Source organism: Hylobates moloch, unplaced genomic scaffold, assembly GCF_009828535.3.
Source record: "Hylobates moloch isolate HMO894 unplaced genomic scaffold, HMol_V3 SCAFFOLD_5, whole genome shotgun sequence".
Lineage (NCBI taxonomy): Eukaryota > Metazoa > Chordata > Mammalia > Primates > Hylobatidae > Hylobates > Hylobates moloch.
The window spans coordinates 61,590,642-61,703,081 of record NW_026652280.1 but is presented as its reverse complement, the minus strand read 5'-3'; the positions used below and the strand labels follow the sequence as shown (position 1 = coordinate 61,703,081).

At 42.5% G+C, this 112,440-nt stretch overlaps 2 protein-coding genes across 2 annotated transcripts; both read left to right on the top strand.

The window, feature by feature from the left end:
* Window positions 1–4,285: 4,285 nt before the first annotated feature.
* Window positions 4,286–109,971, top strand: LPIN2 (lipin 2). The gene is made up of 20 exons (XM_032152704.2): window positions 4,286–4,502; window positions 65,378–65,578; window positions 71,895–71,990; window positions 75,139–75,440; window positions 86,310–86,417; window positions 87,415–87,538; window positions 88,965–89,310; window positions 92,522–92,621; window positions 95,495–95,682; window positions 97,768–97,861; window positions 98,262–98,331; window positions 99,118–99,207; window positions 100,124–100,206; window positions 101,565–101,709; window positions 102,397–102,545; window positions 103,083–103,169; window positions 104,766–104,918; window positions 105,314–105,428; window positions 106,079–106,182; window positions 106,522–109,971. Exons 2-20 carry the CDS (start codon window positions 65,387–65,389, stop codon window positions 106,664–106,666), a joined length of 2,691 nt encoding a protein of 896 aa, XP_032008595.1. The 5' UTR covers window positions 4,286–4,502; window positions 65,378–65,386; the 3' UTR covers window positions 106,667–109,971.
* LOC116468707 (cysteine and histidine-rich domain-containing protein 1-like) lies at window positions 80,230–81,271 on the top strand. Its single transcript, XM_032755365.2, has one exon. The coding sequence runs from the start codon at window positions 80,817–80,819 to the stop codon at window positions 81,249–81,251; it is 435 nt and encodes a 144-aa protein (XP_032611256.1). The 5' UTR covers window positions 80,230–80,816; the 3' UTR covers window positions 81,252–81,271.
* Window positions 109,972–112,440: the final 2,469 nt, after the last annotated feature.

Here is a 112,440-nt window from a genome sequence, read left to right as displayed (position 1 = left end):
ACATCGACTGGGGTAGGGCAGTAGGGCAATTGAGGGAAGGTGGTGGGAGGTAGTTAAAAATACAGGTTTGTGCCAGGCCTGGTGGCTCATGCCTGTAATCCCAGCACTTTGGGGGGCCGAGGTGGGCGGATCACTTGAGGCCAGGATTTCGAGACCAGCCTGGGCAACATGGCAAAACCCCATCTCTACTAAAAATAAATTTAAAAAAATAGTTTTGGTTCATTCATTTGATGGCTAAATAATAACTATTTTAGAAAGAGAAGAAAAAAATACAGGTTTAGGAGTCAAGGAGGGCTGGAGGCAAATTCTAGCAACACTGCTGACGAGTTATGAGATCTGAGGCAAGACACTCAACATCTCTGTGCCGTAGTTCCTTCATCTGTAAACTGGTGTTAATTATAGAAGTTGAATTACTAGAAGAGCGGGGCACACACAGTGATGGTACAGAAAATGCTGGCTATTCTCTGTCCTCACAGAGAAAGAGATGCGGAAGCTGGGAATAACAAAGCTATTTTTCTAAGGTTGAATCACCTCCCCTGGGAGCTGCCAGACAGGAGGGCGTAGGACCACCTCCTTCCAACTCCAGGTTGGAGATACTTGATTCTTATTCTAGAGAAAATCCTTCTCTGCTTTCCAGATTCTCTCAAAGATATGTCTTCTCCCTGGCCCTCTCCCCCTTGACTGAGATAGGTTCCTCACTGAGCATAGAGTTTTGGAAATAAAAGACAGGAAGGAAATGTCTTGCAGACAACTTCTGCTTTCCACTCTGCCAACAACCTCCTGAGACAAGCAGAATGCCTGGGTGCATTCTTATAAATAGAAGAAGAAAGAGAGAACTCTAAGGAAAAACACAGAAGTTAATATATGAAAAATTATTCTTGCCAGCTACCGTGGCTCAAGCCTGTAATTCCAGTACTTCGGGTGGCTAAGGTAGGAGGCTCGATTGAGCCCAGGAGTTTGAGGTTGCAGTGAACCGTGATCACACGACTTCACTCTGGCCTGAACAACAGAGTGAGACCCTGTCTCCAAAAAAAAAAAAAAAAAAAATCCTGTTGCAAAAGGGATGATGGAATGGCTGAAGCATACAGACTAGAAGGAGCAGGAGAGAAAATTAGAGAGAAAAGGAGCACACTGGATGCCACGCTAGGGAACTTGACTTGCTTCCTCAAGACGATGGGTTGCCAACCACCTGTGCCATGGCCAGGTCTGCAATTCAGAGTAGAGGATGCTTAGAATTGGGCAGGACTAGAGGGTAGGGAGACCAGCTGGCATATTCCTACAATGGACCACAAAAGAAATGGCGAGGGCCTAATCACAAGCAGGGGTGAGTGGTGCAGCAGAGGAGAGCCCTCAAAGTGGCCAATAGAGTAGCTCTGCAGAGAGCTAGAGCAGGAGTGGTAAGACTTCCCTTAGCAAGAGTAGGAATGATGAGGAGGAATAATGAGGAGGAATGATGGAGGCAGCATGGGAGTAGAGGGAAATGAGACTCCCTCCTAGGTTTCTGGCAAGTATGTCTAAACAGATGACAGTGCCATCAGCCAGGATAGGAGATTCAGGAGGGGCAGGTTTGAAAAAGCACAAATAATGGGTTTGAATCTGACATCAGTGTGGACCTTGCTGGTTGAGACATTGAAAGCCACTGAGCACAGGCATGTAGAATTCAGAGGAGTTCCCACTAATGAGGGGAGGAGAGAGTTTCAAGAAGGAAATAATGATCAACAGCATCTTGCCCTGCAGAGATCATGAGGCATGGGACATGAAAGGGGTCTGTTTTATTCGGCAACCAGAAGGTCATCAGTGACTTTAGCCTGAGCAGTTTCAGGGTTAGAGGAGGAGCAACCCTGTGAAGATGGGAGAAAACCTGAAACGCTTTCAGGTAGCTTGGGTGGGAAGAGAAGCTGTGTGATAAGTCAACAGCCTGAGGGGGAACCGAGGGGCCACAAAAGCTTCTTTTTCAAGCGCAGGAATGAAGCCAGAATTGAGGAAGAGGGGACAATTAGTGGAGTGAGGTTCCTCACTTTGGAGCTGGAAGATGGTGGGTCAGAGGCCAGTCGAAGGAAGCGCTTTCTTCCTCTGACACTCCAGTGGAGTAGGTGGACCTGGGGTGGCCCCTCCACACTTCCTAGGGCAGGAGGTGAAGGGATTTATCATGCAACAAACATTCAGTGAGTCACCACTTTGCTTAAGTGGTGGTGTAAGCTGGTGGACACGAGAAAATGAGGAACATATTAGCAATATGAACCAATCGTTCTGAGTGAGGTCTCGAACACGAGGTTGTTTGGAGGAAGGGAGGGGAGCTCTAGGGCTTCCTGAATGATGAAAGGAAGGGAGCTCGGCAGAATATTTCCCTCCCAAGGCAGAGATAGAGAAAATAGCCTGAGAGAAACAGGAAAAGTCTAAGTGGGAAAAATGGAAGAAAGGAAAGAAAACAAACTCTTAACAGCCTGTTCCAGGTCGCAGACACTAAAGTAGGCACTTTATAGGTTATCACAGGGAATCCACAAAACAATTCTGTAAGAAAGACACTATCTTTTATTGACGTAGAAACTGAGGATTAAATTCTTTCTCTAGCTTTAATTTTTCTTCTCCATATTTATAAAATCCATTGAATATGGAGGGGGATATTTGAGTCCTCTGAAATTTTTATTTTACTTGTGAAGCCAAGTGAGAAGCAGTGAAATGAGGAAAATTCCTAGTGGGCTTGTGCCAGTGAAACTACCTATGTTTCTGTAGGGCCTTGATTACAGATGGGGCAAAACTTTATCGAGTTTCAGAGAAAAGCAGAAGGAACTTAAGTGAGGAAGTGGTCGCCTGCTCCCTGGATCCAAGCACTGCCCAGCTACACCAGGCACTGGTGGGAAGAAACTGGGTTGCAGCTGGATCCTTCACGAAACAGCTTTGTGTATGCAAATGCCTATTTCAGTACCCTCAGAACTGTATAAATGATCACACACAAGATGCACCTCATAAATTACCTGGCATTTATATAGAAGTAACATAGGCTTCTGTTCATTACTTTCGATCATAGAATAGTAATAGAATAGGCTGCAAATTAAAAACCAGTGTGCACCAATAGTATATAGCACCAGGAATCCAGCTTTTTTTTTTTTTTTTTTTTTTGAGACAGAGTTTCGCTCCCAGGCTGGAGTGAAGTGGCGCGATCTCGGCTCACTGCAACCTCCTACCCCCGGATTCAAGTGATTCTACAGCCTCTGCCTCCCAAGTAGCTGGGATTACAGGCGCGCCAACACGCCCGGCTAATTTTTGTATTTTTAGTAGAGGCAGGGTTTTGCCATGTTGGCCAGGCTGGTCTCCAACTCCTGACCTCAGGCCATCGACCCGCCTTGGCCTCCCAAAGTGCTGGGATTACTGGCGTGAGCCACCGCGCCCGGCCCCATTTCTTTTCTTTTTGAGACGGAGTCTCTCTGTCGCCAGGCTGGAGTGCAATGGCGCGATCTCGGCTCACTGCAATCTCGGCCTCCCGGGTTCAACTGATTCTCCTGCCTCAGCCTCCTGAGAAGCTGGGATTACAGGCACTCGCCACCACGCCCGGCTGGTTTTTTGTATTTTTAGTTTAGACGGGGGTTTCTCCATGTTGGCCAGGCTGGTCTCGAACTCCTGACCTCAAGTGATCCGCCCGCCTCGGCCTTCCAAAGTGCTAGGATTACAGGCCACCCATTTCTTAAAAAGTATATTTTAATGCTGGGGACGGTGGCTCATGCCTGTAATTCCAGTACTTCGGGAGGCCGAGGTGGCAGGATGCTTGAGCCCAGGAGTTGGAGACCAGCCCGGGTAACACAGCGAGACCCTGCCTCGATAAAAAGAATAAACAAAAAACAACAAAAGAACCCCGGCATATTTTTAAAAATGAGTTGTGTAATAGGATTTTATTTTTTTTTTTGGTGGAGATGTAAGCAAGCAAAGGAGATGTGCTACTAGTGATCAAAAGGGGATTATAAAACATTCATTCCCTAGACTTTCTTTGCGCTTTAATATTCCTTTTTGGCAATTGGGCTCTCAGTCCCACGTGACCCGCCGCAGGGTTGCCATGGGGACCGGAAGAAACTTTTTTTAAAAAAAAGTAAGTCTCCTGTCGCCCGAGGCAGTAGAAAATCGAGGCCCCGCCCTCACTCGGCCAGGGGCCCAGGCCCGCAGTCCAGGGACTGCGAGCGGTGAGAAGCCGCACGCCTGCAGCTCGGCGGCGGGGGTGCGGCGCGCGGCCGGGAGCGCGCGTCACGTGGCTGGGGCGGGGCCTGCGCGCTGCCCGCCCGCTCGCTGCCGGCTCTGCCGCCGCAGCCGCCGCGTCCCATTCATGAGGGCCGCCCGACTCAGCTGCGGCCCAGGCGGCTTCCGAGGCAGCGGCGGCTGCTGGCGCTCCGACCCCGTGCGCGCCCCCGACCGACCCCGCCCCCTCGGCTTCCCTCCCCAGCGGGTCCTAGCCATCGCAGTCCAGCCGCCGCCTGCCCTCAGCCGCCCGCTGGCAGGGAGCGGAGCCGCCGTAGGTAAGTGGGCGCGGGCCGGGCTCCTCGCAGGCGTCCGTCCGGGGCTGGCGGCGAGTGTCTGCGCCTGGGGGCTTCCCTCGGCGCGGGCCCGGGGCTGTCCTGCCGGAGGTCCGGACCCTCCGGGTCGGCGCGGGCCCGGGGCTGTCCTGCTGGAGGCCGGGACCCTCCGGGGCGGCGCGGGCTGAGCCGTCCTCTCCTCGCGCCCCGGTCCCCGCTTCCCGGTCCCCGCGTCCCAGTCCCCGACTCGCCGCGACCGCGCCACGTAGACGCGGCCCCTACCGCCGCCGCCGCAGACGGACCGGCGGGGTGCGCGGGGAGCCGGGGGCGGTGGGGCGTCAGTGGTGGCTGCTGAGGACTCTAAACCCGCGCAGTTCCCCCGCCGCCGCCCTGGGGATGGTTACCCGAGACCACCCCGACCCCTGGGTTTGGGGCGCGGAGGGGAGTGCGGAAGGCGCGCGGGAGGCCGCCTCTCCATCCCGCCCGCGGCCCTGCGGGAGGGGGCGCCGGGCACGTGATCCGCGGCGAGGCGGGGGCCGCCGAGTTGCTGGTGTTTCTTACCCGCTGCGCTTTGCCCAGCACCTTCGCCTTCAAGCTGTGTGGACCGGGTTCAAATGTGGTTAGTTTTCTCAAAGCCCCCAGCCCCCGGTGCAGATCTTAATTTGTAAGGAACATGTTCAGATACAGTTTGTACTGAGAGCCTCTCTGTCAACTTCTAACGCCAGCGGATCACCATTTTCTCCACTCGCCTGAACATTTTAAGACTCTTTTCATTGAAAATTCAAGGTGACATTTTTTAGGCATAATTATGCAAACCAGTACCAGAAAGATCACCCTTCCTTTCAGAAAAGTACTGGAACTCTGAATACTTGGAAATGCCTTGAAGGACTACTTAGCAAATGGCCAAACTAATTTTTAATGCGCATTCGGGGCTTACCCATTTTTTTTTTTAATTGAAAACGAGGCTCTAGACTTAGTGTCAAGGTAGGCCTTGTTGAAGTTCTTTGCCCAGTAGTGATGCTGGGTGTTACTGTTTATTAAAACTTGGCCTGGCTAGATTATAGTGTTTTGACAATACAAAGTCGGTTTTGAAATACATTTTGAAATATTTACGAATTATTTAGTGGTCCATACTGGTTTATGTTTTAACGGTCTGGTGTTGATCGTTGTTAGTGGCTTAAGATTGAGAAGACGTGTAGCAGGTGATGCTGAAGCAGGGGAGAAGCGGCAGAGCTGGCCACACAGTGCAGGGGACGGAGACAGGTGCTGGGGCTGGTCCTCCTGCAGCATCCTCAGTTGTTGGAGGACAGTCATCCTCAGGCCGTGCCCAGCCAGAGAAGAAAAAGAATAGTATGAAGCCACGTGTGATAGCCGTCCAACATCGGCTCTTCCCTCCAATTAAATTGTAGTTGATTGTGGTATGTCAGACTGAAGTATCTCTTTCATTTCGAGACAGAGTCTCGCTCTGTCGCTCAGGCTGGAGTGTAGTTGGCGCGATCTCCTATCACTGCAATCTCCGCCTCCTCTGTTAAAGCGATTCTTGTGCCTCAGCCTCCCGAGTAGCTGGGTTTACAGGCATGAGCCACCACACCCAGCTAATTTTTGTATTTTTATTAGAGACCGGGGGTTTCACCATGTTGGCCAGGCTGGTCTCGAACTGCCGACCTCAGGTGATCTGCCCCCCCTCGGCCTCCCAAAGTGTTGGGATTACAGGCGTGTGAGCAACCGCCCCGGCCAGACTGAAGTATCTCCATGCCCAACTTTTGATAGAGGTGGCCATAGAAAGCTAGAAATGAAACGACAGGTTCTGTTTTAACGTTTGATGGCACAGTTGAGAGTCAATAGGGACGCATTATGCTTAAGAGAAGCTGGAAATGAAGTGTTTGAAAACCCTTGAACACTATAGTAAAGCACTGTTAAGCCAATAATAGAGTCAGCTGGGGCTTTGTCTCCTTTATTGCTAGGATAACGTAGCAATAGAGGTTCCCATCGCCCTGTATTGCACTTTTGGTTTTAAGGACTGGACCCAGAGTTCCTGAAAGCCAAATTCCATAGCTGCTCAGTAAGTTCCAAGCACATAGCCGGCTTTGGGATGCGATTCGGTCGAGGTCTGTTGAATGAAGGTAGACGCAGCCGGCAGTTTGTCCTTACCAGTGACCTGGAAGCCGGTGGCACTTCCTGAGTGAGCTCACTTACCTTCCCTGAATGGTGAGGCATGGATGAATATTCCTGGTGGTGCCACGTGTTAGAGGTGGTAAAGAGTCAGATGTTTACTTTATTAATATTACATTATGGCTTGGTTCTTTGTGTCAGCTATTTTTCTGTGCCTTGGGTACATATTTCCTAATAGATATCGGCACAGGAACGCTTAGCTGGAGGCTTTGTCTTGTTAGTTGATAGATTAGTAGTAAGAGGTAGAGTTGGTTATCTCCCACAGGTGCTTAGCAATTTAAATCAAGAGGTTTTTCTTTAAGCCTGATTTAAGTCTTTCCATCTTTAATTTAAATCCATTTCTTGTTACTGTGACCCCAGTGACTGTCATTGAGTGTGTATTTGCCCGACTTGCCGTGCCAGATTGGTAAGCAGTGGTCTGGAATCTTCATTTTAAAATCCTGTTTTTCTCTCTCCAATACCCTTCACCGCCTAGTAAGTTTTTATACTTCTCAATGAGACCCAGAGTCTTGTGACCTACCATTTGCCTCCTTCATGATGAAACAACCCACAAGTTGGTAGACAGAGCCTCTAGTTGGCAGAATCCTATATATAATGTATCTTTAAAACTTGAAGAGTTTGAAGGTATTATAGCCTGGAGCAGTAAGTTTTATGGCTAAATCTTGGTAGTAAGACATTTGAATAACTTGGCTTAGCGGCTTTGGTAATTAACTGTGATTTTTGGAATCCACCTCACCTGCTGTCAGCTTGAGTCTTCATTTTAGTAACACACTATTACTAACACTAAATGCTTATTACATGTGTGTTTCAAGACAAGTGTGAGGGAGTTGCTCATCCTGAGGTCCAAATGAAGCAGAGTCAGTGGCAACTCGTGTAGTGGGGAAATGGCCAGAATCCTGCCGGGGCCACTTGGTGGGCTGCCTTGCTCTTGATTTTCAGCAGGAAGCTGGTGGAAGCTGGGGTTGGGCATCTGTCTCTGCTCAACTTCTCAGTCAGAAAGGAAGGAGAAGAAAAAAAAATCTGTTAGGAGGTAAACTGTGTTTTAGTACAAGATAAAACTCAATGTCACTTTCAGGATTAAAATGATGATAAAGTAAACATTTTTGCTAATTTGATTCGCTGACTGCAATTCAGTCTTTTTCTGCTAAAGCCTTTGAATGTTGTATTTCAGTGATCAGGTTTGTCAGTTTATGTTAAAATTGTTAACAAGAAATGAGGAAGAAGGCTGGGCGCGTTGGTTCACGCCTGTAATCCCAGCACTTTGGGAGGCCGAGGCGGGCGGATCACCTGAGGTCAGGAATTCAAGACCAGCCTGGCCAACGTGCTGAAACCCGGTCTCTACTAAAAATACAAAAGAATTAGCCAGGTGTCGTTATGTGTGCCTGTAGACCCAGCTATTCTAGAGGCTGAGGCAGGAGAATCATTTGAACCTGGGAGGCAGAAGGTGCAGTGAGCCGAGATCGTGTCACTGCATGCACTCCAGCCTGGGTGACAGAGCGAGACTCTGTCTCAAAAAACAAACAAACAAAAAATGGTACGTATTTTTATAATCTTTGAATTTAGAATTTTACTAGTGTTTTTTTGTTTGTTTGTCACCCAGGCTGGAGTGCAGTGGCACGATCTTGGCTCACTGCAACCTCCGCCTCCCAGGTTCAAGCGATTCTCCTGCCTCAGCCTCCTGAGTAGCTGGGACTGCAGGCACATGCCACCACACCTGGCTAATTTTTCGTATTTTTAGGAGACACGGGGTTTCACTGTGTTAGCCAGGATAGTGTTGATCTCCTGACCTCGTGATCCACCCGCCTCGGCCTCCCAAAGTGCTGGGATTACAGGCGTGAGCCACCGTGCCCGGCCGAAACAATACCGTGCCCGGCTGAAACAATTCTTTTGAAAGAGAGAAGTCTCCCTATGTTGCCCAGGCTGGTCTCAGACTCCTGGGGTCAAGTGATCCTCCTGCTTTGGCCTCCTAAAGTGCTGGGGTTACAGGCGTGAGCCACCGCACCCGGACTGATCTGTTGATTTTAAAGTGGGTATGAGGCCTGAGCCCTGGAGTTCAAGACCAGCCTGGACAACATGGCAAGACCCTGTCTCTCCAAAAAAAAAAAAAAAAACCAGCTATGGTAGTGCGGGCCCCTGTGTGATCCCAGCTGCTCAAGAGGCTAAGGTCAGAGGATGGCTTCAGCCAAGGAGTTGAGGCTGCAGTGAGCCATTTTCATGCCACTGCTGGATGACACTGTAGAACCCTGAGTCTAAATAAATAAATACATGAGTAAGTGGGAAGGAGGGAAGGAAGGAAGGATCTAGGTTTAAAAATTATTTGGCTTTGGTGGTTATGACTAAGCTGTATTAGGTGAAGGGAGGAGCTAAAGATGGGGAAAGCATCCTTCAGAAACTTTAAAGTTGGAACTGGTAATTTTACTGCCCAAAAAATAGATATATGGTATAAAGTAACTTTGTTAGTGACAGATTGAATTTCTGCATTTACCTGTTTCTGAAATAAAATGAAAGGGATAAATGACCTTAGAATATTGATTTAAACTTCTATTTTATTTGAGACAAGGTCTCACTTGGTCACCCAGGCTGGAGTGCAGTGGTGCAATCTCGGCTCACTGCAACCTCCGCTTCTAGGGCTCAAGCGATCCTCCGACCTCGGACTCCCAAGTAGCTGGGACCACAGGCAAGCGCCACCGTGCCCAGCTAATTTTTGTACTTTTCTGTAGGACAAGGTATCATCATGTTGCCCAGGCTGGTCTCGAACTCCTGGACTCAAGTGATCCACCCACCTTGGCCTCCGAAAGTGGTGGGATTACATCTGTGAGCCACTGTGCCCAGCCTAAGCATCCGTTTTTAAATTTAAAATAAGATGGTCTCTTTTTTATAAAAGGAATCATAATTATAAACAAAAAGTTCATTGGTTAGTGTGGGATTGCAGTTCGCCTAGAAGACTTTTTATATACCCCTGACTAAACAGTAGAATTATATGCTGACCAAGATCGTCCTCATCTATTCAGTGCATTATGATATGACATTTATGGCTCCTGGCAAGATAGATATGTCCAGCTGCACTGGAGACATGTCTTTAAACTTATTCTGAAAGGGAGGTGTCCAGAATGCAAACAGCTCTTAAAAAGTATTTGGAAATAATTTATTCAATATAAGGTCATCTGATCATTTGATTATATGATTTTGAATTGCTCTCCGGTATGTGCCGGCAAAACCGTCAGATCGTTAATATGAATTAGAAGCTCTGATTTGGAGCTGCTTGAATTGTTATGGATATTTTTCCTGACAGTTGAGTCTATAAACTTGTGGTCTTTGTAAAACAATGTGCTTTTCTTATGAGCCAACATAAGTTAAGGAATGTTTGGGCTTAGTTGAAGCATCATAGGGGATATATCTTTTGTTTGTTTTAGGAGGCTGTGTTATTTTTTTCTTTGTAAACACTCCGAGACGTCTGTCCACATATTACATTTCTTTAAACTCTTTTAACGGTATTTTTTAAAATTAATAATAGGTACCTGGATGGGTGTTGTGGCTCACGCCTGTAATCCCAGCACTTTGGGAGGCCAAGGCAGGCAGATCACGAGGTCAGGAATTCGAGACCATCCTGGCTAACACGGTGAAACCCATCTCTACTAAAAATACAAAAAATTAGCCAGGTGTGGTGGCGGGCACCTGTAGTCCCAGCTACTCGGGAGGCTGAGGCAGGAGAATGGCATGAACCCGGGAGGCGGAGCTTGCAGTGAGCCAAGATAGCACCACTGCACTCCAGCCTGGGCAACAGAGCAAGACTCCATCTCAAAAAAAATAAAAAAATAAAAAAAATAAAAATAAATAGATATAATAGGTACCTATTTGACATTATAGCCGTAATGTCAATTTATATATAAGCTATTCAAGAATAAGAGAGAAATACTACTTAAGAGAGAGAGAGAAAGCTTTCTGTTTTTATTATTTAAAATGTTAAACAAATGCTTTTCTTTTTTTGTTTAAAGAGACAAGGTCTCACTCTGTCACTTAGGCTGGAGTGCAGTGGGGCTATCACTGCTCACTGCAGCCTTGACCTCCCCAGCCCAAGCAATCCTCCTACCTCAGCCTCCCCAGTAGCTGGGACTACAGGCCCTGCGCCACCATGCTTGGCTACTTTTTTTCTTTTTTTTTTTTTGAGACAGAGTCTCGCTCTGTCGCCCAGGCTGGAGTGTGGTGGCGTGATCTTGGCTCACTGCAAGCTCTGCCTTCGGGTTCATGCCATTCTCCTGCCTCAGCCTCCCGAGTAGCTGGGACTATAGGCGCTGGCCACCACGCCTGGCTAATTTTTTGTATTTTTAGTAGAGATGGGGTTTCACCATGTTAGCCAGGATGGTCTCGATCTCCTGATCTTGTGATCTGCCTGCCTCGGCCTCCCAAAGTGCTGAGATTACAGGCGTGAGCCACTGTGCCCGGCCCATGCTTGGCTAATTTTTGTATTTTTTTGTAGAGAGCAGGCTTCCCTATGTTGCCCAGGCTGGTCTCGAGCTCTTGGGCTCAAGTGATGTGCCAGCTGTCCTGGGATTACAGGTGTGAGCCACTGTGCCCGGTCAACAAATGCTTTATAAGAAAGGACTGATCTTCTGTTGCAGGATTTTCTAACTGGCTTAGCTGTTAAAAATAACTTATCTAGGTAGCATTATTTGAAATATAGAAATTTGACATTTTGGGGTCTTTAATATCTGGTCTATCCACTGACATTCTTAGTCTGTTGTAAAGTGGTGCTGATGCCTTCTACTTAGGAACACTAGGTATTTCGAGGAGGTGTTTAATATTTGTCAAAGATTATCATTATTACAGTTACCTTATTGAACAACTTCTTTAGGCATTTTGCTAAGTTTTTTACATAAAGTATCTCTCTTAAGAGTCACAACAACTGTAGAACGTACAGATAATAATGCTGCTTTCTAGGTGAGAACCCTGAAGCTGAAAGAGATTTTCCAGAGGCCACAGCCATGTGGCAGCGATGACCTGCCTCCCCATATTGCCTTGTTCCTATGCTGGCCTGCTGCCCAAGGACTCTTGACAGTTCCTGTGCATTGCTTTATCATCCCTAAATCAATTTTAGCGTTTTGTTTTTGCTTTATTATGATTATTGTTGTTAATTGTTATTTATAGAGATGAGGTCTCTCTGTGTTGCCCAGGTTGGTCTCAAACTTCTGGGCCCAAGCAGTCTTCCCGTTTCTACCTCCCAAAGTGCTGGGATTGCTGGGTTGGGCCACCACACCTGGCTGTTGTTACTTTTATTAGGTAGAACTGGATAAGCTGTGTGTGTGTGTGTGTGTGTGTTTATTAGGTAGAACTGGGTAAGTGTGTGTGTGTGTGTGTGTTTAAGATAGGGTCTTGCTCTGTTGTCCAGGCTGGAGTACAGTGGCACGATCTCAGCTCACTGCAGCCTGGACCTGCTGGGATCAAGCAATCCTCCTGCCTGTGCCTCCTGAGTAGCTGGGACCACAGGCATGTGCCACCATCCCTGGCTAATTTTAGTTTTAATAGATATAAGGGTCTTGCTATATCAGCTGAGGAAGATCTGGAACTCCTGGGCTCAAGCGATCCTCCCACCTCAGCCTCCCAAAGTGCTGAGGGGTTAGAGGCATGAGCCACTGTGCCCTGCTGAGATGCTTTTCTTTTCTTCTTCTTTTTTTTTTTTTTTTTTTGAGACAGAGTCTTCCTCTGTCACCCAGGCAGGAGTGCAGTGATGTGCGATCTTGGCTCACTGCAGCCTCTGCCTCCTGGGTTTAAATGATTCTTCTGCCTCGGCTTCCCTAGTAGCTGGGATTACAGGCACCTGCCACCAAACCCTGCCAATTTTTGTATTTTTAGTAGAGATGAGGTTTCACCATGTTGGCCAGGCTGGTCTCAAACTCCTGACCTGAAGTGATCCACCGGCCTCGGCCTCCCAAAGTGCTGGGATTACAGGTATGAGCCACTGCACCCGGCCGAAGCTTTTCTTTATAGATGTCAGCATCTATAAATTGGTAACAGAGAGATAGCACCTACTTTATAGGAGCTGTGGGTTTCTCTGGGTTATTTATGTTTTGAAAGGCAGTTGTGTCAAGGAGAGAAATACCAGCCAGGAAGACGGGGAGGTGATGTGGCCCTACCACGCCTACTTGGTGCACTTTGGAATGAGTTGGACAAGGTGAACCTAATGTTCTTTGGCCTGTGTTTCACAGCATGAGCATATCACTGGGCTGAGACTGGATTGAATGTCTAAGCTGTATTTCTCATACAGCATGATCCCTAAAACAAGCTAAATATTGTTCTCGGGCTTATCCTGATAGGAAGGTGACTAAAGGTGTTGGGGAGGAGGAAATGGGCTCAGTGGGACTATGCGAGACATGGTATGTCAGTATCCAACATGGTGCCTTCTTCAAGGATTTTCCCTCATAATTTTGACAGTTCCTGATTTGAGTAAGTGTACACTGTGACTCCTGGGTTACGTGGCGCTGGACTGTGTGTAGAAGGATCATTCAGTTAAACAGTTTCAGAGTTGAATAGAGCTTCCAGTCTTTTACTCTGTTCAGTATCGGGGGAACCAGCCCCCAATATTTTAACGTAGGTTCTCTCTATTTTTCCTAAGTGACAGCTGGTCTGAGAAATAAAGAGAAAGAGTACAAAGAGAGGAATTTCACAGCTGGGCCTCCGGGGGTGACATCACATATTGGTAGGACCATAATGACCCTGAGCCACAAAACCAGCAAGTTTTTATTAGGGATTTTAAAAGAGGAGGGGGTGTATGAACAGGGAGTAGGTCACAAGGATCCCATGCTTCAAAGGGCAATAAGATCACAAGGCAAAGGCAAAATTAGAATTACTGATGAGGATCTTTGTCCCACTGTGCACATATTGTCTTGATAAACATCTTAACAGGAAACAGGGTTCGAGAGCAGAGAACCAGGCTGACTAGAATTTACCAGGCTGGAATTTCCCAATCCTAGTAAGCCTGAGGGTACTGCAGGAGACCAGGGCGTATTTCAGTCCTTATCTCAACCGCGTAAGACAGACACTTCCAGAGTGGCCATTAATAGACCTCCCCCTAGGAATGCATTCCTTCCACACAGTATCAGTTATTAATATTCCCTACTGGGAAAAGAATTCAGCGATATCTCTCCTACTTACACGTTCGTTTATAGGCTCTCTGCAAGAAGAAAAATATGGCTCTATTCTGCCCGACCCCTCAGGCAGTCAGACCTTATGGTTATCTTCTATTGTTCCCTGAAAATCGCCGTTATTCTGTTCTTTTCAGGCTACAGCGATTACATATTGTTCAAACACACGTTTTGCAGTTTGTACAGTAGTGGTCCTGAGGTGACATACATTCTCAGCTTACAAAGATAGCGTGATTAAGAGATTAAAGTAAAAACAGACATAAGACATTATGAGTATTATTAGGGAAGTGATAAATGCCCATGAAATCTTCACAATTTATGTTCAGAGACTGCAGTAAAGACAGGCGTAAGAAGTTATAAAAGTATTAATTTTGGGAACTGATAAATGTCCATGAAATCTTCACAATTTAATTTCTTCTGCCTTGGCTCCAGCTGGTCCCTCCGTTCAGGGTCCCTGACTTCCTGCAACAGTTCAGAAATCCAGGTCCCATCACATTGTTGGTAGCCAGTGGAAACCCCTAATACAGTTGAGTATCTGAATTCTTTTTGAGCAGATCTGTCTTTTGAACTAGTGCTTTCTTCACTGTATCATTTGACTCACTTGGTAACTACATCTGCAGATAAGCTCCCCGCTAACAGAGTTTTAGTGGTGTTTTCCTTAGTGTAATTGAATAAATGAATGATATATCAGCTCAAAGAACCTTTCATTAAATAGAAATAATACTCATAGACCTTTGGGAATTCCCAAATTCATGAGTATACTTTTGATGTATCATTTACTCAGTTGTCTCTTTTGTAATAGGGAGATAACAATACCTACTTGACAGGCTGGTTCTGAGGATTAAATGAGGTCATATGTTAAACTGGAGCCCGCATCCACCTCTAGGTCTTATTAGGCCAGAGAAGCCAGTGTTGAGAGAGTCATAGGACAAAGGGCGAAGGTGAATGAACGAACATTACTCTTATCCCGAAGTAGCTGATAGTGTCATAGAGGAATCAAGTAGGTCTGCTTCTGCGTAAAGCAGAGTTTTATGAATCAGGGACAGGGAGAGACTTAGAAGGGAATACTGCTTGAGCGATTCTGGGAAAGTCTGAGGAACTGTCTTGGAGTTAGCTCTGGGCTTATATTTTTAATGTGAGAATTTAATGTTTAGTTGAAAGCTTATTTTTATCTCAGAGAAAAACATTGTTTCATGTGTTTGCTTAGAATTTCTTTCTTGACCCAGAAAGGAAGAAATTTCTTTATTCTCATAGTGCCGAAGTTAGAAAACTTGTATACAAATCTTATGCACAACATGTGTTTATAAATGTAAATCCTTAAGATTTTTGCCATCATTTCATCTATGGCTGCATGAATTTTGTTAATGTGTGGGCCTGTAGGAGGGACCTTATCTTTGTGTTTAGAATGGGATGTCTAGAAAGCACAGTTGTCTATACCTAGTATATTGCAGGTGAGCATTTAACTAAAATAAAAAAATTTGCTGATTAGTTCATAAGGCCTCTAACATTTTTCTGTAAGCTTGAATAATTGATTTTCATTAGAATGGACACCAATTTTCTTAGCTTATAAAACTACATGAAATGTTATTCTCTGCCAATTGAAAAAACGTAGGTACTGGTATACCTATATTGTTACGGTGGCTATTTTTTTTTTTTTTTTTTAATCTTTTGAAGGTCATCCTTTTAAATGCTGGCTGAATCTTTCAGTGCTATCCTTGCCATCAAATGGAAATGGACCTTCCCCCCTAAGTGTGGTATCTTCATGACAGTCAAGAAATAGGACTTTTGTTTTAGGACATCTCCCTGTCTCAAGTGAATTAACTAGATTACTTTGTTGTATTTAAATTTCCTGGTTTGTTTGTTTTGTCTTACTAATGAGACATACCTACAGGTCAGATGGACCATAGGTGCTGATCCTGAGAGTTGGAAAGGAACTTTTCCTAATTAAAAGGAAAACGAAAAAAGCCTTACAATGCTTATATTTGCTTGGTGTTCATATTTTCCTTCCCTTAAGTAGTTTTTGTTTCTGTAAATATGATTCTTATTCATTAGGCTATATCACATAATAGTTCTATTTATCTTTTAAAATCTTAAGTATATTATTTTTATATGTAATTTAAACATTTAAGTACATAGTACTGTGAGGTTTATAATGAAAAACCCCAGTCTCTTTCTCACAGCTGATTACTGCTTTCTAGCAAAAGCCCCTTTCATTTCTTTTCTGTTTTTTTGGGATTTGATTCCATGCTTGTATGCATACACTACTGTAGCTTGTTTTTTTCATTTTAGACCTTCTCTATTGATTTCCTACACTGCAAGATGAAGGTTCATCTCTTACCTAACCCTCCTCTCACACGCACATTTCTTTTTTTTTTTTTTTTTTTTTTTTTTTTGAGACGGAGTCTCGCTCTGTCGCCCAGGCTGGAGTGCAGTGGCTCAATCTCGGCTCACTGCAAGCTCCACCTCCCGGGTTCACGCCATTCTCCTGCCTCAGCCTCTCCGAGTAGCTGGGACTACAGGTGCCCGCCACCACGCCCGGCTAATTTTTTGTATTTTTAGTAGAGACGGGGTTTCACCGTGGTCTCGATCTCCTGACCTCGTGATCCGCCCGCCTCGGCCTCCCAGAGTGCTGGGATTACAAGCGTGAGCCACTGCGCCCGGCCAACGCACATTTCTTTATACTAAGCTCTCAATACCGTTTTCTAATTTTCTTAATATTCATTGTTTATATTTTCATGGCTAAATATTGCTTACAGCTAAGCATGTGCAGTGATTTTATTTCTTTGCCAGTTCAAATTTTTCTTTTCTCTAGAGTCAACAATTATTTTTATTGGTTTACATTTCTTAGTACCAGTCACAAATTCAGGCCCCCAGTTTCTGATAGGACTACAGAACTCTGCAGTCAACACCTCACTCACCCTGAATCCCAGTAATTTCCTATGTTGGATTCTGAGTCCTGGATTACGCATTGTCTTCTCTCTTGGCATGCCTCCTCATTTTGATGGAGCACATCCTCCAGCAGCTTTTTGAGAAAGGGTTTACAGGGAGGAAATTCTTTGAGAGCTTACATGTCTGAAAATGTCTTTATTTGAGCCTCCTACCCAACTGATAGGCTAGCTATAGAATGCTAGAATGGAAATAGTTTTCCTTTAGAATTGTTACTTTTGAGAAGTTACCTTTTTTGAGAAGTCTCAAGGCTTTTTAATTTCTCTCTCTCTCCCCCTCCCTCTCCCCCCTCTTTTTCCCCCTTATCCTATCCTTTCCCCACTACCCATTTTTTTTTTTAGCACCTTTCTTTGTCTCTTTTTAAAGTATCTCATTACCATCTCTTGATGAAGCACCTTGGTTTGGGATTTGCCATCTCAGTTTTTGGATGAGACACAGTCTCTTAGGAGGGAACCCGGAAAGTACCCACTTTACCTGGCTTCACAGTGAACCCTCACCCCTGGCTTTGTTTCGTTACTTAGACCTAGCTAGCAGGCAGGTATGTCACCAGAGTCTCCACAGGCCAGAGGGCATGAAAACACCCAGAGACTGTAGTGGGTATTTATCAGTCCTGGTGAGGCCTTTCCCCACAGGTAGAAGAATCATCTGTAGCTGTGTACACTCATGATGTTGGGGAAGTGACTGGCACTAGGTGCCGTACATCTGATGGAGGGCATGGTGTGTATCCTGCTTTGTGTAGTTGTGCCCATATGGTGATTTTGGAATCATTTGCGTAGCCTTTAACGTTGTCTATTAGCACTTTTCTGTCGTGACTGCCTTAGGTGGAGTCCACAACAGTGCAGATATTTCTTCATCCTTTGAGCTGGGCACCTGGTGGGAACTTTCAATTTGGAAAATCATGTTTCTGACGCCAGGAAATTTCTTGTATGATTTATTTGATAATATCCAACCCCTGCCTTCCCCTACCTTTTTTTTTTCTCCTGTTTCTGTACTTTAAAAAGTCTACAAGTCAGATATTGGGTCCATTTTGGATTGATACTCTGATATCATCTTTTTCCTCCTTTTGCCCATTCCTTTATCCTTGTTGGATTTACTGGGAGATTTGCTTTCTACATTTTCTCCTTCTCCTCCTCCTCCCCTTCTTCCGCCTCTTCCTCCTTCTCCTCTTCCTCCTCCTCCTCTTCTTCTTTTTAAAAGAAAAAAAAACAGAACAGAGATAGGGTCTCACTAATGTTGCCCAAGTTGGTCTTGAACTTCCAGCCTTAAGCGATCCTCCCACCTCAGCCTCCTGAAGTGCTGGGATTACAGGTGAGACCCACCGTGCCTGGCTATTTTTTAATTTTTGTAGAGACAGGGTCTTGCTGTGTTTCCCAGGCTGGTATTTATTCTCCAACTCTTCTATAGAATGTCTTAATTTTACAATTGTGTGTTAATTTCCAAGAGCGCTTTCTCATTCTTGGATGCTTATTTTTATTAGCGTCCTCTCCTAGCTGCTGGTGGGTTGCTGGCAGCCTTTGGCGTTCCTTGGCTTGCAGATGCATCACCCCAACCTCTGCCTTTATATTCACATGGCGTTCATCTGTGTGCATGTCTGTCTCTTTGTCCAGATTTCCTTTTTTTTTTTTTTTTTTTTGAGATGGAGTTTCACACTGTCACCCAGGGTGGAGTGCAGTGGCGCGATCTCGGCTCACTGCAAGCTCCGCCTCCTGGGCTCACGCTGTTCTCCTGCCTTAAGCTCTCGAGTAGCTGGGACTACAGGCGCCCGCCACCATGCCTGGTTAGTTTTTTTTATTGTATTTTTAGTAGAGACGGGGTTTCACCGTGTTAGCCAGGATGGTCTCGATCTCTTGACCTCGTGATCTGCCCGCCTTGGCCTCCCAAAGTGCTGGGATTACAGGTGTGAGCCACAGCGCCTGGACCAGATTTCCTCTTTTTATAAGGACATCAGTCCTACTGGATTAGGGCCAGCCCTGATGACCTCGTTTTAACTTGAATACCTCTGTAAAGATCCCCTTTCCAAATAAGGTCACATTCTGAGCTACTAGAGGTTAGGACTTCAGCGTTTCTTTTTTGGAGGATATAGTTCAACCCAAACAGTGGGTTTTGAGAGTGGGGATAACACATGTGACATCCTCTGGGTTTAACAGGATGTCTAGTTACAGCAATATTTTTAAAGGTGCTTTTAGTTACACCTATCTTCACTAATGATCAGAAAGAAACTCTAAGGAAGTAATTTTTAGATTACAACTGGAGATTTTTGTTCAGACTTGTGACTGCTGAAATTTCTGCATGTTCTTGAATGTTTAGTGACAGTATCTGAGTTGTCTCATTTTCACTCTTGCTTTGTTTCTAAAGTCATTTGAAGGTTGGCAAAATGACTAAAGAAAGAACAGCAGCAGCGCCTTATGAGAAAGTAAACCCTATCTATATCCTGGCATAGTTATGTGAACATGTTAGCCAGGTTCTCATGCTCTGTCCCTCCGTGTTATACTCTACTTCTTTTTTCAGATATGAGCTTTCTTGGAGCTTTGTTGCTTAAAAAAAAAAATTTGTCATGTATTTTCCTGTTTTGGGCTCTACAACCCTTTTCTTTCCTTAAAGTGGCTCTTCCTCCCTCTCTTCAGGCAGCAGCACCCTCTTTTATTTCCTTTATTAATAGTTGTCCCAGCCTAACATATGTTGTTGTTGTTGTCTCTCTCCCCCCATTAGAATATAACCACTACAAGGGCAGGTACCTTGTCAGCCAAGTTCACTGCTTGATCCCCAGCTCTCAGAATAGCATAGACACTGCTGTCGAACAGATCAGTGAGTGAAACAGGCCTTGTTTTCTGACTTTCAAGTGCTGTTTCACTGACTTGCTGTTGCTTTTGGAAGTCCTTCTCTCTTGTTGAAGTAGCTTAGTATGCAAGTCAGCCTGTGATAACACTGCTGGTGCAGCCTTACTTGGCATTTGTTTTGCAAAACTACTTAAAAATAGCCTAAATCTGAGTGATTGTTGGCATTGATTGCAGCAGTGCCGTTGGTATGGCCACAGCCTTTCCCTTTACCCAAGTGTCCTCCCAGAGCCAGGAAAGGGAGGTCCCTATCCTTACATTTCTGAAGATTCCGTTGTGGTCCCAGTGGGCACCATGCAGAATTTAATAAAGCAGGGCATGAAACTTGAGCTGTGTTTTGATTGACATTGGGAAAGACTCCTCTGCAGAACACAGGCACAGGGTGCCTGGAGCTGCTTGGCACTGGGAGCTCTGCCTCACGGTCACCATGTTCTGTTTAACTGAGACAAGGAGACACTTCAGGTACTTCCAAAGGAAAGAGTAGGGAAGTAGTGAATTCATGCTTACCGATCTAGCAGACTTCCCTCTGGGAAGCTGGGGAACTGCATCCTTGAGAGCTAAAGGCAAGAAATTGGAGGTGTTTGAAAAACTAAGTCTGTGGCATGGGGGGTAAGGAATCCTCCTGCTACTTCTATGACATCAGCTAAGTAAGCTGATGAATTGATGATTTTTGTTTGTTTCTTTTTGAGTTATACTGCTTCTAGTAGTTACGGAAGAGCCTGCTTTCCCCCCACAGGAGTCATTAAACAATGATTGATGCCACATGTAAGGTTGGTGAATTGTTTATGCAGCAGAAGTCACCTTTTGATCAGAATTGTGGCACACAGCAGAGTTATAGGCATAGTGGCCTGGTACTCTGATGATGTCTTGAAAGTGACTACTATAGCTTTGACTTCATTAATGTTCCTTTGAATTTGTTATGTTTAGAAAAATATAAGCCTCTGCCAGATGCAGTGGCTCATGCTTGTAATCCTAGCACTTTGGGAGGCTGACGTGGGTGGATCACATGAGGTCAGGAGTTCAAGACCAGCCTGGACAACAGAGTAAAACCCCATCTCCTTCCTGTCCTGTCCCGTCCCGTCCCGTCCCGTCCCGTCCCGTCCCGTCGTTTCTTTTCTTTTCTTTTCTTTTCTTTCCCTCTGTGGCCCGGGCAGCAATCTCCTCGTCTCGCTGCTGCCCCGCGCCGCGGACTGCCTGGGACTGCCGGCGCGCGCCACCGCTGCCTGTTTTTTCTCCTTTGCCTGCCGGCGCGCGTTCGCCATCTTGGCCACGCTAGTCGCCAGCTCCTGACCCCGAACGCTCTGCCCGCCTCGGCCTCCCAGGGTGCTGGGACTACAGACGGAGTCTCGCTCACCCGGTGCTCGGTGTTGCCCGGGCTGGAGTGCGGTGGCATGGTCTGGGCTCGCGGCAGCCTCCGCCTCCCAGCCGCCTGCCTTGGCCTACCAGGGTGCTGGGATTGCAGCCCCTGCCCGGCCGCCGCCCCGTCTGGGAGGTAGGGAGCGTCTCTGCCCGGCCGCCCCTCTGTCCGGCCTCCCCATCTGGGAAGTGAGGAGCGCTTCTGCCCGGCCACCCATCGTCTGGGAGGTGAGGAGCGCCTCTGCCCGGCCACCCATCGTCTGGGAGGTGAGGAGCGCCTCTGCCCGGCCACCCATCGTCTAGGAGGTGAGGAGCGCTTCTGCCCGGCCACCCATCGACTGGGAAGTGAGGAGCGCCTCTGCCCGGCCACCCCGTCTGGGAAGAAGTGAGGAGCGCCTCTGCCCGGCCGCCCCGTCTGGGAAGTGAGGAGCGCCTCTGCCCGGCCGCCCCATCTGGGAAGTGAGGAGTGCCTCTGCCCAGCCGCCCCGTCCGGGAAGAAGTGAGGAGCGCCTCTGCCCTACCGCCCCGTCCGGGAAGAAGGGAGGAGCGCCTCTGCCCGGCCGCCCCGTCTGGGAAGTGAGGAGCGCCTCTGCCCGGCCACCCATCGTCTGGGAAGTGAGGAGCCCCTCTGCCCGGCCGCCCATCTTCTGGGAAGTGAGGAGCGCCTCTGCCCGGCCACCCATCGTCTGGGAAGTGAGGAGCGCCTCTGCCCAGCCACCTATCGTCTGGGAAGAAGTGAGGAGCGTCTCTGCCTGGCCACCCCGTCTGGGAAGTGAGGAGCGCCTCTGCCCGGCCGCTCCGTCTCGGAGGTCTACCACGGAGGCCAGAAGCAATGTGAGGGCTGGACGTGGTGGCTCACGCCTGTGGTCCCGGCACTCTGGGGGGCGAGGCGGGTTGATCACTTCGGGCTAGGAGTTCGAGACCAGTCTGGCCAACATGGCGAAACATGAAAAATACAACAGACAAACTAACCAACCAACTCAGTGACAACAAAACAGGTCTACCCTGGAGTCATACTCTAATTTTTTCTATTTTCCTCCCTTTCTGATCCTTTATCCCACTTTCTTTTTCTTCCTCTTCCTTCTCCCTCTTCTTTGTCAAATAGAGGATTGAGTTATTATCACTGATCCATATAAAGTCCCTCTCTCATTTATTTTAACTCCCACCCCCCATTTCTATTCCCCGACTTCCCATGTGCAACCTTCCTAATATGTTTGATACGCATCTTTTTGTTTGTATGTATTATTAGAAAATGTTTATTGTTTTTGTGTGCAAAAAAATTAATAAAAAATATTGTTTCACCAAAAAAAAAAAAAAAAAAAAAAAATGAGGCCAGACACAGTGGCTCAAGCCTCTAATCCCAGTACTTTGGGAGGCCAAGGCTGGCGGATCACCTGAGGTCAGGAGTTTGAGACCAGCCTAGCCAACATGGCAAAACCCCGTTTCTACTAAAAATACAAAAATTAGCCAGGTGTGGGGGTGGGCACCTGTAATCCTAGCTACTCGGCAGGTTGAAGCAGAATTGCTTGAATCCAGGAGGTGGAGGTTGCAGTGGGCCGAGATCGTGCCACCGCACTCCAGCCTGGGTGAGGGAGTGAGACTCCGTCTCGAAAAAAGAAAAATACAAGCCTCCAAAAATGAAATGTACATATTTATGATGTGTTGATTCTGGCACCTCTTATGCAGAAGTTTACCATTAGCAAGTATAGCAAACTTGGTGCCATTGGCAAGGCCTTTGTAGAACCAAATGATGCTTTGTTTGGAGAGGGTGGGATGTGGGTCTGTTCTTCTGGGATATATATGATATTCAATAGATAGATAAAGATATTGGTCGGGCGTGGTGGCTCACGCCTGTAATCCCAGCACTTTGGAAGGCCGAGGCGGGTGGATCATGACGTCAGGAGATCGAGACCATCCCAGCTAACATGGTGAAACCCCGTCTCTACTAAAAGTACAAAAAATTAGCCGGGCATGATGGTGGGCACCTGTAGTCCCAGCTGAGGCTGGAGAATGGCATGAACCCGGGAGCCGGAGCTTGCAGTGAGCTGAGATGGCGCCACTGCACTCCAGCCTGGGTGACAGAGCGAGACTCTGTCTCAAAAAAAAAAAAAAAAAAAAGATATTATCCTCGGAGGTAAGCATGTAGTCATATCTTTTCTGCAGCGCCACCATGCCTGTTGAAATGGAGATGTTGGATAATGTAATTGATGGGCATCATAAAAGAACCAATGTAACACTTTTATTTTTGGGATGGAGTCTTGCACTGTCGCCAGGCTGGACTGCAGTGGTGCGATCTCGGCTCACTGCAACCTCCGACTCCTGGGTTCAAGCTATTCTCCTGCCTCAGCCTCCCGAGTAGCTGGGATCACAGGCATGCACCACCATGCTCAGCTAATTTTTTGTATTGTTAGTAGAGACGGGGTTTCACCATGTTGGCCAAGATGGTCTCGATCTCCTGACCGCATGATCCGCCCGCCTCGGCCTCCCAAAGTGCTGGAATTATAGGCATGAGCCACTGTGCCCGGCCGTAACATTTTATTAATAAGTCTTAAGTTTGTCCATAGAGCTAATTACCTCTAATTCTTCAGTTTTGCCCTCCATTGTACACATATAATAAGGAAACTTGGTACCCTGCTTAAAAAATGTGACTGTGAAGGAACATGACCAGAAACTTACACAATGAAATGTACTTTGCACTTTAGGGACAGCGTATACATTTCATCTATGCTGTCATTCTGGAAAACATTTTGAAACACCCCTTCGTTTTTAAATTGCTTTCAGAGTCTCACAGTGTATCCTTTTATCCCCAGTGGTGGAAAATCTTTACCCTTCAAGGTAGATTAGGTTTTTGGAAATAGCCAGAAGCCATTCAAAGCAACATCTGATGAACCATGCATGTCAGATGAATCATATTTACTTTTGGAGTATGAGTTCTGTGACTATGTGGTATTGACACTCATTTTTATCCTGTGTAGCACCTAAATTAAATTTAAAGATAGTTCTTTCAGGAAGAAAGGGGAGCCCTCATGTCATGTTACACAGTGGTGTATCAGTGGAATTAATTTATTGTAGCCTTCAGAGGTGATTGATTTAAAAGACAATATTCATACTAAAGTGTAGATGTGACTAGACAGTTTTACACCAAAACTTGGAAGAAGAGAAAGCACTGGGGACAAATAGGCTGAAGAGTAGCGTTCAGTTCGATGAGTCTTAAGGCATAGGGAAATGGTTTGGGAAGTTAAAACATGAAAAGAGCTGATGATTGAAGCATTTAGATTTAGAAAGTCATTTGTTTTCCTTTCCAGTGTCCCTCATTATTAAATAGCTCCTTGATGGCTGGAATCCTATCCTAACAGTCATCTGCTAAGCACTTACTTTAGCATAGGTCTTGGAACTATTCGGTTCATTGTTCTTTTTTAATGAAAAGAAAAAAGGAAACTAGCATTTATTAAGCATCTGGTAGTTTCCAGGCACCACCTCATGGGATCCTCACAGCAGTCCTACCTGACAGGTGCTCTGAACCCTCCTATATGAAGGGGGCCTGTGAAGCTTAGGCTGACCTGAAACTGAAGGAGGTTCTATCCTGGAGGTCCGTGGCAAGTGGGAGAGCTGTGGTGTAAAACTCCCTGTCTAAATTCAGCCAAGTCATGTGCTTGCCGGCCCACCCCTAACATGTTTGTGGGGACCAGTCAGAACAGGCTTATCAATACAGGGCCATATACCATCTGTTTAAACCAGTGGTTCTCAGCTGCAGACAATTTTGCCCACACACCATCCCCCCACCAGCCGGGGACATTCAGAAATAACCGGAGACATTTTTTTGGCTGTCACAACTGGGGAGGGTGCTACTGGCATCTGGTGGTTGGAGGCCAGGGCTGCTACACTCCTCACTTCCCAAGCAAAGAATTATCTGACCAAAAATGCCAATATGCTGAGAAAACCTATATCTAAACTATTAAAAGCTGTAAATCCAAAGAAAAGATAAATGTTCGAGGGGATGGATATCCCATTTACCCTGATTTGAGCATTACACATTGTATACATGTATAAAATATTATTACATGTCCTCCCCAACTATGATATATCATCAAAAAAATTTTTAAAGCTATAAATCCAGTCACCACCCCCATGGCCTGGCCTCCATGGCCACCAGTGGCCCTGCAGAAGTCTTGTCCTTTGCCAGCTGCCCTAGGGAGCCTGAGCATAGGTCTGCTGCACAGATCTATACTGACCTGCAGGGCACAGGTCTGGGGCAGCTTGGCTTGTGATAACCACCTGTTCCTTTAGCTAAATTGTCTTCAAAAAACTTTCCTAGAGGGTCTGAAATGAAGAAGAAAAACACTTACTGCCTTTGTATTGTGGATTTGTGATACACAGAGCCTTCTAAAGTGCAGGACCCAGGACTAATGGCAGTATTGGTACCTGAGATATTATAGGCACTGGGAAAGTTCTTGAATGATAGGCGTACATTGATGTACAGTCTGTACGACTTCATTTTAAGGGCTGTTACTGTGTGATGTAAGGCTAGATTGAGCATGTTTTAACTACTTTGGCTGGGAAGTAATTGACTTTTTCAATACCTGTATGCTCTCATCTTTCAAAAAGCAGTGTGGTTTAGAACCAGGGGTTCTTTACTTGGGGTCTGCAGACTAACCGTAGAGGGGTTCCATCGGATCCTCAGAGCACAAATCTGTGTATGGTTGTGTGGGTATACATGTATGTTGCTGGTTTGCGTGTTTTCTGTAAAGAGGGTATATTGCAAAGCTTAGTTGGGTTCTCAGAAATGAGAATGGCACAAACTACTCATGGGCTGTATATATTCTCCAGGGTTACTTCTAGATGTTTAGAAGCTAAGATTAGGAATTTGCTTTGAGATCAGAAGTGGATTTGTTGTGGTCCAATGTAATTTTTGACTGAAAGAAGAAGCTGTCTGTTGTGTGTAGGTATACATAAAATGAAAGTTACACGTAATTTTTTGTTGAAGTTACTGCTGTGGAATCACCAAGCTCGTGGTAAAAACTAAGTTGTGGGAAATACTTTGCTTTCTACTTAGTGGAGTTGAACGCTCAGAAAGCCATAGTTTTCGAAGTGTCAGATTGTTTTACCTAGAAGGATACATAGAAATTATCTAGAAATTCGGGCCGGGCGCGGTGGCTCACGCTTGTAATCCCAGCACTTTGGGAGGCCGAGGCGGGCGGATCACAAGGTCAGGAGATCGAGACCACGGTGAAACCCCGTCTCTACTAAAAATACAAAAAATTAGCTGGGCGTGGTGGTGGGCGCCTGTAGTCCCAGCTACTCTGAGAGGCTGAGGCAGGAGAATGGCGTGAACCCGGGAGGCGGAGCTTGCAGTGAGCCGAGATTGCGCCACTGCACTCCAGCCTGGGCGACAGAGCAAGACTCCGTCTCAAAAAAAAAAAAAAAAAAAAAAAAAAAGAAATTATCTAGAAATTCACTTTTTGGGTGAGGAAATTGAGGGTTAATGATATTCAGTGAGTTGCTCAAATAACCTAAGAAGTTTGTAACAGTATAGGAATAGAAGATGATATTTATAGCCAAGAACGAATATATTCTCATTTTAAACTATGGACTGTATTGACATTGCTCTACATTTCAATTAGAGTTTTATTGCATAATTTTATTCCTATTTTTCTTCTTTCTTCCTTTCTCCTTTCTTCTTTCTTCCTTTCTCCTTTCTTCTTTCTTCCTTCTTCCTTTCTTCTTTCTTTTTTCTTCCTCCATCAGGGTCTCGCTCTGTTTCCCAGGCTGGAGCGCAGTGGTGTAATCATGGCTTACTGCACACTCAACCTCCTGAGCTCAAGCCATCCTCCCTCCTCAGACTCTGAGTACTACAGATGTACACCACCACACCTGGCTAATATTTAAAAAAAATTTTTTTTTTTTTTTTTTGAGACAGGTCTCACTGGCTGGAGTGCAGTGGTGCTATCTCGGCCCACTGCAAGCTCTGCCTTCCAGGTTCACGCCATTCTTCTGCCTCAGCCTCCCCAGTAGCTGGGACTACAGGTGCCTGCTACCACGCCGGGCTAATTTTTTTTTGTATTTTTAGTAGAGATGGGATTTCACTGTGTTAGCTAGGACGGTCTCCATCCCCTGACCTCGTGATCTGCCTGCCTCGGCCTCCCAAAGTGCTGGGATTACAGGCATGAGCCACTGCGCCTGGCCTAAAGATTTTTTTATAGAGATGAGATCTCACTACTGTATTGCCCAGGCTGGTCTTGAACTCCTGGAACTCAAGTGATCTTCCCACCTTGGCCTCCCAAAGTGTTGGGATTACAGATGTGAGCCACCGTGCCTGGCCCCATTGCATAATTTTCTAATTGTGGTAAGATTCAGCCATTTTTGAATGTATGATTTCGTGGTATTAACTACCATTTACTATGTTGTACAACCATCACGGCTATTTCCAAAATTTTTCGTGACTCTAAACTCTGTAACCATTAAGCAATAACTCTCCATTTCCCCCAGTCCCTGGTAACCTCTAATCTACCTTTTATTTATGAATTTGCCTATTCTAGATATTTCACATAATTGGAATCATATGATATTTGTCCTTTTGTGTTAGGCTTATTTCCTTTAGCATGTTTTCAGGGTTCGTCCATGTTGTGGCATGTATCAGAACTTCACTTATTTTCATGACTGAATAATATTCCATTGTATGGATATAACACATTTTGTTTCTTCATTCATCTGTTGATGGACAGTTGTGTTGTTTCCACATTTTGGCTGTTGTGAATAATGCTGCCGTGAACACTGGTATACAAATGTCTGTTTTCAGTTCTTTTGTGTATGTACCTGGGAGTGAAATTGATAGATTATGTGGCAATTCTATATTTATATTTTATTTTATTATACTTTTTTTTTTTTTTTTTTGAGATGGAGTCTCACTCTGTTGCCCAGGCTAGAGTGCAGTGGCACTATCTCAGCTCACTGCAACCCCCGCCTCCTGTGTTGGGCAGTTCTCTACCTCAGCCTCCCAAGTAGCTGGGATTACAGGCGCACGCCACCACGCCCAGCTAATTTTTGTATTTTTGGTAGAGATGGGGTTTCACCATCTTGGCCAGGCTGATCTTGAATTCCTGACCTCATGTCCACCCACCTCCCCCTCCCAAAGTGCTGGGATTATAGGCGTGAGCCACTGTGCCCAGCCTTATTATTATTTTTTGAGACAGGCCCTCACTCTGGTGCCCAGGTTGGAGTGTAGTGACATGGTCTCAGCTCACTGCAGCCTCGACCTCTTGGGCTCAAGCAGTCCTCCCACCTCAGCCTTCTCAGGAGCTGTGATTATAGGTGCACAACACCACACCTGGCTCATTTTATTTTTTGTAGAAACAGGGTCTCACTATGTTGCCTACGCTGGTCTCTAACTCCTGGGCTCACATGATCCTCCCACCTTAGTCCGCCCCAGTGTGAGCCACAGTGCCCAGCCTGGTAATTCCCTATTTAGCTTTTGAGAAACCACCAAACTTGTTTTCTACAGTGGTTACACCATTTTACATTCTCACCAACAGTGCACAAGTGTTTCAGTTTCTCTGGTTTTCTTTCTAACATATATTTTCCTTTTTAAAAAAAAGTTGACAATTTTATTTTCATATTTCACAATATAAATAAAAACTGTACTTTTTTTGTCCCACTTCTCCACTCCAAAACTATTCTCTCTTTAATAGGAAGGGGGAGTACCTTTTCTGTATCAGGCTGATAAGAAAACACCCAGAGTCACAGCATTGTGATCTCCTGGTGAAGTAGAGCAAGTAATATAAAACTGATATAGGGAGGCCTCCCCTCTATCCTTTCTGTCTGTTCGAGCCATTCTGGGCCAAGTGGGCACCATCATGGGACAAGCAAGAGGTCTCATCATTGGGAGCCCAGGCATCATTGGCATGTGGCCTCCCATGGGCAGCCTCATTCCAGGAGCAGGTCCCACTGGCATCATCCCAGGAGGAGGGCCCCGTATGGGGTGTTGGCATCATACCAGGGTGAGGAGGACCCAGAAGACTGGAGGGAGGTGGTATCATTGTCCCTGCCGGCGGGGGAACAGAGATTGAAGTAGGAAGTATCTTTCCTTGTTGAAATGCAACCCTTGTTTTGTCAGTCAGGCTCTGAGCCTGTTCTTCCATCCATTTCTAATAGTAATCTTTGACATTCTGTCTCTGTTTCCTACCACTGTAATATGTCTTTCTCATAAATGGAGAGTCATGGGTGAGGTGTGTATTGCAGTAGTCACGGCCATTGGCTACTCTGTTCCTTTTTAACAGAAACTATAGCCATCATAGTGGATATGAATTGGTATCTCATTGTGGTTTTGATTTGCCTTTCCCGGGTGGTTAATGATGTTGAACATCTTTTCATGTATTTATTTGCCATTTTGTATATCTTCTTTGAAGAAGGGTTTATCTAGATCCTTTGCCCATATTTTAATTGAATCATTTGTCTTTTTGTTGTTGTTGTAGGAATTTTTAAATATATTCTAGAGTTAAACTCCCCGATTTGCAAATATTTTCTTACATTCTGTATGATGTCTTTTTCTTGATCACGTCCTTTGATACAAAAAGTAATTTTAGTGAAATCCAGTTTATCTACTTTTTGTTACTCATGCTTTTGGTGTTATATCTGAGAATCACTTGCCAAATCGAAGATCATGAAGATTTACCCTATGTTTTCTTCTAAGAGTTTTATGGTTTTAGGTCATTGATCCATTTTGAGTTAATTTTTTAATATGGTGTAAAGTAGGGTTCCAACTTCATTCTCTTGCATATAGAAACTTAGTTGTCTCAGCACCATCCGTTGAGGAGACTATTCCTTCCGCCATGCGGTGGATTTGGTACTCTTGTCAAATATCAATTGGCCATAAATGTTTGGGTTTATTTTTGGACTCTCAAGTCTGTTCCATTGGTCTGTATGTCTGTTTTATGCCAGTACCACACTGTTTTGATTACTGTATTTTTTTTTTTTTTTTTTGAGACAGAATCTCAGTCTGTTACCCAGGCTGGAGTGCAGTGGTGCAATCTCAGCTCACTGCAGCCTCCGCCTCCTGGATTCAAGCGATCTCTCCTGCCCTCAGCCTCCCGAGTGGCTGGGACCACAGGAGCCTGCCACCACACCTGGCTAATTTTTGTACTTTTTGTAGAGACGGGGTTTCACCGTGTTGGCCAAGCTGGTCTCGAACTCCTGACCTCAAGTGATCTGCCCGCGTTGGCCTCCCAAAGTGCTGGGATTACAGGCCTCAGCTACTGCACCCAGCCTGATTACTGTAACTTGATAGTAAGTTTTGAAATCCAGAAATGGAAGTCTTCCAACTTTGCTCTTTTTCAGTATTATTTTGGCTAGTCAGGGCCCCTTGTAACTCCATATGAATTTGAGGCTTTTGGAATTTTGATAGGGATTGCCTTGAATTTGAAGATCGCTTTAGGTAATATTGGCATCTTAACAATATTGAGTCTTCCTTTTCATGAACACGGATGTCTTTCTATTTACTGAGGTTATCTTTAATTTTTTTTCAGTGATTTTTGCAATTTTAGTTGTATAAGCTTTCACCTCCTTGGTTAAATTTATTCCTAAGCATTTTTTTCTTTCTTTTTTTTTTTCTTTTGAGACGGAGTCTCACTCTGTTGCCCAGGCTGGAGTGCAGTGGCGCAGTCTCGGCTCACTACAAGCTCCGCCTCCCGGGTTCACGCCATTCTCCTGCCTCAGCCTCTCCGAGTAGCTGGGACTACAGGCGCCCGCCACCACTACCGGCTAATTTTTTTTTGTATTTTTAGTAGAGACGGGGTTTCACCGTGGTCTTGATCTCCTGACCTTGTGATCCGCCCGCCTCGGCCTCCCAAAGTGCTGGGATTACAAGCGTGAGCCACTGCGCCCGGCTGGCATTTTTTTCTTTCAGATGCATTGCATAATGTTTGAGATTTTAGAAATACTTAGCATAGTAAATCTGAATTTCAGCTTAAAATAATGAGTCTAAGAAGGTACTGTGGAAGACATCTTGAGCTCTAGCTTGTTTGTCCTTGGATATTTAACATAACCTCTCTCTAAACCTCCATTTCTTCATCTGTAAAATATAGGGATAAAGCAAATCTGTCTTTCATGAAAATTGTGTAGATCAGAGATAATATATGCAAAGGATTAATTCCAGGGTGTGGCTTACAGTAAATACTAAATAAATAGTGCTTGGCTGCCAGGATTGTGTTTTCTTCTATGATTTCAATATAAATACCTATGTTGTACTTGAAGTATACTTTTTAAAATTGAATACAATTAATTTGTTGCAAAGGCTGAAAATTTTTACACAAACTAACCCTGTTCCTGAGACAGCCTTTTTATATTAAAGTATGTTGAGTCTGGAAGAAAAATAAAATGAAATGAAATGTCACACTTGTTCTGTTTCAATGGTGCTTTATCCTTAGAAGAGGGAGCATTTCTTCTAATGTTGCAACTTTCAGATGCCTCTTTGCTTTTCGAATCCTGTCTGTGTCTTGACATTACAAAATTAAATCTTAGACTTTACCAGCATTTAACTTGAAAGAGTAGCAAAGCTGACTAACTTTTCCCCTTTTCTTTTACTACTTAGTGCATTGAGGCTTTACCCTCACTGAAGAATGCAATTACTGCCACCATCTGGAATTGGATTCATCTGTATGTGTAGAATATAACTTATGTATAAAACTGAGTATCAGTGTTTCAGTTTTTCTCTTTTTCTTACACATCTTAGTCAAGCTTTAGATTGAAGTAGGCAGATTCACTAAGTGTAATAATTCAAGAATTCAGTTACTTTCATTTTAGTTTAAATTTCGCCAATTAAATAAAATTCTTCATAACACTTAAATATAGCATTAGAATTTCTAAACATTGTGAAACTAAATTCTTTTTTCTCATAGCGAAGTATATTAGTCATTTTTGCCATTTCTCCTGAAGAGCATAAATGAGCCTGCATTCAAGAATATGGAATGTTGCACATTCTGATGGGAAAATAGAGTGGCAGAATATAGTCAGGTTGAGGAGCATGGAAGTTTGAAAAAGAACCAGAAATTTGGAGAGAGAGAGCTGACCACAGAAACAAAGGAGGGTTGCCAGATTCTGTTGGGGACCCATTTAAGGCACAGATCAGTAATTTATACTGTTACCCATCTGGCCTGCTGGCAGCACTCATGATGATTCTTTTTTTTTTTTTTTTGAGACAGTCTCCCGCTCTGTCGCCCAGGCTGGAGAACAGTGGTATGATCTTGGCTCACTGCAACCTCCACCGCAGCCTCCTGAGTAGCTGGGATTACAGGCATGAGCCACCACACTCATCTAATTCTTATATTTTTAGTAGAGATGAGGTTTCACTGTGTTGGCCAGGCTGGTCTCGAACTCCCGACCTCAAGTGATCCACCCTCCTGGTTTCTAAGTACAGTACTTAACATTACAGCAGCCGTTCGTTTCTATAGATGAAAGAAGGTGGTAGGAAGAAGGGTAATTACTAAGAGTAATTTACTAAGTAAAGCTAATTACAAGTATCTTTTAAATAAAAAAATTTTAAGTAATTGTTTGAAAGAGATCACAGCAACAGAATAATTTAAACAACCATCAACAGTTTTTCAGGTGGTGAGAAAATCTTGAATTAGAACTGTTGTGAGGAACCAGCTGTGGAACAGAAAATTGGAGTCAAAGATGGACCTGAAAATGTCCACGTGGAAAAAAATAAGTCAAGGAATGTGAGGATGAGGGGTTCCTACATGGTGCCAATACATTTTGTGATAATTTTCATTTATATTTTCTTTGGATTGTCTTAATGATATAATCAACTCTTGCTCACCTTCATTTGTTGTTTGTTGCTGTTTTTTGGGGGCAAGCTTTAAGCTGTCTCACTTTTTGATCTGGAGTATAGGAACCCAGCACTGGCTTCTTCCAGTACCTTCACTTGGCCTCAGTGTTGTGATGCACTGGGCCACCCCTGTTATTGTGAGTCTATAACAAGTAATTTGTTTCTGAAAAGATTAAAGCATTATACTTTGAAAATTATTTAGTGTTTTAAAATTTGATGATAGTAAGACTTGCATTTCAACAGGATTTTTTGAGTTTGAATGAAATGGGGGTGATATAACCCTAGTACAGAAAATCGTGTACTTAAGGGTGTCATCACTGTGCAAACTGCTATTCAGGCGTGAAATGGGAGAAGAAAAAGACACATTTAAACAGAAACAATTAGGCAATTAACAGGCCCCTTCTTCACCCCTGACCTCCACCACTGTCAAGCAACTGAGGCTTCAGGAGTCCTGCCTGAGCAGAACAGAGGGTTTTCCATTTCTTTTGGCTTTATTTTGTTGAAAACGTTGTCCAAAAGTTGTGACACAAGTCAGGCCATGATTCTTCCGACCCTTAATTAGGCTGTTTAGCTTTACTCTCTTAATGTTCAGATGCACTTGACTGCTACAGCCAGGCAACTCTCAGTATTATCTCTCTCATCTCCAAATAATGGGTAAAAGCTTGACCTCGAACATTTGTGTTGGAAGGGTTAGACCGCAGAGGTTGTTTGGTCCTAAGCTCCTTAAACTGCGATGTGTACACTGAGCATATTCTACTTCTTACAGTAAATGTGTTGCATTAACCTTTGAACTTGGAAGAAGAAAGCTTTGGCCAGTTAGTCTTTTTTTTTTTTTCCACATTAAAAAAATAGACTTACCAGGATAGACTACAAAATGTATGAATTTTAAAGATAAATGGCAAGTGTTCAAAGAAGTTTATCTTTGGGAGAGTCACTTTAAGCTGGGCCTTTGACCTCAGGAGACCCACCCTCCCTTGTTTTTTCTCTTCTGTTCCTGGAAAGATCTGTTTGCATTTGATTATTCACTCACAGTTCAGTGAAATTGCCAGCCACTAGCTATCTTGTTTAGAATTTTGAGACTGTATGAGGATATTACGAAACACTGGAACTTGAGTAAACTATATAACCATTACCCAATGAGCAGTTAAACTACAAATGTTTGAAAAACCCAAGAGTTGGCCGGGCGCGGTGGCTCACGCTTGTAATCCCAGCACTTTGGGAGGCCGAGGCGGGCGGATCACGAGGTCAGGAGATTGAGACCACGGTGAAACCCCGTCTCTACTAAAAATACAAAAAAATTAGCCAGGTGTGGTGGCGGGCGCCTGTAGTCCAAGCTACTCGGAGAGGCTGAGGCAGGAGAATGGCGTGAATCCGGGAGGCGGAGCTTGCAGTGAGCCGAGATCGCGCCACTGCACTCCAGCCTGGGTGACAGAGCGAGACTCCGTCTCAAAAAAAAAAAAAAAAAAAAAGGAAAAGAAAAACCCAAGAGTGGTAGCAAGAGGAATTTTATCTTGGTTTTGAATAAAACGTCAGTCCCTTTGGGGTTGTTTTCATAAACAGTGAATTATAAGTGATTCCATTTAGAAGAAGCACTTCATATGCTTTAGTGTAGATGGTGAGTGTCGTTTGGCTCTAAATGAAAACATTTGTTTCAGGTGAGCCATGGTCCGTTACATGTTCCCTTTGTTATGAGGAGCCTTGAAAATGCAGAAATGCACTTAAGTTCTTCACTATAGAGAAATTCGGGTGGGTGTTATGAAATTCTTTGTAATTGAGGTTATACAATATTTTCATGATTTTTTAATAATCAAAACTTAGTTTTGTCACATCTTCATTGGTAATCCAGGAGCAAGGTGTTATGTTTCCATAGTATGGCCACTGGGAGGAGTACAATTATTTTCATGTTTTATGGTAAAATAACATGCTTGTGGTGTAAAGGTATTTCTGTTGAACCAGCTTAGTACAGCTTCAGATAAGCAAATTCTAGCTAGAAAGTTTTAAATAAATCATTATACCCTCTTAAAAAGCCCTGTATACCTAGTCTTACATACTTATGGGATTAGTAGTAGAAAAAAAACAAAGAAGGTATATATTTTACTTAGCATCATTAAAGTTGTGGAATCTGAACAAGATTCTGTTTTTCCTAACTAGCATTTTAGCTTTGTTTCCCTAAGTTAGACTATTTTTTGAAAGAGTTAAGTCTTGGGAAAAAAGACTTCCAATTTCTATGCACTTTTTAAAAAAGATCATTGAAGATGTTATACAAAAGTAAAAAGTAGCTTTTCTCAGTATTCATTTATTTTTATTTTAGCCTGTAGAGAAGAAGTTTGACAATACAGTAGCGTTTTCCTTTGAAAATCATAGGGATGGTTAAGAATCGTTGGTTGTGATTTTAACATTTATCCATCAAGACTGAAAAGTGCCACCTTGCAGATGGGGGGGCTGGAAGCAGAACTTCGGCTACCAGCCTTGAAGGTCAGGGTGATCCACAGGTGGCCATAGGAGGAAACTGTAGGTGTGTACCTGTTGGCAACACAGATGTTTAGAAAATGAGCTCACTTCTGATGGGTCCATAGTACATGTTCCTTGCAGTCAGGACATTCTGGGAGTCATCAGCTAAAACAAGGAAACAATACAAACACTAGCAGGAAACCCCAAATGACTGGCTTGGGCGCCCCGCCTGTTGTGTAAGCTGCGTTGCAGGCAAGAGTTGCTGAACAGAATTCTACCCGCTGACCTCTGCCCTGCTGGATCTCCACCACGCCTCACTTGCTAAGCCTTTGCTCCTGCCTCTTGTCAGCCTCCTCCTGCCAATCCCCAGCATGTTCTCTCTTCGTCTCTGCTTGACGTAACACAAAAAAGCACTGAACCAGAAACTGGGAGACTTCTTGTCCTGGCACCTTTGCTGACCAGTTGGGTGACATTGGGCTAATTGCCTGACCTCTTTCTGGGCCTCAGTTTCCTCACATTTAGAATGGATATGGTTTTTGTCTTTCTTCTTTCCACCCTCCTTACAGTTTTCCCCTTTTCCCGCTATCCAGTTGAATATTTTCTCATCTCTTCTACATTTTATTTCCTCTGCCCCTGTAACTTCTTTTTTTCACCTTCTTAGGTTTCTATTTAATCTCCCTTTCTCCTGCTAGCCTCCCCTTCTTGCTGACCTCTGGCTTCTTCCATTTTTCTCCACTGGCAGCGCCCCAATATCCGGTTTTTATCACTACCATCTGATGCCAAGGATCCTGAACTGCAGTAGATCATGGATGAAGAGATTTAAATTTTTATTTATTGCATAAAATTTAGACTATAAAAACCTAAACAGTTCTCTTCTGGAAGTAGGAGTTTGTGTACATGATGTGTATTGAATTAGATCGCAAGCAACTGGGCACTTTGGTGTACTGCAGGCCCACGATACTATGCTGGGCTAGAAGGCAAGCAGGAAAACATGCTGCATGCAAGATAAGTTTTGCCATTTCTAATTTTGGTGAAATTGGTTTTTAATTCTGCCACTTAACGTTTTTATTATATGAACCTTGGTGGTGTGTTACTCTATTAAGCATCACCAAACACCTATTACTTGGTCAAACATTTGAAAATTTTGTCTTATGTGAAGTTTAGATGCAGAGAAAAAGGTTTAATGTGAAGATTAAATGGATGTGGATCGGCTAGTATATTGTTGATAAATTAACTAAATACTTTAAAGGAATGATGAACAATCCAGTTGTCCTCAGTTCTTCCTTACCTATAACTTGCCTGAATGTCCTTTTCCCCACCTTGTTCTCAAGATTGTCTTGGGGCCTTAGAGCAGCATTGTCCAATAGAAATAAAATGTGAGCCACGTGTAATTTCAAATTTTCTAGTAACCACATTTTGAAAAGTGAAAAAAGAAAAAACTAGGTAAAGGTAAATGTAATATCTTATTTAACTCAGTATATCCAAAATATCCTTTAAACATGTAGTGTATATTAGAAATTATGAGATTATTTTATTCTCTTTTCATTCTTAGTTTTGGAAATCCAGTGTGTATTTTACACTTGGAGCACATTGCAGTTGGTGCTGGCCTGATTGCCAGTGCTCAGTAGCCACATGTGGCTAATGGCTATTTGTGATGAACAGCACAATCCTAGACAATGGTATGAAAAAAATAGGCCGGGCGCGGTGGCTCACGCTTGTAATCCCAGCACTTTGGGAGGCCGAGGCGGGCGGATCACGAGGTCAGGAGATCGAGACCACGGTGAAACCCTGTCTCTACTAAAAATACAAAAAATTAGCCGGGCGTGGTGGCGGGCGCCTGTAGTCCCAGCTACTCGGGGAGGCTGAGGCAGGAGAATGGCGTGAACCCGGGAGGCGGAGCTTGCAGTGAGCCGAGATTGCGCCACTGCACTGCAGCCTGGGCGACAGAGCGAGACTCTGTCTCAAAAAAAAAAAAAAAAAAAAAATAGCATATCTTAATTCAGAAATCTAATATGTTTGTCTATGTGAGTTAAGTGTGTTTGCGGTTTTTAGAAAAATTCAGTTAAAATTACTATGTGTTGACTTACTGAGAACTGCCAAGGAAAATACCAGGAATGTTTGAATTTTACAATGTTGCATTATCATATTCTTGAAATCAAATAAATTCTGCTTGTTATATACAGTGCTGAGCAGGATATCTCCCAAAACTGTGAAAATACCTTGGGTCACACCAGTCTGACAAAGGAAAAGTGTTCAGTAGTTGGGCTCTTGGAGGCATGTAATCTGGCTGACTTTGGGAAGCTCCCTGCTGCTCGGAAAATGTCTGTAAATTACTTTCCTTACATGATTAGCTTACATAAGATCACTCTCCTTATGTATAGTAGGTGTTTTTATTTCTAAAAAATGAGGATGTGATTGGTTTAGAGAATCATTAACTCAATCCCTGTCCTGTGTGATGGAAGCTGCAGTGGCCATCATGTGATTGGGCAGGTCTTGGTGCCTATCAGTGTAAACACATGGCACAACCTGTCCCATGCCCCTGCTTATCTCCTTTGGGGAGAAGGGGTTGAGGTATTTTGAGCAAATCTCATTGGTAAACTTGTGTATGCATTGCTTTTTTTTTTTTTTTTAAGAAACATTTCCTTTCAGTTTTAGCCATATAACTGTGTCTGCAAGCAGTTTGTACTCAGTTTGTCAAGAGAGCAGCTTTCTGTTTTGATTATACACCTTCATCTCTGAAAAAAGACATGCTAGTTAAATTTCAAGATGTTTTACTTAGAAGATGATAAGGAAGATGAGGAGGTTTGTAAAGGCTCATTAAATAAAACTCAAGATGTTTACCATGACAAGTCCCCTCCTGGTATCCTGGTGAGTTACATCTCCCAATGTCCCTGCTCCCTTCCCTGCTTGCTCAATCTGGACACTACTGAGAGATGAGGGGATGGCACCCACCAAAAGAAAAAGACTAATGCCCTTTCTTAGGAAAATGTAATGTTGTAGTGAATTTTATTAACTTCTAAGTGTTACGTTGAACAGAAATCTTTGGCTACCTGCCCTCCTGCATTTACTGTGCCATCTTTCTACTGTCTCTATTTGTTATTTAACAAAAGACTTTTTTTCCTAGGAAAAAAATGAAGTCGCTGTTTTAAACTGAGAATTTTTAAAAATTGTGTTTCAAAAATAATATATTTGGTTTCACATTCTCTGCATTTAAGTGTAGTAGTAAAAATCATATAAAAGTGTTACAGTTTTTGTTGGCCTAGCCACAATTTTTGGAATGATAAACTAATATTTTGAAGCTGACGTTGTATTTGGATATATGAGAGAGAGTGGCTGCAGTTACTTTCTTCTGTGATCATAAACAAGAAATTTTTGTAAGCTTGAAATATGTGGGGAAAATATAAATTGTATGAACTTGTTTAATCCAGAGTTTTCTCTCTTGTTACAAGATATGACTTAGAACAAGTTATATAAGCTCAGTGTAAGTCCCAGAAATCTGCATTAAGGAAACAAAATCAAGTGACTCGAGGACAGTGTAACTCTACCTGTGGAAGCTTTCCTTTAAAAAAATAGGAAGGAAACACTATTTTCAAGGTTATTTTTTAAAATTAAGGATGGATATTTTTATGAAAACAAGCATAAAATCAATGAGACAAAAATTAGTTTCTAAAATCTGTGGCTCATAATCTGATTTTAGTTTTAAGGTTATACAGATGTTTATTATCTTTAAAAATGTTATCACACTCTGCTTTTTGCTTTTGGATCTGTTAGTAAAAGTGTACTTGTTCAGAGTTCTCAGGAACTAATGGAAAGACGTGGTTTGAATATGAATGGAAGAGTCAGGTGCTACCAAGGGAGGCAGTTTGCTTTTGAAATAACATTGTAATGTTATAGAATGTATACACATATTGGCTCACTCAACATTTGTTGTAAAGGTCAGAAGGGAGAATAGAGAACCTTGCTGACTTTTTACGAAATACTTTAAACATTCATATATTAAGTAGCACTAACACACATAAACTGTCCCTCACAGGAAGTTCTTAAGACTTGTGTCTGCTGGTATTTTCCAGAAAGAGGTCAAGGGGTGTTTGCTTAGGCTGCATTTTATTAACGGTCCCGTTTTATGTTGCCATTAGAACATTGAAGTCTAATGAGTCACCTCCCTGTCCCATGAGAAACATGAGTTTTCTTAATGCTAACGTTTGGGATAAGGATCTGATATCTGCTTAGTAGCATGTAATGATTATATAGGAGTTTGACTTTATAACCTGGGTGTGTGTGGTGAGAGGGAGAATCCTGGTTTTCAGGGTCCAGGCCTTCTGTGACCTGAACACTCCTTACAAGTCACATCCTTTCTGGGCACCCCTCTTGTAAGGTGACAGTTTCAGTTTTGAAAGAGTCTTTCCTCATGGTTTTGTGATTTAGGAATATAAATTTATCATCTCATGATTTAGAAAACCTCATGAGATTTCTGTGCTTTGTTAGAAATCGAGGTGGGCGGATCACGAGGTCAGGAGATCGAGACCACGGTGAAACCCCGTCTCTACTAAAAATACAAAAAAATTAGCTGGGCGTGGTGGCGGGTGCCTATAGTCCCAGCTACTTGGAGAGGCTGAGGCAGGAGAATGGCGTGAACCCGGGAGGCGGAGCTTGCAGTGAGCCGAGATTGCGCCACTGCACTCCAGCCTAGGCGACAGAGCGAGACCCCGTCTCAAAAAAAAAAAAAAAAAAAAGAAATTGGGAAATTTCAAAGACGATTGTTTCATATTTTTTGAAACAAATGAAGACAATACCTTTATCTGCTAAGGAAAAAGCTAAATTATTTTATATTCAAATATCCTGAAGTCCCAGAAGAATCTACTGGCCATATTTTCACCCCATTTAGGGCAGAATATACTACAGGAGTTCTTAGCCAAACTTATAATCCTCAGAAATGCTTATAGAATTGGAGCTTTTCTGCAGTTGAGAGCTGGGGGGGACTCTAGAGGTCACCTGACTATTCTTGTTAGAGAGAACCCCCGGCACAGAGCCCAGACCTCTTCTCCGGCGGAAGTGAGACTTGATCTTGGGTCTTCATATCCTCACCAGCTGCAGGGGACTCCAGGAAGCCCTGAGGGCAATGCCCCTCAATCCTCATCTCTGTGAGCTATTTATCAAAGAACCGGGGCATCTCTGGTTGATGCCAAAAAGCTCAACCAGATTTAATAACACAAACAGTGGTTGGAGGTGGCAAGTCACCCTGTAGGTGGGGCACATGATATGAGGCAAAGTGCTTCATGCTAAGTTAGGAAACCCTGAGTCCACCCGGGATTTGGGGTGGGGCTGAGGTTGGTGGTGGGGAACCCTACCCATAACACATTGTCATTACTGATTGTTGCCCAGGTTCCTAGGACAACTCTAGGTGAACAAGTCTAAAACTAATTATGTTCCTCCAGTCTAGCATGGCCAGTGTTCAGAAAAGTAATTATTTAATCGAGTGGAATTTTATTTCCTCATAGAAATAATGTTGCTGTACCTAACTGTCTCATAATTAGCCAGAGAACTCAACCAGAGTTCCGAGTCCTATAACAAGGGGGAAGAAGGGCTAATGCAAGAATTTCCTCTTTCTTTCTGGATAAGGGCCAAGTTTCACCAAAATTTTTGAGACAAACATTTTCTGAGTTCCATTTTCAAAGCCATGTTTTAGCTCCCACTCTTCACAGCTAATAGCTTTGGGCTTGAAAATGATACCTTTCCTCCCTCCTAACTCCCCTAAGTTTTAGGAGTGTTTGTGCTCTTGCCACTGAGCTGTGAATGGGTGATGGTTCCTTAAGCGCTGCAGAAGTAGCTGCATTGGAGGGAGAGGATTCTAGTAAACCTACAGGTGTGCTTTGGTAGGCTCACTAGCCAAGTGACAGTGTGCACTGAAATGAAAACTCTGAGGCCTGCTAAGAGGATATATTGGGGGACCATACAAGATATACTGGTTAGGCAGTTTGGGGGAGTAAATTCTCTAAAAGTCTTTGTTTTCAAAGCATGCTCACCACAGATGAGCTCAGGAATTTGGGGGAGAGGAGTTTTGGGATTGTGGACATGAATATGTTTTGGCTATTTGAAAATTATTTATTATTCATTTTTATATTTATGCCCCCATCTGTTTTCAGTAAGGAAGGACTTAGAAATAGTTCACAGTTAAAACATACATGCACACAGACTGCCCTCACACACACTGTATATTACATAGCTAAGCCTATTAATGTAGAGGAAACAAAGTTGTCTTCATTTAGCAAATATTTATTGTGCTACAACTGAGTCCAGTAGATGCATGTAAATCAATTTTTTTTTTTGTTTGCCTTCACTAATATGTCTGAATTTTTTGCTGCTCTGGGTTTATGAATAACACAGCTGGGCAGATATCCAGCAAATGGCTATATGAATGCTACCATGTTGAGTTTGCCTGGATGCTTGGTCCTGATTACACGCTCAGCATACTCAGTTCGTTAGAGTGCCTGGTGAGCCCTGTATTGTAGATGTGATCCAGGTGTAGTCTTCGTGCGTTGGGAAAACACACCTTAGTTACATCACTGTGCCTTTAGATGTCTCAAAAAGTCAGGCTGCTGGCCTGGCCTAGAGGAGATGGACACAACTCTGAAAGGATCTGAATAAAAATCTCGGTTGGGCATGGTGGCTCACACCTGTAATCCTGCACTTTGGGAGGCCCAGGCAGGCAGATCACTTGAGGCCAGGAAGTGAGGCAGGAAAGGAACAGGAACTACTACACCTTTCTTCAGCTCTGTTCACTGTCAAGAAAACAAGAGGGTTTGGGAGTCATTCCACGCACCTGTGGTCCTGAGACACAGCTTGAGGTGCTACATTCTGGGATCATTTGGAGGCTTTCAAAAGTACTTGCACTAGAATCTGCAGATGGGGAGGCCTGGTCATGAGGATTCCCCAAGCACCTCAGTGACTCCAACGTGCACTGGGGGTGAGAAGCTAGCCCCAAGGACGGTGATGCCCACATCTGACTCATCACTGAGTCAATCTCTATGGAGCGTTCAAAAGAAAATACAGATTTCCCAGACAGACTGAAGCAGAATTGAAGGCAGTAGTGGAGGCCAAGAATAACTGTTTTGTTTAGTTTTGAAAATGAAACTACAGACTTTATTCAGATTCTTCTTACCAATGTCCTTTTTCTGCTCCAGAACCCAACCTTACCTTGAATTGTCCTGTCTCCTTAGTCTCTTCCAATCGTGACAGTTCTTTAGTCTTTGCTTTTGATGACCTTGATGTTTTGATGAGCACTGGTCAGATATTTTGTTGAATTTGTCTCTACTTCGGTTTGTCTGATGTTGTCTCATGATTAGATTGAGGTCGTGTGTTTTTGGTCAAAATACCTCAGAAGTCCTTTTCAGTGAGTCATACCAGGAGTCCCTGAGGTCAGTGTGTCTTAAGCTTTCCCAATCACTTGATTATGGTGGTGTCTTCCGGGTTTCTCTACTATAGAGTTAAAATTTTTTCCTTTTGTAATGAATGTGTATCTTGGGGAAAATACTTTGAGACTATCCAGACATCTTGTTTATCTTGTTTCTCCTTCAACTTCTTTTTTTTTTTTTTTTTTTCTTTAAAGACAGTGTCTTGCTCTGTTGCCCAGGCTGGAGTGCAGTGGCGCAGTCTTGGCTCACTGCAGCCTCCACCTCCCGACTTCAAGCAGTTCTCCTGCCTCAGCCTCCTGAATAGCTGAGACTACAGGTGCCACCACTCCCGGCTTCTTTTTGTATTTTTAGTAGAGAGGGTTTCATCATCAGCCTGAACTGGTCTTGATGAAGACCAGTTCAGGCTGGTCTTGAACTCTTGACCTCAAGTGATCCACCTGCCTTCACCTCCCAAAGTGTTGGGATTACAGGCGTAAGCCACCGAGCCCGGCCTCTCCTCAAACTTTTTCTTCTATTTTTAACATCCATTGTTGGATCTTGCCTTTCATAAATAATGCTGTGATATATTCCGATAGTGAGTTTCTAGTTTCTTCATTTTTTCTTCATTAATTAGAATTCATCTGTAAGAGCTGTCATTTCTCACTTATATATTAATTTATTGTATCAGTGAGGACTCAAGAATATTTTATTCAACTGATGATAATCTAGTAATCCTATTTTGTTGCTCAGATTGTCCTGTGTTCAGCTCTTGGGAGTATACTCCTGTTTTTCTCTGACATATGCTCGCTCTTGATTTTGAGCATTTCCCAGTCTCTGGCTCCACAAGATGCTCCAGCATTATCTTGTATTTTCCTGCCCACAGCCGTAGAATGAATCAACCACTTCTCCAAGGAGCCCTGGTTCCTTTTATTGGAGAAAGATATTTAGAAAGCAAGATCTGAGCCATAGATGGGCACACTGTTTTGAGAGTATCCTTGATTCTAGGTCCTCTTCATAGAGAGTTAGGATATTTGAGTGTGTTTTCTAGCTCAGGTATAAACACATCAGTGCTTGTGCATCTAGTTACCTGTGTATATACTTTAAAACCATGGGTTCATACCGAGACTTCCAATTCCAGCCCAACACCACAGGGTTCATTTTAGCCTACCTCTGTAGGAAGTTTTATTTTTAGAAGCTTTCCCAGGTGTTTATGATTTTTTTTTTTTTTTTTTTGAGACACGGTCTCACTGCCACCCAGTCCGGAGTGCAGTGTAGGAGGCAACCTCTGCTTCCCAGGCTCAAGCAGTCCTTTCGCCTCAGCCTTCAAAGGAGCTAGGACCTCAGGCACGTGCCACCACACCTGGCTAATTTTTGTATTTTTTTGTGGAGACTGTGTTTTGCCACGTTGCCCAGGCTGGTCTTGAACTCCTGGGCTCAAGTGATCTGCCTGCCTTAGCCTCCCAAAATGCTGGGAATACAGACTTGAGCCACCACACCCAGCCCCAGCTGTTTATGATTAATTAGACTTGGGGAACAATGATTTCTGGGTGTATATCTGTGGATCCAAAGGCTCCTATGGCTTAGTTAAGTACTCTTTGTTAATGAACAGTCTGTTCCATGGTGCAGTATCGTTTTCCATAACTGGGTAATCATCATTTCTTCTTATACTAAAAAGAATTTTTATGTCACTCCTAGCTAGCTCTCATTAGTAAAGTAAGTCCCCTGTTTTGTGTGGGAAATGGTAGTTTTCATGGCTAGTATGCTTATAAACATTTGTCAGAGAAATTGAGCACACCTCAGGAAATGTTTAGTGGGTTGAATGCCCAGGGAGGCTGTTAAACATTTTAAAAAACATATAGACAATTCACGCAAACAAATGACAGAAAGGCTCAGGATTCCACTAAAACCAAATTTATTTTAATCCTTGAGTTATCTTCTTTTTGATAAGGCGGTCTACATTGTTTTTTCCATGTGTAGCTTGCTTTCTAAAGCAGGTGCTCTGTCAGACTTCTTGATAAGAAGCCCTTCAACCCCGGTTATTGAGAGTACTGACTGTGAACTTTGGGCCTGCATGTGCTTGTTAATTTAGTAGCTGTCACCATAGCTATAGGAGTTGCAATGGTAGTCCATCTGGCTTGTTCTTACCCTCATTTACTAGGATACCATATGATACAGGTTGAAGGACCTTCAACCCAGGGTATTAACATAATTAGGACAAGTAATTACTTGACATTTTAAACTTGTCCTAATTGTGTTAATGTTAACTGTGATATTAACTAAAGTTCTTTGATGGGTGAGAGAGGATGAGATGGGAGATAAAGGGGATGAGCAAAGTTTAACATATCCTTCCCTAGACATAGAACTTATAGTAATATATTACTTTGTTTCCAGTCTGGGGCTGTAATTTTGATGGTGGAAGAATCTTACAAATTCCTGACTTCTAGGTCAGTGTGTAAATAGAAAAAACTTCCGATAGAGTTGGAGTGTTTCAAAAGAAATTTTATCCCACCAATGTCAGTGATAGTCAACCCTGAAAGTACTACGCATGGCTTCTATAGCAGCCTGCTAAAATTGTGTGCCTTTTGTATGTGGAATTAAGCCAAATAATTAGATTTCCTGGCTTATTTTAGAGTTGCTTATGGTTATCAATAGTCGCCACCAAAATAGGTTAACTACACAATTCTTTTAGGTGGTTTAGGATAAGGACATACCCCTTAAAACACACTTTTATGATCATAATGTAATCATATCTGTAAGACTACTCGTAATAAAAAGCTTGGCTAGGTGTGGAATCCCAGCACTTTGGGAGGCAGAGGTGGGTGGATCACCTGAGGTGAGGAGTTCGAGACCAGCCTGACCAACATGGAGAAACCCCGCCGTCTCTACTAAAAATACAAAATTAGCTGGGCGTGGTGGCGCACGCCTGTAGTCCCAGCTACTTGAGAGGCTGAGGCAGGAGAATCACTTGAACCTGGGAGGCAGAGGTTGCAGTGAGCTGAGATTACACCATTGCACTCCAGCCTGGGCAACAAGAGTAAAACTCCATCTCAAAAAAAAGGCTTAAGATTTTTCATGTATGGTAGCATATGGAAGAATCATCATAGCCTTCTAAAGGCCTTTATGAAATTCCTACCCACACATAGCCTGAAAATTCCATAAATTTTTAGGAGCTGTTTTAGGTTTCAGTGAAATGAGCATGGGTATTTAAGATGGACATACCAGGGCTTTTGTCAGGTCATGTCTCTGCGTAACTGCTTGACTATAGATAAGTTGCTTCTCTCAGCCTCAGTTTTCTTATTAGTACAATGAATATAACATTTACCTCACCTAGTTGTGAGGATTAAATCAGATGAGGTATGTAAAATGGCATTTGGGGTTTAAACATTTTTGTTTTGTTTTGTTTGAGTCAGGATCTTGCTCTGTTGCCTAGGCTGGAGTGCAGTGGCACAAACATGGCTCACACTACAGCCTTCACCACCCTGGCTCAGGCGTTCTCTCCCACCTCAGCCTCCAGAGTAGCTGGGACTACAGGCATGCGCCACCACACCCAACTAATTTTTAAAAAAAATTCTATGTAGAGATGGAGTCTCCTTACATTGCCCAGGCTGCTCTCCAACTCGTGGGCTCAAGTAATTCTTCTGCCTTGGCCTCCCAAAGTGCTGGGATTACAAGTGTGAGCCAACGCACTCAGCCTAAAATGGCAATTGGAAGGGGTAAGTTAGTGCCCTCTCCACTTTTTCCCCCCATCACCTCCCTGTAACTAACATTAGGAAGAATAATGAGTAAAACATCTGAATTATAGCTTATGTAATTTGTTGAGGATATACAATGTTTAAAAAGTTAAGACCATGAGAAAATGAATTTGAATTTTCACCAGTATAGAGGTGAATTTACATTTTAAGCAAATCCCACATGTGAAAATCCAAACTTAAAAAACAGTTACATTATTTTACAAAGGAAGGATTTCTCTAATAACAGGCTCCCCCAAGGACACTGGAGATACCTTAAAAACAATACCAGTAAAAGGCCAGGCGCGGTGGCTCACGCCTGTTAATCCCAGCACTTTGGGAGGCTGAGGTGGGCGGATCACGAGGTCAGGAGATCGAAACCATCCTGGCTAACATGGTGAAACCCCATCTCTACTAAAAAATACAAAAAAGTTAGCCGGGCATGGTGGCGGGCGCCTGTAATCCCAGCTACTGAGGAGGCTGAGGAATGAGAATGGTGTGAACCCGGGAGGCAGAGATTGCGCCACTGCACTCCAGCCTGGGCCACAGAGCAAGACTCTGTCTCAAAAAAACCAGCAACAACAACAACAACAAAATACCGGTAAAATCAACTTTGTAAAAAGATATCTTAGCAATCCCGTTTTAAAATATCCAAATGAAATGAAATTATGTTCACACAAATGCCTGTACACAAATGTTTATAGTACAGAATGAGCATCCCTAATCCAAAAATCTGAAATCCAAAATGCTCTAAAATCCAAAACTCTCTGATGCCACAGGTGGAAAATTCCACACTTGCCCTGGTGATAGGTCCCAGTCGAGATGCAGTTAAAGCTTTGTTTCGTGTGCAAAATTAATTGAAAATATTTTCTATAATTACCTTCAGCCTATGTGTTTAAGGTGTATATGAAACATAAATGAATTTTATGTTTGGACTTGGGTCATTATGTATATGCAGATATTCCAAAATCTGAAAATATCCCAAATTCAAAACATTTCTGGTCCTGAGCATTTTGGATAAGGGGGATACTCAACCTGTAGTTTTATTTGTAATTGCCAAAACCTGGAAACAACCCAGATATCTTCTAGCTAGTGAATGGATAAACATTTGATACATCCATACAGTGGGGTACTACTTAACAGGGAACAGACTACTGATACATGCAGCAATATTGATTGTCACATGGACTATGCTAAGCTAAAGAAGCCAGAATCCAAAGATACATACTGTATGGTTCCATTTATATGATATTCCAGAGATGGCAAGACTAGGGACAGAAAGCAGATCAGTGATTGGCATGGGTGGGGAAGTGGGATTGACTCCAAATGGGTTTGGGCATTTTGGAGAGCAGTCTGATTGATCTGTATCTTGACTATAGTGGTGGCTACAGCAATGTGTGGTCACAACTAACAACCGTACACTACAAAAGGGTTAATTTTACTATCTGTAAAGTGTATTGCTTTTTTTTTTGTTTTAAGAAAAATCTATTTTGAATAGTTCAAGGTACAGCTGTTTGTAATCTTAAAACTTCATAGCAAAATTGGCATGAACATTTAGCTGGAATTTTTTCTGTGCTGATAGGTATAACCATTACACAAAGGTTAACTTAAGTAATAGTTTAATATCTTTCATTATTAATTATAAACAGAATGTTGAACTGATTACAGTTCTTAATGATTTTACTTCTTGCATTTCTCTGTAGTTGCCAGTCAGGTTAAATGTTCCCTGTAACAGCATCTGTCACCTCATGTACAGAGGTCAAAACTGGGCATATTTTAGCCTTGATGGGAACAGACAAGAATTAAATTACCAGAAAGCTTCATGACAAGGTCTTATTTTCATTTTGGGAAATGAAGAGAGAAGCATTAAAGAGAAATGTGGGAACAGGAACCATTTAGTTTTACAGAGCTATGATAGTTCGAAACAAGTTTGGCCATGTGAGTGTTGTCGGGGCTGAGGAGGGGAGTTGGGGCCCCCTTTTGAGCATGCTGCTTACCGTTTTAGGATCTCCTTAAGCCACACATGTTATTTTGAAATTTAACGGTAAAATTGAACACTAGTTTTTCTTGCTCTGTACCAGGTTGTATTGCTGAAGAAAATTCGTGTTCTGGTACATTATCGAGCACAGGAAAATTAAACTATTGTTTCCAGCCATTTTCCTTAAAGGCTCTGCTCTGTAGCATAATTATATTGGGCATTTTCATAAAAGTCAGCTGACTAGTAGAAAATGGATAACTTTGTGGTTGTGTTTTGTTTTCCGTAATAATCTATAGTTATGGCACCCTTGCTTCTGCCTCGGCTGACTTCACACTGACCTCCTCTGACGACCAGCAGTCTCTGCTGCAAGTTACTGCTGGGCTGCTCAGTATTCCCCAGAATGATCTACATGGTGTCATTTGTTCTCACGGGGATATTTTTAGATTTACCCATCCTGAGGCGGTGTCATTTTTGTCACTGACATAGACTAGATTTATGCAAGTTTTTCTCTGTGAGGTCTTCAGCAGCTTCTGGAGGAAAGTATTGGTTCTGAACACATGGGCATTGCTTTTGGGACTTTGGGTTAACTTCCACCATGGATTTCTTTTTTTTTTTTTTTTTGATATGGAGTTTCACTCTCGCCCAGGCTGTAATGCAGTGGCGCGATCTTAGCTCACTGCAACCTCCACCTCCTGGGTTCAAGCGATTCTTGTGTCTCGGCCTCCTGAGTAGCTGGGATTACAGGTGCCCACCACCATGCCTGGCTAATTTTTGTATTTTTAGTAGAGAGTTTCACCATGTTGGCCAGGCTGGTCTCAAATTCCTGACCTCAGGTGATCCACCCATCTCGGCCTCCCAAAGTGCTGGGATTACAGGCGTGAGCCACCGCACCCGGCCTGGTTTTGTTTTGTTTTGTTTCCCTCTGTGCATGGTTATATGTATCTTCATTTACCTCTTGAATTTTACTCTAAGTCAGTGAGATAAAACACAACACTGTGTATATTTCTCCCTCTCCTTGCTGATTCTCTTCACTAGGTCTTGCATTCATTCATTCATTTATTCATTGGTCCATTCATTGATCCAAAACCACTTTTTTTTTTTTTTTTTTTTTTTTTTTTTTGAGACGGAGTCTCGCTCTGTCGCCCAGGCTGGAGTGCAGTGGCACAATCTCGGCTCACTGCAAGCTCCGCCTCCCGGATTCACGCCATTCTCCTGCCTCAGCCTCTCCGAGTAGCTGGGACTACAGGCACCCGCCACCACGCCCGGCTAATTTTTTTGTATTTTTAGTAGAGACGGGGTTTCACCGTGGTCTCAATCTCCTGACCTCGTGATCCGCCCGCCTCGGCCTCCCAAAGTGCTGGGATTACAAGTGTGAGCCACCGCGCCCGGCCATCAAAACCACTTATTAAGAACCTACTATTGCTAGGCACTGTGCCAAGCTTTCAGGAAACAGTGAAGCTTGCGGGACTTTTCCCTTCTTTACCAGAACTCAGGAGTTTGAAGGTGGCCTAAATGTTCATGCTGCGTGGTGAGTGCTGTGGTAGGGAGAGGGCAGGGGGCCTTGGGCACTCACAGCAACAGATCCCATCTTGTCACCTCTGCTTTCTTCTCAGCCACTGAGTCCACACATCCTCCCCCATCATCTTTTTGATCTTTGCCATTGTGCTCTGGGGATTCACAATCTGTTGTGGATGTACGTTCCTTTTTGATCCCACTTCCTCCTTACCCAGGAAACCTGAAACATCCTTGCTCCTCTTACGAAATACTAGATTAAGATGAAAACTGATATTGGCTTTTGAAGAATTGTCCAGAAAATTATTGGGCCAATGACTGGGGTGGGTAGAAGATGGGGGCTGGTAATTTTTGAAGATGAAATAGGTGATGTTTATGGTCCTTCCTTAAGTTATACCTGCTGAAAAGCTGAAGTAGACACTGTCATTGAGTAAAGGTCTGGGCCGCCACTCGGAGAGAAGGTGCATTGCTATACTAGGAAAGCGTCTTCCCTTTTCTGAGCCCTACTCAGTCCAACAAAGCAGTTCATCTGTTTATAGAAAGTGAGTGTGTTGAAATCATCATAGAGAAGTGAACTCAGTGAGCAGAAGTCTCAGCTTTCAGATTCCCTCAAAGGAAATAACATGGTGACAGATCCAAAAATCCTAATTTAAAACTTACCAGCCCTGAGAACTAAGCTTAAGGCCAGCTTCATATTTTCTCATTTTTAAAACATTAAAAAATTGTTTTTCTTAATAGATTAAGTTGTTAAGTAGAATAAAGTGTTATCTGGGTTACATTTGAAGCATGTTCTTGCTAGTTTTGCCAGGCTGATATTTGCAGGAGGGTGTTTTAGGGCTCTAGGTGGCTTTATCCAGTCAGGATCTAGCCTGATTTAAGTCCTTTGTTGGCAACATTGGAAATGGACTCTGAACAACCACGCAAAGAAACTTAACTGGCTCATCATTCAGAGAGATGCCAAGAGAGCAAGAGCCAGGGCCACCTGGGGTGTCAGTGTTCCAAGCTGGTGGGCCTTCTGCATCCCAGGTGGCCCAGCCCTCCCAGTCTTGGGTGGCCTTGGCTCTCCATACACGTTTCATGAATATCTGTTTGGGCCAGATGTCTCCCACCCCTGTCAGCCATCAGATACCAAGTCCTGGGTCCCATATTATAGACATGGCTACTGGGGGCTAACCCTTGTGTTTCGGTGCTTCTCTGAGCACTGAAATCGTTGAAATCCAGGGAGCCCTGTTTTTACCTTCAGATCTAGCCATTGCCTTATGTGTCTGTTTAAATTCCCAAACAGAAATATTGAATTAGAAAATCCCCTCTTCTTACTTACATATCCCAAAGGTTGATATTGAGTAATATTTGGTTGTAATTGTGGAAGGGGTCCTTAGGAAAGCAGTCTTCCCAGGCCGGAATTTCTGAGTTTTTTGACAGAAGCACTGCCAGTTCTAGAATTTAAGTATCATAAAATAATCAGGTCAGCTGTCATTAAAATGTCTAAAATTCTATTACTATCTATTGCTTCCACTTCTGATCCACACTTAACAGACCTCGACATCTTTATACGACAGGATGTGAACTTGAGCCCATAACAACTTAGTCTTCATAACAAACTTAATCAGGCTTAAGAGGAGAAAGTTCTTGCAACAGAGCCTAGAGTTAGTTCCCAAGCTTGGGTGTCTGTCAGAATCATGGGTAACCGATTTTTAAGACCTCATTTCCAGCTTTTTATGTAGTAGGTCTGGGTTGGGGTTCAGGAACGTGTATTTGTTTTTATCCCCCTTTCCCATATTTTTCATGAATGAACCTACATTCTTAAGCACCAAAACTTGATTCTATTGCAGACAGTCCAGGGACCACTCTTTGAGAAATACTGACCTAGAGTGTGCTCCTTGCCAGTTTTCCTCATTTAGTGGAGAAAAAGAAGTTAGATATGAAAACCTCCCTGACTGTGACTTCAAACAGTGGAGGTGATGGGGTTGCTCTGATTTAGAAAGACAGAGTTCGTGATCTACAGGGAATTGACTAGAACCTCAGATCCTCCAAGGCACACCTCATCCTGACTAAATCTCATTCTCTCAGGAGGGAGTCCTCTGAGGCCCAACACCAGCTCAGAAAGATTCAAAAACTCCCTGTACTTTTTCTCTGTAAAAGACAAAGGACAGGACAATTCCCAAGGCTCAGAGCCTTTGTGTAGTCAGTTTTCTGTTGAACTGATTTTGGAAGTAGCACAAAGTAGCAAGAGCTCTTACTTTTACATGGAACTATGCTTCCCTAACCTGGCTCATCTTCATAATTAGTTCTTAAGCTTTAAAACAGTCAGAAATTTGCATTTTTAAAAACCACCCAGAATGATTTTCATGTACACAAACTTTTGAAGCAGTGTGGTAGTAAGTAATGTTCTTTAAGTTCAACCTTGATAGGAAGTTGCCCACCAGGTCTACTCTTTTTATTTCCATATCTCTAAATTGGTTCATGCAACAGAATTTACTGAATGCCACCTATGTGCCAGAGGTATTTCTAGCTGTCTTGCCCTTAGCATCTACCCTTAGTCAGTCATCAAGACTGATTCTCAGCTCCCTGTGTGTCTCTTCTGCTGTAGAGCTGTGCAGTCTCTTGCCTGAATTTGTTGTGGTGACTTCTGGAGTAGTCTGTCCGCCTTTAGCTACCTCTTCTCTAGTTCTTCCTCCCCGTGACCTAATCCTGTCGCTTCCCTGAACAGAAGCACTGATTGCAGCCATTGCCCACATGATAAACTTGCACAGGGTCCAGGGCCTTGCGTCATCTCAATTTTGTCTCTCAAACTTAGCACACTTTCCCATAAGCTGTTCTCTCTGCCTGGGACTGCCCACTGGGAACCTTCCTTCCTTAATCTGTTCAGCCCTTTACACATACTTCCACTTCTAGAACAAATATTTTCTGCTGCGTGAAGCCTTACCTAACTCTCCCAAGCAGATTTTTTCTCTTTTTGTTCTCTAGTCTTCCTAACAGTCTCCCAAATAGCATTATCATAAGGGATTATATAAGACAGTATTTGTTATATCTCTTTCAAGAACCAGGGTCCTCTGAGAGAGGATGAGGGCAGAATTTTGTTTATCTTCATAGGGACTTAACTGTAGTGACTGGCATGAAATAGGTGCTTAATTTTGACTGCGTGAAAACTGAACTGTACCAGAAACAGGCCAGTATAATGGGCATCTTTTTTTGTGATTGTTTCTGAGTTAAACCTGTAGGGGGATTACATCGAGAGCCTTTCCCGGGCAAGGCTTCTTCCAGATTTCCTTTTTCATTGTGATGAAAAAGCTGTCTGGATACTTGGTGTATTCAGGAAGTTTGCTGGGAGGCACTGGGTTTTCGTTTACAGAGTCTGTACAGGGACTAAATCGTCCTAGAAATGAAGGAGAACGCTTTGACCAGTCACCCTACACTGCCGGGGCAGCAGGAGACCCGCTGTGTTCTTGAGGAGACATTTGGGGCTCTTTCTCCACTGAAGGTCTAGGAGCAGTGAGTGTTAGATGCTCAGCTGTCAGCACTTCTCATGGGCCGTCTTAGCTTCAGGGAGACCGCATGGGCTTTAATGGACCATCTATTTTGTGCTCCTAGGGGTAGGCCAGGTTGTTCCTTGTGCGGCTGCTATTTCCTATTTCTTGTTTTATAAAGTGGGAATTTAAAGATAGCTAATATAAAATAATACAAAACCAAAGAAACAAATTGGCATTCTACTATGACGGGGAAAAGAAATAACCAGGAAGTACAAAGTAAGGCATTTGCTTGAATTTAAATGTCCGAGAACAGCTTCCCCTCGGAAAGGCTGGATTCCCCGTCAGGGCTTGGCGTCCGGAGTCTGTGGCCCTGCTTTCAACTTATCCTAGACTGCGCTGTGTTGTATACTTTTCCTTTTTTCTGTCTAGCTAGGTTGTAACCTCCTTTCGTTCTTTGTAATCCCTTAGCATCTGGTGGGTACACTGTAAATGTTTTGTAAAAATTTTTTTTTTATTATTATTATACTTTAAGTTTTAGGGTACATGTGCACAATGTGCAGGTTTGTTACATATGTATCTATGTGCCATGTTGTTTTGCTGCACCCATTAACTCATCATTTAGCATTAGGTATATCTCCTAATGCTGTCCCTCCCCCCTTCCCCCACCCCACAACAGTCCCCGGAGTGTGATGTTCCCCTTCCTGTGTCCATGAGTTCTCATTGTTCAATTCCCACCTATGAGTGAGAACATGCGGTGTTTGGTTTTTTGTCCTTGCGATAGTTTACTGAGAATGATGTTTTCCAATTTCATCCATCTCCCTACAAAGGACATGAACTCATCATTTTTTATGGCTGCATAGTATTCCATGGTGTATATGTGCCACATTTTCTTAATCCAGTCTATCGTTGTTGGACATTTGGGTTGGTTCCAACTCTTTGCTATTGTGAATAGTGCCGCAATAAACATACGTGTGCATGTGTCTTTATAGCAGCATGATTTATAGTCCTTTGGGTATATACCCAGTAATGGGATGGCTGGGTCAAATGGTATTTCTAGTTCTAGATCCCTGAGGAATCGCCACACTGACTTCCACAATGGTTGAACTAGTTTACAGTCCCACCAACAGTGTCAAAGTGTTCCTATTTCTCCACATCCTCTCCAGCACCTGTTGTTTCCTGACTTTTTAATGATCGCCATTCTAACTGGTGTGAGATGGTATCTCATTGTGGTTTTGATTTGCATTTCTCTGATGGCCAGTGATGATGAGCATTTTTGCATGTGTTTTTTGGCTGCATAAATGTCTTCTTTTGAGAAGTGTCTGTTCATGTCCTTCACCCACTTTTTGATGGGGTTGTTTTTTTTTTCTTGTAAATTTGAGTTCATTGTAGGTTCTGGATATTAGCCCTTTGTCAGATGAGTAGGTCGCAAAATTTTTCTCCCATTCTGTAGGTTGCCTGTTCACTCTGATGGTAGTTTCTTTTGCTGTGCAGAAGCTCTTTAGTTTAATTAGATCCCATTTGTCAATTTTGGCTTTTGTTGCCATTGCTTTTGGTGTTTTAGACATGAAGTCCTTGCCCACGCCTATGTCCTGAATGGTATTGCTTAGGTTTTCTTGTAGGATTTTAATGGTTTTAGGTCTAACATTTAAGTCTTTAATCCATCTTGAATTAATTTTTGTATAAGGTGTAAGGAAGGGATCCAGCTTCAGCTTTCTACATATGGCTAGCCAGTTTTCCCAGCACCATTCATTAAATAGGGAATCCTTTCCCCATTTCTTGTTTTTGTCAGATTTGTCAAAGATCAGATAGTTGTAGATATGCGGCATCATTTCTGAGGGCTCTGTTCTGTTCCATTGATCTATGTCTCTGTTGTGGTACCAGTACCATGCTGTTTTGGTTACTGTAGCCTTGTAGTATAGTTTGAAGTCAGGTAGCATGATGCCTCCAGCTTTGTTCTTTTGGCTTAGGATTGACTTGGCATTGCGGGCTCTTTTTTGGTTCCATATGAACTTTAAAGTAGTTTTTTCCAATTCTGTGAAGAAAGTCATTGGTAGCTTGATGGGGATGGCATTGAATCTATAAATGACCTTGGGCAGTATGGCCATTTTCACGATATTGATTCTTCCAACCCATGAGCATGGAATGTTCTTCCATTTGTTTGTATCCTCTTTTATTTCATTGAGCAGTGGTTTGTAGTTCTCCTTGAAGAGGTCCTTCACAACCCTTGTAAGTTGGATTCCTAGGTATTTTATTCTCTTTGAAGCAATTGTGAATGGGAGTTCACTCATGATTTGGCTCTCTGTTTGTCTGTTATTGGTGTACAAGAATACTTGTGATTTTTGTACATTGATTTTGTATCCTGAGACTTTGCTGAAGTTGCTAATCAGCTTAAGGAGATTTTGGGCTGAGACAGTGGGGTTTTCTAGATATACAATCATGTCATCTGCAAACAGGGACAATTTGACTTCCTCTTTTCCTAATTGAATACCCTTTATTTCCTTCTCCTGCCTGATTGCCCTGGCCAGAACTTCCAACACTATGTTGAATAGGAGTGGTGAGAGAGGGCATCCCTGTCTTGTGCCAGTTTTCAAAGGGAATGCTTCCAGTTTTTGCCCATTCAATATGATATTGGCTGTGGGCTTGTCATAGATAGCTCTTATTATTTTGAGATACGTCCCATCAATACCTAATTTATTGAGAGTTTTTAACATGAAAGGTTGTTGAATTTTGTCAAAGGCCTTTTCTGCATCTATTGAGATAATCATGTGGTTTTTGTCTTTGGTTCTGTTTATATGCTGGATTACATTTATTGATTTGCATATGTTGAACCAGCCTTGCATCCCAGGGATGAAGCCCACTTGATCATGGTGTATAAGCTTTTTGATGTGCTGCTGGATTCGGTTTGCCAGTATTTTATTGAGGATTTTTGCATCAATGTTCATCAAGCATATTGGTCTGAAATTCTCTTTTTTGGTTATGTCTCTGCGAGGCTTTGGTATCAGGACGATGCTGGCCTCATAAAATGAGTTAGGGAGGATTCCCTCTTTTTCTATTGATTGGAATAGTTTCAGAAGAAATGGTACCAGTTCCTCCTTGTACCTCTGGTAGAATTCGGCTGTGAATCCATCAGGTCCTGGACTCTTTTTGGTTGGTAAGCTATTGATTATTGCCACAATTTCAGAGCCTGTTATTGGTCTATTCAGAGATTCAACTTCTTCCTGGTTTAGTCTTGGGAGGGTGTATTTGTCGAGGAATTTATCCATTTCTTCTAGATTTTCTAGTTTATTTGCATAGAGGTGTTTGTAGTATTCTCTGATGGTAGATTGTATTTCTGTGGGATCGGTGGTGATATCCCCTTTTTCATTTTTTATTGCATCTATTTGATTCTTCTCTCTTTTCTTCTTTATTAGTCTTGCTAGCGGTCTATCAATTTTGTTGATCTTTTCAAAAAACCAGCTCCTGGATTTATTAATTTTTTGAAGGGTTTTTTGTGTCTCTGTTTCCTTCAGTTCTGCTCTGATTTTAGTTATTTCTAGCCTTCTGCTAGCTTTCGAATGTGGTTGCTTTTGCTTTTCTAGTTCTTTTAATTGTGATGTTAGGGTGTCAATTTTGGATCTTTCCTGCTTTCTCTTGTGGGCATTTAGTGCTATAAATTTCCCTCTACACATTGCTTTGAATGTGTCCCAGAGATTCTGGTATGTTGTGTCTTTGTTCTCGTTGGTTTCAAAGAACATCTTTATTTCTGCCTTCATTTCATTATGTACCCAGTAGTCATTCAGGAGCAGGTTGTTCAGTTTCCATGTAGTTGAGCAGTTTTGAGTGAGTTTCTTAATCCTGAGTTCTAGTTTGATTGCACTGTGGTCTGAGAGACAGTTTGTTATAATTTCTGTTCTTTTACATTTGCTGAGGAGAGCTTTACTTCCAACTATGTGGTCAATTTTGGAATAGGTGTGGTGTGGTGCTGAAAAAAATGTATATTCTGTTGATTTGGGGTGGAGAGTTCTATAGATGTCTATTAGGTCCACTTTGTGCAGAGCTGAGTTCAATTCCTGGATATCCTTGTTAACTTTCTGTCTCGTTGATCTGTCTAATGTTGACAATGGGGTTTTAAAATCTCCCATTATTATTGTGTGGGAGTTTAAGTCCCTTTGTAGGTCACTCAGGGCTTGCTTTATGAATCTGGGTGCTCCTGTGTTGGGTGCATATATGTTTAGGATAGTTAGCTCTTCTTGTTGAATTGATCCCTTTACCATTATGTAGTGGCCTTCTTTGTCTCTTTTGATCTTTGTTGGTTTAAAGTCTATTTTGTCAGAGACCAGCATTGCAACCCCTCCCTTTTTTTGTTTTCCATTTGCTTGATAGATCTTCCTCCATCCCTTTATTTTGAGTTTATGTGTGTCTCTGCACATGAGATGGGTTTCCTGAATACAGCACACTGATGAGTCTTGACTCCTTATCCAGTTTGCCAGTCTGTGTCTTTTAATTGGAGCATTTAGCCCATTTACATTTAAAGTTAATATTGTTATGTGTGAATGTGATCCTGTCATTATGATGTTAGTTGGTTATTTTGCTCGTTAGTTGCTGCAGTTTCTTCCTAGCTTCGATGGTCTTTACAATTTGGCATGTTTTTGCAGTGGCTGGAACCTGTTGTTCCTTTCCATGTTTAGTGCTTCCTTCAGGAGCTCTTTTAGGGCAGGCCTGGTGGTGACAAAATCACTCAGCATTTGCTTCTCTGTAAAGTATTTTATTTCTCCTTCACTTATGAAGCTTAGTTTGGCTGGATATGAAATTCTGGGTTGAAAATTCTTTTCTTTAAGAATGTTGAATATTGGCCCCCACTCTCTTCTGGCTTGTAGAGTTTCTGCCGAGAGATCAGCTGTTAGTCTGATGGGCTTCCCTTTGTGGGTAACCCGACCTTTCTCTCTGGCTGCCCTTAACATTTTTTCCTTCATTTCAACTTTGGTGAATCTGACAATTATGTGTCTTGGAGTTGCTCTTCTCGAGGAGTATCTTTGTGGCGTTCTCTGTATTTCCTGAATCTGAATGTTGGCCTGTTTTGTAAAATGTTGACTCGGTTAAGCACCTACATGTTGTGGGCAAGCCCCTGGAGGACTGTCACCCCCCTGCCCTCTCTGACCGGGGAGAAGCTTGCAGCAGCTGCTGCTGTGGGTACCTTTGCTGTTTCATCACTTACTTTTGGGGGAAGTTTTTACCCTCCAGAATACCCCCCAGATTCATATTGGCCACCTCTAGGTTACTCTGGGATTCTTGGAGAAAACCATAGGGATTTAGTATAACCTGAGTTCAGCCCTCAGATTTTTTTTGCCCTCAGGGACACCACGTCACTTTGAGACCCAGTGATTTAAGCCATGGGTCAGAGGTAGTAGAGAAAGTTGGGACCCTGAGTATAGGTAGAACTGGGTTCTAGTGAATAGTAGACACCTCATATATCAATCTCAAACTTAAAATGAAATTAATAATGCCTGCTAGCATAACCTACATTCTCTTTTTGAAAATCAAATGAGGTATGTTTGAGGAAGTTCTTGAAAAATATTACATGCTAATCAAATGCAAACTGTAATCATGGGTGTCCTGAAGGAGTTTGGTCCAGGAGCACAGGGGCAAGCTGGAATGTTTACCTACATCCTAGGTAACAGTGTCCTGTTGTCTATTTCCTGAAGCATCTTGTGTCTCTCTTCCCTCCTAGCATACGCCTCATGTGCATGAGCAGAAAGTTAGCTGCAATGGCATGTTCTTTGGTAAAAGCTGTTTTAACCTCTGTCCACAAACCTCACGACATGTGGCGCTCCCAGGAGTCTGCTTTGTAACACTGGACCATGGTCCAGCGGGAGGGTTAATAGTAGTGGTGTGAGGAGACTTGGAGGGTGAGTATGGCTTCTTTGGACTCCCTGTAATCATTTCATCTTTAAGTAGCCAAGTAGCATTAAGTAAAAATGATACTCATATTGCTGAAAGCAGCCCACTTGCAGTAAGAAATCTGGAGGCTTCATGAAGGCTTTTATCATGTTTACTTAGAGCATTTCTGTTACTTAGAGATGCAAGTAAGGGCTTAGTTTCTAGGCTCATACTTGAGTTTGAATATTAGCTCTGCCACTTAATAGTGTGCTGACCTTGGGTATTTCTGAACCCGAGTTTCCACATATAAATGGGAATACCAAATCCATGGGTATCTGTGAAGACTACATGAGATAACATACAGGTTAACATAGCACTTGACACATGAGAGACGTGTAACAAATTTGGTTGTGTGTTTGTTGGTAGTAGTACTAACGATACTAGTACTGATTAGATATTTGGAGATAAACTTAAGAAACAGATTTTGAAACACTTAAAATAATGGTTTAGAATGTATCCATTTTGAGGCCAGTCGTGGTGGCTCACACCTGTAATCTCAGCATTTTGGGAAGCCGAGGCAGGTGGATTGCTTGAGCCCAGGAGTTCAAGACCAACCTGGGCAACATGGCAAAACCCTGTCTCTACAAAAAAAATACAAAAATTAGCTGGGCATGGTAGCACATTCCTGTAGTCCCAGCTACTCCGGAGGCCAAGGTGGGAGCATCGCTTGAGCCCAGGAGGCGGAGGTTACAGTGAGCAGAGATCGCACCATTGCAGTCCAGCCTGGGCAACACAGTGAAACCCTATCTCAAAATGAAAATAGAAGTAAATAGAATGTGTCCATTTTGTGCTGATAATTTATGAATTTTTTATTGTTTTTAAACTACCTTGTATCTCTGATTACTCTTTTCCTTAACAAAAGTTATTTTTGATTGAACACGTCAAATAATTGAAATAATTTTAAGCAGTTTTTGTAGGAGGGGGATTGGTATTTGAACCTATTTACTGATGCTTTTTTTTTTTTTTTTTTTGAGATGGAGTCTCACTGTCACCCAGGCTGGAGTGCAGTGGCACGATCTCAGCTCACTGCAACCTCTGCCTCCTGGGTTCAAGCGATTCTCCTGCCTCAGCCTCCCGAGTAGCTGGGACTACAGGCACGTGTCACAGTACAGGCCAATTTTTTGTATTTTAGTAGAGATAGGGTTTCACCATATTGGCCAGGCTGGTCTTGAACTCCTGACCTCAAGTGATCTACCTGCTTCGGCCTCCCAAAGTGCTGGGATTACAGGCGTGAGCCACCACACCTGGCCCATTTTATTTATAAATCCATACTCCATATAGTGATTATTCATTTTAGTTTCTTTGATGCTCAGCAAAAGATGCTAAGCTGATCTTCAAACTTTTGGTGAATAACGAAATCTTGAAGGCTACCCATTTATTCCAGTGTGTGTCCTTTTATACCTTAAAATATTTGATAAGAAAAATACGATAGTGGGCACTGTCAGATTTTATGCATGAAGGACTAATTTGGCTTATTGAATTTTATATGCAAAGGGCCATTTGGCCTCTAATAAGTATTGTAGTTGCTTATTTTCTACTGCTTTTTTTTTCTTCACTTTTTTATTTGAGTAATCAATAAGTACTTCTTTTTCTTCAGAGCTCCCAATATTTAATCCAGCCCATGGGAAGGTACCTAGGCCTAAACAGCACACTGTATATTAATTACATACACTGTATAGCAGTTACGCCATATCTGAGCCATTGTGTCTAGTTGTCTTTAAATATCGTTTTTAAAGATGGACATAAATAATTGTCATAAGAGTCAAAGTAAACCCAATCAGTTCAAATATTTTAAGGAATAACAATGCTTAGCCTAGAATAGATGAGACTCCGATAAATTCTTTGGTGTGTTGTGGTTTCATTTGGAAGAGCGTGGTAATATTCAGTGTGACTTCTAGTGGACATAATAGTTTTCTGACATTTTTATGGACTTCTTGGTAAAGTAGTGAGTCTCTGTCAACTGTAAAGATCCCAAAACTGAAATGCAGTATAGCATTTGATGTTTAAGAAGAGACTTGTCTTAGTCAGCTTGGGCTACTGCAGCAGAATACCATAGATGGTATTTGGCTTAAACAACAGACATTTATTTCTTACCATTCTCACTGATCAAAGTGCCAGCTGATGGGGCTCTCTTCCTGGTTTGCAGACTTCTTGCTGTATTCTCACGAGGAAAGGAAAGAGAGCGTGGTCTAGGTCTGTTTCTCCTCTTAGAAGGACACTGATCCATCACATGGAGGCTCCACACATATGACCTCATCTAAATCTATTTACTTCCCAAAGGCCCTATCTCCAAATACCATCACATTGGGTGTCAGGGCTTCAACATATGAATTTTGTGGTGGTGGGGGACGGAGGGAGGTCATAGATATTACTTAACTTTTCTAACCCTCATTTCTTTCTTTTTTTTTTTTTTTTTTTTTTTTTTGAGACGGAGTCTCGCTCTGTCACCCAGGTTTGAGTGCAGTGGTGTGATCTCGGCTGACTGCAACCTCTGTTTCCCAGGTTCAAGTGATTCTCCTGCCTCAGCCTCCCAAGTAGCTGGGATTACAGGCACATGCCACCACGCCCGGCTAAGTTTTTGTATTTTTAGTAAAGACAGGCCTTCACCGTGTTGGCCAGGCTGGTCTCGAACTCCTGACTTCAAGTGATCTGCCTGCCTCAGCCTCTCAGAGTGCTGGGATTACAGGCGTGAGCCACTACACCCAGCCTTAATTGTCTTTAAAAATAGAAATAATACTACCTCTAAAGTAGTTCTGAGATAATGTATAAGTTTAAGAATTTGGGATGTTATGAGCTTTCAAAAAGAGTTGCTTCCGGTGTAATTATTGTTAGAGTATTTCAGAGATGTGTTACAAGCATTTTTGGTCTTTGTTGAAAGAATGGGCTGGATGTATTCTTCTTGTTCCAAGAATCAGCAAGTGCACTTTAATTTTTTTTTTTTTTTTTTTTTTTTTTAGACGGAGTCTTGCTCTGTCACCCAGGCTGGAGTGCAGTGGCGCGATCTCGGCTCACTGCAAGCTCCGCCTCCCGGGTTCACGCCATTCTCCTGCCTCAGCCTCCCCAGTAGCTGGGACTACAGGCGCCCGCCACCACGCCCGGCTAATTTTTTGTATTTTTAGTAGAGACGGGGTTTCACCGTGGTCTCGATCTCCGGACCTCGTGATCCGCCCGCCTTGGCCTCCCAAAGTGCTGGGATTACAGGCGTGAGCCACCGCGCCCAGCCGCACTTTAATATTTTTATTTATGCCCGTAAGCCTCAAGATAGGGATGCTGCTCTGTGACCATTTTTCATTTCCACATTTTACTTTCTGTGGGGCGTCTCCAAATGAACCTGCCTTTCTGGTTATATATTCTGTCTTTGCTTTTGCTCTTTTTTCTCTGTGACTTCTTGTTTGTTTCTTTCTGCATGGCTCTCCCTTGGTCTCTGTCACTCTCCCTTATTTATTTTCTTCTCCCACATTTTCCCTCATCATTCATGATAAAATATGAGGAATAGTTTATAGTGTGTTATTTTGCTATATTTTTTAAACATTTGGGTTACATCATTGTGTATCTTTTCTGCTGCTGGTTCAGAGTGTGGCTTTCCCAGGTGTTGACCAGGACAGGTCTGACTTGGTTCTTATTGTGTAGCTATGCTGGGCTAGCATGTAGGAATAAGGTATATGGCGCTAGATTCTGCTTCAAGAGCAGGCTGTTTAACATATCCCTCATGCCTAAGACGAACAACTGAGGTTCCTCCAGACATAACAGTGAGGAAGCCTCTTTCCCCAGCTCTGTTGGGGTGACCCTTCTAGCAGACAGCTGTCATCATTCCCAGGGTGTAGCACGTTAAGCTACAGGCCTCCCTTTACTTTTGTTTTACCAGCCTTCACAATATAAATGTCATTGTTTCATTATCTGTCAAGAGAAAACCAGTTATTTGACAACCTATATTTTTCTACATTTAGCAACTGGCATTTACACATTAGGTTTTCCCATATAACAGCACATCCCTTAACCGTGGTAGTTAAAATAATCTTGAATAGATACAGTTACACTTAATTATGAATTTTATGCTGTAGTTGATGGAAGCTTGTTACACATTTATGTTTATAAGACTTGTTTGTGGCTGAATGTCAATGCTTAAAAGTTAGCATTTTTTTTGTTTATTTTAAGAAAAGGTCTAACAATTATGATTTTTTTTTGTTTCTTGTAATAAAATTCATTTTAACATTGCTACCACCATTCAAGCAGTAATACCAAGATTGACTGCTTGAACGCTGTTTAATTCATATGTGTGCCATGTAGGTAAAAAGCATGTTGTGAATATGCATTACAGAATATGAAAAGGATGCATGAGATCTAGCTGTGTTATTTTTTAGAACCACATGTGAATCTACGGTGACCTCAAAATAGAAATGTAATTATTAAAAACATAATGGGGTGTTATATGAATATTTTGATGAAACACTATTAACTCCCCACACTTTTTTTTTATGTTTCTTATTTTTTTAGTCTCATTTATTACTAGTTCATTTGTTCATTCATTCAAGAAATGATTATTGAGCACTTGATACATGCTTAATTTGGTTTAGCTATTGAGGTCAAATCAATTATTCCAAAACCAAAACCATCACCAGATTATAATTGTTTGATGTCACATAAAGGATGTCATCTTATTTTGTTATTTAGGAGTAAGTTTTGCAGCACAAGCGTTTTCCAGCTCTTCTATGGGTGCATTTAAGGGCCTTGATAACATTAGTTTTAAAATATTTTAAAAATTTCTTCCAGGGTAAAATTATCATGGCGATGCTTCGTGGTGTAGAACTGATGGGCCTTGATTACACATTCATCTGCTTGTAGGAACAGGAAACAATTTAGAATCAGGGCTCTGCCGTGGCCACTCATCTGTGAAGAGCAGAGTGAATTTCTGTGCAAGCAGATATCCTGGAGGCCCCTGAGTTTTCCCAAGAAGACAGCGTTCTTTCTCCCAGTTCAGTTTTGGACTCACCTAGCAACACAGAACATGCTCTCTGAAACTTTTCAGTGCATGGACGTTTAATTAGCTCAAGGCAGCTCCCAAGCTGGATGTAGAGAAACCATGAGCATGAGCTGCTTATGGCAGACAGCCTGGAGAGCAGTCGGTCAGTCCTGTGGTTGGGTGAAAAGTTGGCCTCTGAATTAGCTGGAGCATTGGAGGGACTCTTGGTTACTCTCTGTCATTCCAGTCCCCAGAATGGCTTTCACTGAATTGTGCTTTGGCATAATATTAGGGGTGTCAGCATCTAATGAATAAAATGCGGAGGTGTATTCAATAGCTGGAAGTGAAATCTGACATTAGGACTGAAGGGGGGATTTGGTTTTTATTAGTGGAAAAGTTGGGGATGGGGCCAAGGCAATAAAGCCACCCCTGGCTTTAGCTGTACTTCCTCTCCTTTGAGCCTTTCTGGAGAATTCCGTGCAGACCTTTTGATTGTGATTCGAATAGTGAATTGAGGTTGAGGAACAAGAGTAAAACCCTTTTCTGTGCTTTGAACTTTGTAGAACTTGATTGCATGTTCCAGTTAGTTATATTGAGTCATTGAAGGGATTTTTCCGTAGAAGTAATGTTATAAATGGGCTAGGCTCAGGCAGACTTGCTAGAGTTTATTTAATCTAGCATGTGTCTGAACCATACTACTCTGGTAATAATAGTTCCTTACAAAATGTAGCCCTCACTAATTTATTACATTGGTTCTGTTGGAAGATGAATCTCTGGTTTCCCCTGGGGATGATGTTTGTTTTTTCTGTTTGGCTGCTATGGCCAAAGTGGGTGCAGTAGCTCCAGGTTCCAAAGGGTCTTGGGCAGGAGGTCAAGGTTCTTTGGTGATTCTGTGCTGGTCTTGAACTTTGGGGAAAAAGTCCCTAATGCCAGTCAGTATTGTCCAGATTGCTGGGAAAGGAAAGGGAATGCCTCAGGCCCTGGCTGGAGCAGCCTCTCAGATACAAAGGAGAATAGTCTCGGGTGGTCCGTGTGTGGAAATGTGTAGAAACAGTGGTAGCATGAGCATATCATTAACAAGGCTAATGATATGAAATCTGGCATACAAGTGAGTAGTGTCGTTTTTGTTACGACTGTTATTTCTTTGTCATTGTCAATAGATCACAAATTTAGTGTTAACATCTCATCTAATTTTTGTTTCTTGTAGTCTCAAACCATGAATTATGTGGGACAGCTGGCTGGGCAGGTGATTGTCACTGTGAAGGAACTCTACAAGGGCATTAACCAGGCCACCCTCTCTGGGTGCATCGATGTCATCGTGGTACAGCAGCAGGATGGCAGCTATCAGTGTTCGCCTTTTCATGTTCGGTTTGGAAAGCTGGGAGTCCTGAGATCCAAAGAGAAAGTGGTGAGTGTCCTCAAGGAGAGGAAAAGTCATCCTGAGATTCAAAGAGAAAGTGAGTGAGTGTCCTCAAGGAGTAGAAAAGTCATCCTCTATGAATAAATCGCTATTGTGAGTTTTCTGGGCCTTTTTTTTTTTTAACCTGAATGATGTTGAGACAATGTTATGAGAAGTCAACCTTTATGTATTGCTTTTGAAGTTACTTTGAAAACCACAAAGCTCGACTGCAGAAGTCTCTTCAAGGGAAAGGGAAACTGAAAATTATTATAATAATCTTACATGTTGCAACTCAGAAAAGCAAAACAGAAACTAGATGGGGAAACTTAGGCATATTTAGAAAAAGAAAAGTTCCCTTTACCTTATATAGTATTTTTAAATACTTAGGTTAATACCTTCATACTAATTGTAAATGGAATAGGTTGGTATAATCAAGAAAACACACACACACACACACACACACACATACATATTTTTGAGTCGGAGTCTTGCTTTGTTGCTCAGGCTGGAGTACAGTGGTGTGGTCTTGGCTCACTGCATCCTCCGCCTCCCAGGTTCAAGCGATTCTCCTGCCTCAGCCTCCCGAGTGCCTGGGATTACAGGCACATGCCACCATGCCCCCCTAATTTTTTGTATTTTTAGTAGAGATGGGGTTTCACCTTTTTGGCTAGGCTGGTCTCGAACTCCTGACCTCAAGTGATCCACCTGCTTCGGCCTCCCAAAGTTCTGGGATTACAGGTGTAGAGCCACCGCACCTGGCCATATTTTTTTTTTTTGAGACAGAGTCTTGCTCTGTCGCCCACGCTGGAGTGCAGTGGTGCGATCTCGGCTCACTGCAAGCTCCGCCTCCCGGGTTCATGCCATTCTCCTGCCTCAGCCTCTCCGAGAGCTGGGACTACAGGCGCCCACCACCACGCCCGGCTAATTTTTTTTGTATTTTTAGTAGAGACAGGGTTTCACCGTGGTCTCGATCTCCTGAACTCGTGATCCACCCGCCTCGGCCTCCCAAAGTGCTGGGATTATAAGCGTGAGCCACCGTGCCCAGCCCATATTTTTTTTTTTTAAAGGAAATTAATTAATGCCACGTTTTGTTTGTTTTGACAAAGCTGTAAAAACTTTTGTAATCTAAATTCTGTTGTTGATACCAGGACTTGTCCCCATATTTGACCAAAATGCTAACCAACAGACCATAGGCTGGTAGACTTTCGTTTGTTTTAGGGAAGATTCATTCAGGAAGAAGATATTTGTGTAGGTTTTTCTTTTTTATATATCCTCTTCAGGTTATGGAGCAGGTGGAAGTTTTGCTAGTATATCTGATGTCAATCAAATTAGAAAACAGAGCTAGTAATAACACTTGGCAGGTACACAGTAAGATTTCTCTTTCTACTCTTGCCTCGCAGTATCTACTTAAATAACATAGAAAGGCTTTGTCAACATTTTAAAGCACAACAAAAGATCTTCACCATTTTCTGGCACAGACCTAAAAGTATGTGGTAGAGGACCACTGGTGTAAGTCGAAAACATTTATTTTCAGCTTTTTGCTATTTCATATAGCTGATCTTTAAATAGAAATTTCCTTCTGTTTAATTAAACTTAAATGTTATTTTGAGAGTGAAAGAAAATGGATTTCACAAAACTAGATATTCTTTTTCTTTTTTTCCTCCAGGAAAAATGTCTCATTTCTAGGTATTACAAAATCAGTTTCCACTGGAGAACCACATTTCAGGGTAGCAGGGCCTGTGTGGTCTGGCCAGAGTCACCCTTTAGAAAGCAAAATCAGTTGCAGTTTACTTAGGGACTTAGAAACTTTTCATTGCAAAACAGTGTTATTTAGCCATAGTTTAGCTTCTCTGAAATTTTTTCTTTCTTTGTGGTAATACCAATAGTACTTTCAGACTGAACCTGTTCTGGGGGAATTGGCAACAAACCGAAATTTCTCATTAGTTGTGTATGGATCTATTGTAAAACTGCTGTAAGGTATCATCATCTTTTTTTTTTTTTTGCTGGGATTGTTTTTTATCACATTGGATCAGTGTCTGGACTTTCAAAATGGAACCTGAAGGCAGATATAAGCATGTATGCATCTGTAAATGGTGATCAAATAGATAAAACACCTTTTCCTGCTTGCTGTGTGCCTCTAATTTAGGAAATAATACAATTCCTGTGCAAAAGCTACACAATCGTGTTACTATCTTGTCAAAACGTTGCATTTTTAATAGGAATGTACCCATGAGACACAAGAAAAGAGAATTTTTTTCCCCCTACTCCCTTAGTATCTCAAAAACCCAAATAATATGTTTGGGAGGAAATTTGGCCATTTGATTTACCAAAACAGCTTTCCTGTGAGAAAACTGAAAAACTGTGAGAGTAAAACTGAAATCATGCCTACTTTGAGATACGCTGGCAATTTGCATTAACTATTTGTCTTATTTTAAGTCAGTTTGGGTTAGGGAAAGCTGGCTATTGATGTGAAAGTAGGACCCCAAATTTTCAAATACGGTTGTACCTATGAAGTGAATTTGAAATCATGACCATCTTAAAACCACTGTTTAGAGTGATGTAGTATAATAATTTTCCCACTGCTATCGATATGTAATTGTTTGGTAGAACAGCAGTACTCCCAGTAAATTTAATAACTTAGGAGTTTACTTTTAGAAGGTAAACATGTACTTGATATTTTAAAATTTATTGATATCAGAAAAAGCTGGTTACTTGATTATTTATAATTTTTTTTTTTTTTTTTGAGATGGAGTCTCGCTTTGTCACCCAAGCTGGAGTGCAGTGGGGCAATCTCTGCTCACTGCAACCTCCGCCTCCCTGATTCAAGCTTTTCTCCTGCCTCAGCCTCCCGAGTAGCTGGGATTATAGGCACATGCTACCACGCCTGGCTGAGTTTTGTATTTTTAGTAGAGATGGGGTTTCTCCATGTTGGCTAGGATGGTCTCAAACTCCTGATCTCAGGTAAGCCACCCACCTTGGCCTCCCAAAGTGTTGGGATTACAGGTGTGAGCCACCACGCCTGGTCAGATTATTTATCAAAGTTAAGTAACCCAGTGTATTAAAACTATTTTCATTGCTGATAACAGAAATTTACCCTCTACTAGCTTAGGCAAAAAAAGCCTACTGTCAGAATTCCCTTTTTCTTTCCCCGCTTCTCATCTCTGCTTCCACTTCTGTTTTCTCTCTAATGTAAGATGGCCACCAATACCTCCAGGCTCACAGTCTGTTAACTCATCAACCCCAGTGGAGAGAGAGCTTCCTACAGAAGTATCAGTATTTAGTCTCCCTGTCAAAGGAACAGACATATCTCTGGGACCAGTTTCTGTAGCTGGGAAAGGGATATATTTATTGGCTTTGGACAGCAGCCCACCTCTATTCCCTAAAGCCACACCAGAAATACAGGTTGAGTATCCCTTATCTGAAATGCTTGGGACTAGAGCATTTTGGATTTCAGTTTTTTTTCATTTTGGGAATATGTACACTATACTTACCGGTTGAGCATCCCAAATCTGAAAATCTGACGTCTGAAGTGCTCCAGTGAGCATTACCTTTGAATGTCACGTAAATGCTCAAGAAGTTTCAGATTTTTGAGCATTTTTAGATTTCAGATTTTTGGATTTGAGACACTCAGCTTGTATATGATTTGAAACAGGATGAATAGACTCCCAAAAGACATTTGAGATATTCTTACCCAAAGAGTGGTAAGCCAGTTCAAAAGTCTAGTACATTGACTGTTTCTCAGAGATACCAGTTTCATTTCAGCATCTTAGTCCTATGTCATGTTCAGCACAATTAAGCCACAGTGTAAGAAGTAAGACTATATGGAAATGAGGGGTTATTTTTAAAACTATTTTACTAGAATTTAATACATCAAATTAGTGTCCTTTTTAAAATAATCATCTTGGTGGGAAGAATACGTTCCAACTTGGTGCTCTCTCAAAATATTTTTAAAATCTTTGTGTTGTTGTTGCCTGAAGAGTTCACAGCATATTCTTTTAAGTATTGCCAATATTGGCATAATTTGATGTTAGGTTTAATTTTTGGAAAGACCAAACTCCATTTAAAGTCACACAAAGATGATAAAGTAAGTTGTCACATTGAGACATGTCATACTTGGTCTCTAAAAGTAAGGGCTGTGAAGTGTTAATTTTTCTGAGGTAGTGTATGAATAGTTTAGAGTCTGAATTTGCATGTTAAAGAAGCATTCTTCTATTTTCCCAGCTACACTGGATAAACAGATAGCCTCCAAAAATGAAATTAGTTGCTCAGATTGTCCCAGTTTGACTGTTAGTATATGTCCTTCAAGTTGAGTTCCTTTGAAGTGCTCCCATCAGTTTTTGAACCCTTCCTTCCCAGTACCAGAATGTGTTCCAGAAGAAGCTACTTTCCCTGCCTCAGCTCTGGCATTAATTATTTTACCCCAGTTCCTTTTATTGAAGAATAGTATTTACGAACAAAGATCTGATTATTAGGTGTGCTCGTAACTCCTGAGGTATCATTGCTTCTAGGCAGCCCAAGCCGGCAGAGCTAGGAAATGGGTGGATGTGTGCACGCGTACACACACACACACACACACACACACACACACCCACACACACCCCTGCATCTATATATGAAAATCATGAGTGCACACGGGTTCCTCCAGTTCCCATCCACCATCACAGGCTTCTTTCCCCCTCCTTATTTATAATTTTTTTCTTTTTCAACAGGAAACATGGCTCTGATTATCATCAGTATATCTGCGTAGTTACTCAATCCTGGGCAACACAAAATAGTTTCAGAATTGCTAACTCAAATCTCTGTGAATGTATTAACTACTGCAGAATATTTGTTTGGAGTAACATATAAAATATGTCTTTAGACTTATAATACAAGTCAAAATACTGTTTCCAAGGTAATTTAGGTTAGTTCCATTCTTCCTCACCCACTTCAGTGTGGTTATGTTATTCATACATAGGAGGTTTTTTTGTTTGTTTTTGTTTTGTTTTGTTTTGTTTTGTTTGTTTTTCTTTTTGAGATAGAGTTTCACTCTTGTTGCCCAGGCTGGAGTGCAATGGCGTGATCTCGGCTCACTGCAACCTCCGCCTCCTGGGTTCAAGTGATTCTCCTGCCTCAGCCTCCCTAGTAGCTGGGATTACAGGTGTGTGCCACCATGCCCGGCTGATTTTGTATTTTTGGTAGAGACGGGGTTTCACCATGTTGGTCAGGTTGGTCTCGAACTCTTGACCTCAGGTGACCTGCCCACCTCAGTCTCCCAAAGTACTGGGATTACAAGCATGAGCCACTGCACCCGGCCCATACATAGGAGTTTTATAACAAGCATTTTGACAATATATGTTGATAAGGTTTGGATGTCTCCTCCAAGTCTCATGTTGAAATGTGAACTCCAGTGATGGAGGTGAGCCTGGTGGGAGGTGTTTGGATCATGGGGGCAGATCCCTCATGGATGGCTTAGCACTATCCACTTGGGGATGAATGAGTTTTTGCTGAGTTGACAAGATCCAATTGTTTTAAAAGTGTGTGGCACCTTTGTGTGGCACCCCCAGTCTCTTGCACCTGCTCTCACTATGTGACATGTCTGCCCCCACTTCGCCTTTCACCATGAGTAAAAGTTTTCTGAGTCCTCCCCAGAAACCAAGCAGATGCCAACACCATGCTTGTACAGCCTGCAGAACCATGAGCCAGTTAAACCTCTTTCTTCATAAATTGCCCAGCCTTGGGTATTTCTTTATAGCAAACACAAAAGTGGCCTAACGCATATGTCTACTTGAATTTTTTTTTTAACATGATATTACTTATTTCATCATTTCACCTGGTTCCTGGGAAAATGGAACCACCATCATCAGTGACCAGTCACAACACTGATTGTCACCTGTTACTTATGTAGTGATCTGTGGGCAGAACTGTCAGTGAAGTTGTACTTGATGCAGTTGCTCACAGCTCACATCCTGCGGTTCCTGAAACTGTGTGTATCTGAACCGCGTGAGGTGAGGCCTGCCTGTGCCATAACTTGGAAAGTGTGCAAATGTTTGACAGTAATATTTCCCCCATTTTAAATTTGAAAAATATTTTAAAATTTTTATATGTTGTAAAAATAGATGGTGAAACACTTTCTTTCAATTCCTGGTTGTCCGTCTCTCCCTCTGCCAGCTCCATTTGGCTTCTTAGGGGTTAGATAGGGGCAAGTAGCAGTGTTTCTCAGAGGCTGTAGTTCTAGGAACCTCAAAACTATGCTAAGTTCGGCTTGAGAACTCAGAGTTCCGGTTTAGTTTAACTTGAAGGAAAGACTCCTTGAACATTAAGTCATACTTTGTTTCTCCCATAGATTGATATAGAAATCAATGGCAATGCAGTGGATCTTCACATGAAGTTGGGTGACAATGGAGAAGCTTTCTTTGTTGAGGAGACTGAAGAAGAATATGTAAGTTTGCATGGGTCACACCCTCCTTACACAGTGTGCTCAGGCCTCTGGTACATGGCCCAAACGGACTGTTCAGCAGTTTTTTATGGTTGATTGTACAGAGGACTGTTGTTGGCAAGACAAGCTTTAGTTTTATGTTGAAGAACTAAGCTGTCAAAAAGGAGCTGAAGGGATGAGGAATTTTTCTCCATACAAAGTTTCAGGGTGCAGGGAGTGTGCTGAATGCATGTACTTGCACTTTTTGTAAGGGAAGGCACATCACTTTCTAGCTTTAATGAGCTTTCTTAGTGTTGCTTCTGGTTCGCATCTTGACTTGAATACATTCAGTTCTGCCTGAGTAAGGCATTTCTCTTCTGGCTATGTGTTTATCCATATGTGACCTTTTGACTGGGAATCATGTTTACCATTTTGGTTGGGATATTACATCCCTCACCTTGAGTAGTTAGGTGAATTAATTTATTATGATCTCAAGAGAGTTAAATTAATTGGCATATATCCTTTTATAAGTGATTGCATGTTTGACTTCTTCTAGCAAACGAGCATGATTTGTTATAATTCCCCCCTCCCCGGCACACACATTCTGTATCTACTGATTTGAACGCTGGTTAACGATGGATTCTTGATGGATTCAGTGTGGATCTTTTTATTTATTTATTAATAATAGATTTTACATTCTCACTGAAGAACTCAGATCACGTAACGTGAATCTTTTTAAAAATTCTTTCAAAGGTATCAGTACATCATTCTTCTTAAAGAATAAAATCTCAAATAGCAAAACTGACGAGCATCAAGTTATTAAGGATACAGGACTACTTTTTCGGCTTTAAAGATGAACTTACAGTTTGATACAATAAATTTACAAAGAAAATTATTACCAAAAAATACAACAGCAAAATGGGATTGTTTATCATTTTTTGGTTGAGAAACCAACAACTTAGGTACCAGTATGTAAAGCAGCATTGAAACACTATGATTTATGAAGGGGAAGCTTGATCAGACTGGTGCTTTTTCTAGTTTCATCATTACTTGTCTTTATAATACCTTGTTTGCATTTAGTTGGCCTGAGCAACATTTTTCCTTATCAGAGACAGAGGCAAAGAGCAGAATGAAACATAATAAATGACATCTGTCAAAAAAATAAAACACTTTTTGTATGTTTCTTAAAATTATGTATAATTTCATAACACTGAACTTCTAGATCAGCAGGCACCGTAAGCGAGAGGACTGGGTTATTGATAGTTAACCTCGTTTTCATGGCTTATTCTGACAGTTCCACTAAAAATTATGCTTAGCAAGGACAACTTGGAGAATGTCAACTTTTCAGCCTTTTTCTCCCTATTCCACATATGACCACATTGACCAGAGTTTATCTTGTGTAGTATGCTTCTCTTTAAAATAAAAAATTGTTAATTTATCCAACGAATGTTGGAATTACTAGTCTATGCCACATGCTATGAATACAACATGCTCCTGTTCCTCTAGGGGTTCGTCATTTAGAGTAGGATAAAAATGACCAAAAACCCAGTTTGTTGCCATTTATTTGCTTTTTTTCTCTCAAAATTTTCTCATTTAATTATACGTCATCAACATTCCTTTCAAGTCTAGTTCTAAACCTAACTCTGTGCTTTTAATAGCTGCACAGTATTCGATAGTATGGACATACCACAGTTCGTTTAACCATTTTCTTACTGGTAGGCATTCAGGTTATCTTCATCCCACAAACATTGCTATAACAGAACTAAGAAATACCACCAGAAACAAAAAGAGCTTTAAGTAAAATAAAGATCATTGAATTAAAAATCCTCAAAGTCAGAGACCACAACCTCTCATCTGGGTTTCTTTTGGACATTCAGAATATCTTATTACACTTTCTCTGTAAGTGTGTGTTGCTGGTGAACACAGATTTCTCCTAGGTAAATCAAACTTTAGCTTCAGGGTAGTATGTTTATCCAAGCTAAGTTCAAAAGCTTAATAAAAATTAATTACAGAAACCCATACATTTTCAGAACTATTGTTTAAAAGCTTGAGTATTTTAAATTATATGAGGTTAATTTTTTTGTTGTTGTTTGTTTGTTTTGAGATGGAGTCTTGCTCTGTTGCCCAGGCTGGAGTGCAGTGGCATGATCTTGGCTCACTGCAACCTCCCCCTTCCAGGTCCAAGCAATTCTTCTGCCTCAGCCTCCTGAGTAGCTGGGATTACAGGCATGCATCACCATGCCCAGCTAATTTTGTATTTTTAGTAGAGACAGGGTTTCACCACGTTAGCCAGGCTGGTCTCAAACTCCTGACCTCAGGTGATCCACCTGCCTCTGCCTCCCAAAGTGCTGGGATTGCAGGCATGAGTCACCACGTTCTGCCTGAAGTTAATTTTTATCTCTATTATGTACCTTCCATTTCCTCTGATGATACAAAAAGGAATGAAACAAATGGCTAAGACATGAATTTACTGAACACCAGACTTGATCATTTATTTAGTATTAAGAGTTTGACTGCTTCTAAATTTTGGGCCTTATTTTCTTCTTTTGAATTCCTACAGGAAGGAATATTTCTTTTTTTTTTAAACATAAATGCTTTATGGTTTAAAACTTTACTAATGTCATTTGTTATAGGGTATTGTCTCTAATTGCCTTTCTCCAATTAATTTGGCAAGACATAAGCATTGGCCACTCTGTATCACTGCATCCTCACGTCACTCACCTGTCCTGCTACCCTTTGTCTGATGCAGTGTCCTTAATCTCTGCTTTCTGCTTTGTTGTGTTCTGAATGTTCTGTGTGAGTTCTTGAGAGAGTCCTTTGTAACACCTCCTGAGATGGTTGCTGCTGCTTTGATCTTTGCTTTGTGAAGAATTTAATGGGCTTAGCTTTAATTATGGCTTTGGGGTGTTCCATGCTGACTTGGCATGTCAGTTCCTTCAGATGGACTCGGTTACATGTACCCAAGTGGGCTAGTACTTAGCTGCCTCACAGGGGAAAGACCTCCTGAGAGTACAGTAGGCAGTGCCTTAGTTCAGTGGGACTTTCTTGCCTTTAGGGAATATGTATTTTTTATTTTTTTACCACTGTGAAAATTTATATATTCAAAATATTACTGCTTTAATTCACTGTCGAGTTTGTCTTGGATAACTTTTCTTTCTCCATTCTCCTCAAGGAAAAGCTTCCTGCTTACCTTGCCACCTCACCAATTCCTACTGAAGATCAGTTCTTTAAAGATATTGACACCCCTTTGGTGAAATCGGGTAGAGATGAAACACCATCTCAGAGTTCAGACATCTCACACGTCTTGGAAACAGAGACAATTTTTACTCCAAGTTCTGTGAAAAAGAAAAAACGAAGGAGAAAGAAATACAAACAGGACAGTAAGAAGGAAGAGCAGGCCGCCTCTCCTGCTGCAGAAGACACATGTGATGTAGGCGTGAGCTCCGATGATGACAAGGGGGCCCAGGCAGCACGGTAGGGCTCTCAGCCTGGGAAGGGTCTTGTGCGGGTACCTAGAGTTCATGTGAAGCCAGGAGCTGCCAGTTTTTTTATGGATACACAGTGTGAGGTTTGGGCTTGTTTTCCCCCTTTACGGTTTATTGTGGAATCGAGCAGCAAAGGCAGTTTCTTTGTTCCTTTCAACTGTTCTATAAATATGCTACCGAAATGTCATTTGTAGCAGACTGGTTGTGTGTTTCTTTTCATAAAGAAGTTTCCAGGAGCCAAATAAGTTCTAAGTCAAAAGATCTGAATTAGTGATTGGCCCCTGGGTGAGCAGATACAGTTGGACACTATGTCATCTCTGGGATTTCCCTACCCAGTGGCCTTAGGCTTGGTATCTTTTTCCTGAGGAGTTAAGTTTTGTTTTGTTGGAATTGAAAAGGAAGGATTTTTATTTTTTTACTTGAGCACTTGATTGCTGCTTATTTACCTGCTCTGTAGAAGAGCTCATTGTATGCCATTTTTCATGTCAGCACCGCTTGGGGTTGAAAGGTAGCAGTTGGGAGTAGAACATGTTTTCTCATTCAAGATTCCGTTTTCTTCCACCTGTTGTACTCAGTGGCCACCTTGGCACTAGGACCATGGTGGGGATTCTCTTTATTGGTGACGACTGGACAAGAAGCTGCTGCCCACGAGTGGCCCTGCATTTCCAGACTCTCTATTTGTGGAGGGAGCTGCTGGTCCACTCGTGTGTTTTCACCCCATTGCCGAAAAGAGGTCACACCCTACTGCCTGGAAAATGGTGATATTCAAGTGTTTTTCATCCTAGAATAGACGGAAATAATTTCTTTCACTAGCTATGGAAACCAAATATATATATCAAGAGTAAACCCTACCTCAATCTAGTATGTGTTTTATTTGTCAGTCTTTTGTTTTAAATGGTCAAATCAGGAAAAAAATATGCTTTGTTTTGTTTTGTTTTTTAATTGAGACAGGTTCTCCCTGTGTTGCCCAGGCTGGAGTGCAGTGGTGCAATCATAGCTCACTGTAACCTTGAACTCCCAAACTCAAGCAGTCCTCCCACCTCAGCCTCCCAAGTAGCTAGGACTTTATGTGCTGACCCCTATACCCGGCTAGTTTTTAAAAATTTTCTGTAGAGATGGGGTCTTGCTATGTTGCCCAGGCTGGTCTCAAATTCCTGGCCTCAACCAACTCTCCTGCCTCAGCCTCCCAAAGTGCTGAGATTACAGGCATGAACCACTGAGCCCAGCAAAAAATGTTAATATAGTATAAGTATATTTTAATTATACTGCATAATGAATAACACAGTATAATCCTTTTCTGTAAAACAATTCATTTTCTAAAATTTTGAAATTTAGATTTTAAATCTTAGAATTAAACATCTACATTTGATAGTAATTTTTTACAATTTGATATAAGTAACATAGCCATTTTTAATACATGAAATTTTTTTTCTACTCTTGTTTTATTGCTCACTGGCTGTCATGTCTGTGGTGTTCTGTCTTACTCCTCCCACGCTGAATATGTAACACTTTGATTTCAGTTCTGATAGAATGCAGAATTTCTTCAGTAGAACTAAATAACAAAAGATGGAAAGCAATAGTGGAAAAGTATGTTAAGCTCTACAAATGAGAGTACACTATATTTACAAAATTTTAAAATCCTGAATGAATCAATAAACTTAGGTAATTTTTTTGTCAGTGTCAAAATACTAGCTGAAGAAGAGTTTCATCATAGATGTTCTGAACACTACTTTTATATATCATTGATTCCCAAAGAAATTTAAGCTGATAAAAAGTACCAGAATTTCTTAAAAAGAGACTCTTACTGTACTTTTCCTTCCTTCCTTTCAGTCTTTTAAAGGTTATTTGTCCTTCTCTTCCCTAGGAGAATAAAGTATGATAATTTTTACTTTTCTACTGCTTGACTTCAGGAGTATTAAAAACATTATTATTATTATTTTTTTTTGAGACGGAGTTTCGCTCTTGTTGCCCAGGTTGAAGTGCAATGGCGCAATCTCGGCTCACCGCAACCTCCGCCTCCCAGGTTCAAGCGATTCTCCTGCCTCAGCCTCCCTAATAGCTGGGATTACAGGCATGTGCCACCATGCCCGCCTAATTTTGTATTTTTAGTAGAGATGTGGTTTCTCCATGTTGGTCAGGGTGGTCTCGAACTCCTGAGCTCAGGTGATCTGCCCGCCTCGGCCTCCCAAAGTGCTGGGATTACAGGCACGAGCCACTGCGCCTGGCCTAAAAACATTATTAAAAGGCCAGGCACGGTAGCCCATGCCTGTAATCCCAGCACTTTGGGAGGCCAAGGCGGGAGGATCACCTGAGGTCAGGAGTTGGAGACCAGCCTGGCCAACATGGTGAAACTCCATCTCTACTAAAAATACAAAAATTAGCTGGGTGTGGTGGCAGGCTAATTACTCAGGAGGCTGAGGCAGGAGAATCACTTGAACCTGGGAGGTGGAGGTTACAGTGAGCTGAGATCACACCACTGCCCTCCAGCCTGGGTGACAGAGCAAGACTCTGTCTTTTAAAAAAAAAAAAATTATAAACAATTTCCTTTAAAAGTTTTGTCTAATGTATAGTAAAGTGTGTAGGTGGGCAAGAAACATGTATTCTTTTGAGAAAAACTTGAAATGCTTACACATCTTAAGTTTTATTAGGATCAGCCTTGTAATGCTCCCAGTGCTCTGTTCTTGAAAATATTTTTACCAACTAAAATTCTTCCAAGATCTACCAAAAAGAGCACTGAAGTAATGCTTTTGTCTTAAAATTTTGTTGATGTGTGTCCTTTGTCAGACATAATAGAGCAACGTTTAGAATTCCTGAACAACCTACAGCTTGGGAAATTAAAACAATTTCTAAAACATATGCCAAGTTCCCTACTAAATTGTACAAGAATCATTATTCTAAAGGAATTTGCAAATGAATGTTGTAAGCCAGTGCATTGCAGAAATATTAGTACATACCTTGTTTTTCCTGATGGTGTGAAAGGCTGTATCCACTGTGTACTGATGTGGTTGACAGGTATGAATGGCTGCCAGCCTATCTCTAAGCCAGTAGCTTGCTGGCTTGGTAAGCAGGCATGTCACAACACACGTAAGTAAGCTAGGGCCTTGCTGTTTTCAGGAGGTTAGTGGTTTGCTTTTTCATTAGGTTACCATGAAATAATTGATGCTGCCACCTGAAGGAACTCTCCCATGAAATTTCCTTAAAATAGAATCTGCTTAAATAATACAGCCAACAGAAATTAGGACTTTAAAAAAAGAAAACAAAATGTAAACATCTGTGAAAATTTAGGTTGTTTTCTGAAATAAGCACTGAGCTAAAAGGTAGACAGACTGGGCCTATTATAGATTGTAGAACAGTAGCCTCTTCATCACTCAGGGCGTTGGTTTCTTAATCTATAAAGTGAGAGGGTCGAAGGGGCCTTTAAAAGGCCCCTTTCAGCTCAGCACCTAGACTCTAATATTATTTGAGGGAAGCTATTTACGGTCATTAGCAGCATATGAAACGACGTGTTCAAAATCTAAGAGAAAAAGAATAGGAAATCAATTGCTTTTGCAGTTGTGAGGACTAGGAATTATGTGGCATTGCAGAATTTGCAGTTTTCCTATAGCATATTCTCAGCCCCTAACCATTTAGAAAAGAAATTTTTCCAGAGAGGATAAATGCATAAAATAGGTTTCTCTTTTGTTTTGACAAATGGCATTTCGTTTAAACTCTTTACTTTTCAAGAATTTTGTTGATAATAGAATTAAGGTTAATTGAGGCTCCTTGAAGGAGGCAGATGGAAGAGGGAATCATTCTTTAAAGCAGATTGCTATAGCACAGCTGGAAGAAACTCATTTCTGGAAATCGGAGAGCTTTAAACTATACAGGGCTTTAAAAAACTGTACCTAGTAAGTCTCCCTCCCTTCCTAAAGGTGGGCGTTGGGCTTAAATATAACATAGAAGCCTTGTTTGTCCTTCTAGAGGATGGATGGATGTCTTTGTGTGAGAGAGAGATTAAAAACATTGCACCTAGGCATATGTAGCCTTTTGGAGGGAAGAGACTCTGCATATTGGATGGTGTTCTAGCATAATCTTGAGTGCAAATATATGAAACATGCCACTGACGGAAATATTTCAAATACCCAGCAATAGCAAAAATGGAGGCTCAATATCAAACCATCAGAAAGGAGTCTCAACTTTGAATCCCCTAAAGCAAACTTACTTAAAAAGTGATATCTGGGAGCTAAATCCAGGGAGCCTAAGACTTTTCACAGATAGCACCTACTGCTCTGATAATCTGCATACTTCATCTCCTGATTGGTAATTGGCTTCTAGAGAACCCTCCGTGTTCTTCTGGGGTAAGTGTAGATACTCAGGGTGACATGGATCTTACAGATGCTCCCTGCCTTTTCTCTCCTTCGTTTCTGACACAGAACACAGAGAGAAGTATTGCAGGGCTCCATTTGTCTTATGGGAAATGCTCTGTATCCAAATGCCAGCTGAGATCATTAGCCACACTGAAATTCATTGACTAGTACTGTGCTAAAGTTGCTGCTAGACATTGTTAACTGAGTTAGTGATCTTTGGTTATGGTGGTTAGCAACCCCACTTATCTATTACATACTACCAGTGAAATAGTTTAAAATTCATGTTGCACCTATAATTTATCCCACATAAATAATTCAGGCTATTTATTTTGGCATTCAATTGATTTTTTTCTCACTTTAAAAAACTGAGGTATAGAGACTGGTGCTAACAACACGGGATTGGTTAACGCATCCTCTTGCCGTTCCCGGTGTTTGGGCCTTGCCTGTGACAGTGGGGAAAAAAAATGGCCTTGCTGTGCTACAACCGGAGCTCTGGTCAGCGCTTTGATCCTGAGACCAATGCCGACAATGCTTGCACATATCACCCAGGTGTTCCAGTCTTTCACGATGCATTAAAGGGTTGGTCTTGCTGTAAGAGAAGAACAACTGATTTTTCTGATTTCTTAAGCATTGTAGGCTGTACAAAAGGTAGACATAATAGTGAGAAGCCACCTGAGCCAGTCAAACCTGAAGTCAAGACTACTGAGAAGAAGGAACTATCTGAATTAAAACCCAAATTTCAGGAACACATTCAAGCCCCTAAGACAGTAGACACGATAAAAAGACCAAGCCCAGATGAACCGATGACAAATCTGGAATTAAAAATATCTGCCTCCCTAAAACAAGCACTTGATAAACTGTCATAAGCGAATGAAGAAAATAAGACAGAAGAAGACAGTGATGAAATTAAGATTGGGACCTCATGTAAGAGTGGAGGGTGTTCAAAGACATATCGGGGTCTAGAGAGTCCAGAAGAAGTCTGTGTATATCATTCTGGAGTACCTGTTTTCCATGAGGGGATGAAGTACTGGAGCTGTTGTAGAAGAAAAACTTCTGGTTTTAATACATTCTTAGCCCCAGAGGGCTGTACAAAAGGGAAACACATGTGGACTAAAAAAGATGCTGGGAAAAAAGTTGTTCCATGTAGACATGACTGGCATCAGACTGGAGGTGAAGTTACCATTTCCGTACTGGCTAAAAATTCACTTCCAGAACGTAGTCGAGTAGAAGCAAGTAGCACATTGTTAAATGTGCATATTGTATTTGAAGGAGAGAAGGAATTTGATCAAAATGTGAAATTATGGGGTGTGATTGATGTAAAGCGAAGTTATGTAACTATGACTGCAAGGAAGATTGAAATCACTATGAGAAAAGCTGAACTGATGCAGCGGGCAAGCCTTGAACTGCCTGCAGCTAAAAAGCAGGAAAAACAAAAAGACGACACAACAGATTGAGTGGGAGATGGGAGGAAGGCTATTACATATTTCAGAATTTTTAATACTGTGTGAAGTGGTGGCTTGCTGCTGTCATCTTTTGTTTTGTTGTTGTGTTACTGAATGTGGCATTTCAGGGTTAACATTAGGTTCTTAAAAGCCAAAGTCAGTTTATCTTTTTGTGCCTCTCATCTTTCTTTTGTGTTATATAAGATTGATTATTCATTTCTGCCTACTGGTAGGAACCATAGTTGTGTCCTATACTTGAAGAGGCTGGAAAATAGCCCGTAACCATAATTGCAGTATTTCTTTGTATTTCTCTGTTAAGCAAAGAAATATTAAGGAACATGTTTTTTTATGTCTTTATAGTATTCCATAATTAGTAAAGCAAGATGAAATGTCCAATTTTAATCAGTTGTTTTCATGGATTTGTGTTCTTACAGTACTTTAAAATATTTAAGGAAGAGATGAAGCTCTGCAATTTTTTCTATGTGGGATGATTACTTTTTTAAGGAGGATTAATTCTGAGGTAGTATAGTAAGTAAAGGGGAATATATGAATTGTTAACAAATTAGAATTTGTTTACAACTACTTGAATTTTTAAATTATGTCAAAACTTATATTACTTGCCAAGCAGTATGATGTAAGAGTATAGGAAACATGAATAAGAATACAGAGGTATCAATTTGGTTAAAATTCACCATTTTATAAGACTAAGCAATAATCTTAAAAACCTCTTCCCTGAATATTTAAATATGTTTGTATGATGTTATGACTAATTGTTATTACAGACTAAGCCCTCTTAAAACCTTTAGTTAAATATAAAAAGAAATTATATATATCTTGCCTCCCTGATGGAAAACTATATAAAATTGTAGACTTACAAGGTTTGTGGAGGCCGGGCGCGGTGGCTCATGCCTGTAATCCCAGCACTTTGGGCGGCTGAGGCGGGCGGATCATGAGGTCAGGAGATCGAGACCATCCTGGCTAACACGGTGAAACCCTGTCTCTACTAAAAATACAAAAATTAGCTGGGCATAGTGGCAGGCGCCTGTAGTCCCAGCTACTCAGGAGGCTGAGGCAGGAGAATGGCGTGAACCCGGGAGGTGGAGCTGGCAGTGAGCCGAGATTGCGCCACTGCACTCCAGCCTGGGCGACAGAGCCAGACTCCGCCTCAAAAAAGGTTTGTGGAAATACATTAGGATATCAGAAAACTACATATATGGAGTTGCTTTATGACTATTACATATTAAATAAAATAGCTTAATTGTTTTAGAGTTTGTTTTTTTTGTTTGTTTTTTTTTTTTTTTTGAGACAGAGTCTCGCTCTGTCGCCCAGGCTGGAGTGCAGTGGTGCAATCTCGGCTCACTGCAAGCTCCACCTCCTGGGTTCACTCCATTCTCCTGCCTCAGCCTCTCGGAGTAGCTGGGACTACAGGCGCCCGCCACCACGCCCGGCTAATTTTTTTTGTATTTTTAGTAGAGACAGGGTTTCACCGTGGTCTCGATCTCCTGACCTTGTGATCCGCATGCCTCGGCCTCCCAAAGTGCTGGGATTACAAGCGTGAGCCACCACACCAAGTCATGAAGAGCTTCACAATTCTAGTGATAGTGTTTATTATTATATATTGTGCTTTATTTATATTAAATATAAGTAACACAGAATTAGATCGTTTGGATAGGTTTTGACGCAGTGCAGAGCTTAAGAAGAAAAATTAGGAAATATTCTGAAGGCCAGAACTCTGGAAGAACTTAGAAAGTTTGGGAATAAATTAAACTTACATAGATTTAAAATTAAAAGGGTTTTATTTCCCAAACCCCTTGAGTCTTTTCTTTTCCTTGGTATTTATGGGATTCTTACAAAGAAAAATTTACAGAAGTACTATTTTCGTTTATAAAGCATATATATCATTCTACTACCATTAGTTGTAGTTAATATAGTTGTTAAAAGGTTTAGCTCTGTTACAAAAAAAACAAAAAGATCTGGCAGCCAGACTTTCATGATGTTACATAATGACAAGAAACTCTGGGCAGTGAAAGTTGGACCCACATGGAGTACATAAACATCTAATACCTGGAGATGTATTTAAAATTTTTCAAGTTATCTTCCATGATTTAGGAACCATTTAGAGACGTGAAGTCTTTATGGGTTGGGGGAAAGGTTGATACTTAGTTTGATTAAAGGTAATGATTAATATGCCTTTTTGTTAATACTTCCTTCTGAGGCTGTTTTCCCCTAAAAAGTATCTTAATCTGTTAAATATAATTGAAATATTATTTGAAGCAGTGAGTTATTGTAATCTCAGATTAGTTACATTGATCAAAACATTGATTTATACACACACACACACACACACACACACAGCTTTTATATTTAGTCTGGTTACATTAGTGACCATGGTATTTCCTTTCTTCTTAAGGAGCCTTTGAATTTCTTGTCCAGATAAAAATCTGAATGATATTTATCTTAGACTCATACATAAAGGGACACAGTTACCATTAGGTAGCATATGTTTTACTATCGGTTTGTCAAAAAAGTTAATAAAAAATGCTTATTGATTTGTTTCTCTAAAGAAAAAGACAAAAAACAACAAAAACTGAGGTATAATTTACATACAGCAATATTCACAGACCATAAGTGTGCAGTTCGGTGCATTTTGGCAGTCATATACATCCATGTAACCTCCGTTAGCTTTTGAATTGGAAAAATGTTAGGCTTAGAAAATGATGTGGAATTTGAAAGATGTGATGTTGTAGCGCATCTGTGAGGGCTGGACTGCCCTGTTCACACTGGCTGTGAACCTGAGCCTCCGAGTCCCCAGCCCTGACTGAAAGTCACCGTTTACTTCTTTTGCTCAGTTCTGATGTATTAGCAAAACAGAATCAGTGCTTGTGCTGTTTTCTTCACATTCTACTGTGTACGCTCCACTATAGCCTCATGTCACGTGCTTAGTTTGTTACTCTGTCATGGTTTGCCTTGCAGGTCCCTGTTCTAAGGCATACCTGCCATTTTGAAAGTTCCTAACAGGTTTCTGGAATTCCTATTTTAATAAAGGAATCTTAGGACTGAAAGGGATCTCAACATAAATCTTTTCTATCACTGTAGTGGGTGGGCCTAGACTAATGGGCTGTATTTTTGTCAGGATATGACCAAAAAAGGCCATCTCTTGTCTTCCTGGGGCTGTGAATTCAGGTGGTACCTGATCGCTCTTTCAGTATTTTACTAAATCCTGTTTGCTTTGCTGAATTCTTCTTGGCTTACCTTTTACACTGCAGTGAAATATGTCCCAAAAGTAAAATATTTGTAATATAAAAATTTCAGTTAGAAATTTGTGTGACTTTTACATTGTTCTTTTCAGACCACTTTCACGTATGGATAGTGATGGGTCAAGCTGATGTGTCCTTTCAGAGTGGGCAAATAAGGACCATTGACAAACCTGATTTTCCCTTTCTCAGGGGAAAATTTGCCTTTTGATATTCCTTTATTGAGAAATAGAGTACTTTTTCCTAGATGTCTTTCTCAGGCATATGTTTTCTCCCCTTCAATGAGTGGTATGCCAGAGTAAGTCCCTAGAGAAAGAAGACCAGAGTTAGGAAAACCTTAAATTAAAAGATTAAGCTATGTGGAAAAACTGTTACATGTCAGAGTTAGTGGTAAATAAGAGTAAGTTAAATTAAGGTATAAAGGAAGAAAAGTAATGTTAAAAAATAACCTGGTTTTCTATCCCTGTTTTTAGTCCAGCAAACTAAGTGATGTGGATATTCTCATTTACATTTATTATATGTCCTATTAGAACATTGAATTTTCTATAAGAAGCCTTTAAACTTGTATAATATGGCGCTTTATGCTTTGCAGAGTTTTGTTTGTTTTTGAGATGGAGTCTGTCACCCAGGCTGGAATGCAGTGGTGCGATCTCGGCTCACTGCAACCTCTGCCTCCTGGGTTCAAGCAGTTCTCTGCCTTAGCCTCCCAAGTAGCTGGGATTACAGGTGCCCGCCACCACACCTGGCTAATTTTTGTATTTTTAGTAGAGACAGGGTTTCACCATCTTGGCTAGGCTGGTCTTGAAGCCCTGACCTCGTGATCTACCCGCCTCGGCCTTTCAAAGTGCTGGGATTACAGGCATGAGCCACTGTACCCGGCCAGAGTCTTTCTTTGTGCTTTTCTTTTTATTTTTCAGAGATTTCAACATGCTACACCGTGTAAGTCTCACATTGACTCTGAAGTAGACAGGACAAGTGATAAATTTCCAACTAAAGATGAAAACGGGGGCCCACAGTGCTTCTGAGGGATGTTTTCAAGGTTATATGGCAAGGTAGTTATAGTAACTCTGAAAATTTAAGAAGCCAACAGGTAAATTGATTAAAACCTTATTAGCAGTAGTGTAACCCCCTACCCAAGGTCCTTTTATGAATCTTAAAAGCATTTGTCATTTTTGGTATCCTCTTGTTCACATCTCCACATCTTGTAGATTCCAAGTAAAGGAAACCTTCTCAGATAATCCTTGGGCCAAACAAAGAAGAAAATTAGTCCCAAGGTTTTAAGAGGTTAGGGTATTTTTAAAATTTTGAGCCATAGATCTTGTTTGTCTTCAGCTAATATACATTTTCAAATGTATTCAGTAGAAAGGGGAGAGCAGTGGAAAGAATAAGGGCTTACTTGTTTTGAATCCAACTACTTCCTATCTTTTTGACTTTGAGCAAGTTACTAAATTTCTCTGGATCCTTGATTACTTAATATCTACAATGAAATATTACCTCATTTTGTAAGGATTGAATGAAATAGACATAAAGCCTTAGTTTTCTTTTAGCCTTTGAATCACCCTTAAGGGATGGAAAAAAGAGATCACATTTCTCTTTTGTCCTCACCCTGTTTATTCCATATGTGAATAGTGATTGTGGTGTTTTATAGTGGATGGCGTTGGTGTATTCCCCTTCTCCTTCATATATTTTAAAAAGAGTTAGTAATCATTTGCCCCTCTTCATTTTTATTGTTTATAGTATCAGTAGGTTTGGGGGATCTTTTAAAGCTGACAAGAATGTCATCGTTCCTGCCTTTCTTTGGTTTCTCCTTTCACAGAGGATCTTCAAATGCTTCCTTGAAAGAAGAAGAATGTAAAGAGCCTTTACTCTTCCATTCTGGGGATCATTACCCCTTATCTGACGGAGATTGGTCCCCTTTAGAGACGTAAGTATCTTTGAAATTTCTTGGTTTCTTGAAAGAGGAAGGAAGATGTATTAATTAGCTTTTCTGTTAATCTACAGTAATGATATTTCCCATTTCTCTTTCACACAGCCAAGGAACTGAATGTTTACTTTTAACATAAATATGAGTCTTTTCTCTCAATAGTTACTTTTTTTCTAAATTTGATCTGACTTACTCTAACAGTGTTGGCCAGTTGTACATCTGTATAATCAGCATGGAATTTAGCCATCTACAGTTATTTTTTTTTCTTTTTCTTTTTCTTTTTAGTAGAGACAAGGTCTCGCTCTGTTGCCCAGCCTGGAGTGCAGTGGCACACTCATAGCTCACTGCAGCCTAAACCCCTGGGCTCGAGTGATCCTCCCACTCAGCCTCCTGAGTGACTGGGACTACAGGCATGCACCACTGTGCTCAGCTAAGTTTTAAATTTTTTGTAGAGACAGAGTCTCGCTATTTTGCCCAGGCTATTCTTGAACTCCTGGCCTCAGGTGATCCTCTCGCCTTGGCCTCCCAAAGCACTGGGATTATAGACATGAGACATTGTGCCCACTCATCTGCAATTCTTAAAAATTTTCATCTTTTAGTGTCAACTGTTGGCTGTAACTGAATAATATAGTGAAAAAAAGTATAGTCATAACTGTTTATTCTGCAATCAAATCCTCGGGTGTTACGTTAATTTGCCTGCTTTTCCTTTCCTACAAAATTATCTTCTTTCTCATTGATTTCTTGTGAAAAGCAAATGAGATTATGAATCTACAGTGTTTACAAAGGACCTGGTAAGTCCTCTTAAATACTGGTTGGTGTCATTTTTATTATTAAAGAACTCAAGTGGAAGAAATAATTGATGCTCCCTTCCATAGAGTTTTTATATATGCAGGATAAAGTCAAAATATTCAAATTTGTTTCTTTTAATCTGTCAGGCTCAGCAAGACTGAAGGTTTCCCGACTTTCAAGTCATCATGTGTCTTTGTTCTCTTTGCAGCACCTATCCCCAGACAGCGTGTCCTAAGAGTGATTCAGAGCTGGAGGTGAAACCTGCTGAGAGCCTGCTCAGATCAGAGTCTCACATGGAGTGGACGTGGGGCGGATTCCCAGAGTCCACCAAGGTACTCGGGTTTACTTGCCTGTGGAAAGTGTCTGATTAAACAAGTGAAGAATCCCTCCACCCATAAGTAAAGGAGGCAATTTCTGACTGGGCTCTCATGAATATAAATGATAGTGCCCTCATGTCATAAAAGTAAATTCAACATTTGGACTATATATTTGCAACCGAAGGAATTCAGTAGTATTTTGTGTATATTTCTATTTACTGAATAATAATGATTGTTAATTATTATAAGGAAATTTTAAAAGCACCTTAAAATAAACTAAAATTTTCAAACTCAATTTTTATTTTTTATTTTTTTGGAGACAGAGTTCTTGCTCTGTCACCCAGGCTGGAGAGCAGTGGTGCAGCCACAACTCACTGCAGCCTTAACCTCCTGGGCCCAGGTGATTCTCCCACACCAGACTTTCAAGTAGCTGAGACTGCAGGTGTGTGCTGCCACACCCAGTTAATTTTTTAGTTTTTATTTTTTGTAGAGACAAGGTCCCGCTATATCAGCTTGGCCTGATCTCAAACTCCTGGGCTCAAGAGATCCTCCTGCCTTGGCCTCCCAGAGTGCTGGGATTACAGGCGTGAGCCGCCATCCCTAGCCAACACGGAAATTTTAAACAAGAAATTGTTAAACCATTTTTTCCAGCTCATAATGAAAGAAGAAAGAACTGGGAAGATAAATTTCTTGAGAGAGAAAATGTTTAGATCTTCTGTTGAATTTAGGTTTTTTAAATATACATTTTGCTTATATTTGTGATCGAATTTAGACTTGCCACTTTTATACTGTTTTAACAGAGCCTTGATGTGGTCCAAGGAGGGCTAAATTTTCATTTAGTTTTCTCCCCCAAAATGAATATTTTCTACTTCTTAGTAACTGAAAATTGTCAGTTTCCTCAGTCTTCTCCAGTATAACTTCACAGTAGAACATTTAACATATACCTTTTTTTTTGAGATAGAGTCTCGCTCTGTCACCTAGGGTGGAATGCAGTGGTGCCATCTCGGCTCACTGCAACCTCCATCTCCCGGATTCAAGAAATTATCTTGCCTCAGCCTCCCGAGTAACTGAGATTACAGGCGCCTGCCACCATGCCCGGCTAATTTTTGTATTTTTAGTAGAGACAGGGTTTCATCCTGTTGGCCAGGCCAATCTCGAACTCCTGACCTCAAGTGATCTGCCCACCTTGGCCTCCCAAAGTGCTGGGATTATAGGCGTGAGCCACCGTGCCTGGCCAGAACATTTATTAAGTATCATGATATTGAACAAAAGGCAATTGTTAGTTTTTCTCACTTTATTATGGAATTTTTACATGTACAAACTAAGATATTTAATGAATGTGTTAAGTTAAAAATAGAATGAACAGATTGCCAGCTTAGGAAATAGATTGTAACAAATACTCTGAAAGTAGTTTAATTTTTAAACAATTTAACTTTTTTAGGTCAGCAAAAGAGAACGATCTGACCATCATCCTAGAACAGCTACAATTACACCATCAGAAAATACTCATTTTCGGGTAATTCCCAGTGAGGACAACCTCATAAGTGAAGTTGAGAAGGATGCTTCCATGGAAGACACTGTCTGTACCATAGTGAAGCCCAAACCCAGAGCCCTGGGTACACAGATGAGCGACCCAACGTCTGTGGCAGAGCTTCTTGAACCTCCTCTTGAGAGTACTCAGATTTCATCTATGTTAGATGCAGACCACCTTCCCAACCCAGCCTTAGCGGAGGCACCCTCGGAATCCAAACCGGCAGCTAAAGTAGACTCGCCATCAAAGAAGAAAGGTAATCGTTTGTTTAATTTGGCTCCAGGTACTCTCAAATTAGATGGTAAATTATTTCAGTGTTCCACATAACATGTGATGGCTGCCTCTGTATTTGTACTCACCAGTCGAAACCCATCACACACTTTTTTTTTTTTTTAGCTGGAGTTTCGCTCTTGTTGCCCAGGCTGGAGTGGAATTGCCTGATCTTGGCTAACTGCAGCTTCCGCCTCTCGGGTTCAAGCAATTCTCCTGCCTCAGCCTCCTGAGTAGCTGGGGTTACAGGCACACACCACCATCCCCAGCTGATTTTTTGTATTTTTAGTAGAGATGGCATTTCACCGTGTTGGCCAGACTGGTCTCAAATGCCTGACCTCAGGTGATCTGCCCGCCTCGGCCTCCCAAAGTGCTGGGATTACAGGTGTGAGCCACCGTGCCCAGGCCCATCACTCACTTTCTTACAATTGCTTTCCATGGCGTCCCCCTGGAAAGTCCAGTTGGAGCAGGGCCTGACTTGCACACTGCTGTCTCCTGACTGTTGCTACTTAGTGGGTTCTTGAGAAGCATTTACTGAGAAAACAAATAATGAGTTGTAATCAATTGATGAGTAAAATTAACCACTTTATTGATTAGGTATGTCAGTAAAGTGAAGTAGAATCTTAAAAAATTAGAGAAAAAATGTTTTCACTTGAAACAGCTTAGCTGAGGCTAAATTAGGTAGGTTTTTTAGCAGTAATATTGGATAAAAATCAATGCATACTAATTATGATTATGAGTATGTGCTTTCTTTTGCTGATTATTTCCCTCTAAAATAGGTAGAAGGCTAGGTGCAGTGGCTCACACCTGTAATCCCAGTACTTTGGAAGCTAAGGTGGACGGATCACTTGAGCTCAGGATTTCGAGATCAGCCTGGGCAACATAGTGAAACCCTGTCTCTATCAAACATGAAAAACTGAGCCTGGCATGGTGGCTGCGGTCCCAGCTACTTGGGAGGCTGAGATGGGAAGATCGCTTGAGCCCTGGGGCAGAGGTTGCAATGAGCCAAGATCATGCCACTCCATTCCAGCCTGGGTAATAGAGTGAGACCTTGTCTCAAAAATAATAATAAAAAATAAAAATTACCTTAGAAAGTTATTCTAGTCACCTGAGCCCAGGGAGGTCGAGACTGCAGTGAGCTGTGATTGCACCACTGCACTCTAACCCATGTGACAGAGTGAGACCCTGTCTCAAAAAAAAAATAAGCAGAGAAAACATCCAACTCTTGGTTCAACAGTTCTTCCTCACTTTTGGAACACAAGTTTAATAAATCAGAACATCCTTACTATTTGAAAATAAAAAGCCAACCATCGATACTTGGTACAGTAAGAGTCAGAACATATGTATTCTGAACTCTGGCCTTGGATCCTATTTTTAGGAAAGTGTAAACCTTCTCTAAAATTACCCAGCATCATATATAGCCAATTACCTATTTCACTTAAAAAAATATTCTAGCACCAAAGATTAGGTAATTATAAACCAACTTAATATATATTAGGTATGGACCTTCAAGTTCACTCAGAAATAATTTATCTAAAATGAAAGAATGTGACTGTCGAAGGTGTTGGTGGTCAGATAAAACCATCTAGCTAATGGTGGCTTAACTTGGCACCTGCTCTTCCACCAAAGGCCTGTAGCCACTTGTTATACTCTAGAAATGTTAAGGAGGGAAATCCAGTTCTTTTAGGATGAATGCTTTGTTTTTGGAACTAATGACCCCTGTTCTTAGCACACAGTGCAGGATCTGACTAGAGACGGGAACCCTGAGTGGTTTTTACTATTCTTTTGGCCTCATTCTTTTTCCCCCTCTACTTTTTATTATACATTTTTGCCCTCGCTCTCTCCTCAACCCCTTTCTCCCTACATCTCTCCATTCATCCACATAAAGTGTTTTATTAATAAAACGTTTGAAAACAAATTGGAGGCATGACATTTCACTCTTAGATATGCCAGGATATACCTTCTAAGAATGTGAACGTTCTCTGCATAGCCCCAGTACTATTGTCATCTTGAAGAATTCATGTTTACGTTTCCCTAATTGTACCAAGAATATTTTTTTAGCTGGCCTGTTTCCCAAGCCAAAATTGCATCAGGGTTCACATGTTGCATTTGATTTTTATGTTTCTTTTAATCTTTTTTATTTTATAACTCTCTCATACACCCATACACACCCTCATACCCACTCTACACCCGTGATAGTAACCTTTTAAAGAGCCCAGCCAGTGTCTTCTAGGCTCTCTTATGTTCTGGATTTGTCCAATTGTTTTTTTAAAGGTGACACTCCTATATTTTCTTAACTGGGAGTTAGCTCTAGAACATACTGCCCACTAGAAATGGAATATGAATCACGTGTAATTTTGAATCATCTCATTGCCACTTTTAAGAAAGTAAAAAAAAGGTGCAATTAAGTTTAGTGATGTATTTCATATAAGCCAATAAATCCAAAATATTTTAATATATAATCAATATAAAATTATTAATGAAGTATCTTAGTGTGTTTTACGCATTTTTAACATATTTTGTGTACCTCACTTTAGCAACAGTTTAAATGCTCAGTAGCCACATGTGGTGTGCCCACTAGAGTGGGCAGTACAGGTCTAGAGGCTTAGAGTTATTGTTTGAATTGAAGATTACTTTATTGCATATATTGAGTACTCATATTGTATCTCATGATGACCACTAATAGTAATGCTGAACGTGATTATTGTTTAAGATGTTATCTGCCACATCTATCCATTGTGAAGTATTTTTTGCCCTTTTGTAGTTAGAAGGTAATGCAGGGTGGATACTTGGGCACCATGTGAATATCCTGTGCCCAGACAACCTTCCCTTCATGGTTTTAGAGTAATGCCCTCGTTCCCAATGCAGGTGGTTGCCTTAAGTTTGGTCATGCTTGTTCTTAGACCTATAAATATAAAAAAGACTTCACCATTAAAATATAAATTATTTAGGGGCTAGTATTACTCAATTAACAGCAAATGAGAGAATGAGTAAAATCAAAGTATATGTATGGAGCACTGAACTTCTCTTCTATTGGCATGGATGGCTGAGAACCAACCTAAGTAAAAAGGTTGGTTGACACCTTTAAAACCCTATTCAAATCCTGCTTGTCAGTCTTACTGTTTGCAAACGTGCGTGTTTTACAGTTGTAAATGAAGAATAACTAAATTCTTACCTCTGATTTTTTTTTTAAACAGGTGTTCACAAAAGAAGCCAACACCAGGGACCTGATGATATTTACCTTGATGACTTAAAGGGTCTAGAACCTGAAGTTGCAGCTCTTTATTTCCCTAAAAGGTAGAGTGGTCCTTATTTATTGAAGGACAGCTCTGAAATAGTCTAGTTATTTCTAGAGTAAAACATTTCATCTCAGGAAAAAGGAATAAGATGATGGTGTCCTTTAGCTAAATCTGATGCTGGCTTCAGGTTTTGGAAAATTTAGAAATAGTGCATGTCTTATTTCAATATAGTGACTTGAAATTAATAATTACTTATGAAGACATTTTCAATGCAATGAGGAGAGAGATACTAGCTAACCTACATAAGGGTATATGACTTCTGATTAGCATTTCCTGTAGTGGTTAATACAAACTCAACATGCTTGGGAAAATTTTTTAGCATTTATTTTATTATGTGTTTTAAAAGAAACACATCTTTATTTGAAAATGTTTTCCAAAGAAAGCTTTCACTTCTTTGGAGTCTGAGATCTGAGCCTTTTCTGAACTGGATCTGTATCTGGTGAGGCACTGCCCCCGCAGCCCGTGTTCCCCACATCCCCTGCAGCTCCACAGCTGCCACCCAGCCTCCCTCACTGTCCCGCACCATTTTCCCTTTGAATTACTTCAAATATGGTCCTCAAATATGATACACTTGGACTGCCTTCCCAAGTTCATTTCCACTCTTAGGGGAATTCTGTTAAACTGCTACTCTGTGGTTAACAAAAAAACAACTTTTCTCCATGGAAGGTATGACTTGACTATACTGAGCCATAGGTACACATAATTAAACACTTGTAAATGAACTACTGAAAAGTATATTTTGTTTTTTATCTGGAATAGAAAGATGGGATTGACATAAAGCTATTTAAATTTTTTACAGGTATTTTGGGAAAGTTCTTAAAACTCCTTTCTAGCTCTGTCCTAAATGTGTCTCAACATATCTCTTTCATTTGAAGTAATAGTTGGATTTTTTTAAGATGAAAAAACTGAAACGGCTTTATTTTAAAAGGAAAGTTCAAATATAAGCTGTCATAGAATTACCACTTTTTTCCCCACATTTTCCAGGCCTTACTCATGTATTTATATTGGTATTCTTTAGGTGTATGTCTTAGTTTCTCTTTTAAAAAATGAGAGTAACTAAGGTGATGATACCTTACTCCACTCTACTGTAATTTAACTGTTCACAGTCACTGTCCATGTGCTAAGTAAGCTTCTTGCCTCATTAACTATTTCTTGAAACATTTCATAAATATTTAAAGATAGTGAGTGAGACTCTTGTAATCCATGTAAGCATTAGTCATGTCATGATCCTTAGCATCTTCATTACCAAATTTACAGTATCTGTAATTATCACTAAACTTTAATATAGATCACACACTTTTGTATTTGGTGGCATCCCCATGTGTGTAGATGTTGTTACTGGTTGGGGTAACACTAGCTGCTGTAGAGGTGGAACTCCTGATCTCATTGGCCTACGGTGATGGAATTTTGTTTCTTGCCCCTGTGAGAATGCTCTGTGTTGGTGTTTAGGGGGAGGCCTTGCCCACAGGGATTCAGGAACACAGGGTCCTTTCACCTTGAGGCTCTCCCATCCCCCTAGGGTCTCAGAGTCCAGTTTACGGGCAGCAGAGAAAGGAATGAGCATCACATAGGGCCCCTGGGGAGGGGCAACACGTATGCCTTCCGTCCATATTCACGGCTCAGTCATGTGCTCATGTGGCCACACCTGACTGCAAGGGGGCCTCGCCGTGTGCCCCGGAGAAAAGAGGACACAGGTGTGGTGAACACAAGGGTTGGCCTTGCCCTTCACCCCCAATATAACAACAGTTCTGCTGATTTTCTGTTTCCAGTGAGAACATTCTGTCAGTCCAATTAATCTCAATTTTGTGGGTGTGAGTGTGCATTGCTATTAAGAGGAAAAAATCCAAAAAATCTGAATTTTTTTGTTGATTCAAATGGGAAACAGCTTTTGAAACTGTTACCTGGTTACAACATGTCTGTAGTCTGCTGCCACCTACTGCTCAAAGATGAGATTTGTTTGAAAGGGCCAATAAACCTCTGGGTCATTGTTTTTTAAAATCAACATAAAAAATACTGGCTTTTTGAATAAAATAAGTGAATTTGAAAATTCTCAGTATCTCATATGTAACATTAAATACCTATTCAAAGGGTATGGAGTAGTAAGCATTGGTGACTGTGAGACTTAAGGTGCTGTGCCATTCATGATTATTCTCTCTTAAATTTACACTTCATTGCATAAGGTTTCCCTTGATCACCTTCTGAAACCTGGCTTCTGTGCCTTATCTTGAAAAATGAAAATATTCAGTAACCTCATCTTTAGCTCCTGGAAGAACAGTTACATCCAGTTTATTTCTGAATACATTTCTTTTTCTAGGTGGGTCTTGCCTCTGGAGAATTTGCTCATTTAATTTCTCCTTCCTTCTTTGTGAGGTAATAGGCGAACTTAGAAAAGTTTTGGTTTTAAAGAATATAGCCTTGGACTACAGTAATTTTCTACAGGATGTATAAAGTGCCACAGCTTTTTCTAGGACGTTAGGATCAAAGGTTTCCAAACATCAGATTTTCTTAATTACCCTGTCATTTTCATCATGGAAATGTAAATAAATACTTATAACTATTTTACTCCTTTAATTAAAAATCAGAAAGGCCATAGTTGAAATGTTTGCATTATTGTGAATGACCGTGGTGATTTTGTGACATATTTACTATATTCACAGTTAATTTCTCACTAGTACTATATTAGGTTATCTTTCATGTCATTTATGGTATGATTCTAAACCCTGCCTAAGAAAAGTTATGCCTGATTGTAGGTCCATCTGTTCTTTTTAGGGGATGTGTTACTTGGTTTGAGCCCCCAGAGAACCATGCAGTAAACTAGGAATTCAAGGAGTTATAATAAAGCAGATCTTTTTCCCCATCCCCTGTCCACAGTGAATCGGAGCCCAGCTCCAGGCAGTGGCCTGAGTCTGACACACTCTCTGGCTCCCAGTCCCCACAGTCCGTGGGAAGCGCAGCTGCAGATAGCGGCACTGAGTGCCTCTCAGATTCTGCCATGGACTTGCCTGACGTTACCCTCTCCCTTTGCGGGGGCCTCAGTGAAAATGGAGAAATTTCGAAAGGTAAGTTGGGTGTTCGTGCCCCGTCTTCATTTCAGAGAGCAATCTTGTCATCACTTGGTTAAAACTTACCATGTAGCCATTTCAGGATATTTACATTCTTTAGGGATCTTGTGCAGGTAACAGGTATATTCTGTAATGTCAGACCCTTATACCCTCATTCAAGGTCTTAATTGACACGTCTTTATGGGGTGGCTTTGAGGTAGTGTGCTCTTAAAGGCTCTAATTTCAAATTAAGAGGTTAGGAGTTACCAGGCCGCCCTGTTTTCTGAGCCGCCAGGGTGTGATCATCACACTGCACCAGTTTTCTCATCTGTAAAGTTACAGAAACATTTGTAGGACTGGGGCCCAGCTGCCCTTCTGGAAAGCACTGGGCCTTAGACATGAATATAGGGCCCTGAAGTTGTAGAAAGTTGATTGTCCACTGAGTAAATGGTCTTTCTGGCAAAAATTAGGAGGATTACTTTCTGTATTAGGCTGGAGGGTTGGCCTACGAGAGTAAAGCTTGCTCAGGAATCAGGAGGGAGTTTAGCAGAGATGACAGGACGCCTATAGGCTGGGCTGAGTGCCGTGTGCATCTGTCCTCAATTCATCAGCATTTTTTTTTAACCTTCCTTTTAAAACTGAACTCTTAGTGTTTCTCATTTTGGCCTGTGGCCCCTGTTTGAATTTCCTCTAAGGGAAGATTTTCTTCCCATGACTAGTGTCATCTGTTGTCTTCCTTCTCCCTTAGAGGAACTGAAGGCATGATGTGGCAGACTGCATGGCCAGAGGCTCAGGAGCATGTGTTCCTGAAGTCTTTCCTTTCCAGGGTCACAGGAAGCTCATTATGCCTCTTCCCTGTGTCTTCATTGTTTGTTTGCTTTATATTTTGCAAGAAATTTAAAGTGTGTTATGGCCAGTGGTTCATTCTAGGGACAAAGTTAAATAGGTCACATTCTTTTTGTAATCCTCTTAAATGTTCAGTTTAAAAAATTATATGCGAGGGAATGAGAAATACAAAATGTATGTAAAATACAAAAGTTACACCTTTGTTTTAAATATTGGTGACTTAGTCTGGTAGAGTTTATTGGAAGAGGCAGAAATGGCAAGTAAATGTAAGTAATACACACATTACCTGGAGAAACAATCCAAGTGAGCAGTTTCTCTGTTAGCCTAGATCTAGGAGAATACAGGTTTAGGAACAGGGTACAAAAATTCATGGGAAGCCCTCATTCACTCTGCAAGAACTTGGGATTTATTTCACAGACCTTGAGCCAAATTCTAGGTTTTTTTGTTTTGTTTAATTCTCCAAGCAATTGTAACATATGTATTTTGTTGTTGTTTTTTATTATTTAAGACAGAGCCTTGCTCTGTCACCCAGGCTGGAGTGCAGTGGCGCCATCTCAGCTCACTGCAACCTCTATTTCCCGGGTTCAAGCGATTGTCATGCCTGCCTCAGCCTCCCAAGTAGCTGGAATTATAGGTTTGTGCCACCACACCCGGCTAATTTTTGTATTTTTAGTAGAGATGGGGTTTCACCGTATTGGCCAGGCTGGTCCCTAACTCCTGACCTCAAGTGATCGGCCCACGTCGGCCTCCCAAAGTGTTGGAATTACAGGCGTGAGCCACTGTGCCAGCCCAAACAATTTTAAGATATGTTTTGATATAATGTAGCTTGCTAAAGCTGTAAGACCCCTATGAACATTCCCCAGTTATGCCGTTGCCTGTCAGTAAAGTTTCTTCCTCTGAGAATAGAACTTACAGTTTTCGTGTGCATGTGTGTGTGACTGTCTGTCTTTCTGTGTCTGTCTTCTGTCCCTCTCTAGCCACATCTGTATGTATTTTTTCGAAAGTCTCTGGCATGTCCCTTTTTACTAGTTAGTTTTCACTGGGAGACAGTGGAAAAGGAGAATAGAAAAGAAGTGTTCTTTCTTGTCCTGGGGAAAAAAAGCATCTGACATTTTGCTTTTGATGAATATTCAAAAATTAGTTTTTTTAGAAAGATGATTTTAGCCTGCAATTTCTGCAATGCAGAGAGTATTATAATAGTCTCATATAGGGATTTATGTAATCTCTAACCAAATTGATTATTATTTTACATTGCAGAAAAATTCATGGAGCATATCATTACTTATCATGAATTTGCAGAAAACCCTGGACTTATAGACAATCCTAACCTTGTAATAAGGATATACAATCGGTAAATACTCCTGCTTTTATAATTGTTAAATACTCTTGCAGTTTTTTTACAAGTGCCATTTTTAACTGTTACTTATAAAAGTTTTCCTTCTTATAAAACTTGTCATCTCATATAAATTAGCCAATGGGCAATGACTTTGAAGTGAAAGTAAAGCTTCAATTTTGTTTTTAAATGAAGCATTGAAATGTTACTCTGTTTGATAGATTTTACGGCTTCTCTGTTCAGAGAAGTTGTGCTTGAAGCAGAGGTTATTCGTGTGACAAAAACTTCAGCTGATCATCTTTATTGAAAAGAATAAGCAATTTTATATGTCACTTCTCTCTCCCTTCCTGATTCCCTCCCCTTCTCTCTTGCTCACTTTCACTGTGTAATGGTTTTGCACAATTTTTGTTTCTCACAGTTACTATAACTGGGCTTTGGCAGCTCCCATGATCCTTAGCTTGCAAGTATTCCAGAAGAGCTTGCCTAAGGTGAGGTGATCCACCATCTGCTGCCTTTCCGAAAGCATCCACAGTGTCTAGTACTTAGACAAATCCATATGTGCATATTTCTGAACTGGGTACTATTCAAAGTTTTACTTAAGCTTAATATTTAATATAAAAGACCAAAGTCATATGTACCCACTAAAAATATCTCATGCCCAAACTCTGGGAAATTAGCAGGGCTGCCACTTCATTTCATTTTTATTAATATAAATACTAGTTTCTGATGGTCTGTAAAAGTTGAGAGATTTTACTAATCATAAGTTAAATATGGAATGGATGAAAAAAACTTTCTCTCCCATTAATATGGGAAGAAGCAGCAAGACGGAGGTGATGTAGCCAAGAGAAGCTTGACATCAGTGTGGTTAGGGCAGATGGTGGCTAACATACCTGTTATATACAAACTCACAACTGGTTTTTAATCTGTCCACCAAGAAGACATCATCAGCCTAGTTGGTCCTCTTAACTCATGAGAACCACATTTTCCAAAGATAGATAAATGAGATTTGCCCACCTGTCAGCCCCTAAGGTCCTACGTAGCAGACCGCCTGGTCTCATGCCACAGAGCTGTCACAAAACTGTGCTGCCATGAAAGTAGGACGGGGTCTGTCTCTCAGAGGTGTTAAAAACGCTAGAGGAGTCTGGGAGGCATAGAGAGAGCATCGCTCACGTTCTCACATTCCATAGTAAGGCCCCGTCCTTCAGGCTAGCATAGAAGATAGGTGCTGTGTGACCAATAGATTGCCTAGACTAACCCAGGTTGGTTGTTTTCAGGCCACAGTTGAGTCCTGGGTCAAAGACAAGATGCCAAAGAAATCTGGTCGCTGGTGGTTTTGGCGAAAGAGAGAAAGCATGACCAAACAGGTAACAGACCTAGAGGTCATTGTTTTCATGGGCTGAAAGAAATGAATCTTTGATTTATTCAAAAAACCTTTTTGTCAGGCACAGGAATGTGGACTGTATAGGGCTATTTTACCATATAGCAGTTTCCATTTTTGAGCATTTACGACGTACAGGTGCTGTTCCAAGTGGTCCTTTACTGTAGCTCAGCACTAGAGATGTTTGAATTGCCATTTCATAGGTAAGGAAACCTGGGTGCTTCACGAAGTCACGTAACTGGTGAGAGATGGAGCTGGGGCAAGACCTTGAGTCTGACTTCAGAGCCTGTGCTCTTTCTACTTCACTGCATTACCTATCAGATAGGAGCAGAAGATTATCGTCCGCCTTCATAGTTCCAGATACAAATAACCAGAATCTGTTCCACCAGGTCTCCGTAGAAATTCATCCAGAGAACCATACTAAACAAGCAGCAGAGCAAGTCTTTTTTTCCCCAACACCTTCTGAAAAAGAGGGTTCAGGGAGTTTTCACCTGTTTTTCAAATGTCAGAAGGGAATTCTTGCCTGAACCAAGTTCATGTCCACGTCAGCAAGGGGGCTGCCTTTCAGTCCCTTCTGCACGTGGTGAGTTACTCCCAGGAAGAGAAGGAAGCTGGGGACCTAACAAGTTTGGGTTGCTTGTATTATGTTTTGTGACTTGAAATGGGGCTCTTAAAATGTTTTACTTCTGGGTCTGTAGGGACAGTGATTTGTGTAGAAGCACATGACTTCTGTCTTAGGTTTCTAATTCTTTGGCTCAGAATAGAGAAAGTCTGGGTTTTGAGCATTTTTAAGTTGTGGGTTCAGAAAGCAGTTGTGTTCTTTCCTAGAGAGGGCTGCTGATGAACTTGGCTTATCTGTAGGGAAAAAATTGCATGTTGCCATTATCATCTTGCTGTTACAGCTGCCAGAATCCAAGGAGGGAAAATCTGAGGCACCGCCAGCCAGTGACCTGCCATCCAGCTCCAAGGAGCCGGCCAGTGCCAGGTGGGTGCCCTGTCCTCTGCCCAGCTCATAGCACTCAGGCCCTCCTAGCAGGGCCATTACTTCTAAGTTGATTTTGGCAGCTTGTTTAGTTCTTGGGAACATATTCTACAGATACAGCGTGATGTGATATATTTGTGCCACTCAGCAGATGACAGCTGCTTTTCTAAAAAACATCACCAGCTTAGAAAAATAAATACCCTACCTCCTTGTGGAGCCGTGGCATCAGTGTATGGGAAGAGGTTATGAGGAATGTTTTAGCCGTGTTGTCCCTGGTGCCCCTGCTCCCCCTGCATCCCATCCGGAGCCAAAGGGAGACATAAAAAATAATCTGAAGGTTGGCTTGGGTGGGTTTCATTTCCTGGAAGAAACAGCATTCTTTGGAAAGTTAGGGTAAGCAGCCCTGAGAGGAGTTGCTTGCGATACGCCTTGTTCTGCTTCTGCTTGTCCACCTCCCCCAGGCCAGTGCATGCTTGCTTCTACCAGCCCTTGGCCGTCTCATTTAGTGTCTAAGGCTGAGGGTTTATTTTCTTGCCCCTTACCACCCCCCCATCCTATATCTTTTAAGGGGTGTCTAAAATTTTTCTTACTAGTTTTTGTTTTTTTCTAGAGTCTCACTGTGTCACTCAGGCTGGGGTGCAATGGCGTAATCATAGCTCCTCGGCTCATGCAATCCTGCCTCAGCCTCCTGAGTAGCTGGGACTACAGGCGTGGGACACCATGCCTGGCTAATTTTTAAATTTGTATTTTGTAGAGACAGGGTCTTGCCGTGTTGCCCAGGCTGGTCTCAAACTTCTGGGCTCAAGCAGTCCTCCTGCCTCAGACTCCCAAGTAGTTAGGACCACAGACAAGTGTCACTACCCCTGGCTAATTTTTAAATGTTTCGTAGAAACTAGGTCTCCCTATGTTGCCCAGGCTGGTCTCACACTCCTGGGCTCAAGGTGTCTTCCTAACTCGGCCTCCTAAAGTGTTGGGATTATAGGTGTGAAGCACCGCACCCAGCCCCTAGTTTTGTTAAATCATTGTAAACGATTATGTTTTCTTTAATTTGTACCTTGTGAAACATACATACCCTCTTCAACAAGAGTCAGTAGACCTTCTAGCATTCACTGGGCATAGCAGAAAATAGCAGGTCGTAGTCAGAAAGTAAGTGCTTGCCAGTTATGAAAGTGGCCTTATCAGTTAACGATATGAATATTTCAGGCATACAAAGCTGTGGATATGGGAGAATGGCAGAAGGGATAACTCTACCCATTCCTAGAAAGGATTTAGGATATCTTTATTTTCTTGATCCTAAATGAAAAGCTCTCATCAATAAAATGCCCTGCTGCCTCTTCCGTAACTGGGCTAATGTTGAACAGGCCGGCTGAGAATGACTCCTCGAGTGATGAGGGGTCACAGGAGCTCGAAGAATCCATCACAGTGGACCCCATCCCCACAGAGCCCCTGAGCCACGGCAGCACAACTTCATATAAGAAGTCTCTGCGCCTCTCCTCAGACCAGATCGTGAGTCTTGCATGATCCGTGTTGTCCAGTAGGACTTATTTTAGTAATGGTTTAATTTGATGCACATCCTCTTCTGTCCACACATCGCCAGCTGTATACACACCACACGGCATGGTCGTGTCAATGCCTATCCACAGTGGAACCATGACCCCCACCCCCAAGAGCTATCAGGCCCACCTGGGGAACCTGTGGCTTGGGTCCTGCCACCCACCCCAGACCTCCTTCCTCCAACTCTTGAGAGTCAGTCATACACAGCTAACCCAGCGCTGAGCCAGGTACTGTCTCTTAGGAGCCACAGCAATAGAGAAATGACATTTTAGACACAATTTCTTCTCTTATTTCCCACCCTGACTTTGACCCATTTTCGGTATGAAAAGGTCTTGCTGGGACCAGAGCAGGCTGTGGCTAAAGCAGTAATTCTCAGGTGTGGAAGTAGTAGACCTTTTGCTTTGTGGGGGTTCAGAGAAGTCCCTGGAACCCCAAAATACTGTTCAGGCAGTGGCTCCCTCGGCGTTGTTAGCTGTGGTTGGCTGTGGTGGGCTGCTGTGGTGGGCTGCGTCTAAGACCACGGAAACCATCCTGCCTCTTGTTGGGATTCTGAGACACCAGTTATTGTTCTGTGAATTTTTAAATCGTTTCAAACTATGTTTTCAGCTGATTTTCTTTATTCTTATGCTTTTTAAAAAGGCAAAACTGAAGCTCCATGATGGCCCAAATGATGTTGTGTTTAGTATTACAACCCAGTATCAAGGCACCTGTCGCTGTGCAGGGACCATTTACCTGTGGAACTGGAATGACAAGATCATCATTTCTGATATTGATGGGACAATAACCAAGTAAGCTCAATACTTCAGGTGGGTGGCAGGGAACAGCCCCGTGCTCATGGAGGGGCAGGCAGTGTGTGGTGGGGAGTTCCTCACCTGGGGCGCGAAGCCCTCAGCCAAGGCATTTTATAAGCTATATGCCCTGAGGCGTCCCCAGTATAGTCCACATGGGGTCATTTTTTTGCATGGAGGAGATGGTGAGGGTGCATAACAAATGTCAAAAATCAGTTTTGGAAAGATTTAGTTATTTGGTTTCAATTCTGATACGAAAACAAGCCCCTTGACATTGGGGCGGAGGAAAAGAGAATGTGTGGTAGTCAGTTACTTCCGAACACACGCATCTGGCGCTCGTGAGACTCCGCTTTCAGAAGCACCTCAGTGGGTGCATTTGCATGGGATGGCCTTGCAGTTGCTTGAAGCTGTGATTAAATCCCCTTTTAAGAGTGTCCCGCCACCAATTAGTTATTGGCAGCTGATAGTCAACCCAATAGGAAAACGCTCTATGTGTTTGATTCCTGATACGTTTTCCTGTTTCTACCGTTTTCTTAGGTCGGATGCTTTGGGACAGATTCTCCCACAGCTGGGCAAAGACTGGACTCACCAGGGTATAGCAAAGCTCTACCATTCCATCAATGAGTAGGTACCCTCCCCACATGTTAACTCGCTCTGGTGAGCTGGAAGCTTGCTTTAAGAACTATAGAACAATGGTGTAAATCTTCGGTCCACATGAGTCATGTGTTTATGCTGAAGCCTTCCCGCTCTTCCTCACTCCTTTCCCGTTGATGGTGTGGGAGCCGTGTGCACCTGGCATTGGCATTGAACCATGTGTCTTACCTGTGTCATCTCAGTTAATCCTCACGGTGCTGTGTTTCAGGCACTACCTACATCTATAACTAGAATGACAGTTACTTTTTTAGCTAGAATTTAACAAGATAGCTGATTTTCATTTTTGGTTTATTTTCTGGGTATTTTAAATTCTTTTTTTTTCTTTTTTTTTTTTTTTTTTTTTTTTTTTTTGAGATGGAGTTTTGCTCTTGTCGCCCAGGCTGAAGTGCAATGGTGCGACCTTGGCTTACTGCAGTCTCCTCCTCCCGGGTTCAAGTGATTCTTCTGCCTCAGTCTCCCGAGTAGCTGGGATTACAGGCATGTGCCACCTGGCCAAGCTAATTTTGTATTTTTAGTACAGATGGGGTTTCATCATGTTGGTCAGGCTGGTCTCGAACTCCGAACCTCAGGTGATCCCCCTGCCTCGGCCTCCCAAAGTGCTGGGATTACAGGCATGAGCTGTCGCGCCCAGCCTTAAAATTGTATTTCTTTGAGTAGATAGTGCACGCACGCATGGGGGAAATAGTTCTTCCACGGGCTGCTCTCTCGGGGCACCCTTTGAGGAGAAGATAGCCGTGCTGTGGCCTTTGTGGGTTCCTAATACATATATTACATTGATCTGAAGAACCTCAGTGTCTTCAGCATTAGTTGAGAATGCCATAATATGAAAATTACGAATATGTCAGTTACCTGGGTATAATTTTGCTTCTTGTCTGATGGAGTGGTTTGCATCTTGCACATTGCTTTTATTTTTTCTTTACAGTGGGTAATTTAAAGATAGTCCAAGGTTTTTTCTGTCCTCTAATCTGGCTTTCAGGGACTAGATGCTGAACATTTTATATCAGTACTTAGAAATTTAACATAATCCTTAGTTGCCTGTACCTCCATTTTTTTCCCACCTTTTCCATGGAAAGGTGAAACCTCTATAATCCTAAGCAGTTTCCTGCTAAATTTGAGAATTTGGTTTTCACAGTAAATGAGAAGAACTTTATGTGGATCTTTTAAAAGAAAAGTGTGGGTTGGGCGTGGTAGCTCACACCTGTAATCCCAGCACTTTGGGAGGCTGAGGTGGGCAGATCACCTGAGGTTAGGAGCTCAAGACCAACCTAGCCAACATGGTGAAACCCTGTCTCCACTAAAAAATATAAAAATTAGCCGGGCATGGTGTTGCATGCCTGTAATCCCAGCTACTTTGGGAGGCTGAGGCAGGAGAATTGCTTGAATCCAGGAGGTGGAGGTCGCAGTGAGCCGAGATGGCGCCACAGCACTCCAGCCTGGGTAACAGAGTGAGACTCAAAAAAAAGAAAGAAAGAAAGAAAAGTGTGGGGGTTTTTTTGTTTTTTTGTTTTTTGTTTTTTTTTTCTCTTAGCCAGAACGTGTGGGCTAACAGGGTGTGTTTTCTTTCAGGAACGGCTACAAGTTTCTGTACTGCTCGGCCCGTGCCATTGGCATGGCCGACATGACCCGTGGCTACCTGCACTGGGTCAATGACAAGGGCACAATCTTGCCCCGGGGCCCCCTGATGCTGTCCCCCAGCAGCTTGTTCTCCGCCTTCCACAGGTACCTCTCTGGCAGGCAGCCCGCTGCCCCAGCATGTGGGTGGGGCTGGGCCCAAGGTTGGGGGATGTGTGGGAACAGACGTCAGATGTTGGAGCCGCCACGCCTCTCCCAGTTCTTTGGTCCCTCATGGTGTCCTACCACATACTGCTCACCTGCCATGTGGCGGGCCTGGTGAAGAAAGGCAGGTTCTAAGAACTGTCAAGTTTTCTCCTTCCCTAAACTTCATCACTCAAATTTTCTTAGTTATCAGACTGGCAAAGAAGGAGAAGGAAAGATTCCAGTTACAAAGGATTGAAGAAATTGGGTGGTTGTGAGCACTGAAATTTTTTTAGGACCACTTACTGGGGAAAACGACCATTTTGGGATTGGTGATTGTATTTGTATTTTTTTCTTAGAGAAGTGATAGAAAAGAAACCAGAGAAGTTCAAAATTGAGTGTCTAAATGATATCAAGAATCTGTTTGCCCCGTCCAAGCAGCCCTTCTATGCTGCCTTTGGAAACCGTCCAAATGTGAGTATCTCCTGGGCTCTGGGTTCTGATGTGGGTGAAATTCAGAGGGATGTACTTCGTGGGGTGTAGCCACGTCCCAATTCTCAAAGCAGTTTTGTAAGCAAAATGAGACATCTGTTCTGCTTGTTCGGTTTTCACTTGATCTTTTCCAAATATCTATAGCAACTGGGGAGGTCCTGTAGGTGCAGATCTGCCCCAGAATTTATACGAAGGACGCTTTTCCATCGTTTCTGTGGCTGCCATTCCATTTCCTCAGGCAACTCCGGCTCCTCTTCTAAGCAGTTCTAAGCTGCGTCCTTGGATCACCCCAGAGCCAGGGTCAGTGCTGGCCGTTCGCTAGCACTTCCCAACCTGCCTCCCTTCTGCAGGGCCATCGGGCCTCAGTGTGCAGAAGATGTGGCCTCTCTGGCCTCTTCTGTGCCAGGGCCCCTGGCTTCCCCTTGGTGGCTGCCCAAGTTTTCTGACTCTCCAAGCACCACTCTGTAGTTTAGGTTTGTCTAAAGCTCAGTTTCGGTGGCAACTGCACTGTGGTGCCTCCGCATGTTTTCTGTCGAGTCTGTCTGTGCAGTGCTTCTGGCTCACAAGGAGCCTGAGAAGTATCTCCTGAATTCTCCTCCCTGGAATCACCCACTTGCTATTTTCTTCTGCAGGATGTCTATGCCTACACACAAGTTGGAGTTCCAGACTGTAGAATATTCACCGTGAACCCCAAGGGTGAATTAATACAAGAAAGAACCAAAGGAAACAAGTCATCGTAAGTACATTCTCGGCTCTCAGCCCAGCGCCCTGCAGCCAGGGGTACAGTTGGGGACAGACAGACCCTGTCCTTTTCCCCCGATCCTTGAGATCAGGCCGTGATCAAAGGATCAACTGCATCTCCTCTGTGGGTATCTCTCTTTCACAATATCTGTTTGAGGGGTCTCTGGTTATCCTAGACTTGTAAGAGGGAGTTTGAGCCCTGTGATGGGACTGAGGCCTGCCTCTGAACCTGCCCACCTGAGCAATCTGAGTGACAGCTTCACAGCCCCCCATCTTGTGCCTTTGACCGATCTTGAAGTAATAGCCTGTGCCTCTTCCCCAACCTTTCTCTTAGGTATCACAGGCTGAGTGAGCTCGTGGAGCATGTGTTCCCCCTTCTCAGTAAGGAGCAGAATTCCGCTTTTCCCTGCCCGGAGTTCAGCTCCTTCTGCTACTGGCGAGACCCGATCCCTGAAGTGGACCTGGATGACCTGTCTTGAGGCGGCACCTCAGTGGGTGGGCAGGGCTTGGTCCCCCTCCCCACAGCAAGGGAAGGCAGCTGGCTCTTCTGCTGACCTCAGATAGCAGCCTTCCCCAGCAGGGACAGGTGCTCCTGGAGCTGGTCCCACCATCCTCCTTTGCTTTCCCAGGCCGGCTGCTCAGGCTCGGCAGGTCTGCACCTCAGCTCCTGGAAGGAGAAGGGAGGAACTGGGCCTGGGGCTGGAGGCCTGGGATCCCTCCTTCATGGGTCACACACGTTTCCTGCTGTGAGCTGGGGGCTCCTTCCATTGCATCATTTTAAAGGGAGAAAAAAGCAGCCAAAAAAGAGTGGACCAAAACACTGCACACAGTGAAGTGTTCCAGTTTCCACTGGGCAGTTGAGGTGGCTTCTGTAACCAGGGCTGTCTTCAGATGTCAGGGTCCCTGAAGCGCTGCGGGCCCAGTCAGTGATGCTGGCTGAAGCTGCCTGTGCACGTTTCTTCTCTGGGCGCCTCGTTTCCAGCTACACTGAAGGGGTCAACTGCTCCAGTGGGCCAAGTTGGGCAGGACCCCCGCCCCCGCAGGGCCCATGCACCAGAGCCACTGAGCCCAGTCCCATAAACCTGGCCCTCTTTGGGGAAGGATCCCCACAGAGCATCCTCCTCTCATCTGTGACAACTCCACAAGCCCTTAATTTCTTAGACCTCACCAGAAGAACAGGTCTCACAAGTATATATATGATGTCTGTAATGAAAGTGGGAAGGTGGGTCTTAAAACAGACCAAACCCCGCCCTGCCCCCAACAACTCTGCTTTTAGGGAGGCCTCAGAAATGCAGATAGGCGGTTGAGTGGGGTCCTGGGAAGAGCGCTGGATCCCTCTGCTTGCTGCCTGGTGTGGGCCTTTGGAAAGCGTCTTGCCTTGGAACAGGATTTCTAAAATTCTGTGATTCAGATTTTCAGGGAAGCACAGTGAAGCTTGCTTAAAGGCACTGGCTAGCAGTGTGTGACTTTGGCTTTTGGAATCACACTCTGTAATCAGGCCGGTGGAAGCAGTGTCAAAGAGGGGTCTCGGAGCTCCTATGGAGCAGACTGCCCCCCGCCCCAAGCAGTGTCCCCAGCCTAGCCCTGTGAGACCCCATGGGGACACGGGTGCCTATGTATTTTCACTAAAATATACATGGTAGCTCCATTTACTGATGTGGTTGTAATGAACTCACATCATGTCTGAAGAGATGGCACCAGGGAAAGGTGTGCCATAAGCTGCTCCAGAGCTTTTGGTATGCTGAGTGTTGACAGAGCTGCACTGTTAACATTGAGAGAACCGTCAGGAGCCCAGAACCAACCCCAGGTCTTGGTCTTCATTGGCGAGAACACAGGACGTGGTGGTTCCTGAGCAGAGAGGGATCTGCAGATACAGGCTTGGTGCTCGGGGTGGTCTCATGGCCAACTCTTCGTGCCCCTGCCATTGTAGTGGAACCTCTACATGTTTTAGTTTGCTTCACCTAAAATAATGCTGATCTAGAGATAGAGAAATAGGGGTGGTTATTTTTCCAGATTGGAGAGTTGAAAGTCCCTGACTGATTTCAGCCATTTTTCCTAGTGCTGTCGGATGCAGAGACAATGTTGAAATCCCCTAAACAGTTCTCAGTGGCAAAACCTAGGAAGGCTCATGTTCCCAGAGAAGGGACCACATGAGCCTTCTCCCGAGCGAAGCTTCCCCCAGCTTAAATAGTTCATAAGGACTAATTCTTTAATGAGTTTCTTTATCTACAGTAGGTTAGGGATCCTGGGTTCTGTTTATATGAAGTTCTACCCAGTTTGTGAATTCTAATACAGCAGCCGTGCAGCCACCTTATTTCATAGATGCCATCTGTGTGTCCTCTTGACTGCCTTCTATTTAGAGGAAGAATGAGAGCTTTATGTGTTTAACTGAGCTTATAGTAGGACTTCTTTGCATATGTATGGTACTGAAAAATCTTAGTATACATCTTTAATCCTTTTTAGGTTGTCCTTTAAAGAGTTTTTGACTAGTTTCTTTTTCTTGACAGCTCTTCTCTTTGGACACATGGGCCTTCTTAGAGGGTTCAGTCTAGGACCCGGCTCTCCTGGCCCTGTGTTGAGGGTAGCTGGTCCCTCTGTCCCTGTGTCTGCTAGCACTAGACTTTGTTGCTGCAGATTGATCCAGTGGGTACATAGACTAATTAATGTGAGTGTTTTTCCTTGTTTAAAGGAGTCCCTCTTGCTGAAAGTAGATGATTACTATTGCTGTAGTGTTAGGAAAGTATTAAGTTTGTGCTGAAAATCCATTGCCATTTGGTACAAATGACATTTATTCTTTCTGTGAAAGAGATGCCCTCGAGTGTGTTTGTACACAAACCCTTAGGATGGTGAGTTGAAGCATCACCCTCGCACTATCTTCAGTGACGGGTGACGGCTCAGGGAGATGGCAGGCAGATTGGGCTCCAAGTCATTATTCTCTCAGTTACTCCATTGGTGAAATGGCCCTTTCCCTCTTTGCAGTTCAGTCGAAGTCTCGTATTTGCTTTGCTGTCTGTGTGCTGAAGCTCGTCCTGTGTGAATTGCTGTCTGCCTCTTGTCAGGCTGTGAGGTGCTCGTGTAGACCTGGAGCATGCAGGCTGCCTCTGTTTTTGGGTACTGTGTTGTGTTTTGCTCTAAAAACATCTGCATAGTTTTCAACTGGAAAAAGAAAAAACTTAAAAATGGGATGTCCTAAAATGAAAGCTGCTCAAAGTCACAGAACAACCGAGGGACAAAGGAGATTGGATGACTGGGAAGCGCTGGCCCGGAACAGCCCCTGCGACTGTGGGGCCTGCACACAGCCCTTCCACAGGTGGCACCGCGCGTGCAGGCCAACCCTTTAAAGAATAAACAAGGAAGTCGGCTCTTTCACTTTTTACAAGTTGGAAAAAACAGACTTCCAGGGAATTTCATCTTTTTATCATCCTATGATGTTTTCCCATGTTTTAGAGCTTCCAGGGTTTAATAAAACTGGTTAAAAATTGGGTCTTTCCCTGAAGTAAGTGTTCTTTCCAGGTGAAAACTACTCTCTTGGTTTTGTTTGAAAGTAAGAAAGGGAGGGGAAACTTTGTTCTTTTAATAATTATGTTCAGCCTATGATGAAGTATTTGATTATTAGACAGCAATGTCACTAATAAGTTTTAAGTTGTCCAAAGTTAATTGTAAACATCAGTACAGTACTCTTAGTTACAGTAAAGCAATTGTCGCAAGATGAATGGCTAATATTTTGGTGCAGTGTTTGATGTTCAAAACAAAATGTTACAACAATAAACGAACATAAACTGAATGCATTTGGCTCTTTTCTTCAGGGGACATTGAAACCATCTTTCTAGATTCTTGCCAGAAATTGGTAATTTCCATAATTAGCATCTTGATCTTTGCTGACACTTAGATTTGTCTACAGCAGGAGCTCCTTTTTGTTGCTTATTCTTAAAACCTGGCTCCAGAAGTGCAGCTACACCCCCAGGAACTAAACTCTTGCTTTGTACCTTCTGCCAGGAAATGACCCATCCATATGTGACTTCTGCTGTGGTCTCGCGGCTGTCCAGGAGGCTGTGTTTACCTCCTCTCCCTGAGCACTTGAATTCCCTGGGAGTCCTGTCCAGAGCCCCACCTTTCCTTAAACCCTTCCTCAGGGTGGATATGATTTAGCAATCAATCCTGATGTTTTCATCACAGTCAGAGTGACCTTTGATCAAAAACCACGTCGCATATATTACTTAAATGGTGATCTTTTGTCCTCTCAGATTGCTGGGCCCTTACCAGATGCAGCATATACTGAACCCTGCATCCCAAAGGCACTCCACAGGAGCATGCGTTCAGGATGGAAACATTTGCATTTCGTGCCTCCTTGCCATGACGTGATGGCAACCATGGGTCTTTGGGAATGCAAAAGAAGAGCTCAGGGAAATTGGTTACAAAGGAAATGGTCTTTACCCAGAGCAGCTTTGAGGGCTTCAGGAGAGCAGTGGACTTTGCATACCTGAGCTCTGAGGACGTGCCTGCGCGTGGCTTCTTTCTGTTTTGCCCTGCACCCATTGGAGTTGGCGTGTGTCCTTCCGTTTTCTTTCCCGTTTATAGGATGGCATAAGGAAAATACACATTTCTGTTTAGAAAGGGGCTGTGGTGTGGATATGTGCAAAGCTGGGTTTCCAAGCTACAGGCATGAACGAAGTGACTCCAATCACAAATACTCCGTCAAGCTGCAAATACATAAATTGTGAGAAAATTAGTCACCTGGGAAAGCTAGATGAACATGCCAACCAGGAAGTAATTTCAAATGCAGTTCAAGGTTTGCATTTATTGACGATGCCATTTTGTCTTTAATCATGTAAATGAGGCCATTTGTTAGTGTTACGTGGAGGTGAGGAGGGGATGTCACAGTCCTTCTCTACTTAAGAAGTGTCCTGACCTTTTCTCAGCAACAACTTGATATCAGAAGTTGCGAACTTGGCTGGGCATGGTGGCTGACACCTGTAATCCCAGCACTTTGGGAGGCCGAGGTGGGCGGATTGGCTGAGCTCAGGAGTTCGCGACCAGCCCGGGCAACACGGTGAAACCCTGTCTCTACTAAAATACAAAAAATTAACCAGGCGTGGCAGCGTGCACCTGTAGTCCCAGCTACTCGGGAGGCTGAGGTAGGAGAATTGCTTGAACCCGGGAGGCGGAGGTGGTTGCAGTGAGCTGAGACTGCACTACTGCACTCCAGCCTGGGCGACAGAGTGGGACTGTCTCCCAAAAAAAAAAAAAAAGTTGTGAGCTTGTGCCTGATTCTGTCTCAGGGTTTGGTATGCCTCTGACTCGCAGGCACTACTTCAGGGGTGATGACCTCTTGAAGGGCTGCTTCAAACCCCACAGCCTTAAGCTCAGCTGACCTTGTTCTACTACCTGTACAAAAAGACAGCCTTTCCCTTTCTAAAGATGTCTCCTAAGTGGGCCAGGATCCACCTGTCTGTCATCCAGCTTTATCTCAAAGTAGAGGCAGGCTCCAGCCATAATGGGGAATATTCTGTTTTGCTTGTCTTGAATTCACCATTGTTGGTGAGTAGAGATGCACTGAGAGGAGGACTGGGTTTTACCCGATGTTCCAGACCCATCTACGGAGTAGGGAAAGCAGCAGGTAGTCATCACCCACCTTCTGCCTGAGCACGTCCCCTTGGGCACCGAGTGCGGTCTTTTCAAAAGGAGCGTGAGGGGAGAGGGCGATGGCGCGTGCCGGCTGGGTTTTCCTGAAAACAAACACTGCTGCACTGGGGTGCTTTCCATGAGTCATTCCTAGGACAGCCAAGGATACTCTGACAGCTCTCCTTAGCCAGTTCCCCAGCTGTCGTAATGGGGTGAGATGCCATTCTCTCCCCGCTGCTGGACAAAGAGGTCCAAATTTTAAATAGTAAAACGGCAAACCTTTAGTTCTTGCTCATGTCTTCCTAGCTGTGGCGGGGGGAGTAAATAGGAACTCCGAAGTGTCCAGTGGCCACCCTGTAAATTGATTTGCAAACAATTCTTAAAGCATTTTTTTACAGCATAAGAGCATCTTCTGGGCCAAGGAAACTGCAGCTCCTGTTTCTACCGTCCAAACCTTTCCCCAGTGGGACTTGATTCAACCAGTAGGTTTTACCAACCTGATCCACAGAGACTACCTTGAACTAAGGGTGCTGAGAGGTCTCCGTGGCCACTGGTGACAGATTAATACTCCCGGGCCTCCCCTCAGTGGAGGCATCTTGCTGTGTGAAGATGCTGTGTTCTCAGATGGGCT

What these genes read in the sequence shown, in the direction of transcription:
- LPIN2 (XM_032152704.2), top strand. Translation starts at nt 65,387, where the DNA reads ATGAATTATGTGGGACAGCTGGCTGGGCAGGTGATTGTCACTGTGAAG. An exon ending in GATTGGTCCCCTTTAGAGAC is followed by an intron (nt 86,418 to 87,414) that starts GTAAGTATCTTT and finishes TTCTCTTTGCAG; the next exon opens with CACCTATCCCCAGACAGCGT. An exon ending in AAATGGAGAAATTTCGAAAG is followed by an intron (nt 95,683 to 97,767) that starts GTAAGTTGGGTG and finishes TTTACATTGCAG; the next exon opens with AAAAATTCATGGAGCATATC.
- LOC116468707 (XM_032755365.2), top strand. Translation starts at nt 80,817, where the DNA reads ATGAAGTACTGGAGCTGTTGTAGAAGAAAAACTTCTGGTTTTAATACA.